General features: G+C 48.3%; 1 protein-coding gene across 1 annotated transcript; it reads left to right on the top strand.

Annotated features, from left to right (window-relative positions):
• Window positions 1-11090: 11090 nt before the first annotated feature.
• On the top strand, window positions 11091-110557 carry SCARA5 (scavenger receptor class A member 5). Its single transcript, XM_054576009.1, has 9 exons — window positions 11091-11455; window positions 15596-15713; window positions 37235-37363; window positions 68817-69491; window positions 78824-78904; window positions 80975-81073; window positions 82778-82834; window positions 101514-101708; window positions 108409-110557. The coding sequence occupies exons 2-9, from the start codon at window positions 15602-15604 to the stop codon at window positions 108543-108545; spliced, it is 1485 nt and encodes a 494-aa protein (XP_054431984.1). The 5' UTR covers window positions 11091-11455; window positions 15596-15601; the 3' UTR covers window positions 108546-110557.
• The last annotated feature ends 16435 nt before the right edge of the window (window positions 110558-126992 follow it).

Below are 126992 nucleotides of genomic sequence, written 5' to 3'. Positions count from 1 at the left end.
CAGAGAAATGACCATTTTAGACTGCATAGCCCCTAAATTGTAAAAATAAAAAGCTGCCTGTGCTAAATGGCAAAAGGACACGTGTTGTTTGTGACGCACCTCCTTACCCGACCATGCCGGATAATGAGGCAGTGTCACCAAAATACAACAGCAGCATTTCCATGCGGAGGAGACAACGCAGAGGAGCCAACGCAGAGGAGACCCCTCGCTTTCTCTGACAGCAGTTCTCCACGTGCAGGCGATGCTAGCGACCGGCCTTTGGCTCTCCTGTCTCTCTCACATTTCTCCCCATCCCAGATGAGTTGCCCAGAACAGGACGAATTTGTGCCAGTTTATTTTCTTCGATCTAAGTAACGTTGTGGTTCACTTATCCCCTTTTCCCAGCCGCACCGTTTGATCTGATTAGGGACCAAGAGAAAACTGATGATGATCCATGAAATCTGGATAAGACTGTGTTCTAGATACCCTGTGTGATAAAAACCACTCTAAATCTCTGTTTTTCAAATTTGGCTGCATAGTCTATAGAAAAGGTCTTTCATTTATTTCCCCCCTGGAAGAAACATGTGGGCTATCGCCGCTGAAAAGGGGACAAGCTACATGACCATGCGCTTTGTGTTTTGATCTTACAAAAAGGAAAAGGCAGCTTTTGCCTTGAGCTGGAAGACAAAAAAGGCTGATGAACACTGCCTGGGAGACCAAGTTCCAGGCAATCGATTCTCACCTTCTCTTTCCTCCCCTCTCCTTCCTTCACCTTCCCCAAATCAAAACCTGTAGGAGAAAAAGTTTTGGAAAACCTGGTAGAATTTTTGAAACTATGGCTCTCCCCGTATCATAGAAAGAGCTGAGGGTAAGTTAAACATTGCTACCCAAGCCCAGACTGGGCAGAGCCAGCATTAGGTAGCAGTGATTGATGACAATGAAGGGTTGTATTTAGGCATGTATTTCTTTACATCAGAGGCTCTTTTATTGGGACTACTCAGGGCTTATTGTTTTGGTAATGGATGTCTCCTCGGAGACTGGCCACCTGGAAGGGTAAGTGTCTTCGGATGACTAGATTCTGGAAATCCTGTGCACATCTTAGTACTCCCCGCTCCTGCCCGTCTATCACCAACCCTTTTCCTTTCAGAGTGGGGGAAATTTGGGTTATTCTGAAAACAAGGGCACATTTGGTGGTCTCCATGGTTTCTTCTTGGATGTGGTGAAGGTCAATGCTCAGAACTTTTCGTGTGCTTGTGCAAATACCAGAAAGTCTTGTTTAAAGGTAGGTTCTTTGGTGTGCAGGCCAGCGCTTAATCCACTGAGCCACACGAGCCAAGGCTAAAGGCAGGTTTTAATTCTGCAGGTCTGGACGTGGGCCTGGTCGCGCTGCCTTTGCATAAGGCTCCCAGTGATCATTCTCTGGGGGCCAAAGGTGGAGATAAAATCAAGAGTTCTGGCTGCAGGTCCTGGCCCTCCTGCCCGGGGTGCCCTGCACAAGTTACCTTACCTCTTCAGGCCACAGCCTTCTCATCTTTAAAATGGGGTAATAATATGTCACTAAACACAAAGGTCCCTTCCAGCTCTCATATTCTAAGAGACTAACTTGAAGTGTGTCAGAGGGGTAGGGCATTGTGTCCCAATCACAAAGAGACTGGATGACAAAATAGAAAGGCAAAGCAAGTATCAGTGCAGGACAGCTCCCAGGGTGCAGCTGCGAGCAAATACGATGGGAGTGGTACCCCTGGATTTGTGCCATGGAGCAGGTGCACTTTTCTATCTATGGGTATGTGCATTCATTTAGCTGTTGAGTTCCTGCAGAAGTTCCTTTCCATGTAGAATACATTGGCAATTTTAAGAGAATTGCTATATGCTTGAGCGATCAATATCCCTCCAACAGCCCACTGATGGCAGGTCCCCAAACTCCCGGAGAGGTACTCTCCCTCTTCCTTTGCAAAAGACGAGGCACAAGAGGGCCTGGTACCTGGAAGGGAAAGCTTGGGAGTGACTGCACAGTGTTTGAATACGGGCCCTCAAACTGTGCTAGTAATATGAGATTGCATGCTCGAGTGTGCTAAACCAAATGCTGGAATGTCAACACCAGAGGGGCCTGGGAAGCTTCCAGGGCTCAGAGAGGCCAAGGGTGTGGGCCTGGCATGTCGGCATCTGGATGCGTGGGCTTTCACCCCTCAGCAAAGTGCCTGTGGTGTCCGGAGATACAGCCACCCAGCTCGAAAGTCAGTCGTGTGGTAGAACGGGTTGCTGTGCGCTCAGACTCCGGGGATGAGGCCGGAGGGAGGGCCCCTTAAAGAAGAAAAACAAGAAAAAAGACCTTGCTCCCTGCGAGGATGGCTTCTAAAGGAGGGATCCTTTAATCGGACCCACAGTGGGAGAGCAACAGAGTTAGAAGGGACTGTACAATCCACCTTGAAGAATTTCTGGCCCAAGATGCACCTGCTGGGAATTCAGGCCCTGAGGAGGGGTGTGGAGGGAGGTGAGGCTGGAGGGGCTTTCTCTTTCCATCCGCTGCGGCAGTGGACAGCAAAGGTGACCAAAGGGAGAGTCACCGATGCCTACATAGGTATGGTGCCTGCTGGCACGCTGGCTTCACCATGTGGCACAGCACATGGGCGCATGGAGACTCTGAGGCAGAAGGATTGTTGTTGCTAATGAGCAGTTTTCCAAGCTCGGTCTCTGCCTCCGGCTGAGATCTGGCCATGTGCCTTTAGCCCGGGCCCTTGGCAGCTTGCCTCTACTCATTCAAGGAACTGGGAGGGCTTCCAGAGAAAGACAATGAGATTTCTGTGCCAAATTCCTGGTGGACACGGTCTGCCCTGTGAGGGGCACGGTGGCTTGTGTATGGCAGAGAGCTGGTGTGTGCTGGGGAAGTGGATGCATGTAGCTAGCCCAGAGACGGACAGAGATGACCTAGGACGCTTGCTGGTGCTCCTTCGCCCTTCAGTCCCCAGAACACTGGCAGCCTGACTTAGGCTCTCCAAACAAAAGGTTAAAGATGATAACATGAGGAAAAAAAAAATCTTAAACACCAGGTTTCCCTAGTTAAATAGCCCCTCCAGATCTCCCAACACAGCAAAACTGAATTGACCCACCCATGTCCACAGAGCTTTGAAATAGCTTTTTTAAATCCTTCACTCTTAAATACAAAGACATAATCAAGACTATGGAGTAAATTCTCTACCATAAAAGATAAAGACAAAAACAAACAGATTAGAAGAAACTTAGTGGAAACAGAGACAATTGCAAAGAGAAGAAAATATTTTTTAATATTATTCATATATTTAGGAAGATATGTGAAGATACTATATCCATGAGATAAGAAAGTGCTCTCATTAAAAATTATCACAGAATAAGAAAGTCCTGGAAATTAAAAAATATAGTAGAATTTTTTTAAAATTAAAAAGAACATTTGAAAGACAAATTCAAGAAAATATTCCCAAAAATAGAACCAAAAAAAAAAAAATTAGAAGATGGAAGCTGGAAGAGAAAAGCTAGAAAAATTAGAAAATTTGTCTGGGAAGTCCAATATCTGAATAATAAGAGTTTGGGAAAAAGAAAGGAGAGCAGGAGGGAAAAAAAAAGAAGGAAATTATAAAGAGAATAATTTAAGAAAATTTCCCAGATATATAGAACCTGAGATTTTAAATTGGAAGGTCTACTGAGTGCCTAGGACAATGGGTAAAAGCTGACCTACACTAATGCTCATTTTTGCAAAATTTTGAAACAGTGGGCACATAGAAAATTTCAAACACTCCTAGAGCGGAAAAGAAGAAGGTCTTACATAACAGTCAGAAATGAGAATGGTTTGGGATTTCATCACATTGAAACTAGGGAACAATGGTAGAATGTCTTCAAAATTTGGAGGGGAAATATTTCAAACTTAGAATTTTACTCAGACAAACTATCCATCAAGGGTGAGGGGAAAAGTAAAGATAGTTTCAGATGTGCAAGGTCATGATAAATGCGTTCGCCATTAATGTGCTTCATCCAAGCAGCGAAGTAAGTTAAGAAGGAGGAAGGCAGAATAGTAAGAAAGCAGAGGCTCCAACCCAAGGCAGGATTCAGGTGAAGAAATGTCTCTATGTAATAGGTATGAACTAGCTGTAGAGAGCAATCCATCCAGTATAAAGCAAATCAGAGAATCAGAGAATTTTGGGGAGGTCTCTACAGAAATATAAATTGAGGGGGTACCCGATGTATTTGACAATATCAAGAGGAGATGGATGCAAATGGTGCAGGGGTGGGGGGGATGAGAAAAGAATTAATAATAAGCAGAAAACTGCATAAGAAGAAAAATAAGACCATTAATAACTCTAGGGAAACCAAAATGTTGTAGAAGAATATATGCTGCATGCTTGGCTGTGAATAGTATTTCTGTAGTCACAATAAACCAAACTGAAAAATGATCAAAACGAAAGCATGATATAGCTGTACTAGGAGAATAGGGGGAGGAATGTGTATGACGTGGGAGATAAAGTTCATTCTTTTCTCCACAGTGGAAAATGGCTAATGCATAAAACACCAAAAATCAAGAAGTAGCAACATAACAGTGTTAATGACATAAATATAAAAAGTAACCATTTAAGGACGGAAAATGGGTGCCTCTGGAAACTAGGGTATGGGTATGAGAGGTTCGGGAGTTGTTGCTTTCATAACAAGCCTTGTAGAACTATTTGATTATTTTTAATGATTATTAAAATGTATGCATATCTTTGATAAATATAACATCTAAATTAAAAAATAAAATCCACATTTTGCTCTAGCCATGGTATATGGTCAGTGTTTCAGGAAGCAAAATGAAAGAAAAATATTATATCGCTTTATATTCTGACCCCTTCATTTTTTCCCTTCCTCTCCTTCCTCTCTCCCTCTTTTTCCATTTATTTGTCTTCTATTTTATCTCCATCATTCTTTCTCAATTTATCTTTTTTTCCTTTTTTCTTCTTTTCTCTCTTTCTGGCATAGTATGCAGCCAGAATTGCTTTACTATTAGTTATTTATTGAATATAATGTTTCCTGTTCTTAGTTCTTAATATTAAAAGCATACATGGAATGTTCTTTCTTTCCCCCAACCAAAGCAATGTAAGTAGTGAAATCAGTTGTAAGCTACTTTTTATCAACGTGGAGAAATTTTTCATGTAAAGGTTCTCCTGGGCTTGGAAGAGATACCAGAGATCATTGGGTCCAGCCAGTCAGCTGATGCAGGAGACTCCTCCGTAGTACTCTGTCCAGCACACATTTTCCAGGCTCTGACTAAACAATGAGCGTGGGAATGTTGAGCTATCAGCCAGGATACCCAGATCCAGAGAGCTCAACTGTGAGTAAGAGCTTCTACAAGGTCTGTCTGGATAAAGTCCAGCCATTGTTAATATAACGAGATGGTTTGGCCGACATCAATGTAACCTGGAAGCCAAGGAGAGTGGACTGGAATGAGCATGTGTGAACAATGAAGACTTCACTCTACTAGTCAGTGAGAGTGATAAATGCCATTGAGTGAGCATGTGTATTTTGTGGCCCTCACATTCAAAATGACTGAGTGAGTAGAGCAACAAATCTGCATCAAATTTTGCATTAAGCTTGGACATTCTTCCACAGAAACTATTCAGATGATTCAGAAGGCCGCAGCTATGGGCAACTGATGACTGGCAGCTTCATCACAACAATGTGCCCACACATGCATCTTGTCTTACGCAGGGGTTTTTGCAAAACATCAAATTGGCCAGGTAACTCAGCCCCCCTACAGCCCAGATTTAGTGCTCTAGGACCTCTGGCTTTTCCCAACACTAAAATCACCTTTGAAAGGAAGAGATTTCAGACCATTGATGAGATTCAGGAAAATATTGACAGGACAGCTGATGGCAACTGGGACAACTGTGTGAGGTCCCAAGGTGCCTACTTAAAGGGGACTGAGGTGTTGTTGTCCTATGTAGAATGTTTTTTGTATCTTCTTCATTGAATGTTTCTATTTTTCACATTACATGGCTGGATGCCTTCTGGACAGACCCTGTATGTATTGAATGGAAGCCTGCCTCTCTTGCTCAAATAGTTAAAAAATATCGAAACGCTGCGCCCCATGACAGCCCTTGCTGTACCTACAAACAGAAATCATGTTTCCTTGAGTGTTTTCTGCTCTGGGCTAATCACTGCTCTTTCCTGCTGGTTTCTGGACCATTCACCACCCCAGCCACCCCTGTGGGCACCCTCTAAGCTGTGAATTTATCTTTCCATCAGTGGCACCTAGAACGGAACGCCACTGTTCCGTTACCAGGTATGAGCTCATGGATGCAGACGGCAGGAGCGCCAGCACCCCCATGTGCTGCTCACCATGCTTCTATTAAAGCAGCCCTAGTTTTGAAGTGGCTGTTTCTCTCAACTCCTGCTGACTCAGATCAGCCTCAAACTCATCTAAAATCTTAGTGGTGTTTTTTTTTTTTCCTGTTACGTGTACCTAAAAAGCCTGGTATCCTGTATCTTGCGTATGGGTAGATAAGTTTTTCCAACATTGCCTGTCTTATAGTTATCCCACAAAATTTATTCTTCTAAGTTTTGACCCAAATTCTTACCCTGTTTTGTGAACATTCTTATGATTCATTTGAATGAACATGCTTGGCTACCAGTTATAAATTCCTCACAATAAAATGACTTTATCATCCAACTCCCAAACAAAATTTATATCATTTCAGCTCCAAGACAGGTCCCCTTAGAGCCCTCACTATGTGACCCATTTTGGGCACCCTGGGCCATTGAGTCTGACAACAGAAGAAGGTCCAGGCAAGCCCTGCTCTTGGGTCTCTGGCCTGTACACGTGACAGGGAGAAGGCGCCTCGCCTTTCCTGCCTATAACCCTGGACAGGGGTCAGAAAACCTGGGCTGTCTCACATTGTCCACCATCCCCGCACCTTCCAGGAAATGAATGAAAATGAGCTGAGCACAAGGAGGTGAAGCAGATGGTTGGATAGATTCCATGATGGACGAACAGCAGGGAACTCCACAAGGCGGAGGCTCCTGATTCCATTGTGCTGGACTCTGTGTAGCTGTCAACAGCTGGACACTAGAGAAAGAACCACCACATGTGATTAATATGCCATCTGTCAGGGACTGTCAACTCTGAAAAGTAATAGCTATGGCTAACACTTGTGAAGTGCTTTGAGTTTTCAACATTCCTCTTCCTAGTAATAACCCTGAAGATGGGAAGGCCAGGAGCTAGTAACTGAGTTTTATAGATAAGGAAGTGAACATTCAAAGAGGTTCGGTGACTTGCCCACTCCCACAGCAACTTGGGAGGACGGAGTTGAAAGTCAGGACTGGGTGTCTTGGCTTGGAATCCAGTCTTCTCTTCACAAAGCATCTCTGAAGCATGCTGCCCAGGTTACCGATCAGTAAATGTTGATCTGCCACCTGCTGGGGCCTGTCACTGGGCTAGCTGCTGGAGGGGGGACACAGAAGAGTGTCACACATGATCCTTAACCTCGGCGAGCTCAGAGAACCTAAAGCACTTTGTTCAGGCGCCTGAGCAGGTGAAACAGCCCCTGAGCACTATAGCCATCAAAAGAAGAGGAAGCCCAGTCAGTGGAGAAAACTTCAGGGCAGGGTCAGGGCTGGGTTGGCCCTGGAGGGTGAGCTGTGCTGGAAAGCCTCGGAAGGTGGTGGGGGAGGGTGCGCAGTGGGCAAAGCCTCAGTAGGCGGGTGTGGGTGTGGAGAGGTGAGAAGGGACTGGCCTAAGTTCCCAGGATGGAGATGGCGAGCCGATGGCAATGGGCAGCCTTTGACCTTGAGCAAGGCGGTGAAACCCATAGTTTAGGTATCCACCTGACATGTATGGGGCGATGCTGCAGGATGAGGAGACAATGACAAGTAGGACATGGTCCCTCCCTCAGGAAGGTGACAGTGGGAATTGCCTCATTGTCCCCTCGGAATGAATGGCTCCTCATCAGCTTCCAATAGGATGAGACATCTATCACTATTTGGCACTCAGGGAAAAAAGCCTTCCAGTTTTCTAAAGTTTCTTTTTCTTTAACTGGAAATAAGTCTGCTGACTACCTTAGCTCAGAACTTCCGTCAGCATGTCCGGTGGAACACTAGCCCTGTTCTCTGTTCAACTGAGGATGGAGAAGCCTTAATACTCTACCCCGCCTTGGAGAACCAGAGTGCTCTGTAGCATCTTAAAGGCTCTGGTAAGCCCTGCAGTTAGGGAACACATTTTGTTTTGACGGGAGAACGCTTTTCCAAGGAACTCCAGGAACATCTCATGAAACTAGTGGGCTCATGGTTACTGCCTTATCTCATTTGACCCTCACAACTGCCCTGTGGTACGGGGTTATTTTCTTTATGTCCAATGAGAATATGGAGACCAAGAAGTGAAGTGATTTGCCCAAGGACGCACAACCAGGAACGGTCAGATGAAAGCCCAGGACTCGACACTCTAAATCTGCAGCTTTGTCCCTAATTCAGCTGCACTGTGTCTTTTGAAGGTGTTATTGTACCTTTCCTAATTAACAAAGTACACCTGATTATTTTGGGGGGAAAAGATAGAAAGTTATGGAGGAGGAAATAGAAGTCACTAGGAGTGACTCAAAGCTGATCAGGCACAGAGCCTCCCAGAGGCCTAGCTGACTCCTGGTTCGGAGACGCTCCTTTCCCGGATGCGTCTGCCTTCCCTCAGACGCGGCTGCTCCTGGCAGGGCTGGTAAGGCCGCAGGCAGGAGGTGGCTAATGGGTTTCAGCTAAGAGCAGGTGGGTGCTTTGAGACAAACAGTAAAATAAATCAGAAAGCATGTAACTGCTGATCAAGCAAAACCACAAAAACTAAATTTCTATATCACTTTATGTGTACAATAATTATTATTACCAAAACTATCTCCTGAATGAGACCCAAATGGAGGAAATTCATGGTATAATTAAATAATACTTACTTATGAAAAACAGTAAACCCAAATTCAGGATTTTGAGATTACACACTTTTTACCTGGATATGCCCACAAGGCTGAACAACAACAGAAAAGATAAACACTGGTCTGTGAACAATGCATAAAAAATGTTTTTGAAATATTTGTATTTGACATGAAATAGGTTAAAAAATAATAAAGGTAAAAAATACAAAGAATATATGTATATTTTTTGAAAGCAGTCCACAAATAAAGACAGAGCAAATTACCTAGATATTTTCTGTCTCCAATTTATAGAGACAGAAAATAGAACTGGGATTTCCAGGGACCGGAGGTAGAGTAGAACGGGGAGATGTTCAATGTGTAGAGTTTCAGTTTCACAAGATGAAAGAAATTTTGGAGATGGGTGGAGATGCTGGTTGCACAACAATGTGAAACTATTAGATGGGCCAAAAAATTAATTCATGGTTTGTTTTTGTTTTTTTGTACAATAACTCTAGTAGTATTTGTATTTGAAGTCATTTGAAACAATTTTGTTAGATTGTATTGTGGCAGATATCATCAGTGTGCATTAAAAAAAACTTATCAAAATTGGGTAATTTTTGTGTAGCTCTTTTAATATTGAACATGGAAGAAAATATGCAACATTTTCAGCATATTATGTTTCATTATTTCAAAAAAGATAAAAACGCAACTGAAACACAAAGAAAGGTTTGTGTAGTGTATGGAGAAGGTGCTGTACCTAATCTAGTGTCAAAAGTGTTTTGTGACTTTTCGTGCTGGAGATTTCTTGCTGGACAATGCTGTTCCATGGTTGGGTAGACCAGTTGAAATTGATAATGATCAAATTGAGACATTGAGAACAATCAATTTCAAAATACCCAAATCAATAAAAGTAGTGGTGAAAAGGAAAAAATGTCTTTTACTCTATAGAAAAAGCCATACGGACTTTTTGGCCAACTCGTCCCTTAATGTCACCGAGGCCTACACTTACAGGCTGCTTGATCTTGGACAAGTTACAAAGTTCCTTCATCTCTGTAAAGTGGGAATAATAACAGTAGCTACCTCACGGGGTTGTTGTCAAGGTTAAATGAGTTAATATAAGAAAAGCTCTTCAAATTGCCTAGCACATGGTGTATACCATGGAAGTGTTTTCCTGTCTCTTCGTCTTTTCCCTTCTCTGTTCATTATTATTACCATTACTATTATAATTATTATCATACCATTACTATTTTTCCCTCTGGAATACCGAGCCTTATCTGGGAGCTGCCTCCCAGGGACAGTCAGGAGGCGCTGTCACTGCAAACGACGAAGACACTCCTGACTCAGCTGCGGGTTGGCAGCTGTGCCGGGAAGAGGGCTGAGCCCTGGCGAGCTGCTCTCCTGCCCGAGGTCTGACCCTCGAGCACTGAGGCTGAATTTTCAACCAACAAATGGGAGCTTATTTATAAACGTTGCCTTCAGAGCTCAGTCCTCGGGGGGGGGGGGGGACTGTCCACATAAATTGACAGTATTGCCATGGCTCAAACCATTTCCTGTGGTTTCACCCATCTCCACCCCAGTCGGAATGTGACTGCTATCCTAACGTTTTGGTTAGATCTCCTTTATTAAACGCGATCAATCATGCTTAGGGTTATAGTTGTTTCTGCCTGAGCCCACCTCTCCTCCCGGATGGCCACCCCCTTGAAGGCAGCGAGCTTGTCTTACTCCTGCACCCCCGCCCTGGCGCGATGGCAGTACTTCGCGCGTGCTGGCTTTATTGCTGCGCTATGCTGCGATTGAGTTTGGGAATCAAGGGGCACTCTTCTGAAGATCCCCAGGGTGGCCAGCCTGTGTTCTTTAGGAAGGGATGGGACTTTAGGAAGATACAAAGTAATTTTAAGCCAAGTTTGGCGAATATATTAAACAATGCCAATTCTGTCCTATAAATAAGTTTACAAGGCTGGTTTGTTTGCATGGCTTGCCAGCCAGGTCTACCTGCCATTCTCCTAGAAGGTTTCCAAAAAGTACTTTGAGCTGGGCCATTAGAATAGGCTTATAAAGACGGAGGCTGACCTCGCAGCTCTGGACCGAGCAGCCATTCCTGTGAGTGGCTGTAATGCCACAATTGGCCACCAGAGGGGGAACGTGTTCCAGACGCCAAGGAGGGGGGCCTCCACAATTGCTCCAAAAACTTTGTATTTAAAGACTGGCCGCCAGAGCAGCGGCAGTTCACATCTCAGTCAGTACCTAGCAGAGCTGCTGGTGCCTCTACAGAACATCTCCTGAGCACTGCCCCTGGCTGAGCAAGGCGAGGCACCAAGCTGGGGACGCCCCAGCCACGGGCCCCACCTCGGGCCCAAAGCTGAGTCTTGCCTCCTGACTTGATCCTCCTGGAGAAGTGACTCCCCAAGACGAGTCACTGCGTGACCTTACAGCCTCTTTCTATGACTCGGTCTGCATTTGGCTGGCTGTGGGGACAAGCTTGGAGGGGCTGCCTGGGTCTCAGTGCGGCGGCGGCGGCCAGCTCTCCAGCCACCGTGGTGGATGCCGGGAACTGAGGGGACAGCCTCTGCAGCCTCAGGGGAGGCACTAGGGTGAGTCTTTATCCCTTTGACACTTCAGCGCCAACTCTGTCCCAGCACCTGGGCATGGTGTCCCGGGTACAGTTGGAGGACTCAGATGTGGCAGATGGAGCAGGGCGCGGTGCTTAGGGACCCTCCGGCTCCGGAGCAGTGCGGAGGTGCCGGCACCAGGTGGGAAGGCCACGGGGGCAACCTTTGGAGATCCATGGGGCCCTCTGCCAGCTGCCTGGACTGGCGAGTGTGCATCTGCAGGTGCCACAGTAAGCTACTGCCTTAGTGACAACTATCCCTGGCCTGTGTCGCTGCTCAAGAGCCTACTCAGGGAGCAGATGGTACAGGTGACAGTCCCTCTACATGTGCAGAGTGTGCTCATGTGTCTGTGCATTAGCATGTGTTTGTGCACACCTGCCTAGTGGTGGGGTATGGAAAGGGAGAGCTCATTTATAAAACATCCACAGCCTTCCAGCCTTGGGTTACGATTTAGGTAAACTAAGTACAGTTAGAGAAGGAAAGGTCCCCAGAACCTGCTTAGTAATTCTCTCTCCAGGGAGGGCTACACTCATGCTGATGGTTTTGATGAGTTTAAAGCTAGGCGATCTGTAGAAAAGCCATGAGCCCTGCAGAGTTAGGTGCTGGAACCCAGGGTCACTGTCTTTGCAGCAACAAGCAAGGCTCATTCCACCCTCTCAGCAGGAAGAATGGATTGAGTCCTCCTGCTGCCCAGAGAGGGGCTTTGAGAGTCAGGGTCTGGATCTCAGCTCTGGTCTGCATTCACAGCTGCCTTTTGCAAAGGGAACCCCGAAGAGCATAGCTGTTGGCACTGTCAAGGTAGGACGGAAGCCTCAGGAACCTGCAGACCCCCCAACCTGGCTGCTTGGCAGAATCGGAAGATGCTGGGGGGCTGCTGGTTCTCACAGACACTGCCACCAACTTCCTGTGTGCCCTTGGCCCTGAAGCCCTCCCAGGTTCACACTCCCCCAGGAAGCTCTTGATAGCCGAGTGGCTGGCAGACGTGCTTCTCCCCATCACAGAAAGGATGACCCCAGGCTGCACGGGATCAGCTGATTGGGCCCAGTTCCCAAGGAATGAGAAGTGCAGCCAGGACAGGACCCCGGGTCTGCGGCCTGCACAGGGCCGCCTGGGTGGGGCTGTGGATGGCCGAGAACTTCAGTTCTAAAATGTATCACCAGGACCCTCTACAAGGTCAGCGAAGTGTCCCCTCTGTGGGGGGGAAGCCCACTTTGCCCTGAAACACAGAAGTCCAGGCTCCTTGGGCTTCATCTACAGGCACTTTGGTGCCCACGCCTTGCCCATGTGTCCATGGCCCTTGTCCCCTCCCTTCCAGCTCTCACAGCCTCTCCTTGGCCCCAGTGCCCCTGCCTGGCCCTCTTTACTGACTCATCTTGGATCCTAAAGGTGGTCAATGAGAGGGGTACAACCTTCCTGGACAAAACAGCCATGTAGCTGAGCTGGTGCCTTGGTTTGGAAGTGTTTGCATGGCACTTCACCCCTCTCTGACATCCATTGGTTCTTGCCTCTTTGTGCCTCAGTCAGCTTATCTTTAAAATGGGAATGACAGATTGACACCACCCTTCCCCCTCACAGTGCTCCTGGGAGGACAGAGAGCTGCTGGATGGCAAGCGGTCTGTCATTTGTGGGGTGTATGCACACGTGAGGGGTTTTGCTCCATTATCGGCACACTCAGCAGTTAGTGGTACCTTGCCTGACAGTGCAGACTTGGCCCAAAGCCCTTAAGACCAATGGTCGAAGGGTCCAAAATAAAACCTGGGGCAGACAGAATGTTCTTAGGTTTCATTCCCAAGTAACAAACATGAGCCGAGCTGGCTGAGCATTTGCAGTCTCATCTCACTCACATCTGGCCTCCTGCTGGGCCAGCCCCTCTCCCCAGCAAGCTCCCCAGGGCTCTGCTCCACTGGCTGAGGGGCGGGGAGAGAGCAGAGAGGGCCGCCCTACGGACACATTCCAGATAACAGCAGCGCGTGCTAGCTCTGGCCCAGGAGCTGATGAGCAGAGGGGGAAGAGAGAAATGAAGTCTTGACACCTCCACTCCCCGCATGGCAGCCTGGCTCTGTGCGACCTCCGGGCAGCAGTGCCTGTTGCCTTTGGCGAAGAGAGGATTACCGCATGCGGAAGACACTGACTGGCCTCCTGCTTTGCAGCTCTCCAGGATCTGGTGGAGGCCAGAGGCTGGGCTGCTGCACCCAGTGCTGTGAAACTAGGGAGGCTCCCTTGCAGCATAGCCGCAGCGGAGCTGCTCAGGGCCCCACCTAGAGGCCCTTACTGGGTGGAAGACTTGGATGGACGATAGGTATTGGGAGACTAGCAAACTGGACACAGCTGCAGCACGGAGAAGCTGGGGCGGGAGCTGTCTTCAGGTGCCTGGAACCGGGAGGGCAGAGCAGAGAGATCATGGCAGAGCTCTGGGCTCCCCTCGGCCCCTCCCTCCCTCCCTCCCACCCGCTGGAAGAAAGGCCTGCAGAGGCCACGAACAAGCTGATTGTGCATACGTGTGTGTGCGTGTGCACATGCAGGTGCATGCATGTGTGTTGCAAGCATGCACAGGCATGCAAGAGATGTGGCATCTTATTACTTGAAAAGACAAGAGCACAATCCGCTCTTCATCCCTTCTGGCTGTCAGAAGGACAGTTGTATGGGAACCGGTCATTTGCGGCCTCTTCTCAGCCCTGAAGCCAGAGGCGTCCGGGGACAAAGAGCAAGTCATGAAAACGTGGCATTCGTGTTTGCTCTGCCAGGCGGAGCTGTTCGACCAGCCTCCTCCTTCATCATCACTATTTGTTGAAAGGGCTCCGATGCCATCCTTCCCACCTGCCCCTGCAGAGGAACTCACTGAATGGCTGTCCTTTCAAGCGTCAGGCTCTGTCCTCCCCCCCCCCCCCCCCCACCACTTCCCAGGCCCCTGTCGCCTCCTTCCAGGTGGTGGGCCCCTCGCTGGCACCCGGGGCCTCAGAGCTGAGTTCGCTCCACGCTGGACCTGGGATCCCGCCCCCACCACGGGCTTTTCTCTTCCAAAAAATTCACTTTCTACAAAAGGGTTTTTTGGATTCAATACCCATATAGTCAAAGATCATCAGAACGCAAGTCAAGCTAAACTCATGGCTAAAGTAGAAAGTAATCTATAAAATCACTGAGCGTATGTGTGAGAAAAGAATGTCAAGTATTTTATGTAAATAAATGCATTGTAATCTGGCTCAAAAAAGTGGATTCTCTCATTATACAAAGAATGCATCATAAGAAAATCCAGCAAACAAAAAGAGGCACAATTCCCACCGCTTTGGAACGATCAGGACACATCCACATAGTCTTCCCGTCACATATGCAGGATGTGTGTATATTACAAAATGGGGTGGTGTTGTACACACTTGTGTAAATGGGGCCGGTTCACTTCAAATAACAGGGCACTTTCCTCAGTCAACGTGTACATTCCTGGGACACCATGGATAGGACCTCAAGCCCCTGTGATCCCGCCTCACAGGCCATTCAAGCACCTGGGCCCGTCCAGGCCTTAGTGTCTGTGGGTCCCACTGGGGCCACCTGCTGCTCAGGCTCCTATGGCAGTGAATCCCTGCTAGTCCCACTGAGCCCAGCCCCGCTGGATTGGGAGCAGCTCTGGTCTTAGCTGTGTTGGCCAGTGGTCTTGGTGCCCACCTTTGGGTCTAGTTTCCGTTGTCTTCAACACAGAGTAGAAACCCCAGTCTCTCTGACATGCTCAGGGCTCCAGAGGCTCAGAAACTGCTCCTTTTGAGTCAGAAAAGTTGGTCCCTCCAGGCCCACCCAGTATGTCTCTTGGTGCCCCCCGCCCCCTCAGTCCAGGGGGCCAGCCCCACCACGGGCTGTTGAAAGAAGGCGGCAGATCCCACAATCAGAAAGGTCCAAAGGGCCTTGGCCTTCCTAAGCACTGAGGAAACTGGGGAGGAGAACTCGGAGTCCTAAGGGTCTAGGAGATGTCACCTGTTGATGAGGACAGGGTCCCGCTCTTCAGGCTCAGGGTCACAGGGTGACAACTTGTTCTAGCCATTCGTTTCTGTTTCCACCCACAGTTTATTCTCTGTCTCCCCCCGCCTCCTCCCTCCCTCTCCTCTTCTCGTGCTGCCTCTCCTGCTGCTGCTGCAGGGCGGGATGGAGAACAAAGCCACGTACCTGAACACAGTGAGCGACCGCGACACCGGCTCCATCTTCGAGGAGCCCTTTGACGGCAGGAGCCTGTCCAAGCTGAACCTGTGTGAGGATGGTGAGTGCCCCTGGCTGGGTGTTGGGGTGAGAGACCGGCCCTGAGCCCCACCCTCAACCTTGGCATTGTCCCAGGGTGCTGCTGACCTCCCGCTTAACACTGCTGATGCTGAACTTCATGCTTTGAGAGCTCTTTTCCACGTGCCTTCTCATTCATACACCCCAACAAACTTTGTGATCATCAGGATGAGTACCCGTTTTACAGATGAGCTAGTGGAGGCTGAGAACAGCATTAGGGATAATTCAGCTCATCAGTCATGGAGGGGCCCCAGCACTGAGTCTCCTGACTCCCTTTGCCTCTCTTCTCTGAATGAGTGAGGGCTGGGGTCAGACAAAGCATCGGAACCAATTAGCCTGGATTCTCTCAGGTGAGGCGCCTCCAATCCACTCCCATAAACTTTTGTGAGAAGACAACATACCTCTTCAGATGCTCACCTTCCCCCTGGGTCCGAGGCCCCAGGCTCCCCATCCCAGTGACCCAGATGGTCCTGCATCTTTGGGGTCTGGTTTTTGCTGAAACTTTGATGATATAACTGGTGTCGTTTTCTCCAAAAACTGCCCAAAGCTTTGCCAACAGCCTGCCTCCTGTGTATCCAGCACAGAGCTCGACACTTAGTAGGTGCTTTTAATAAATTCATGCTGCATGAACGCACACATTTCTCTTTGCATTGAGCATAGGAGTGGGAAGCATTGTCCCTACTTCAAAGATGAACAGAAGGAAGCTCACAAAAGAGTCTTGCAAAGACTTACGGTCAGTGAGATAGAGATAGTCTGTATTAGTTAGGGTTCTCCAGACAAACAGAACCGGTGTGACATATATGGACATATATAAAGAGATATATTGTGTGGAATTGACTCACATGATTATGGAGGCTGAGAAGTCCCATGATCTGCCTGCTGCAGCTGAAGACTCAAGAGAATGGGGGGTGTAATTCAGCCCAAGTCAGAAGGCCTGAGAATCAGAGGAGTCAATGGCATAAAGGGCAATTTGAGGGCCAGAGAAAATGAGATGTCCCAGCAAAAAACAAATGCCTCCACCTTTTGTTCTAGTCACGTCCATCAACTGATTGGACAAGGCCCACCCGCACTGGGGAGAGCAGTCTGCTTTACTGAGTCCACCGATTCAAAAGTTAATCTCGTCCAGAATCACCCTCTGAGACACAGCCGGAAATGACATTTAATCTGGGCACTGTCATGGCACAGCCAAATTAACACATAAAACTAACCGCCGTGCAGGCCTTTTTTCAAGCACCATGCTCTGTCGAGCTCTGCTCTGACAGTCGCCTCTGCTATGAAACAACTAAAAAACACGCATCTCCCTCGTGCTCCAACCCTGTTTCTCCTCCCATAAGGTGCTAAGTGCAGGAAGGGAAGCTGGGTGGCTTAGAAAGGCAGGGAGTGAGGACAGTCTCAGTGGGGAGAAGAGACAAGGTGAAATTGGGCTTGTGACCGATACACCTCCTCGGTTGCCCCAGTAAACTGCCCACCATTTCATCTCTTTCTCTGGATCCCAGTCAACAAACATATTTTGAGAACCCACAATGTGCCAAGCTTTTGGTTAGGTGCCAGAGATGTTCCAAAGAGAAATGAATCCATCCTTGCCCTCAAAGGGCTTACGATCCCTGTGGAAGGGACTAGCTGGGGACAACTGATTACCCATCATATAAGTAGGTGAAAATATGTGTGGTTATTGAACTCAAGCAGGGAGCAGCCTTCCTGGAAAAGGCCTTAAAGACTGAATACAATTTTGTAAGAGAAGAGGTGGGTGGGGAAAGGCATGACCGGCTGAGCTTCCCTAATCCGGGCCAGCGTTTCTGTCAGGTTAATGCTGCCTGGGAAGAGAGGAAGGATCATGGGGCACTGGGTCCCTGGCCAGGGCTCAGCGCGGGGGTCCCCGCCCGCCCATCAGCAGAGGTCCCATTAGTTTTGTATCCTTGTTCCAGCCCTCTTCCTGCCGGCCCATCAGTGGGGAGGCCTGGTTTAGCAAGAGAGAACTGGGGCCCAGCCCAGCGGGGGTGACCGAAGGACCTCTGGGCCCAGCCTGGGTGCCAGTGAGGGAAGGACAGCTTGGGGGGCCCCCCAGGGTGAGGACAGGCCTGGGGTGGGAAGTGTCACTGGGTCATCATACACCCTTCCTCTTACCTTATCTTACTCTCTGGTTTTATGAACCTCAAATTTAAAAAAAAGAAAGAAAGAAAAAGGTTATTGGGACCAGAAGGACTGAAAAATAACAGGAACCCCAGGCTCTGGGCTTTCCAGAACCCCCAGCCGTGGGGTGATCTGATCAGAGTACGCACCCTCGGGGGTCACCTGGGGCCCAGCCCCCCGTGAAAGGTGGACAGTCGAGGTCGGAAGATGTGGGGAGAGGTTGACTCACCCCTCCCAGAGTGTGTGACGTGACATGGCTGCATCCCATCTCTGCGCCTCAGTGTCTGCGCCTGCCAAATGGGGGGACTCCGAGGTCCACCCAGTTCTAAAAGTCTGCACGTAGAGACAGATTTGGCCATTGTGTTCGGGGTGTGGGCCTTTCAGTTGGGACACAATGCTACCCTGAGCAAAGCCAGGCAAAGGCTCCCACCTCAGTGGGAATACAAAACCCAGGCACCTACCTGGCCGAGGAAGCCGGCTTTCATGTGAACCTGCCGGTCTGCTCTAAAATTATATATGTGATTTTCCTATTATGTTCATCATTCACTGTCTGCTCCTCATGGGAAGAACAGACTGGACAAGGGTGCCTCTGTTTTGTTCACTGATGTCTCCCAGCCTGGCACGTAGGACGTGCTCACTAAGTATTTGTTGAATGAATGAACGAGCAAATGAATAAACACAGGTGTCCTTGCAATCTAAAGGGGGCAAAGCAAATACATTGTAAGTATTTGTTTTCCCAAATCATCTGGGTCTCTCCTCTGCTTCCTTCCTGGGTGCCAAAAAGGGGGGAGGAGGGGAAGAAACTCAAAAAAGGCCAGACTCCAGAGATGCAGCCAGCTGCCCAAAAGCTCATGGGTTTCTGGTTGATTTTTCTCTTCCCTCTCATTTCTAAGAGGAAAACAATGAGCTCTGACTTGGGGCAATTCCAGCCAGGTCTATTCTGGGTCCCCAAGATTTAGTTTTTTCTTCATCCTAATCTCTGGAGCGTCTAACAGGAGAGGGAAAGACAGGGTGGGGCTGGTGGGAAGGTGGGTAGAAGCTGACAGGAAAGAAGACAGAGGGTGGAGGTGGGAGCAGAAACAGAGACCCGAGCCACTGGTGGGCTTGAGTGAGTTAAAACAGTGTCGTCTGGTGGGCCTCACAGGGCCTCCAAGTCCCTCTCAGAGTTTTCCCTGTGAAGGCAGGAAGACGGGGAGGAGAGGAGGTGCCTCCTCTTGGTGCTGGGGATAGGGGGATCTGGGGAAACAAAGTTGCAAAAACGCAGCCCAGACATTAGGGTGTGACCTGGACTTCAGGGGTGAATGTGTGGTTTTGCAGGTTGCCAACTTCCCCCACCTTCTCTGCTCTCCTTTCTTTTCTGGTCTTTCTTTCTCCCACCCTGCCTTTATCCCTTCCCTTCTTTTCACTTACCAGGTGAGAAGGGGAGGTGAGGGCTGGCAAGTGCCTTTATTCCTCTGTCCCCTCCAAGAGAAGCCATCTTGCCAGCTCCTGCTTCTTTCAAAGCTCACTCCCACGCCCCACTCTGTGACATCATCGGGACCTCGCGTTCCGGGGCACCCCGTGGCTGGGGTGCCCCTCAGGACCCGCATCCTCACTGGAGCCCCCTGTTGATGGGAAGGCCCTGAGGACAGGGACTTCCTCACCACATCTCCACCTGGCAAAAGCATTGGTTCCCTCTGTTTTGCTGAGCTAACGTGGAAAGAGTAACTGCAGAATTCAACCTCTGAGTTCCTTTAGCCAAGTGTCCTCTGCCCTCGATGCCCGCTGAACACCACCAGCCTTTGAACAGAAACCCAAACAGAGGCTAGCTGGGCCTGCTCACCCCTCTCCCCTTCCTCTCTCCTCTTCTTCCTCTTCCTCCCCTCTCACCTTCCCTGGTCCTTTCTTTTCTCTCCTACACAGCCGTAGGCCTCTCCAGTCTGGGCGCCAGGATGTGGAGGCGGAGTGCTGGGGCGTGGGTGGTGTTTGGCTGGGCCTGGCTCCTCCACGGCCCTTTCCGAGGGTCAGAGAGAAGTGTTAGTGTCAGAAAAATATTGCAGTCAGCTCACCCCGCGGTCTCAGGCCCTCCACCACACTGGTGGCGTCATCCACCGGCCGCAAATGGGAGGCTCGCAGAGGTAATGAGTTACACATGTCCCTGGCTGCGCCTGGACGCCTGCTTGCTGAGTTTAGGGCCCAAGCTCCCCATTCCCGTGTTCCTTCCCCATAAAATTAAATTATTCTCCTAGGGGAACCCCCACATCTACTTTCTCATCAATCAAATCTTCCCAGTTCATCTGGCGTAGTTGAAGGCTGCTGGGCAGCTGCCCAAGGATAGGAGTGGATTTCCTGGGAGGGTCTGCCTGGGGCCTCAGGGAAGGGCACCGCCCTCTACAGGTTGAAATGGAGCAGAAACTTTAACTCCTGCAGCACCAAGGTGCTCTCACGGGTCTGCCCCCGTTAAACCAGAGCAGGGAGCGAAGTACTACCGGACGAGAGTGTGATCCCTGGGGGTGGGGGCCAGGCTGGGTCCTGGATCTTTCTTGCCCTAAGGACCGTCCTACCACAGATGGGGGACAGCCTGGGGAGGGGACAAAAGCCTGGGCATTGAAGCCTTGTAGGCCCGGGCTTGAATCCCTAGACCGCGCTGGCTGCGTGGCCTTGGGCGCCGTACAGGGCGTCTTCTGCTTGCCCCTCCATCCTACTCACCGCTGTGCACCTCGCCCGCTGCCTCGCTGGGCTAGTGACAGGGGAGCACCCCGAAAGGAGATGGGGGGATGGAGGATAGGGAGGTTGGAGTAATTATTTGCCCAGCTCCTGCTCAGCTGTGGAAACACCTTAGGCTGCTGTGCCCCTTCCACCCAAGGTCATAGGTCCTCTCTCCACACTGGCTTTCTCCATACAGATTCCAGTAACCCCTCCCGTCCTTGACCCCGGGGGCCCAGGGTGGTTACAGCCCAAGGACGCCACTCCAGCCCTTGTGGGCTTCTTACACCCCGACCTCTCCCTTTACTAGAGCCTGTGAAATTTCCTAGTTTGAGTGGGCCATCTGTTTCCTTCTGTCTGCAAAATGGGAACAACATTACTCATTTCATGGGAACAGTGGGGAAATCAAGTGACACCCACTAAACCAACTCACACCCAGCCTACCCACAATGCACATGGGTTTCACCTCTTTGACCTTTGGGGAGTGTCTGCAAATCTGGGGAACATGGGGAGGAAGAAGATGGAGACACCACGCCACTTCTCAGGGACCCCCGGCCCGGACAGCATTTTAAGGTTGGCTCTTACCCTCTGCTAAAGAAAGCAGAGTTTCAGTTAGCGGACTTCCTCACGAAGCCTGGATACTCAAAGAAAGTGAGCGAGTTCTTTTCGACCTGTTTCCCAAAAAGTAGAATCTTTAAGGGATGTTCTGGGTCCCAAGGGCTCCTGGTCCTGTGGCTTGTGTGAGACTGCCCATTCCCCCACCCCAGTTAGAGCAGCTGGCTTCCAGAGGCCTTCCTGAGTGAGGTTTGCTGCCAGAAGGCCGAGAGATGTGTTTCATTGTCCCCTGGTAGGCAGGCAGAGGCTGGTGGCTTGCAGGGGTCAGGGGACGGAGGCAGGAGCCCAGACACCCCGAGGGCTCCTTCCCACGCTGGTGGTGTAAAAGGATCCTCTGCCTCCTTCCTTCACCCAGGCCCCTGTTGCCCCCATCGCTAAATGATGCCATGTCCTATGGGGCGTTCCTTGGGGCGTGGGGGCTGTGAGGCTGGCTCTGAGCGGAATCTACCTGCCGCTGCGCTCTGGGGTGGGTGGCCTGGAGGAGGACGTACAGCGACAGCAGGGCCGAAGTGGGAAGGGGGCTTCAGGAAATAGCCTGAGCGGAGGGCTGGTGAGTGTCTTCATTGTATCACGTATTTCTCCCCACCCAAGGACCTCGCTCTTCTGGTTGTTGCCCTTCATTCCCTTACTCATTCATTCCTTCATTTTTTCGCCATCATCTCTCAACAGAAAGGGTACTTTGCAGGCACCCTGCTGGTGCTACTCACGGCTGTGTGCAGTGAGGGCTGCAAGGAGGCAGGAGACAAGGCCCTGCCCTGTCGTGCTACCATCTCTCTAGCCAGTCTGCCCCCCACAGCCCCACACCCCCACACCCCCACACCCCGGCCCTCCCCACTGCCAACCAGCTCAAGGTTGGTCCAAATGCAAAGCTGACCTAAAGGTGGTCCAGCGGGAAGGGGACAGTCAGGGTTTGGACCACAGGGTTGGGCAGACCACAGACGGCCCCACTCGCCCCAGGTACCTGTGTCCAACTTGACGTCTTGAACCGTCTCGCCCTCTCCACGCTGGGAATGGCACTGCATGGTGGTCAAAGCCCCGGCTTCAGAGCCAGACAGGCTGTTCTCGGACTCGGGCTCTGCCGCTTGCTTTCTCACTGCAGAACCCTGAGCAAGTTCTTGGCCTCAGCGTCCCCTGCTCCGCAAGATGGGGTGTCTTAGCTCCTGACAGGGGGTTGCTTGCCGCAGCCCTGCAGTCTGTCTGGTTCTACCCTGGGGCACACCCAAGGCGGTCTAGCTCCTCCACACTATTTTTTGTCTGAAGGACAGTGAGCTCCGCTCTTACCTCATTCCCACGCTCGCCCAGTGTGGATTCCTGGAGTCAGAGGATAAAGAGCTTGACTGATGGCCCTCGAGTCCAGGAGCCCTGGCTTCTCTCTGTCTCTTTCCCAGGCCTTTGGCTCAGCCTCCTTGGCCCTTGCCAGCTGTCTATTCACACTTAGGCTGCAGCTTGTGCACCTGAGTCCCCTCTGGACTCTAAGTCCTCGAGGGCACATACTGTCCACTTTGGGTTCATCTTCGTGTCCCCAGTACCGAGCACTGTCTTACCCATGGAGACACCTTTGCTTGTGGAGTGACTGAACACATTCTTGTTCGCCAGGCTTAGAGATAGAAGCTTAAGACAAATGAAAGGAACTGTGACTTCATTTATCCAAAGACTACAGGGCTTTCCTGTGCTGCTCGCGTATGCAGAATTGAAAGGTCCTGGTTCCTGCCTGCAGGGGGCACAGATATGTAAACAGACATTGCATTGTAATTTGATTAATACTTGGAAGGAAGCACAAGCAAAGTGCAGGTAGAGGGGAGAAGGACCCTCGGTCTGCTGGGGGAGATGGAAGGCCGCCTGCAGCGGTAGACACCAGAGGAAGATATCGGTGCCTATTGGTTCCTAGCGTGCCTGCTAGGAAGGGCAGGGAAAGGTTTTCCAAGCCCAGGGAAGGAGCACTCAGGCTGAGGAAGCATAGTAGTGGGCGTAGGTAATAAGCACTCACCTACTGAGCAGCGCCAGACCAGGCGCTGTTCTAAGCATTTTACAAGTATGAGTTCATTTGATCCTCACATCCACCCAGTGAGGTGAGTCTCATTATTATACCCAAGTGCCACATGAAGAAACCGGGGCACAGAGAGCTGGTAATTTACCCAAGATCACACAGTTAGGAAGGACTGAAGTCTTAGTCCTTTCAGGCTGCTCTAACAGAATAGCACAGACAAGATGGCTAATAAAGAACAGGAATTTATTTCTCATAGTTCTGGAGGTTGGGATGTCCAAAGTCAAGGTGCCAGAAGATTTGGTCTCTGGTGAGAACCCGTTTCCGTGTTCACGGAAAGCTGTCTTCTCACTGTGTGCACATGTGGTGGGAAGGGAGAGGAGCTCTCTGGGGTCTCTTTTATAAAGGGACTAATCCTATTCATGAGGGCGGAGCCCTCATCCCACAAAAACCCCACCCCTAATACCATCACGCTGGGTGTTAGGTTTCAACATGTGAATTTGGTGAGACATAAACATTCAATCTATAGCAACTGAAGTCAAATTCACTGACCCTTCAGCCCACACTCTTAATTATGTGACGCTAAATCCAAATCATGGAAGGTCTCCTGTGCCATCCATAGGAATCTGGGTTTCTGGAGGCAATGGAAAGCCAGCAAATGGTTGCAGAACAGCGAAAGCATAAGGTCCGATTTGCATTTTAGAATGGTTACTCTAGCTGTGTCAGGACATTAGATTTCCCAGCAGGAAGGTCACCAGTGACCTCTGCAGAGCCAAGTCAGTGGAGTGGGCGGGGAAAAGCAGAGTGCAGTGGATTAGGTCTGACTTGGAGGAGAGAGGGAGGACCCTTGTGCTTGAATGCAGACTCCGATTTTAAGGCACCTGGGTGTGAGGTTGGGAAATAATCAGTGGAGTGGTAGAGGGGGTATGGGGTCAAGTCTAGGCAGGATAACCCAGGTGAGAAATGCTGGTGCCTCGGAAGTGCAGGAGGTGAGAGGGGACCCGGTTCCCACTGTACACTTGTAGATTAGAGCTGACAGGTTGGTGGGGTGTGTGAAAATGAGAAGAGGTCTAGGAAAGAGCTCTGGCTCATGCCATGCTGAGAGGTGTAAGAGGTTAGGAGATAAGGAGGGACAGCAAAGGAGACTGAGAAGGAACAACCAGTCAAAGAAAAAGCAAGAGTGTTGAGCCTTGGGAGTGTATGGAGGGGGAAGAGGTGACCAACCGTGCCAACGCTGCTAAAAGGTCAAGTTGGAAGAACAGTGAGCATCAGTCATTGGACTGAGCCATTGGAGGTCAGAGGTGACCTGGGGTATTAGTCAGCTCGGGCGGTGTAACAAAATGCCTCACAGACAGTGTGGCTGCAACGGCAGATATTTATTTTCTCATTGTTCTGAAGCCTGGAAGTCCAACATCAATGTGCAATCAGGGCCGGTTTCTCATTCTGACGTGAAAAGGGTTAAGGCTTCCACGTAGGAGATTTGAGGGAACACAGTTCAGCCCATAACATCTGGCAAAAGCAGTTTCGGTGAAGTTGGGTAGAAGGAGACCCATGGGAATGGGTTCAGGAGAGAACGCGAGGAGAGGAATCGGATGCAACGGGTGCCTGCAATTCCCCTGAGAAATTCTGTGCAAGAAGATAAATGTGGAGGGGGAAGGAAGGTCAAGAGAGGTTTTTGTTTTATTTTTTAAGATGGAAGAAACAGCAGCATGGTTTACGCTGATGGAGTGACACCATGCAGCGGGAAACGTCGGCTAAGCAGAACTGCTGGAGTTACGTCCCTGAATAAGGAGGAGGAGAAGGAATCTGATGTGCAGTTGAGGGGGCTGGCTCAGCCAAGAGCACAAACAGTTCAAGCACAGTGATCAAAGGGAAGGCAAACTGTGAGACCCCAGACGCAGGTCAATGATGACATTGTGGTGGGAACTTAAGGAAGCTGTTTCCTCACTGCTTACACTGAGAGTGGAGCAGGAGGAGGAGGAGGTATGGAACAAGCACCTCAGGGATGAGTGTGTGATGGACTAGGAACAGGCAGAAAGCCCGCCGGACAGCCTACCAGGCTCGCTTGGGTTTAGTGATCATGAGCTTAAAGTCGGACCAGTCGGCGTGTGCTCAGCTATGTGATGGAGATGCAGCGCGGCGGAGCCAGATCTAACCAGGGTTAGAGTGTAGCCCAGGCGTATGAGGAAGCCAGAGAGGGACAGGGAGGGAAGGGTGGGCGCAGAGAATGGATAAGGTAGGTTACAGAGTGGACGTCAGAGAAGAGGGGAAGGAAGGACGTGAGGGCAGAAGGGCGGGGGGCCCGTGGTTTGCAGGTGCTGGTGAGGCCGGGCCGCGCCAGAGTGGAGGGAGGGCCACTGGACCATGGGACTTTGGCATTGGGATTACAAAAGGGTCCTCATTATCGGTAAAGCCAACAGAAACGTAATGTGAGCCCGTATGTTATGCTTAGTGCTCTAGTAGCCATGTAAAAGGGTGAGCAGACACAGATGAAACTAATTTAAAGACAGTAATACATTTTATTTAACCTGATATATCCAAAATATTATCTTTTTGATATGTAATCACTACGGTATTTATGTATTTTTTTCTCATGCTGAGCCTTCAAAATCCAGTGTGTATTTTTGCATTTGGAGCCCAAGATAACCCACAGCGTTCATAGCAGGCAGAGGAAGGCCTGTCTTGAGAAAGTCCGATTAAAATGGTTACTAGGCTCACTGTGGTGATCACATTGTAAGGCACAGAAATGTAAAGTCACTGTGTTGTACACTTGTCATTAATATAATATTGTATATCAACTATACTTTAATAAAATAAAAAATAAGTTAAATACATTTTTTAAGTGTCCTGTTGAGAGAGGAGGCTGCAGGGAGGGGCTGACTGCCCTCCTCCTCCCTTTGGGACTAGGAGATAGGACCCCAAGGGGACAGATGGCAGCAATCAGATAAGGAGGGTCAGGATGAGGACAAGGGGAAGCTGAGGACAAGCTTCCCCAAGGGAAGCCACACCTCCCAGTTTGCAAAACCACCTTGGTTTATGCCTGCTCTCCTGCATGTTGCGTAATAAAGCACGATCCACTCTTGAAAGTGTCTGTTTGAAAGTGATCTCATGGTTTGTCTTGAGCAAAAATGAGCTTGACAATGTCCTCTCCCTGGAGAGGTTTATCTCAGTGTCTTTGTTCTCCAGGGCGGTTAGGACCTCAGTCTTCTGGGTTGTGGGAATTCCTTCCTGTCTTTCCAGAGTGATGATGGTGTCCTACCCCTGACTTCTACTACAATGAAAATGCAGTGTCATAAGTATTCTAAGCATTTCCAGGGCGTCCAGGAGAGTTGCCTTAAATATGTAGGTTAATACCGGGGACCCCTGAAGGGTGTTTACAGACTAAAGGTGAGAAGGGGCCGTCTTGCCAGGGGGTGGAGCTGGAAGAGCCTGCCTGCTTCGTGGATGCCTGGGGGGCAGCCTCAGGGACCCCTGGCTTGCTGGTGTGCCCTTCCCCCACCTTCAGTGAATGGCCTCCTTGTAAGGCAGGTCTGCTTTGTGGTCAGAAATATGAAAATGGTTGTTCTCGCTACTCTATTCCTGGATGTTTTCAACATTCCAAAGTCTTAGTTAGGGGCCTAGGTTCCAGGAGATGATGAACTTTTTTGGGCAAAATTCCATCACCCAAGGAAACCCAGAAATGGAACAGCACCGGGACCCAGTGGTAAACTGTGGTTAAGAGGAGGGTGCTCCTACCCCATGCTACCTGGCTGCAGTTCCTGCCTTGGGATAAAGGAGAGATAAAGCAAAAAGCCTTGGGTTCTCCCTGTGTGTGCCTGAAGCAGCTGGTCTTGGGGCTGGGTGCCCAAACGAGAGGAGCCGCCCTTTTCTTCACCACTCTGTAGGGCGGGAGTGATGGAGCCTGGAGGTCGGCACCTGTGACCACGACATTGTGCTCAGGAAATGGTTGCTGGATGAATGAAAGAACAGTCCCGTAACATTTCTTCCCACGGCTTTCCCGTTATCACACCAATATCCCTCCTCCTGTCCTCACATCTCCTCCCTCCTGCGAGGCTGAACCTCCCAGCCCGGCCACTTGTTTTGGGCAGAGCACCTCACCTCTCTGAGGCTCAGCTTCACCGTCTGAAAACAAGGGGAGCAGTGATGTATACAGACGTGGTGGTTGCTGTCCTTAGAATAAATGTAGCTGAGTGCTCAGCCGGAATGGTGCTCAGAAGTGGCAGCTCTCACTCTATTGTGTCGCACCTTTGCTGATTCCAAAGTTGTTTTAAAGAGTAGGTTTTATGAGTTTTTAGATCTCATGAGGGTGACAGATCAAGAGTAGCTGCCGTTGAAAAGATGGTTGGTGACTCAGGGAGGCAGAGGGATCGAGGGGAAACCATAGGCGGGAGTTTTCATTGTGGTTTCCTTGGGAAGAAACAGGTAGAGGATGGGTAAACAGGCTTGGGATTGGTTCATTTGGCTCATTTCAGTGCTGTCCCGAGTTGTCTGGTACCTGGTGGCCCTCGGGCAGGTAGATACAGACCCAAAGTGTGAGAGCTGATGAAGGAGGTGATGGGTGAGGGTTCTGGATTGGTTGTTCTGCACGTGAAAGGCTTGCTTATAGGAAGAGTCCTTCATTCTTCGGCTAGCCTGGGCTAGCCTGGGAGAGGTAGTCTCCCCAGCTTCAGCAAGGGCCCAAGATGTTGAAGCATCAGATAGAAGCCAGGAAAAGGTTATTACAAAATCCGAAACAATGCCATGGAGTGTCCAGTAAATCTGTGTTTAGTTATTAGTCTCATTTACCTACAGCAGCCAGCAGATGTTAAATGAGCACCTGCTAAATGCCTGCACCTGTGAAGTGTGGGGTCCAGAGACGAGTCACAGACCCTGCCCTCTGGGAGCTGACCCTCAACAAACCTGTGTTCTTGTTGACTTATGCGTTCAGTTCTATTCACATTATTAGCCATAACATCATTGCCATGTTTTTTCCAACAAAGATCATACATGAGAATGGTTAGTTCCACACGTTATCAAGTGACAGAGGTCCCCGTCTTCTCCCAGAGCCACTAAAATCCCTTCTGTGTCTCAGCCTGCACTGCTTTCTGTGCCGAGGCCGCAGAGCTGGGGGCGTCTGAGCCTGAGACTTCAGGGACATTTCCAGTGTGTTCCCATACAGGCGTCAGGAGTTGGCATCTTAGACTTCTGGTCTTCAAAACCAGACACCCAAATGGCCCTTCCAACTCAGTGGGTGGTAGAAGTTGGAGGAGTGAGGCAGAGGGTATTACAGGTACCCGTTCCTGCCCTGAGGCTAGACGAGGTCATCAAAGCAAGGGGGTGGAGGCGGTGGCTCTAGCGGCTTGGAAAGAGCAGTGATTAAAAATGGAAGTAGCTGAGCCCCAGCTGCCACGTTGCAAACACATCATTACGTGATTTATTTCCTCTGACAAGGGGCCAGAAGAGAAATGGGGAATCTTTTCCAGGAGGACCCAGGGCCACTCTGTAGGAGGAGGGTCTTTTGGCCTGAATTTAGGCAGAACCCTTAGCCTGCTGTTATTTGAGTCTCTCTGTACTGAGACAGCATTTCTTCCAATTCAGGCACTGCCCCTGTTGGGCAAGGGAGCGCATCTTCTGACAGTCCCCAGATCTGTTTCTTCTTCCTGGGGCCTCCCTGGCTCCCCACTTCCTCTCAAGGGGTAAGAGACGGGCCAGCTCACCATGACTGCCGCCTTTTCCCCTCCCACCCGGCCTTCCCTCCGTCCCCAGCCCCAGCTGCAGCAGCATCTGCACACCACCCAGAGTCCTGTTCTCCCCCTGCAGAAAGTAAGCACACAAGCCCTTGATTGTTGTCAAGGATTTTTAGCAGAGTAACTTGGAAAATCCATAGAGGTTGATAAAAATAAATATTGCAGGGAAGTCACAAAAGTACAAAATATCTCTAGGAGTACTAGGAGAAACTGTTCTAGGACATCATAGCATCTAAAATGAATGAGCTTCGGCCATCCCATCTTCTCTCCCACCCCCCAACACCCCGCCCCCCCGCCCCGTCCCTCTCTTAGGTCTGGATGTAAAAGGCTCAGACTCATCCGATCTTGCATAAGACTATTATCTCCTTTGTCTGGCACCCTCCCTGGGCATTTGGCTGGAAGACTCACGTCTGCAGTCCAAAAAGGCAGAGGTGGCTGGTGTCCACTCTACCCTCCCACGCTCAGGTCAGATGAAACAGCAGTTGGGTGGCTGTCCTCTGCAGTGTCCCTGCCACACACCCTCCTCTTCCATTTATTGAGGGAAAGCCAAGAGTGGCCCCCATTAAAACCAGAAAGGGATGGCCGCTTACAAGACAGAGGCTGTTTGGGGTTGCCTACTACAATGGACAATGGGAGTGGTGAATAACCAGAGCGGGGATAATGGAGTCAGCCTTCAGGGTTTAAGAAAATCCTTGGATGAGATGAGCTCTGTGGCTCCTTCCAGAAATCAAACCTTATCCCACCTGCTGTTTACCAGCTGTGGGATCAAAGAGAACAAAAAGAAAAGGACTGTTTGTCTTTGGTAAAACTCAATTAGGTGACAACTGAATCATTGCATCCTGTTTTTTATGTTGTTCATAGACCCAGGTTCTTCAGAAATAAGTATTTAAATACCCACTGTTATCAAATATAGTTTGTGAGTAATTTTTTAATGAGAGGAAAATAAATTCAAAAAGATAATTCCCCAAATGCTCTAAAATGATGATTAAGAAATTGAAAAACTGGTTTGTCGGGGAAGGGCTAAATGGACGAAGGGGCTTGCTCACAAGGCTTTCTCGTGGTCTCGCAGTGCACATGTGACAGAGGCAGGCTTTGAATCTGCTTTCACAGAACCCCAGCCCCATGCTTGTCCCCCTGTGGGAGTGTTAGGGAAACTGGGACCCAGAGTTTCTGAGGCTCCCACCTTAATGTGGCATTGACATTGGGGGAGGGGAGAGGGGAACTCCTGATTCATCCTCAGCTCTGCTCTCTGGAGCTGCATGGTTTTCAGATGAACTTTCCTTTTCTGATCTTTAATCCTTGCTCCCAAGCACCTCTCCACCCTGTGCCTGCAATATTTTAACCAAAGCTCTTTAGGGCGGTCCTCTGATTCCCTGATTAAAAGGAGCCCTTTGCAATGTTATCCTCCTGGAAAAAGAAAACAGTTTGAGACAATCCCAATTTGAATGTGTCCTATTATAAAGAAATCAAAATTTAAAAAAATAAACGAAGCTCTGATAATAGCAAGCCTTTTCATTGATTTTCCAAGAATGTGTCTTCACATTCTCTTTTGATACAACAAATGCCTCATTCAGAACTGTGTACCTCTGTGCCATAGATGTGGGGTTTCATCACTGAATCCAACTCAGAGCGTCCAGGGGTGGGGCCCAAGCCTCCAGATGGCCAAGAAGTTCGGCGTGTGATTATGTTCCTCGGCCAGCATGAAAGTGTCGGTTTGCTTCCAAGGAATTGCTCCCGTGGTTTACCCGTTGGGCACTGAGTGGCAATCCGAAGTCATGGGGGAGCAAGCAAAGCCAAGATTTTGTCTATTTTTTTTCCAGACCAAAATTTTGCTCAAAAATATGTTTTTACAGCTGACAAAACTGTGTCAACTATTTGCGTAAAGACAAAGGTAGGGGATGATCTTTGCAGCAAAAATAAATGCCTTTCACTTGTCTTGGTTCTTGTCTGGAACGTTACTGCTGCCATTCCTCCGTGTGCTGGTTGAGGGGGTGAGAGGTCGGTGAGTACTCTCTGCCCCAGAGCACCTTTTAGACGGTGGGGCAGATGGAGGTGTGAATAGACAGCTGTGAATGGTGAAGTTGCTGCTGGAGGTGTGCACAGGGTTCTGACAGTCTTTCAGTGGCAATTAATCCTCCGTGTTCCACCTTCCAGCATAGTCTAAATCTTGAACATTTAGAAAGTTTGGTTTAGCTTCTCTGTAAATAAAATCTCCTTGGAGCACACCAACTTTCTTCTTGCAATTTGTCATTGAGCTGAGATTTAATTACTCTTACTACAGTCAGTGTTTCTCCAATGTGACTGTATACAATACAGTGGTACTCAAGAGGATGTGAAGTGATGTATGGGTGTAAATTTGTTATTATAATGGTTAGGTATTTATTTTAATGCATAATAGGGAGATGCTAGGTTTCTGCTTGAATAGTGCTACCAAATTTTCCTTCTCAAATAAATTCAAGTTTAAAAATGTGGCGTGACAAAGAAAATAACAGCCTAGGGATACACAGCTATGGTAAAATTGCACAGGCCAGATGCAGACAGGATGCCCAGAGGTGGGAACACCATGTATCTGACAGCTTCCACCCAGCAGGAAGCATGCACTCCGCGCTGAGATAAACAACATCTTCCCAGCCTGGCACTGGGGACTTGTTCTAGATGTCACTTTGCCTTTTTTTTTTTCCCTTTCCATTTCCTTTCTTGAAGCCACTGGCTTTGCCCTTTCCAGGCCTCTTGAGCCCCTTTCTCTTGGCTTTCTGATCCCCTGAGATGCCACCCTCATTTCTGGAGGCCAGTGTAGGATGGGAAAACCTTTTCCCTTGATTCTCCCACATCTTGGAAGAGCTTTGTTTTTTGTTTTTGTTTTGTCTTTTTGTGCTGTTTTTCCCTCTTGGTCTCATCTTGTGTGTGACCATGTCTACAAACAAATATATTTAATAACTAACAGCTTTGTTCTGGTATTTTCTCTGGAACTGTTCTCACAGGAAGGAAGTTTTCTCCTTAAAGTCATGGTTTTCCGTATATAGCTGTCAATCAGATGATAAAGCTGAAGAGGAAAGACAGTGGACTCCAGCTTATCTAGAAAGGCCTAGCCTTCAAAGCCCTGCAGAGCTGCTGCCTCCCCGATGCAGGCTCTGGGACCACCCCCCAAAACGCAATGCACCACCGCCTCTGCATTGCCACCTTCTGCTTGTGCCACATCTCTCTTAAACATATACATCATTCACACCTGAGTAATAGTTACCTGTTCGCATGTCTTCTCCCCCTCAGATGTGAGCATCTGAAGGGCACTGGCCACATTTTAATTTTTTGTTCAACAAATAGTTTCTGAGTGCCTACTATGGGCCAGGCGCTGGGATAGGCACTGGGAAGTTGCACGTGAACAGCGCTGACAAAGCCTTTCCTGCATTTGGTGTGTTATCTTTGAATTTCCTATTGTTCAACATAAGTGTATTAGTCATCAATTGCCGTGTAACAAATTACCCCAAAACTAAGCAGCTTACAACAACAAAAATTTAGTCTCACCTGGTTTCTGAGGAAGCCACAGATGTGCAAGGAAAGCCAAGATTTTGTTTATTTTTTCACATCAAAATTTTGCTCAGAAATGTATTTATATATAATACAGTCTGACAGGAGTCTAGGCAGCTTCGCTAGGTGATTGTGGCTCAGCATCTCTCATGAGACTGCTGTCAAGATCTCAGCCAGGGTGTATTCGTCTGAAAGCTTCATTTGGCTGGAGCATCTGCTTCCAGGCTCACTCTCGTGGCTGTCGGCTGAAGGCCTCAGCTCCTTATCATGTAGCCTCCCCACAGGGCGTTCATCAACACAGCAGCTGGCTTCCCTCCAAGGAATTGTTCCAAGAAAGAGAAAGAGTGAGCAAAAAGGAAGACGCAGTGTCTTTTGTCTAATCTCAGAAGCGACACGCCGTCGCTTCTGCCATAGTCCCTTAGTCACACAAACCACTCCGGGTGCAGCGCAGAAGGAGACCGCGCAGAGGGCAGAGGGCAGCTGGGGCCATCCTGAAGGCTGTCTTCCGCAGGAGGGTGCTCTATGGTGGGTGCTCAGGAAATGCTTGTTGAAGTATTACCCAAACAATTCGTAGGTCAAAACCTCTTACTTTTTAAAAAAAATATACTTTATTTTTAAAGCAATTTTAGGTTTACATCAAAATTAGTGGAATGTGCAGAAAGTCCCCGTATACTCTATGCACCCTGCCATGCACAGCCTCTCCCACTATCAGCATCTTGCATCACAGTGGTATATTGTTACAATTTATGAACCTACATGGATACATCATTATCATCCAAAGCCCATAATTTACATAAGGATTCACTCATGGTGTTGTACATTCTGTGGATTTGGACAAATCCACAGAATTTATTATGTATAATGGCATGTGTGCATTAATAGTGTCATACAGAACAGTTTCACTGTGCAAAAACTCCTCTGTGCTCCACCTATTCATCCCTCTCCCCTCCCACCCCCTGGCAACCACTATCCTATTATTGTCTTCATAGTCTTGTCTTTTCCAGAATGTCATATAGTTGGACTCATACAGTATATAGCCTTTTCAGATTGCCTTCTTTTACTTAGTACCATGCATTTAAGGTTCTTCCATGTTTTGTTTTATTTTTTTCATGGCTTGATAGCTCATTTCTTTTACTTTTTTAAAAAACAAGTTAAGTGAGCCTACTTACGCCCTGGTGTTACTGATCATATCATTTTAGAGTGTTTTCAATCTTCCACTCAGTTTAAATAATTTGAATGGTTTACCCAGCTAACCTGCTACTTCTATGTTAAATTAAAAAGTCAATAAATGTTTCGAGCAGACTTAATAACTTGTCTTTCCCCTAAATTGTCTTCTTTCCCTTACAGTCATATTCTCTAGCCATCTTGCCAGAACCATTCACGTTCTGCTTGTCTAACAATTTGTGGAAAATCTCTATTCGAAACCCTTATTATGTTCTATTTAAAATAGATTTTGTCGCATGTACAAAGTAATCAAGCCTTGCCAAAAAATCAAGCTCTCTCAGAGGAAGGTCTATGTCGTGTGTGTTACTTGATGAAGGGACCTCTCACCAGAGGGTTCTTTCTATTAAATTGAAGCCTCAGGTAAAAGGGAAGGGAGGTGCTCCTTTTTGATGGAGGAAAAATAGAGCTTTATTGTTGCAATGCCTCTTACAGTGACTAGCAACATACATGCAAAGGGCAAAGGCAAGATTCAAGTTAGCAGTGTTGTCTGCTGTGTGGTTTTCCTCTTCCTCTTCTGCCAAGATTGAAAGTCAGCATAGACTTCATTTTTTATCCTCTGCCGAGGACATGCCTATTAATTTTAGAGAGAGAGGAAGGGGGAGAGAGAGAGGGAGAGAAACATCGATGTGAGAGAGAGACATCAATTGGTTGTCTCTTGGAAGCACCCTGACCGGGCCCTAACATGCAGCCTAGGCATGTGTCCTGACTGGGAATCGAGCCCACGATCTTTCAGTTTATGGGATGATGACACTTCAACCAACTGAGCCACACCAGCCAAGGTCAAAGTCAGTACAGACTTTAAATAAAAGGATGGTGTTCTAATGAGTGGGATTAAAGAAAAAAAAAAAGCCCTTACCCTTGTGACTGATTGGTTTAGGAAAATGTTTTCATTCCTAAAGAGGAATGAAGAAGGACTTACTTTTTCATTTTCCCCCACAAGTGAAAAATTTCAAGCTAAATGACAATTAGCAGTAATCTGCTGCTTTATAAATTGTGATGTCATCAGGCTGTGCATATATATTGTTTGCACTTAACCCTTAACTGTATTAATGTTCAGCTTACTCAACCGATTTCCTTAAATTCAGGCAAATTATGTGCCTTGTGCCTCAATAAAAATGTTGCATGCAAAAAAAAAATCAACTTTTTTTGAGAGTGAGAGAGAATAATTTCTTGTTATAATGAACAGTAAAACAAGATTTCACTGGAACTGAAACAGTTAACAAACATAGTTTAACTTAATTAAACCTTCAAAGGAAGTAAGAAGGTCAAAGAAAGCCCATGAGTGGAGAGCAGAGACTGGCTGGGATAACTCTATGAATAAGAGCATTCCGCATGGGTATCTCCTGACCCATCCCAGCAGCTGGTCTGCCATCATTCTCACCATTCTCACCTCTGGTCTAGAGAGGAAGCTGGGCTCAGCAGGACGGCCGGAGCAAGCACCAGGAGCACGACCGTGGTACCTCCTATTTGTACCTACTCAATGCTATGCCTATCACTCTGACTCTCAAAGGAAACAGACTCTAATACGTTGCAACCAGACAACCAGTAGCTCTCACAAGAATTAAAAAAAGATGAAATGATACAAGAAGCCTACATATTTAGGAGCGAAACAGGGTATAGATCTTAGTGTGTGGCAAAGAATGAAAAACTCTGGCAAAGATTTAGGGTGAGTTAGAAAGATGTACTTTGGGTGAGTCTTAGTGGAAAATCAGGTAAACTCTTCAAAAATTGCCAATGTTTCAGGGTCAATGAGGATTTGTATTTCTTGACAACTTGCTCCAAATTGTACCCAACGTTTTATGAAAATATTATGTAATAGTTTCCTAGTTAGCTGTTTTAACAGCAGTATTTTCAATAAAATGGGGTCAGTGAGTGAGAAAATGTTCCTCACGTAACTATATCTCTGGGGAGCCAGGGCTCCAGCATAGTCACCGTCATTTCCCTCACGGACACCACACCTCCTGAGGGCCACAGAGGTGCGAGTGATACCTGAGAGGTAATAAGTAGCCCCCCAAGTACCGCCCTCGCACACCCAGAGTTACCAAGGAATTGTAAACACTGCACCGTCTTTAAAAGCATTTTCACAATATCAGTTATTTCAACATCTTGTTGTCGACCTTTCTCTGCTCCCACACTGTTCAGGTGCAACACACTCCCATTGCCACCTGCGAACATAAACTTAAAGGGGGCGTGCCTACTTGAAAAATGCCCTCCAATGCTTCTTACGGGCCCTGCTGGGGATCAAGGTGCGTGAGCGTCCCTTCCTTTTCGCTGTCATTTGACGTAGCAGGCGAAGGTCAGTGAGCTCCCTGGTGCCCGCATGGCCGTCAGGGAAGGGTGACTCAAAGGAGGAGGCAGGCTGAAGGTGACCAGCAGCCAAGCACCTGGCTCTCCACCGTTTTGCCACTAACATTTGACACCTGTATTTAAGGGGTCGGACTGAACTATTTATTCATAAGATCCAGTAGAGCTCTGATATTTTGCTGTTCCATTTGGGCCAGGAGCTGGTGAGCCTTGTGTAGTTTCACAGAATGAAGTAACTCTGTTTTCCCGAAAATGTAAACCCAAGGTTGCAAACCAGTGGTCAGATCCAGCACGCAAACGTGTTTGGCTTATACTCCCTAGCGGTTTTTGCTTTTTGTCTTGTTTGTTGTTGTTTTAAATTAGTTGTTAACACTTAAAAACAGGGAGATTTCTCAAAATCCCTTCTGGCTTGTCTTAAAACTTTTGGGTCTGGCAACACCCGGCCCTCCCTCCCACACCGCGGGCTCTCCCAGACAGGGCATGAGTGGCTGGGCCCCCGGGGCCCCCCGGCCCCCTGGCTCATTTCCATCCCGTCCTGGGGTTTGTAGCCCCTGTTTAAATTCTCCCCATATTCTCCAGATCACATGGGACAAGGGTGTTTTTATAAAGAACACATATTCCAGGCTATCTGTGTTTACTCTGCTGCTTGGACTAACTCCAGGGGGGTGGATTTTTGTGGGCACGTGAGCGGTAAATATGCCTGTCTGGCTCATTCAAGAGCGCGAAGGGTGGCCATATGATCTCACTTATATGTGGAATCTGAAGAACAAAATAAGGGAACAGACCAAATTGAAACAGACTCATAGATTCAGAGAGCAGACTGATGGATGCCAGAGAGGGCTTGAGGGACCGGGTGAAAAGGTAAAGGGATTAAGAAGTACAAATTAGTAGTTACAAAATAGTCACGGGGATATAAAGTATAGCCTAGGGAATATAGTCCATAATATTGTAATAACTATGTATGGGGCCAAGCGGTCCTAGAAATATCAGGAGGAACAACCCTGTGAAGTGTACGATCGTCTAACCCCTATGCTGCACAACCCCAAGACTAATACAAAATAATATTGAATGTAAACTGTGATAAAAAGTCATTTAAAAAAATGTTTCAAAGAGGGCAGAGGATGGGAGGAAAAGCTTGTTGCGGTTCTAAAAAGCTCCGCATCATTACAGCTGCTTTACAGATGTGCGAGAGGCTTGCTCCACGTGAACATCTGTGTGCATTGGGGAGAGAAGAGACCAAAGACAGAAAAAGCTTGTGAGGTTTTCAAGTGTCTTTCTCCTTTTCCTCCTCTTCTTGCCCTTATTATTTAGGTCCGTGCCAGAGACGACGGGCAGGCGGCTGCTGCGCCCAGCTGGGCTCGCTGTCAGCCCTGAAGCATGCTGTCCTTGGGCTCTACCTGCTGGTCTCCCTGATTATCGTGGGCATCTTCATCTTAGCAGGTAAGAGCACCGTCTTCTGTCCTGGCCCTTGAGGATGCGGAAGGAGCTACACAGGAAGTGAGAGCAGGGAGGGACTGGAGAGCTGAGGCCTCTGCCCTGTTGCACGGTCGTGAGCCTCAACACTGCCCTTCCCACCATGGGAGCTGTGAAGGAGGGAGCTTTCTGACCGGCACCCCTGTTAGCAGCATCGCCCGCTTCATCTGCGATGAGTCATTGGCAGGGGCTATGGGGTGCTTGGGACATCCCTCAGCCCAGGCGCAGAGACCTAATTTCTCCGAGTGGCTTCTGACTTTGCCCGAATCGTTGTGTGACACTGCATCGTCCTGGGCCTCCCTGGAACTCCGTACTGTGGTTTGCACAGAGCAAGGGGGGGGGGGGCGTGTCAAGGGGTGTGATGAAAATAGTCCTGAGAGACTTTGCTGCCAAGTTTAATCGGGGTCATGGTCAGCCTGCTGCCCTTTTGTTATTACTGGGGGTGGGATGGGTTTACCCCAATTCAGTTGGGCTCTTCTCCCCAGTTTCTGTTTGCAGGGCAGGCTGGTGGTGATGGGCTGGAGCGCGGAGCACATACCCTAGGCTGGGAGGCACGGAGCTTGGACGAGGAAGGGGTCAGATGGAAGGCTCCCTGCTCTGAGCAGCCCAGTTGACTGCCTGTAGGTCATCCCCCCATGACAGAGAAAGCGAAGGCATAGAGGCTGTGCTGGCCTCTCCTGACTCCCACCCACAGGGAGGAATGCTCAATGCCCACCTTTCTCAACGGAGGGATGTACGTAAGGCTTGACAAAGTCAGTCAACAGATCAGTTTATTTCAACCTCGCTTGTCTTACGTGAGCGCCTACTTTGTGCCAGGTTCCGTGCTAAGATGGAAGACACAGCTACACAAGACCCAGGGGCTTCCCATAAGGAACTCCCAGTCTAAGGGAAGAGGCAGGGACACCCAGAGGGAGCCCTGCAATAGCGACTGTGGCAGGGACTGCATGTTGACCCAGCAAGTGCAGTGCTAATCCAGAACACACGCACACAGTGGAAGTGTGGGTGCGGCGGGCGGGGGGCGGGTCGGAGCAAGGCTGCGGGCCAGGCAGAGCTGACTGGGCATGCTGAGGGCGGAGTCCTCGGGTTCACGCTAGGGAGGGGATCCGGAGGTTCAGCCCCTGCAGATGACCCTCTGCTAGAAATCCTGAGGCAGATGATTGAGGCCTCCCTGGTCTGGTCTCACTTTCTGTGAAGTGAAAATAGTCACTTGTGCCTAGCGACGGGATCCAATGCTGCCTTCGCTCTCAGGTTTCCACACTCAGGGAAAAGGGCATCCTCAGGGGTGGCGTCTGTCCCACCAACCATAGACCTGAAGGGTGGCCAACAGCAACAAGGAGGGAAACTCATGATTCATCCCAGGAATGATGTCCAGCTGGAGGATGAATTGAACATGTTCTTGGGCTGTTCAGTGAGAGATTGGGATCTGGGTTTTGTGGGCTTAACAGCCACAACCATAACAAATTTTCAGAATTTTTGGAAAGTGTTTCAGCCCAGCAGGAATCTGGGCTATGGTATTACAGCTCCTCTGCTGAATGAGAACTTGTAGGTGACAGAAGAGGGTCCGGAGGAGACAGGCTGGAGGGGACTTGGGGACTGGTCTCTGGGGACCGAGAGGACCTGGAAGGGCATCATCTCTTGGGAAGAAGAGACTTATAGGAGATGAAAGTTCTCCTTCAAGGGCTGCCACGTTGGAAAGAGCAGAAATAGCTTTTGTGGCCTCAGAGGGTAGAAATGTGCAACTGGGTAGAGTTTATGAAGAGACAGGTTTCCATTCAAAAGAGAGGAAAGTTCTAACAAGTAGCGCTGTCCGGAACGATGAGAGAAGGCTTTTCCCTTGGCTTGGAGTCTGAATGGGATTTACAACAACATCCTGAAAATTTCAGAAAGGAGCATGGAACACGGTTTCTCAATCTAATGGAAACGTTGCCCCACTTCTTTAGTTGTTCCATGTGGAAACTCGGGGAGAATTTCGATTGTTACCACCTTTAAGCCTGAAGTTTCTGGGTACCAGATTGCCTGTGTGGAATAAAAATTTTGGTTGGATTGGAACTGATGAAACACAGCATCATACTTTACCTCTTGGCTCTGGGGCATGACCGCTGTCACCTCCCCAAGTGCTTGCCTGAAAAACCAGGTTGGCTTCAGGGAAAGGTTTGGCAAGGGTGGCCAATGAAAGGATAGAGTCGCCAATCGTCTCTCCCCCAGGGAGGGGACTTAGGAATCGAGTGCACAAGTCTGGGGATGTCGAAGGAGGCCCTGCCTAACCTTAGGTAGAAAGGAAGTTTTTTCAGATCACCCTGACCGAAGACCTCCAGTGATGCTTCCTTTCAGAAAATGCCATGCTGACGGGATGGTTCAGAGCCAGAGCTTGCCTGGCCCTCTGTCAGGTGTCCTGCTGTGGCCATTTCCCTGTCTTGGTCAGGACATGCTCTCCAGTGCCCTGCTGAGGTCACCTTGCTCAGGATGTGCTATGGGCTGAATTGTGTCTCCCCCCCAAAAGGTATATATTGAAGCCCTAACTTTCAGTGTGATGGCATTTGGAGGTGGGGCCTTTGGGAGAGAACTAGGTCATGAAGGTGGGGCCCTAATGACTGGTGCCCTTATAAGAAGAGATGAGAGATGAGAGATGAGAGAGGGAGAGAGAGAGAGAGAGAAAGAGAGAGAGAGAACTCCACCATGTGAGGAGACAGTGAGAAGGGGCCATCTGCCAGCCAGGAGGAGAGCCCTCCCCAATAATCAAATCCCCCTGTACCTTTATCTTTGACTTGCTGGCCTCCACTGTGACAAATGGATGCCTGCTGTTTAAGACACCTAGTCAGTGCTACCCTAACTAAGACAGGAGGAGTTCTGTTTGATCCCCTCTTAGACTTCAAAACCCGATTGTCAATAAAAAGTTCATAACTGGGTGACAAAATTGTCCCCTGCATCCCAGTGCCATGTCTGAATACCTGATTGGTAACATGTGATTGGAGTACAAATGCTTGCACTTACCATTTTTTCAATATTACACAATTATAATCTAATTATACAAAATATTACTCAATAAAGCCTTACGTGGAACTTCTCTCAATTCATCTCTTCATCCAAGTCCTGTTCCCGGGTCATTTTTGAACCGTACAGAAGTCCTAACTTCATGAACAAGAGAACTGAGATCGAGTGGTCCTGTGGTCAGGAGATCCTCAGTCGAGCACTTCAGGCAAGATGTTCTCCGATGGAGTTCGAGGATTAGAGGAGGTTCAGTCTTACCCTTGACTATTCTGGGACGTCATTGTAGTCATCAGAAATCACCTCTTCCTCCTGTTTCTTGAAGTCGAGGAACTTGAATTCCCACAATGAAAATGCAACAGCAGAAAGGGGAAGTGCAAACATCTGGGGGTCTAACTGGTAGGAAGCCAAAGTGTTACAGCGATGCAGACTACAGACGGGAACCAGGGAGAGGTCCTTGGTGAGATGCAGTCTCCTCTCACATCTTAATTTAGTTCTTTGTTGACAGCAGTAGTCAGATGTCACAGTCGTTATCCTTAATAAGTGCTTCACTTGTTTATGAGTCCTTAGTGGGTACAGGGCAATGGAATAAAACCCTGGTTTTTTAGTCCATTCGGGCTGCTCTAACAAATTGCCATGGACTGGGGCCTTAAACAACAAACATTTATTTCTCACAGTTCTGGAGGTTGGAAAGTCCGAGATCAAGGTGCTTGCAGATTCGGTGTCTGGCGAGCGCTGTCTTCTTGGTTCATGAATGGCCATCTTCTCGCTGTGCCCTTGCATGGAGGAAGGGCCAGGGATCTTTCTGGAGTCTCTTTTATAAGGGTGCTAATTCCATCATGAAGCCTCCGCCCTCCTGACATAATCACATCACAAAGGCTCCATGTCTTCATTCCATCACCTTGTGGGTCAGGATTTCAACACATGAATTTGGGTGGGGTGTGAACATTCAGCCTATAGCTTGGGAATAAAAAGAATGTTGAGATAGATGTGGATCCTGCTCTGGGAGCATTTAAAATTATAAACACACATACACATTAGGAGTATGATATCGTTAATGCTACGTGCCAAATTATGCAGAGGAAAACCTGATTCCTGACAGCTGAGTACTTGGTGTGAGCGCAGGCTGGGGAGAGCTGGACACCAAGTGATCCGTATGCCATTTGCATTGAGCACCCTTTTTTTTTTTTTTGGATCACCATATTTCAAGCAGCTCTGTCCATGACTCTGCACTCAGAGAACAGTGCTCAGAGCCCATATCCCTTTATACAGCAGATCACTGATATCATCATGCATCTTGGAATCAAGAACATGATGCCCTCAGCCATCACTGGGACGCTGTCAGAAACAGTGCTGTGAAATTCCACCCTGTGCTTGTGAGCCTGCCGTTGAGGACGTGGTTCAGTCCATCACACGCCCTGGCTAAGAGGGCCCGTGGAGAAGTTATTTTCTGTCTTAGAAGGAGGTATGCCTTCCCTGAGGAATTAGTTTGTTTTCACCTTTGGGAGACGGTGAATCTGCGAGTAGTTAAAATTGCTTTCAAGGAGTAATGAATGCAAACTGGGAGTTAGTTGTCATCCCATGGTCCGATGTGTGAATCTGAAGGTAATTGAAATGAAAACCTGGAGACAGATCTGTGGTCCACCCATAGCAACTTGGAGACTTTATGGAAAGTGCTTTTCTGTCTGTCTCATTCCTACCTCCATGTAGACGATCTCACGCGTTCTCCCTTTATCTCATTCTCATCTACTGTTACCTCAGTATCTACTGTTACCTCAGTGTATTTTATGTCTCCTTATAAACTGCCTTAATCCTTTCTGGGACAAGAAAAGGTGTTACACATGGTTTGGTCTTTAAAAAAATTCTGCCTACTCTATTTAATTCTGCAAGTGCGTGATTTTTTACATATATAAATGGATAAGTGAATTAAAGAGACAAAGAACCTTGGAAGGGATCTTATCTGTGGTAAAAAGATGATTATTTTGGTCTTAGCCAAATATCTAAATATAGGGGAATACGGAATCACTGCTCAAAGGCATGCGCTGGTAGAAGTAGGTGTATAATTAGTTACATCAGTACACACATCATCATATGTACTGTATTGGCATTAGCGCACGTACGGAGACTATTAAGACAGGCAGGATCGTGTATTACCTTGCGCTGCTTAACGCCGTGGACTTTTAGATCAGCCTGTCTGGGTCTGAATCCTCAGCCTGACCCCTATGTTTTCAGCTGTATGATGTTGGCCAAATTACTTGACCTTTCTGTACCTGAGTTTCCTCATCTGCAAATGTTAAGAAATAAGTATGCCTGCCTCACTGGGCTGTTTTCACAGTAAGCACGATAAAAATAGTAGCTGTTATTATTGTTATTATTATAGTGTTAGTACTACCATTACTAGTAGTATTATCACTTGCTTTCTCTTGGCTTTCTTTGGCCAATTAAGCTTGATGATGATGTGAACTGGGAGTTAGAAAAACTTGGGTTTGGTCCCGGCTCATCTATTAACACTGTAATCTTGGGGTAAATCACTTTGCTGTCTGAACCTTAGTATGCTCATTTTGTAAAATGAGCAGGTTGGACTGCATCAGTGTTTCTCAAACTCTTTGACCATGACTTACAGTAAGAAATATATTTTAGACCTGGCTGGTGTAGCTCAGTAGGGTGGGCATCATTCCACACAGCAAAAGGTTACAGGTTCAATTCCTAGTCAGGGTACATGCCTGGGTTGCAGGTTCAGTCCGCAGTTGGGGTGCATAAGAGAGGCAACTGATTGATGCTTCTATCTCACATTGATATTTCTATTCCTCTCTTTCTCTCTCCCTTTCCTTCTATCTAAAAATAAATAAATGTAATCTTTTTTTAAAAAAGAAGTATATCTTACATCACAACTAGTTCACACACGTTCATGCACATACACAAGAAATAGTCTTAAATGCATGGTGCATGCTGATGATTTTCTATTCATTTTTTTTTTTTTACAAAAATGGTCACAACCCAGACATTTATTTCATGATTCATGAATGGGATACAAGCCATAATCTGAAAAACAATGAGCTAAAGGGCAGTTCTATTATTTTACATGTCTTTACATTCTAAGACAATAGCTATATTATCTTTAGGATATGGGTTTTGAGGGTAAACTTCTGGATTCAAATCTGGGCTATACCACTGAATAGTTCTATAATCTTGGGGCAAATTATTTAACTTCTCAAATTCTCAATTTCCTCTCCTATCAAATGGAATTATAATGGTACCTATCCAATAGGGTTGTTGTGAGAACTAGGTTAATTAGTACATGAAAACTTAGTGCCTGGAACATAAAAATAATCGATGTTAGATGCTATTATTATCATCATCATTACTGGAATAATCAAAGGGATTTTGCTCTCAGAATAGTAAAAAATTAGAAACCAATTCAGTTCGCCTCCGCGCCTAGTGGTTTTGCGTATGAACAGGGGGCACTTGGTGTGCTCCATGTCGGGGGAGGATATGGTCCCATAGCCCACACATTTCTCATAGACACGGGGAAGCCCAGAGACTCTGTCTGAGGGCCCCTGGGCTTACTGTGACAGTGCAGGACTCAGTATGTCGAGAAACAGGACGGTGTTTTCAGCACTGTGGCTCCTCAGTGGAGAGAGACAAGTGCGCAAGCAAGCCGGCTCCACAGCGGCCGCCCCACTCCTGACACCCCAGAGCTCAGCCGTGGAAGGAGCCTCCGAGGACGCCGTGGAGGACCGCCCTCCAAGGGCACGAACCTCTCTCCCGCCTTCCCAGACAGACGAGCTATTGTACTTCTACTGAAGAATAGCCACAAATGACAGAAGCTTTTGCCTAATTTTCCTCGACCATCCCAGATACACGGTGTCTAGTTCCTCTTGTGGGAAAAGCTCATAATAAGGCTTTCTCCTCCTCCTCATCTTCTTCAGTGAGCTGAAAATACCATTTCCTTCAACAGTAGCTATTAAGGCCTGGTTTGGAGATCTCTGTGTGTATATGCCCTTGTCTGCATACTTGCTACATTATTTTGAAGTTATCAGTGTACATGCCTACTCTTCTTCTAGTCTAAAAGAAAGCTCTTTCATGATAAGGTGCTGTGTCTTGTTCACCTGTGTACTCCCAATGCCCAGCATAATGCCCTGCACATTGTAGGTGCTCAGTTAATCGCTGGCCTAAACTGAACACCTCAACATAGTGGCCACCCATGCCCCCATCCTCAGCCAACAAGCTCCAGGTTTGAGTGGTAGGTACATGGAATGAGAGACTGTAAAGCTGGTGCGGTCTGTCCAGGGCGGAGTTTGCAGGTCTGTGGCCCGCTTTGATCTTGATACCCACATGTGCTGACGTAACCTAAATTTGCACAAGCCTTTCTAGCACTAACTCATGGCAATACATGAGACCACATTCAACGGATGCAATGTTATGCAGCCATCTAATAATCATGCCCATTCTCCACCCCATCCGAACACCAGATCTGTTTCTAAGGAAACACTGGTCACCGAGAACACTTTCTTTCTGTGTCAGTATAAATGGCTTTTGTTGGTTGTGTTGTTGCTTTTACTTCAGTGTGGATCTTATTAATAATCTTCATTATATGTCATCACTCCAGTTTCTGCCAAGTATTGCAGCCTGTTGGATCAGGTTGGATCTGGATTTGGACATCTGTCATTTAGCTTTTCCTTTTAGCCTGTGTCAACATGTCTGAACACGTCCGAGTCAGTCTCCCAACCCGGTCCCGATTCCACAGTGTGCAGGCTTGTATGTGGTTCCCAGGAGGACGTGACCAAAGGCACGTCAGCCCAAGCACACACTTCACTGTCCCGTGAGGTGAGGCGGGGTCACCTCAAAGGCCCTCTGCTTGCATTCTTCCTTAAACCTTGGCCTCGCTCACCGGAGAAACCACCTTTCCCCCGGGCCCCCCCCTTGGCGGGGTGGACCTCTCTGAGCTATCGGAGCTTCCCCAGCAGAAGGTGACCCAGTCACACCTTAGCTCCAGGGAAGTGGGAGACAAAAGGAAGAGAGTTTTGACACTTTGAGCTCTCCACAAAAGGGTCCACTGCCCAGGATGAGGGACATTTCATATCCTCTGACTTGGAGGGAGGCCTCCAACCACCCTCCAAAAGGCAAAAAAGATGCGCATGGGGGGAGGTCACCTGCAAACTTGACAGTAAGCTCTCTGAGTCTTCAGTCCAATGGTTACAATAATTAGATAGGGCAGGGCAGAGGACCAACCTCAGCTACATCCTGCTGGAATCCTTCCTCTAGACAGAGGGCCAAATCTGGCCACTGCCTTTTTTTGTGTCAATAAAGCTTTATTGGCACACAGCCATGCTCCCTCATTTATGCGTTTTCTGTGGCTGCTTTTATGCTACAGTGGCAGAGTGGAGCAGTTATAACAGAAACCGTATGATCTGCAGAGCTTAAAATAGCTATTCCCTGGCCCTTTCCAGCAAAGGTTGCCGAACCCCACCCCTCCACTCGGCTTATACTGACCCATTAATTAACCCTTTAGCTTTTACCTCTGGCTCGAGCTTCAGAGTTTTCAAAGAATTTTCATATATGTTACATCAGCTAATTCTCCTAACGATCAAAGGAATCCAGGAAAGCGTTTACAGTGTAAGGACGAGGAAACAGACTCAGAGGAGCTGCCGGTGCCAGTCCCACAGCTGAGAGGCTCCTGTGGGAAACAGCGCTCATCACCCAGTGGCGAAGGGAATGGACACTGTCAGACAGCTTTGTCACTTATTGAGTGACCTTGAGTGAATCATTCAAGTTGCCTGAGCCTTAGTGTCCCATCTACACAGCAGAAGTGGAAACATTGCCTGCTTCGAAGCATTGTGGTGAAGATTAAATTAACTCCTCCATGTAAACTACCAACAATACCCGTGGCAGGCGGTTAAGGATCATCCGTGTTTGTTAGGTGGTTATCGCTGAGTATAACTTCCACTGACCTTGCCATGATCCAGCCCTCTTATGACCATGCTACATGGGCAACAAGAGAGGCTTGTCAACAGCCTCAGTTTCTATCCCAGGAGCCAGGATTGGAGGAAACTTTAGAGGCACCATGCATGCAACACCCAGATCTTGCTAAGGAAAGGAGCTTTCTTATTTAAGCGAAGAAAAAAAAAGAAAAGAAAAGAAAAAAAGGATGGGAATGAGCTAAAGTTAGCCTTTTTTTCTGCAGCTTGTATTTCCCTCTTCACGGCTCAGCCTTTGTACCTTCCAAACAAACCTACCTACCTTCCCTTCTGCTTTCTGGCTCTACCTTCTGTTGCGTGTACCAGAGCTATCAAGCAGATTTAGTCACTCCCTGATGGTTTTGAGTTTGGACTGAGGTTGAAGCTGAGCAATGAACAAACCATTGTTCTCCACCCTTCAGAATAAAAGAAGTTGTAAACTCTTGGAATTTCTGCAACCATCCCACAGGCATCAGGCCTGCTCTGCCACCACCCAAGGGCCCAGGCGAGATAGGAGGAGGGATCAAGAGGTCTCCCGTAAGGCCTGCGCCAACTAGAGAGCAAATATGCAAGCACTAAGCTAGAAGACATAGTGCAGAGGAAACCACAGACATTTTCGGACCAGGCAAAACTGAGTTCAAATGTCAGCTTGATCATTTACTAGTTGTGATCTGAGGAAATTATGTAAGTCTCATTAAAAAACAAAACAAAACACAAAAACCAACATTTAAATGGGGGATAATAATGATCACTTATCAGTATTGTAATGATTCAGTGAAGTAAGAGATATAGTGCCTTGCACAATCCTGTCTTATAACAGGGTCTCAGTAAATGTTTCCCTGTGACTCTCAGAATAGAGGCCCCGCAGCTTCTGAGACGTGCTGATGTAATTCAGGGAAGCATTTGATTGGTCTTCTTTGCTGCCTCACCCCGACCTGCTTTACCTCTAAAGCTCTAAGTAACTAGCAGCTCCCTCCTTGGTCTTTTCCTCTTCTTGTTCAATTAGTTCCTCTAATTGAACTCTGTTCCTGGTGACCTTCATCAAATTCCATCATATTTCACCTCTGACTTTTGCCCTGAATTCCAGGCTAATATGTTCTCCTACCCATTTATGTCACCCCAACTTGGTCATGTAATAAGCATCTCAGAATCAACATGTGACCAGAACACTTGCCCCCCACCCCCATTTTCTCCATCTCTATAAATGACACCACAATCTAACCAGTCATATTAACCAAGAACCAAGGAATCCTCCTAAATTTATCTCACCTTTCTCCCATGTTCACTTCATTAACAGGCCCTAACTGGCGCCATCATCTGTCACCTGGGCCCCTCCACTTAGCGCCCCTCCCCCCATCAGGGTTGCCACAGTTAGCAAATAAAAATACAGGCTGCCCTGAGCAAGTTGAATTTCAGATAAACGGTGAATAATTTTCCAGTGGAAGCATGTCTGCAATATGTGGTGGGAGGGCCTGGGAAGAACACCAGGCTGAGAGCTTCTCACATGACCAGTCAGCCCCAGGTGGTGGTTGGGAGGGTGGGGGTTTGCTGACGATGGTGGGCAGTTCCGTTGCTGTGGCCTCCAGGCACATGGTCTTGTTAGGATAATGTCCCCATGCCTTCCTTCTCTGAGGAGTCCCTCAGAGATGGGAAACCCAAGTCTTATGGGCCCCAGCTGCCCTTCCGGCTGGTAGCCCGGTGTGGCCTGACAGCCGGCAGCTTCCCCTGCGCTTCTGCCTTCTCTGAGCGCCTTCGTGAGACCCCCACATTTCCTGAGGTCCGCTGTGGAGCAACCCTAGGGATCCAGGAATTGGGCCAGGGGACCAGGGGTGGCACTTCCTATATTCCCGTCTCACCCTGCTGGTGTGGTTCCCAATCCATAGCCTCCCCTCCTCAGGAAATCCCAGAAGAGATGTGGGCCTGGGCTCTGCTCCAGCCCCGAGGACATGCGTGGCCTCTCCCAAAGGCGCCACGCCAGGCTTCCCTCTGAGGAGAGCATCGGTGTGAGCTCAGCTGTGAGCTAGCTGGGGGCAGGAAGGGGCCACCTGGCGCCAGCACCCCCACCCTCCCCTGTGTGGCAGGGACTCTCTCTCTGGGGGCCCTCCTTGGAGCCCCCTCCCTGATTTAGCACCTGCACAGACACGGGGGAGGCAGCGAAGGTGTCCCAAAGCGACTTGCTGGAGGCGATGGCGCCAGTTCCCAGGGCGGGAAATAGGGGAATCACAGAGCCCTGGCCGAGCTGACTCGCTGTGGGAGGGCTTCCTCCTGCTAAGGGTTTTGTTTCTTCTTCTTGCTGTTGTTAACAACAGTGGGATCTGGGCAGTTGTCCTCTGTGCAACATTGTCCTCTTTGAAACATCACCTCCCAGAGTTTTGGAAAAACTGCGTCTTTCCGGGAGGAGTCAGGGAGAGGAGTCTCCTGCCCATGAGTACTGGTCCCCTGACCATTAGCTGCGGCCATGGAGCAGGAATAAACAAGCAGATTAGCCTTGAGAAGTCCCTGTCCTTTCAGCGTCCACAAAAGCCCTTTATATCCTTGAGCTCAAAAATCCTCCTCCATTGGCCTCAAGGAAATGATTACAAAGGAGGAAGACAGGCATGTGTACAAAACTCTTACCATTTTTCACAATAACTCAAAGTTGGAAAAACCATAAATGTCCAACCTTAGGGGGTTGTTTGGCTAAATCATGGTAAATCAACACAGAGGAATATTACATAGCCTTTCCAAATGATAGCTGCAAAATGACACAGGGAAATATTTATGAAATAATATTAAGGGAAGGAAGACTGCCCAGCTGTGTGTGCGCACTGAGTGCAAACATGCAAGCAGATGCATGCAGACCAAAGGAGGAAGGGCGGGAGGGACCTTGGAGAAAGGAAAACAGCTGCGCTCAATTTCCCCTAATGTTGGTGTTTTAATAAATCCGCCCTTTTATTTTTATTTATTTACTTTTAGAGAGAGGGGAAAGTAGGGAAAAAGAGGGAGAGAAACATCAATGTGTGAGAGATACATCAAACAGTCGCCCCCCACGCCCCCCCACGCCCCCCCGCCCCTCCCCCGCCCCCCCACCACCCCCCGGCCTGCAACCCAAGCAGGTACCCTGGCCAGGAATGGAATTGGTGACCTTTTGGTTCATAGGCCTAAGCGCTCAATCCTCTGAGCCACACCAGCCAGGGCCCAATCTGCCGTTTTAAAAAGCCACAGGCATCCTTCTGTACCGCCAAGAACACAGCAATGGGTGCGACTATCCTGGAGCCGTCAGCACACTCCCAGGTGGGCAGGCAGGTCTTGCCTTACTCCTTTTCCAAACGTGTACAGGTGCTGCCCCCACCTGGCTCCAGATGCTGCCAACAGAGGCTCCCCGGAGCCAGGGACTGGAGGACATTCTTGCGGCAGACAGAAGCTGGGCAAGAACCCCCAGGGTGCCCAGCGAAGGAAAGGCTCAATGACAAAATCAGAGCTGGGAAGGATTAGTCCTGCCCTCCACTGTTGTAAATGAAACGGAGACCCAGGGCGGGGATGTGCCTGCTCAGTGTTTCCCGCGCTTCTCCGGCAAAATGGGAGCTTGTATTCAAGGCTCCAGGTCCCCCTAAACCCCTGATCCCCCAGAAGGACCTGTCTCCCAGGGCACACCCCTCAGGGGGCCCAGGTGTCACCCAGACTCAGACACGTGCTTTCCAGTGCCTCCTTTGGTTCTTGAAACTCACTGCTTTGCTAATTAAAAAAAAAAAAAAATAACATCTACCTTCTTTGGGAGTAAAGTCATTATTTAGGAGTAAAGAGTGTAAGTCGAAGGATCCAAGTTTCCCTTTAAACTGTTTTTCTTTTAGCTTTCTCTCTCCAGCTTTACTGAGGTATGACTGACAAATAAAAACTGTGCATATTTATGGTGTACAATGTGGTATTTTAATATATATATACATTGTGAAATGATCACCACAATAAGGTAATTAACAGACCACAACATCACATGTTACTCTGTGTGTGTGCGTGGGGGGTGTGAGAACATGGAAGGTCTACTCTCTTAGCAGATTTCAGGTGTACAGTACACTGCAGTCATGCACCGCTTACTGACAGGGATACATTCTGAGAAATGAGCCGTTAGGCAATTTCATTGTGCGACCACCATCGAGTGCACTGACACAAACCTAGATGGCATAGCTCACTGCACGCCTTGGTAAGATGTGCTAGCCTATCAGTCCTAGGTTACAGCATGTTACCATACAGCACATGAGGTTAAATCAAACCCAAAACAAAATGATGCACTGAAGAGGTGCAGTAGACATGGCCTGTATGAGGCTGCTGCTGGCGTAGCGTAGCCTAGGGTTTTTTATAACTAGAAAGAGATCACTAAGATAATGATAAAAGTATAGTCTAGTAATTACATAAACCAGTAATATAGTCCTTCATTATCATTACCAGGTTTATGTGGTGTACATAATTATATGTGCTATACTTTTGTTTTGTTTTGAAATTTTTCTACTTATTTAATTTTTTTCAATTACAGTTGACATCCAATATTATTTTATATTAGTTCCAGGTGTACAGCGTAGTGGCTAGACATTTATAGAATTTAAGAAGTGATCCCCCTGATAAGTCTAGCCCCCACCTGGCACCATACATACGTGGGTGCTACACTTTGATACGACTGGGCAGTGCGGTAGGTTTGTGTGCACAAGCATCACCACAAACACATGAGAAATGTGTTATACTATTACAGTACGATGTCACTAGGCGATAGGAATTTTACAGCTCACTTGTAGTCTTACGGAATCACCATCGTACTTGCGGTCTGCTGTTGACTGTGTTATTGACTATAGTCACCATGCTGTAGGTCTCCAGAACTTAATTCATCTTGAATGACTACAACTTTGTATCCTTGACCAACATCTCCCCACTTTTCCCTCCCTGTAGCCCTTGGAAACCATCATTCTACTTTCTGATTTTATGAGTTTGACTTTTTAGAATTCACATATAAGTGAGCTCCTATGATATCTGTCTTCCTGTGTCTGGCTTATTGCACTGAGCATAATGTCCTCAAGGACCATCCATGTTGTCACAAATGGCCCACCCTAATCCAGGATGACCTTAATTTAATTTGATTACATCTGCAAAGACCCTCTTTCTGAATAAGGCCGCATTCACTGGTTCTTGGTAGACATGAGTTTAGTGGGGAACGCTATTCAATCTAGTACACCATGGAATGAAAGTACACTCGAAGTCCTTCCTGGGCAAAGCATTGAAAGGAGGGAAACATCATGGGCTGCTTCTTCTGCTGCATCTTAGGAAAGCTCCCTGTTTTGTATTCTTTCAAGATAGGCTTAGCCAGGTGCTGCCTCAAGAGGAAAGAGGGGAGAGGCTCAGGTAAACAAAATGCATTGTTCCAGCAGGCCCTAGAGATGGGAGGCATGGCTCACCATGCAGGGCCACAGGAGAAAGCACCAGGGTGGCCAAGAGGCAGAAGAGAGGAATGAGGGAAGCACGTAGGCCACCCCTTTATTGGGGTTTCTCGGGGGAAGGAAAAACAGCACAGAGTGACCAGTTTAGGACTGGCTAGTTTAAAGAATTTTGGTGGGCTTTGAGCTATTGGGGTGGTCTCTGGTACCTGGAACCTGGCCCTGGGATGATTGGGACAGAGAAACGTTGCCTCCTGGGGTGCACAGGCTCTGCATTGGCTGGTTTGTATCATCAAAGGCAAGCGAGGGCCGGGCTCTTTGCTGTCTCTAAGAATTGGCTGGCCCAGGGAGGGGCAGTTTCTCCCCAGCCAGGAAGATATTTTTAGTTGTCAAAGCATCATAACATACATAACATTTTAATATAAATAAAATACCCCCACCACCACCCCACCCCTGTGGAAAGAGGAAGACTCTGGCTTCCTTTGTTCCTGGCTCCAACATCAGCGCAGCCCTCTGGCTGTCTGGTGGGATGCGCTCACATTCCCGACTGCCTCCTTCTCCTGCCTTACCCTGCGGCCGTGTGCAAGTCATCACCTGCACCAGAGGGAACAGGTTGCCACACAGGTGGTCTGGCCTTTGGTTCAAGGTCCCCGTACTGTCACTGGCTGTGTAAGCCTTGGGACCTGATCATCTGGCACAGCAATGGTTATCAGTTGCTCTACTTGGAAAATCCATTTCCACTTTGGGGCTCTTTAGAGCTTATATCAGGGAATCCAGGTTGATAATTATTGGACTAGGCCTTCCAAGTACCGTCAGCTCTGAAAACTTTCAGCTCAGGACCCTGTTGGTCCCCAGGCCTGCCCAGGGCCAGCCTGCGTGGTCATGCACGGCAGTCCCAGCGGCCCAGCCAGCTCACTCCAGCTCCTGTGCTTCCTGCAGGACACTCTTCCCCTGGTGCAGGGGCAGAGTCCCACCCACCACAGCCCCCAACTCCTCTCTGGAGCCACACCCATGTCCACCACCCCACCCCTGCCCAGGCCACCTGCAGGGGAGGGTGCAGAGGAGCAGAAGGCGGTTGTCCCATCCGGCCCCAGGCTCCATGACCATCACAGTTTCCACGAGGAAAAGTTCTTTTACGGGATGTGGTTCAGGCACGAGGAGGTCAGTTAGGGGCACGTTATGCGTTACTGCGCACCCGCACTCTGCTTGCCTCATTCACACTCTGATTTGCCACGGGCAGCCCTGGCCTGGTTTCTGAGCTGCCCCGTTTGCAGTGCTCAAGGCCCCCACCTTTCCACCCTCGCCACAAATGCCACCGTCACATCAGAGTAGCATTGTATTTCACATCACCGTTCCACTCGATCCCACACCGTGCTATGAGGTAGATAGCATCATCCCCATGTGTAGACAAGGAGATCAAGGCCCAGTGAGGCTGATAGTTCTCACAGGTGAGTAGACATCTGTTAAATTTAAATGTCCCCTGGCAGAAAGGGGCTGAGCTGCATTCAGACTCTGTTTTCCTAGTTAAACTCATTCCACTGATACCCACCGCTCACACATGTCTCCTCCCTGGCAGCACTGGGGGAACGCAGGTCAGCTGGGAACTAGAGCTCTGGGCCAGGCAGCCGGGGCTCCGCTCACACGTGATCAGAACAGGCCTGGGACTGGGTCTGCCCAGGTTTACTTTTCTGTCCCTCAAACCTCATGGCCTCTGGGCAAGGAGTCAGTAGGAAACTGAGGTATCTGGTGGTGAGGGAGAAGAAGGGTAATTTTCCACAGAGAAGACTCGTTTTGAGCCAATTCTCTGTTCCACCCATTTGATTCGGTTCACACAGCCTGGCCATGTGGGTTTTTATGATATCTGCTGTTACAGTACATCTTATACAAACAGATCTACAAAAAGAGCTGTAACACCACATTTATAAAGGGCTGTAACACCACAGTTACAACGTAAAACACGTGAACTCTCCAGGATAGGTTTTTAAATTTTCTAGATAGAACTAGAGGTTATGGAGAAGTTGCCATTCCTTTCGGCAGCCGTTGCTTTGACTTAACTAGGCGTTTGGGGCTGGAATAATTTTTTTCCCCTCTCGGTCTTGGAAAGTGTCCCACAGCTGGAGCCGCCTGCTCTCAGCTGTTTGTTTTTCCTCCTTAGAAAGGGACTTGGGAACGCTGTCCACCAAACCCCAGAGGAACGGCAGCTCTAAGGGCTCTCCTGTCCCCAGGACACAAACGCCAAGCACGCGGGCCCCAGACTGCACTCCTCCTCGCAGTGGGCCGGAAGGCTGGCCGCCTGCCCTGACCGCCCCACCGAGCTGGGCCAGCCCCAGGCCTCCACCTTTACAGTTGAGGGCAGAGCAGACGGGGGAAGGGAAGAAGATCCCAGCCCATGGGCCCTGGGCCAGGCCCTGAAACTTCAGTTGTGAAAGCTGAGCTGGGCCTGCATCAAGTGCCTCCCAGGTGGCCCATTTATCATCTGGCCTTGGGTGGGACTGGGCAGAGCCTGAGTAATGCTTGCCTGCAGCCTTGGACCCAGCCAGGCTCTCCCCTAAGTCCCACCCTCACTCCAGGGGGTCAGTCCCCAGACCCAGCTGAGGCTTAGTCCGTCTTCCTGTCCCACCCCATCCCGGCTCTTCTCTTTAGTTCCCCTTTAGAAGTGTTTTAAATTGCAGTAAAATAGACATAACATAAAACTTACAGCATCTTAACCATCTTTAGGTGTACACCTCAGTGATGTTCGGTGCATTCACATCATTGTGCAACCTTTCCCACCATCCAGCGCCAGAACTCTTTTCATCTTCCCCAGCTGAAGCTCTGCACCCTTTAAACACCAACCCCCCATTCCCCACTCCCCCGGCCCCTGGAAACCACCATGCTGCTTCCTGTCTTTATGAATTTGATTACACTAGGAACCTCATATAAGTAGAATCATACACTATTGGTCCTTTTCTGGCTGTTTATTCCACCCAGCATTATGTCCTCAAGGTTCATCCATGTTGTAGCATGTAGTAGGATTTCTTTCCTTTTTAAAGCTGAATAATAGTTGTTGGTATGTATATTCCACTTTCTGTTTCTCCATTCATGCATTAATGGGCACTGGAGCTGCATCCACCTTTTGGCTGTTGTGAACAATGCTGCTGTGAACATGGGTGGAAGAATATCTGTCTGAGTCCCTGCTTTTGATTGTTTTGAGTGTAGGCTCAGAAGTGGATTGCTTGTCCTTCGGATGTTTAAGCCAGATTGGATTTGAAGGTCCAACAGGACATTCTGACCACCTGGGACCTCTGTTTGCTGAGAGAGACAGAAGAAGTTAAAGGAGAATAAAGAAGAAAACCAAAAGCTAAAGGGATAATAACATTTAGTCATCCAACAGTTCTCAGCACAACTATGTCATCAAAACAAAACTGGACAAGGTTGTTGTTAGAAATGCAGCTTCCAGGGCCTGCCCCATTTCTGAATCAGAATATCCAGGCTCTAATCTCAGAGTTACTTCAGTGCTCCTGATTTGCAGGAAGTTTTAGAGCCATTCCCTGACATTCCACTCACTGGGCTGAAGATGACAAAAGGAACCTCCTTAGATTCTCTTTGGTCCTGGGGACACTTGGGAGTGTCGATAATGATCAGTCCCATGCAATGATCAGTCTTCTGGTTATCAGATCCTTGGATATGGCCATTAGCCCTGCCTGACTGGCTTGTCTCTTACAGTCTGCATTGGTTTTCTAGGGCTGCCATAATAAAAATACCACAGACTGGGTAGCTGAAGTAGTAGAAATCTATTTTCTTGTAATTCTGGAGGGTGGAAGTCCACGATCAAGGTGCTGGTGGGGTTGGATTCTACTGAGGCCTCTCTCCTTGGTGTGTAGATGTCCACCCTCTTGCTGCCCTTGGTGAGGTTCTCTCTCTGCTAGTGCAGGTGCTTGGTCTTTTTCTCTCTTATAAGTGCACCAGTCATATTGTATTAGGGTCTACCCAGACAGCCTCATCTTAACTTAATCATCTCTTTAAAGACCTTAGTTCCATATACAATTAACATTGTAAAGTACTGGGGGTTGGGATTTCAACATAGGCATTTGAGGGTAAGGGACACAGTCCAGGGTGTCCAACCTGTGACCCGTGGGCCACCTGTGGCTCAGGATGGCTACGCATGAGGCCCGGCACAAAATTGTAAATTGACTTAAAACACTATGAGATTTTCTTTGTGATTATGTGTTGCAATGTACTTATGTGTGGCTCAAGACAACTCTTCTTCCAGTGTGGCCCAGAGATGCCAAAAGTTTGGACACCCCTGGTTAGCCCACAACACTCTCCTTTTCTCCTTTTTCAATAGATGATAATTTTAAGTTCTTTATGTTGCTCAAACATAATAATACCATCAGGAAGTAGAATAACATTACTCATAATTCCACTAGTCTAAAAAAATGAATTGTTTTCAATAATCTCAGTTTTTTTTAATCCTCATATTTGTGTGTGTTTACTTAATATTTTAGCTATTGCCTTTCCCACATTGTTATATAATAGACCTCATAGCTGTCATTTTTAGGGCTTCATCCAAGATTATGTACCATGATTTAATTATTCGTGGATCAGTCATTCATGACGCTCCAGTTTTTTTACTGCCACAAATAAGAGGGCAATGAGTTATCTCTGCGCTATAGTGTTTTCCCTTCTTTTGGATTATTTCCTTAGGGTTAATTCCCAGGGGTGAGATTCTTGAACAGAAGACGCGAACATTTTTATGACTCTTGATACATTTTGCCAAATTGCTTTTCAAAAGTATTTTACACTGTCATCAGCAATGTATAAACACACTAGTTTCCGCCATAATCCTGCCAGCGTGATGTAGCGCTTACCTCATTATTTTTAGAGATATTTCATTTTGTTTTATTTTGCATTCCTTTGATAGCTCACAATCTCATAAAGTTTTTCATATATTTGATTATTACTTATATCCTCTCTTAAGGAAACTGGCCCTTTAAGCCTTTTACCTGCTTACCTAAGTGAGGCCAAATCAGATATTTACTAAGCACTTGCCACATGCTCGCTACCATGGGGCGCTGCGAGATGACCAAAGAAGTACGGGGCCTAGTTCTTATTTTCCAGAAGCCTACAATAAACAGTCACATTGTCTTCGGTTATTGCTGACTTCTTTGCACTCGATCTACTGCTTTGCACACTGTGTATGCTTAATAAATTTTGTTAAATATAGTTCAATCTCAGATAGCATGTTTATGTTTCTTGCAGCTCACAGAGATATACATTCAATTCAAAGGAAAGCAGAACCAGAATCCAAAAGCAGCCTGAAATCCAGAGAAATAGACCTGCCCATTAGAATCTAACATGAACGAGCCTGAGGGCCTCTGCCTGAGCATGAGGGAAGATACACTTGACAGCAATTTTAAGCAAAGTCTGGGGTTTGAGGTTGGCAGCATGAGTAACTGCATGATGCGGCTGCCCCCCACAACCTACTGCAATCAAAGATATACTAATAGAGGTGTCGTGTGTAGAATAATGGAGACGACAGTCCCTTTGGACTCCGTGCAGATTAGACAGCTCCACAGCTCTTCAGTGTTGGCCTTTTATTTTCCAATTTTTTTTATTTTGAAAATATTTAAACCTACAGAAAAGTTGAAAACATTTTAAAGTAAGCACCCATATACCCTTCACCTTGGCTTATCAATTTTTAACATTTTGCTACAGTCTTTTTCTCTCTCCCTCTTGCCCACACCCCGACCATGGTAATTGCCATTTTTATTGTTGAGAAACCATTTGAGAGTCAATTGCAAACTTCACACCTCAATACTTTAGTATGTATTTCCAAGAACAATAATATTTTCTTATATCACCACGTAGAGCTATTAAGTTCAGGAAATTTAATGTTGGTACAATACAATTATAAACATATAGTCCATAATTTACTCTCTTCAGTGGCTCCAGTAATGCCCTTTATAGCAAATTTTTTTTTTTTTTGCCCTGATGCAGGATGTAATCCAGGATCACATATTCAGTTGCATGTCTCCTTAGCCTTCTTTTATCTAGGATGGCACCTAGCATTCATTATTTTTCATGACATCAATATTTTTGAAGAGCACAGGTCAGGTGCTTGGCAGAATATCCCTTAATTTGAGTTTGTTTCATTGTTTCCACATGATATAGGTTAAACATTTTTGGCAGAGAGTATCACATCAGGGCATACTGTATCTTTGTTCCTTTATTGGTAATGTTAAATTTGATGGCTTGGTTTGGGTATATACTGTAAAGGTACCTCCTGTTCCCCTTCTAATGAAGACGTGACCTGCGAGAGGCACCTTGGTCCCATGTAGAAATACACCATTTTCCAGCAACCTTTCGCTCAGTGACATTAGCACCCATTGATGCTTCTTGGTCTGAGCCGGTTATTCCAGAGCTGGTCTTAAAGTGGTGCTTTCTTCTGACCCTCCTCAGTGTTCTTTTCCTCCCTGAGCACGGCACTTGTGGATGGATGCAAACAGCGGAGTGCTGGACTCGCCCCAGCTACGTGCATCTTGTCCCAACTCCATATTTAGTGACGTCATGTGGGCAGCTCGACCTGGGCCACAGGGACAGCTTCACACCTCAGGGACTGGCCAGCGCTGCAAAGGACGACTGCGGTTTTTGCCCCAGAGAACCGGTTGCTAAACCTTTACCCCTGGAGGCAGACAAGCTGAAACACATTTAAAAAAGAATGATTTGGATAGTGAAGAGACTTGAAACCTTAAGGAAAGGGGATCTGTCTTCCAGTGTTTAAATAACTGTCATTGTTGGGCGTCCTTACTATATAGAAGATGATCCCTTAATGCCCCACGCTCCTTCGCACTTGGTGCTGCTGCCACGCAGGAGGCATCGAGGGGTCACATACCCTGCCCTTCTCCCACACGGGCCTTCCCGGGGGAGCTGGCAGGGCTGGCAGGGGACCCAGAGGCTGCAGGTCACCTCAAGAAGGGAAAGGCATGCTTCTCACTGTGACCCTACGGAAAACAGTGTGGATGGGGACAGATGTGAGGTACAGACGACATGGAGTTCCTGCTAAATGGCATTCATATCCTTGGTAAAGCGGGTACAGAGTTACGTTTAAGAAAGAGAGGGATAAAGCAGGCTTGGGCAGTAAGGGGCACGAAGACATTTTTGAAGAGCAGCTAAGGGATCTTTTTTTCTCAGCCCACCAACTCCCACAAGGCAGTTCAGTCCCATGTATATTCAAACAGCACAACAGGGAGCCGCGATGGCACAGTCCTTGAGCAGTGTGGCGCGGTCCAAGCGGTAAAGCGAGGGACAGAGGCGGCTGCAGCTGCCCCGGGTTGGTACTGATGACTATACAAGTAGGAGGTCTGCCCAGAGGCTTGGGGTATTTCAAAGCATCCCCGAATGCAGGCACAAGGGCCATTCAGGCCCAGCCAGAGGAGAGCTAATGGGGGAGGTTAAGTTACAGGATCAATCTGCCCAGTGAAGACCAGTCTGCGCCTTATGGTGACGGAGCTGATGAGCTTGTGGCAGTGGTTGAAAAGAGAGGAGTTCTGGATCTCTTTGGAAAGTGCCACATAATTTTCAGGTCCTAGGGAAAGTAGGGCTGGGGGTCCCCAGGGGCCAAGAGGCAGGAGAGCTGTGTGTTCAGGCTGCCAGAAAGTCATAAACACGAGGCAGATTAGGAAGAAAGGTGGGTGGGACACTCTCTTCTTAGAGCTGCGAGGCTGAGCCTTGAGGCCTGGCTGTCACTAGCTAGTAGTGAAAAAATCATTTCTCCTCACCACCCTCAGTTCTGTATCCCACAAAACTGCGGATTAAATGCTGGTCCAGAATTTAAAATTAGGCAACGTACACAAGAGTGCTATGCAAAATGTGAAACTCGATACAACTGTTAGATTTATGAGTATTAATGCAAGCAAATCTGATAATGAAGAGAGGGAAGGCAGCTTGAGTAGAGGATATCCATGAATACAAATAGATTGACTTTGAATAGAGCTGTGCAATGTATATGGGGTTTTCTTCCCACATGTTTGATTTCCTCAAATGAGATAACACCTCCCTAAAACACGTAACAGTGCCCGGTCCATAGTAAGTGCTCAATTATTCTTTGCATCAGTCCTTGCAACAACCCAAGGTAGATGTTCTTAATTCTATTTTTAGATGAAAAGGGAGAGACTCAAAATGATGAATTTCCTTGTCCAAGAGGAGCAATTTAAGTGGTGGGTGGGCCTTGAACCTAAGCCTTAGGAATCTAACTTCATTATCCCTTCCTTTCTAATCAATGTCTAAGAACCCATTTAATTCTCAGAGTCTATGAAATTCTAAAATCTACTTTCTTCTGCACTCCACACGATGCTTTCAGCTTTTGAAAAATTTGAGATGTGAGATGTGCACAGTTTTTATTACAGCATGTTAAAAGTTGTTATTAAAATTCTTCCTTTTGTAGAAATGGTTCTGAACCCACAGAACATCACACTGTGATTGATGACTGCCACTGGCATGGTTTCATAGTCCTCTTTTGCAATACTAAATATTTGTGCAATACTAAAGATATTCAACCTAATATTGCAGGATACTCTGGGGACCCCTTAACATTTCAAAGTTACTCTCACTCCTAGTGTTAATGTTTTCAGTGCGAAAAATTCTGCTTGTTGGGGTGGGGATGCTTTTGCATTATTGTCGATGATGATTAGTATGGAAGGGGAGGTGGGTATATTGATAGATGGATGGGTGGGTGGATGGATGGGTGGATGGATGGATGGGTGGATGGATAGATGGACACCTAATCCTGGTTTCCTTGACAGCAGTGTGGGGCAGTAGAAAGAGAAATGAACTGGGTTTCAGGAAATTTGAGTACTAGCCCTGGTTCTGCCGCCAAACTGTCTAGATGGCCTGGGACTTGCTTCACTCTTCCCTTTGCCTCCTCATCTGGACATGAGATGTAAATGATCATTAAGGCCAATTTCCCCTCCGAGGCTTTACGCTCTGAGGGCACCACGCGTGCACTTTCTGAAGAACAGTGGTGTGAGCGGTTTGACACAAGGGCTGCAAACCTCATGTCCTGAAAGGGGAAACCCATTAAGTGCCTAGACTCCTAGCAAGTCTAGCCCAGATATGTTATATGTTTATTAGGGAAAATAATTTCCAACCTCCTTAAAATGCTTTATGACAGGCTCAACAAGTGAAGAAAGATGGATCTGAGAAAATTGGCCGGCGGGAGAGCTCATACCACCCCGACTCAAGGCCACTTGGAAACTCTGGGGAGCTGACACTGAGTTGTTTGAAAACAAGTGCTTGTGGAACAAAGTGTCCAGACAGATAGAAACAGAGAGACGTGCTCACCTCCCTCACTGATTTTAGATTGTGGCCTCACGTGACTGTGGCAGGAGGCATACTGGCGAGATGGGGGAGGGCACCTCTAACCCAACCTCCTGCTGTGGGCTCCTGCTGGAGCAAGAGGGATAGACTGTACCCTGGGAGAGAGCGCGCAGTCCGGGGTTTAAGTCTGGACTTGCCATTCTTTGTCTTCTTTCATGAAATGGTCAGTCAAGTGTGGCCCCAGAGGAGACGGAGGAGGGGCCCAGGAATACAAAGTTTATTGTGTCCCTCGCAGGCACTAGAGACAGGCGGCACGACTCACCACACAGGGCCACAGGGGAAGCACCAGGATGGTCAAGAGGCAGAAGACAGGAATGAGGGAACCGCTTAGGCCACTTCCTTTAATGGAGTTTGTGGGAGAAAGGCAAGGAGGGGGGAGGGGTGGTGAACAACTTAGGGTTGGCCAGTTTGAATTATTTTGGAGGGCTTTAGACTACAGAGGTGGTCTCTAGTTGCCTGGTACCTGGCCCTGGGATGATTAAGGCACAGGAATATTGCCTCATGGGGCCCGATAAAGGAGCTATGGCCTTGAATTGAATACCAAAGCCATGCTCACGGCTGGATCGTTTGCTGCTCAGAAGGTCTAAGAATTGGCTAGCTCAACATGACCCACGGAAGCTTGACAGGGTGATTTCAGGGGCAGTGTTAGAATAAACGCACGCAGACATCTTATTTACTATGCCCGATTATAGCGTCATAACACTTCGCTTTCATGGTGTATGTCTGTTTGCTTTCCCATCACGACGTGAAGCCGAGAGGAGAGCCTGGTGGAGAGATGCTGGAGCTGGCATCAGAGCACCTACACCCACTTCCGGTGTTGTCCCTTCTGAACTATAAGACCTTTGAAAGTTTACTTAATTTCTCTGAGCTTTAGCTTTCTGCTCTTTAACACGGGGACACTAATGCTTACTTCAGAGGTCATTTTGAGGGTTCAGTGGCATGAAGCACGTGGAGAAATATAGGTAGGAATTTGATATACATGAGCTAACTAATGTTGAATCCAGGGATCTCTTTGAGAGTCTGATTGTAAATGCAAAATACCACACTTGTCCCTTGTATATGCAATCCTCTTACTCTCAGCTGAGATTTCACATCGTTGGATATTGTTTTGAATTGTGTCATCTGCAATATTTCACTTGTCGGCTTTCCATCTGCTATTGGTCATCAATAGCATGTCGATTAAACCAGGCTGAGGATTTCATGCCACCAGATGCCATGTCCTTCCAAAGTACAGAAGCCTTCCCCTTCTTCAGCCTCCAATTCCAGGAGGCCGCCGAGCCCGGTAGTGTTACTTCTTACCAGTAACTTCTTACAGTGTTACTCCGTGTGTGTGTTTCCCTCCTCACCGCCCGAACAGGCACAGCCCTGTTCAAGGCCCTCCTCTGTCACCGGGACCGCCAGGGACTCTTCCAGTTCCTGTCCTTTCCGTTTCACTCTCCGCAGGGCCCGCAGAGGCATCAGACACAAACACAGACAGGAGCCATCCCCCCAAACTACTGAAGAGTGGTCACCGATTACACTACCTGTATCTACCTTCTTCAGATAATCTTAAAGTTGGACTTAGCGGGTTTTTTGTTTTTTCCCCAATGAGCATTTTGAAACATATTGGAACAGAGGAGGCCTAAAACAGGCTCTGTGTGTGTGTGTGTGTGTGTGTGTGTGTGTGTGTGTGTGTGTGTGTGTGTAGTTTTCTCCCTAAGTGAACAGGGAGGCAAGGGACTTGTGTAGATGTCTCTGTAAATCGACCATCATTATCCCCAGGTGATTGACTCCAGGGTCCCTCAGGTGCTCAAGTCCCTTATATAAAATGGCATAGCATTTCCATATCACCTATATTTATAGGTAAGCTACAGCCAGGTATGCCTACATATGAACCCAGTATAGTGCTCCATGAATGGCAAATTCCAGTTAGCTTTTTGGAACTTTCTGGGACTTTTCCCCCCAAATATCTTCGATCCACGGTTGGTTGAATCCGTGAGTGTGAAACCCCCGGGATACAGAAGGCCAACTGTGTTTGCCACCACCCGGACCCACACCACCCGCTGTTACCTCACACGGGTACTGAATCACTTACTGCAGGAATAAACAAACGCGCATCCTAAATTCTAACTTATCTGTTGTCTCCTAAGACAATGGGAAATCAAGGTGTGAAGAAGCAAAGCTCCAGAGGGGGATGGGAAGACAGCTGGCTTCTCTGTGCTGTGGGAAGGAGGGACGCTTCTTGTCTTACCCTGGGGCTTCTGTGAAAGTCAGAGCTCAAGACATAGGCTTGGTAGTTTATTGTAAGAAGTGATCCTGGGAAGCAGGAGTGGGGGCTGGGGAGATCAGAAAGAAGGAAAAGCAACTTCAAGGATGTGTCCTTGAGCTGGTTTCCACTGTGGCCACTGGGGCTCAGCCCTGCCAGTACCTTCCAAGGGCCTTTGTATTAAGAGCTGCAGAACTGGCTTCTGTGGAGAGTATTTAGCCATCAGTTCCTGCCCACAGAGGCGAGGGTTTCCCGAGGGTCGAGGGCATGGATGAGCAAGGTCACAGAAGCCCTGGGGCAGACAGCAAGAGATGAGAGGTATAGAGGAAGTGAGGGGTTGCCAGGCTACACCCACCCACAGGTGGTCATGGCAACCCTGGCTGGAGTGAAAGCTGGGCTGAGAGGGTGTGGGGCGCGACCAAAGGCTGGCCTGTCCATCTCTGCTAGTCCAGTTCTTCTCTTTCCAAGAAGAGGAACAGGCACTCCTGTGCCTCATAACACTCTCCATTTTCAGTCACTCAGTTACTCACCTGACATGTATTGACCACCTACCAGGGTTCAAGGTTCTATGTTGGGCACTATGTTAGTCTAAATAGCAAGTTCCTAATTCCACTTACACATTCACAAAGAATTAATTTCTTTCCTTTAGATTTATGCGCTCTATCGAACTGCCGGGTTTCCTGACATTGTTGGAAATGACTCCAGATACTCTGGCCTCTGAAATGGGAACCCTGGGGACAGTCCCCTCAATAGGAGCCTTTTGTCTTATAATTCACCTTAGATCCCATTTCCCCAATAATGGCTGTGAATTATCAGTGACTCTGTCTGCTTAGCCCACCAAAGGGGACACTTGTGCCAGGAGCACGGAGGATCAAGTCACACCTCTGGGGAAAGTAATAAACACAGTGGCGGGGCTTTCTTGCCCTGAGGCCCCGGCTGCCGGCTGGTCTCCAGGCAGCACGCGCCCTGCGCATTCTCCAGTTCACAGCCCTGCTCACCCCTGTGCCCGCATCAGGGTCTGTTTGTGAGGGATTGGCATGTGGCTGCAGCCAACCCACCGTGTCTGGGGGCAGGCGGCCCTCGCCCTTTGCCTGTTTGTCAGATCCTGCCTATAAGACCTAGAATTGACCACCTTCGCTTGCGCACTTGGAGAGCCCTGCCAGGCTCTGAACTGACAAAGGCCACTGCAGGTGGGAGTTCGGGATGTCATACCGACGCAGGCAAAGGTTGTGCCCCTGGGGGCCACTGGGGGGGTGAGTCTCCAGACTGACAGGGCAACAGAAAGCACAGGCCACCTGTGCAAAGACAAAGCGTCTGCCTGGTGTCTCTCTCAAAGGGGCTCCTTCTGACCCACAGAGCTGGCTCCCTGCTGTATGTGCGCGCGCGCGCGGGGGCGGGTGGAGCCCCAGGCTGAGGAGCCAGTCTCCAATTTGTAGAGGTTTATCCTGGACATCCTGCCGAGCTAGACCTGGGGCACGTAAGCATAAAAGCTCCCTCTAAATTCACCCATCTGCTGCCCTCCTCTTGGGGTCCTTATGACTGTCCCCTAATATCTCCCCTCCCCCATCTGCTTCATCTCCCTGCCTCAGCCCTTCACTTACAAAACATAAATTTAAAGGTAAAAGTTTCAAAAATTTCAGGGGCAAGACAACAGAAAGTCAAGCCTCCAGCCAGGGACCGTCTGAGTGCGGAGCCCTGCAACGGTGCTGGTCGCCCCACGAGGCCCCTCTGTTTTCCCCCTACGTCTGCGGTCAGCGGGACGCTAATGAAAACGGCATCCCTTTATGTGCCAGAGATGGACTGATAACCTCTTCATTGTGCAATCCTGAATAAATATTATGATCCATTTTTAATTAGTTTTCTATTATAGTCACATATGTCCAGATCTCAGGGAAGTCAACCCTGTTTTGCAGACCACGTGAACGAAGGCCCCTGACTTTTCCTTGATGTTTATCTTGACGTGCTGGCCTTGCAGGTTCATTTCAGCCGCATCCGTTCCCACGCTCTGCCCTTAACGTGATGCTCTATGAATTCTGATACCCGCCTTCCTTCTGGCAGCGTCACTGGCCTATGTGAGGCAATGAAATAAGCAGGGACTCAGAGCCAGATGGGTCCGCCTCCTTCCAGCAGGATGGCCTTGAGCTAGTTAATTGCCTGGTTTCATTTTTTCCTTCTATAAACTGGTGATACTATCTGCCCACAGGCTTGGGGGCACCGCGTGAGAACTGAGGCACTTGGCAGGGTTCTAGCCGCCGCTTTCCCATGGGCACCTCCCTCAGGCTCCTCAGATGCCACCTCTTCGTGCTCTCCCAAACCTTTAAAAAGCTCCTCCCCCCCCCCCCCCGGGACTGGTGCGGGGGACTCCACTTGGCGGTGGCTGGTGCACCCCGCCCTGCTCGCCTGGGAAGGAAGGGGGGAGAGTTTGCGCTATTTTGGGCAAGGGAAGAAAAGCGGCAGGGCCGGCAGGACCTTCCGACACTCTGCGGCCTGAGCGTGCTTTCATGCTCTGCCACCTGCCTGAGCTTTTTCACCTGAAAATGGGCCTAACAATTCCTCTTCGCAGGGGGGTTGGGAAGAAGCAACTTCTAGTAAGAGACTGGGACTGAGAATGGCGTACAGTAGGTGCTTTAAAAATGTCATCTGTTCTGCTTCCCCATATAGATTTTGGAATTCAGCCTATGACTGACTTCCCAGCAGCAGGTGGATAGGACGGAGCATGGATTAAGGAGACAATGACCCAATTCATCCTCATTTTAGGTTTACGGCCATCTCTTGACTTCTCCGAGCCTCTATTTTCATCCTTAAATGAGATTATGAATAGGTACTAGCCCTGCCCACCTCCCAAGGTTAGTTATGTTGAAAAGTGAGGCGATAGATATGAACTTCTATACAAACATGAAGGTTGTTGATATCAATGCCCCAGGTTTATGTCACTGAACATCAAGCAGGACTCCTTGCTTTCTTCCTCCCAACCCGCACACGCATCTGCTGTCCGCTGGCATTGTCCGTGTGCTCCGCGTTTCGGGAGGATGGCCTCTCTGGCCGTTCACATCTGGGGCGCCTTGACATCACCAGCACGTGGTTGTTTTCCTCCTGAACATAAAGGACAATTACGGAACAGGAAGCTGACTGGGAACTGGGGGGCGGGTGGGAAGGGGATGCCACGCAGATAAGAAGGCTGCCAGAGATACGTTTGTACCAGCCACTTAGCCCAGGGCATGGCCTGAGGCCAACGTGAACATATCACTCATATATTATTACAAATTCTATATTAACCTATTAATTAGTGGTCAGCAATTAACACTGAATCGGAATACAAATTTGAATCTCTGCATGATTCCCGCCAAAGGGCCTGGCTCCAGCTTAAGTTTATGATGGGGAACTTACTACCTTAATAGCTCAGTAGGTTTCTCTGTGTCTCTTAAAAAGTTTGTTCTGTGCCTTCCTCCCTTTCAGCAGTATCCCAAAGTGGTCAAGAGCTGGGAGCTCTGGAACAAAACAGCCGGGCGCGGTCTGTCTCTTTTACCTGGCTGCATGACCTTATGAGTTACTTAATCTCTGTGTGCCTCAGTTTCCCCATTTGGAATATGAGGATAATAATAATAGCTATCTCATAGTGTGATTATGGGATTAAGTGTATGAATGGTGCCTGGCACAGAGTAAGGACTCTGGAAATGCCAGTAAGTATTGTTAGTCTCTGATTTATTTTCGCCTTTGTGGAAGCATAAAAGTTGAAGAATTAAAACCCATTAAAAGTAAATACACCAGGCAGAGAGATAAATGAACTGTTTGCATAAACATGAATTGAGAGAGTCACACTCAAAAAGAATTGTTCCCTATTGACAACAGCAAACATCTGGAAGAAATTAAATGGGGGAAGACGGTGGGTGGTGTGGTCGTGTGGGCTGAGAACACACTGTGACTGTTAGGAGGAGAGACTTCATTTCTGGGGTGGGTAAGTGATCCCCCAAAAGGGAGGCTGCTCTGGGCTTACACAGCACAATTTGATGCCCTAGGAGTATATACCCCTCCATATAATTTCTGTTCTGATTAGCATGGGTACCTAAAGTGTCTGTATCCTTTCTTTGAGCTAATGCATTGCCTTGAAAAGGCCACTTCCAAAATGCAAATATACTTACAAAAATAACAGGGTAACATTTTATATCTGTGAAATTACAATAGGAAAATTATAATACACAGTGTACTGAGGTTTCACCAAAACTGGCACATTTCAAAATCTATAATGTACATATAACTTCTCTCATGTACACATAACTTCTTGGGAAATGATTTGGCTGAAGTCTTTGAGTCATAAAAGTGTCTATACCTTTTGATAATTGATCAGTAGATCCAACTTCTGGGAATTTATTGTTAAGAAACACTTCAAAAGAACGGACACCTTGGTGCATTTTTTTTTCCATGATGGAGACAAAAAATTTAATAGTAAGAGAATGGGTAAATTGCAACATGTCCCCTAGATGCCAGCCCCAGTGCACCTGAGTCGGAGCAGCCCACGAGCTTCCAGGAGACACCAGATGCTAGACTCTAATGTTTAAGATGCGTACCCCTCCCCTTACCCCTGTGAAGTAGCGGCTTATAACTAGGAAAAGGAACCTCTCCACGAGAAGAGTGGGAAGTCACTGAGAAGAGGTGCTTGCCTGAAGAGGGAAATCTGGGATCTGGAAGAAGGGTCGGAGGAGGCAGAGAAGGGAGGATGTCCATCTAAAACGTGTACACATCCAGAGGGGCCCTTGATACAGTGGGTGAGCAAGAGGGAAAGGGACCCTGCACTCAGGAGGCTGGAAAGTAAACAGTGTTGCCCAGAGCCTGGCTGAGCTGCTGCAGGCGTGGTCCCCGCTGGCAGCTGTGGGGCAGGCTTATGGGGAAGCTCTGGGTCCTGGAGCAAGCCAGCCATCTGGCTCCACGACTGACTTGCTGGGCTACCATGGAATATGGGTAACAGCTTTATTTCACAGTGTTAACAGCTCTAACCGTGAAAGAGGACAAGAATGGTAGCTGCCTCCTTGACTTGAGAGGATAACAACACAGAGTATCATAGTGTGAGCCCCACAAAACTGCTGTTATTCAACCATTTGCAACATACAGAAATGGCCATTTCATAGGGATCAACCTCGTACATATGGTTAAATGAGTACAGTGGTTCTCAAACTAGTCAGTATTTTGGAATTATCACAGGCTTTTAAAAATTTCAAAGCCCAGGTCACACCGAGGCTGATTCAATCACAATTTCTGCAGGTGGGACACCTGGCCAGGTGATTCTAACCGGCTGATGAGTTTGGGGGCAACTGGCTTAGTACAGTGCTTGGCTATTATTAAGGCACTCAACCACAGCCACCTCTGCTTTCCCTCCATCCATCATTTATTGAGCACCTACTGCACACCAGGTTCTGGCAGGGCCTGCCTCTTGAGACCCAAGGACCTCCCTAGTGGCACTCATTTCTTGCCTTCCTCATCTGCAGTGTCCAGGCCCCGGAGCTCCCCAGACGACCTGAAGGTGTTGACTCGCAATGTGAACCGGCTGAACGAGAGCTTCAGGGACTTGCAGCTACGGCTGCTGCAGACTCCGCTGCAGGTGGACCTGACCGAGCAGGTGTGGAAGGTGCAGGATGCGCTCCAGAACCAGTCAGACTTGCTGCTAGCACTGGCGGGTGCAGTGCAGCGGCTGGAGGGCACGCTGTGGGGGCTGCAGGCACAGGCGGTTCAGACGGAGCAGGCGGTGGCCCTGCTGCGGGACCGCACGGGCCAGCAGAGCGACTCTGCGCAGCTGGAGCTCTACCAGCTGCAAGTGGAGAGCAACCAAAGCCAGCTGCTGTTGCGGCGCCACGCTGGCCTGCTGGATGGGCTGGCGCGCAGGGTGGGCGTCCTGGGCGAGGAGCTGGCCGACGTGGGTGGCGCGCTGCGTGGCCTCAACTACAGCCTGTCCTACGATGTGGCCCTCCACAACACGCGACTGCAGGACCTGCAGGTGTTGGTGAGCAATGCCAGCGAGGACACGCGCCGCATGCGTCTGGCGCACATGGGCATGGAGCTGCAGCTCAAGCAGGAGCTGGCCATGCTCAACACCATCACCGAGGACCTGCGCCTCAAGGACTGGGAGCACTCCATTGCTCTGAGGAACATCTCCCTCGCCAAAGGTAGGGAGCCCACAGTGTCTGCCTGGGCCCCTCCTGTTCAGGACTTTTCCCTGTGCACCCTCCCCAAATGCCCCAAAGTCCCCCCACCTCCCCAAGCTGACTTGACATTGGAAGCCCATACCTCCTTTATTAAGTCTTGCCCTACAGGACACTCGCAGTCTCTGCCCAAATGGCCTAAGACCATTTTCAGCCCTGTGTACCTGCCTGTGCGCCCCCACCCTCAGAGAGAGCACTCAATGTCCACTTCCCTAGGCATGACAATGGCCAAGGGTGGCTGCCGGGGGGACTGGGTAGTCAGAACTTGGATGTGCCAGTGGGAGCCTCCAAGAGTTCGGAGTGGGCGGATCAGGCTGCAGGCTCAGGCTGGGAAGAGGGAAATGCCCCTCCAGTGACATGGGTTTCCAATAGTAGAGCTACAAGGAGTTGGAATTCCAAGTTTGAACCTGGCCTTCCAGACGGTTATAGAGCAATACAGGCTGGGGCAAAAGTAGGTTTACTGTTGTGAGAACACAAAACACAGAGTTTATGCCTGTATTATTTATCAATTACTGTATTATTTTCCATATGAACAACTGGAAACCTACTTTTGCCCCATCCTGTATTTAGCCAGGTAAAAGAACACATTTATTTAGCAGCTTGTCAGCTTCACCTATACCTCCTAGGTACAATGCCAAAAAATGTGCAGGCCTCCGTTTGTATCCACAAACGTTAGCGCCTTTTGAACCCACTCCCCTGTCTTCCACTCCCTGTCACTGGTCCCCTACACCCCTCTCTCCCATTATTTTCTTTCTCTGTCCACCCTGCACATCACTGCCAGAGGCAGCTTTTATGAAATGCGCTTTCCCTGCATCACCCCCCTGCTCAGAACCATGGGTCCCCAAGTTCTGCTGAATTCATTACGAACTCCTTAGCCTGACAGTAGACAATAACACCACCATTTTGAACACTACCTGTGTCAGGTATGGTGCCAGGGGTATCCTTTTATGATGTCCTTTAAAAACAACACATACACTGAGATTCAGAAAGCCGCTCCCAGTTGCAGGCAAGGAGGAGATAGTGCCAGGATTTGGACTTTCTGATGCCAGAGCTGGTGAGCTTTCCATCGCATATGTGTCCCCAGCCTATCTTCCCCGCCTTCTCCTCTAGCTGTTCCCCTACCTCAGGGGTCGCAAACAGAACAGTCTGCTGGGGCCAGTGGAGCAGTGTCAGTAAGTAAGGTGACCTTAGAGTCGGGGGAGTAGTAGGCAGGTCCAGCCCATTTTGGCCAGGCTGGCATTGACAAGATCTTCCTATTTTTCAAGAGAAACCAGAAACATGGAATGTTCTAGAAATTTTTAATTGTTTAACACTGAGCCAAAAGCAACACATCAGGGGGCCACATACAGTTCATAGATGGCCAGCTTGCATCCCCTGTCCTGTGTGAAGCATCCAGTCCAGTGGAACATGTCTTGTCACTGGCCCAGCGACATGGCCGCCTTACCGGCTGCCATCGTTTTACTCCAGCTGTGCCTCCTGCTGCAATACCTCCTTCTTCTTCCTCCTCGTTGTCCAGATCCTTTTGATCTCTCTCCAACCCATCTCCTCTGAGAACCCCGCCGGCCTCTCGAGGTCACCCAAGTCTCTCTCTTCTGAGCTTCTGCATTTATCAGAGGAGAAAATAGCAATGATAGAGACTCCCATTTACACAGTACTTCCCAGTTCACAGAGTGCTTGGGGCATGTTATTTTATTTTAAAGTCGGTCCCCATTACTAGCTGCGAGGCTGATGGAAGGCAGGTTTCATTATTGAGGGCGGGGCAGGATTCCTGCAGAAAAACAACTGAGGCTCCAGGAGGAAATAGCTGATTTACTCAGGGCTGCACAGCTGGTAATGATCTGACCCAGGACTTTGGTTTTCAGCAGCTTAAATAAGGCATAATTTACATGCTGTAAGATTCACCCAGTTAAGTGTACAATTCATTAACCAAGCCAGGACTTTTAGCCCAATGCCCAGTACTCATTCGGTCGGCTCCACCACAGTCTACCCTCATCTTTCCATCCCTGCATCCCCCAGTGCGTAACAGGGCAATACATGTAACTGGGACTCAGTAAATGTTTGTGGAACAACCACTACATCTTAAGCCTGGGCAATCAGAGGACTGGTTTTCTTGTCCTGGGTCGTTTTGGGTTTCACCTCTCAGAAATCAAAGGAGGGCTAGAGGTAGAATTTCTCCTTTCAGATCCACACCACTGGGAGCTTAGCTTTTCCCATCATCTCTTTTCCTTGACCTCCTCTGCCCATAGCAGGTGCTTAGTAATAATAGCAGCTGCACCAAATCACGACCTACTATGAACCAGACATTTTGCCACCATTAATTCTCCGGGACATCAAGACTCCTTATCCTCCCATTCTGCAAAAAGGTATTATTGTCCCCATTTTATAGATGAAATAACTTTCCTATTCTTTCTTATGCAATTGTCAAGTGGCAAAGCCAAGATCGGAAAGTGGGTCATTCTGGCTTAGAAACTATGTTCTTGTCATGGATCATCCTACTCTCCAGGTAGAGAGAAGGGAGCTTCCCTTGGATTTCATTCCTGTACTTGAGGTGTTGTCCCAACCCAGGCTACTCCCTTTCTTCCTCTTCTAGTCAACAGACATCACCATGCTTCCTTCTGGTGCATCCTCCTGGGCCTCTCTGGATATTTCACACGCTGGTTCTTTAATTTCCAAGCCCAGGTCACTTGTTTGCCAAGGTTCTTCCCGTGGAATCCTCCAAGTAGCCTTCCTTTGGTTCTTAAACTAAGTCTCACACTCAGTTCTCTTGAACTAAAAGTTTCATCTCAGCCCTGCCCAGGCCTGCCTTCCAGTCTCCATACTTTGCATTCTTGGTGGGCTGATGGCTCTTCAGAGGGGACCCCCACTCGTCCCCTCTGGCTCCCAGGATGACCACTGCATCTAGGATCATCCTTTCCCGTTCTCCTCTGTCATGGTTTTCAGGGACACAGTTGGTATGAGTAAAGAGAATTCTGCTGGGCATATCAGTGTAATTACCACTCAGCTTTGACGAGACAAAACTCTACCCTGGCTTTTGGATAAGGGATGCTTTATCAGATAAGCTACCATGCATTTCTAGACTGCTGTCTTGAGTGGCCTTTCTGCCTTAGTTTTGTCCAGTTCCTCTCTTAGTCTTTACACACACACATACACATATTTTGCTCCTTCCTGGCTCAGAATCCACAAATATTCAGCTATGTATATTTTTCAAATATGAGCTTATTTATGTTATTCTTGAGCTTGACCCCAAAAGGTTTTCATTCTCTTGCTTTGTTATAGTTTTCCCCGAATCTTTTTGCCAGTTTGTCTTTTGTGTATGTTCACAGCCGTGCTGTTTTTTGCTTTGGGTTTTCAACACTAATCAGGTCTGTTGAAGTTGGCCTGTGGCTTTGAAAACAGCAGTGAACTTAAATGATCAGAGAGAGGAGGCATATGGGTGTGGCCGGGGCAGGGGGATAACCAGAGAGGGGGGCACACCTTGGGAAGAAGGCAAGAGCGAAGGCCTGGAGCGCTCAGCCGCACTCAGATGGCTCTGTTTGCTCGGTGGTCATTTTAATGCATCACAGAACCTTAGCGTGATAATAGGTCGCTAAAATCATCCAGTCCAGTTCCTCTCTTTGACGACCCTGGGGCTCAGGGAGGGCAAATAACTCATCCAAGTCAAATCCCGAGGCAGTGGCCCAGCGGGGACTAGAAAATACATCTCTTGAGTCATGAAAACAAGTTGGCAAAAGCAAATTTACCTGAGGGCCTCATTTTCAAGAAAAGAAAACACCATCTGGTAGAGAGTCCAGTTCAACAAATGTTTATAAAAGGATGGCGTAATGTTGTGGAGCCTCAATCCCAGGCTTGAACACTGGGGCTTGGGCCGCCAGTGAACAGAGATGAGTTGGAGGTGGTGTGCATTTCTGATCAGAGCAACATAGAAATAGTGTTTCTCCTCCGCTAAGGACTGGAAGGAAGCGTGGGCTGGTGACTCCCTGGGGAGGGTTGTAAGGCGCTCTGTCACTTCCCCTTCCATGCCTGACTCTCTCTTCTGGGAAGGGAACGGAGAGCATGCTGTGCAAATTAGCTGTTGCACCCAGCCCCGCCCACCATCCCGTTTTCCCTTGAGGCTCAGGGGATGGCTGGCCTTGCAGGCCAGGACCTCCCGCCCTTCTGAGTCCAGGTTTCCTCAGTGGTGAAATAGGGCTGACCGTCCCCGCCCCGCCTGCCTGTTCAGGGTGGCGGAGAACTGCAGGAATAAGGGAAGTGAGAGAGCTCCCAGGAGCCTCCCGGTGAGGGCGCTCAGAATCCAGTGCCCCAGTGACATTGAGGAAGTGGAAGTAGAGTAATTAACTGAGGCGCTCCGCCTCTGTCAGCTGCCCAGATTTAGCATGGTTCTGGAGGTGGTGTTTACGTCATGATTTGGGTCACTGTTGCGCTGGCGTCAAGCCCACTTTATCAGCTGTCATCAGAACTTGTTCTTGGCGGGTTGATGTCCAGATTCCGGCACACACAGGCCCCCCTCCCCATCGCTAGTTCCAGGATCCGGGAAGGGAGAACGGATTGCTTTTCCCTCCCAGTGGGCTGGTTCCCAGAAGAATCCTGGTGTTTCTCCCACATGCTGGGTCACATATTCTTTGTTTTGTTCTGGAGGTGCTCCAGCTGGAGTGGCTCACAGGCAGCTGGGCCAGGGCAGAACGGCTAGGGGCAGCGCGGGGGAGGGGGCCAGGCTGGCGAGCAGGCTCTGAGAGGGGGCCCCGGGCACCGGGGTCCTCCTCCCTGTGCCCCTCTAGGAGGTGGGCAGGAAGAAGCGGGCACACCAGGCCAGAAGCACATGAAGGGGGCTCTGGGGCTGCTTTCACGACGGAGGAAAAATAGACCCCGCTCCTCCTTAGCCGGGCCTGCCTTCACGCTCTGGCCTGCTCCGGTGGTAGAAAAGATGACAAAGTGACAGTCTACAAAGCTGAGAAGTTAAAAAGCTCATCTGGGTACTACTGGGACCACGGATACCATAATGGCTTCTCGGACTCAGAAGTCATTCTTTGAGTCTCTACTATGTGCCAGGGGCTGTGTGAGGCACAGGGCCACAGAGAGGGGAGCTCTAGCCCTGCAAAGAGGCCTGTCCTCTTTGGTGACCATAGTTTGCGGTGAGTGGCCATGCCCAGTAAGTAGGTACGGAGTGACCTGACCAGGCTCAGGGGTGGCCCGGTGGGGAGTTTGTGCACAGTAATATGTGAGCCTCTTTCCAGCTCTGAAATGTGGGGGCTATGCTCTGAGAGAAAGGGTCCCTAAGAGATCAGAAAGGTGAGCATAAAGGTGAGCCCAAGGGCTAAGGGGGACAGGACTCTTGGAAAGGAAAGGATCTGGGGACACCAAGAGGAGAATGTTTTTGCTGAGGTGGAAGACAGTTTGCGTCTGGAAGCATTAAACTGTAAGTGTGCAGGAGGGCGGATCAGTTGGGAATGACCTGCAGCGTACCCCACAGAGGGGGCGTGGCACGTCGTCCGGGGAAGGGCCCCCAAGGACACTGAGTTTCCTCGCTTCTGGTGAGATTAATTAAGAGAATGAGCATGATGGGTTGGTGAGAAAAACTGGAGACACAGAGCAAAGCCGTGAGGACCCCAGTGAGCTTGGTGCCCGTGAGGAGGGAGGTAGGGACATGACACGGGCATGTCCTCAATGACCAGCCTTGAAGAGTGAGAGCCTGGGGAGGCAGAGCAAAGGGAGGAGAGGCAAACCCGCTCAAGATGTTTAGCCTGGATTCCTGATAAAATGATAAAATGTCAGATCCCAGGACTGCACTACACGTGGGCGGCAATGACTGAAGAAAGGCTTGATCCTCGGAGCACAAAGCAGCCTGGCCCCATGAGACCTGGACTGGCAACATTTTAGTCTCCTTTGAGGCTACTGGGCCAGTACCACCTAAGGAAGTGACTAACGTTTGAAAATCTTTACTGTCCACCCTAACTTCTTCCCAATTAACCTCCAGTACAGGCCCTCGGGAACCACTTATTGGTGTCTTAAACACTATGGCCATGTGAAGGATGTTTTCCCGACTTCTCTCTGGATGACCCAGCCAAGCTGGGCAGGACCATTTCAGGTGAGGTTAGCATCCTCACACGCTGTCATCTTAGAAGCATTCTGATGAAGCACTGTGGAAAGTGGGGTACAGATCGGCAAGCATGGCCTTGCCGCTGAAGGTCACCAAGCCCCTTTACCTCCTTTATGTCATTTAATCCACTTACTCCTCACTGCACATGACTGAAACAAGAATTTTTACTTAGATTTTCTAGAACCAAGACCTGGACCCCAAGATGCCCTGTATCCGTGATCAACCCCTATCTTCTAAATGACCTCTGCCCCCTGGTCCCCCACCATCAGGGTCGTTCCGCTCGGCAGTGTCCTCCCTTTGTGAGAATTACTCTAGGGAAGAGCCATACACTGAGTCACACATATCAGAGCAGAGAGAACAAATTGGAGCATTTGGCCCTTCGCATCCTTGACGTGCTCAGTTCCTGGAGGCCTGGGTTCCACATTGGGAGGAGTGGAGGGGGCAGAGGAGAGTGAACGGCGGTGAGTGTACCTTGGGCAGGGGAAGGGAGGTCCACCCCGTGGCAGCCCACGGAGTGCAGAGACCCAGGGACCTCTCCCGGTGCCCTCCTGCAGCCTTTCCTTGGACAGACATTGCTGGAAGGGGAGTTGGGAAGCCGACTAGACTCTTCATTATGTCTTTCCTTTGCTATGTAATCTTAGCTGTGTTCTAAACAGGTTCTGTGTCTCAACCCTGTCACCTGAAAACTACGATCAATATGGCCTGTCTGACTTTGCTTTTCTTCATAGAAAAGAGGGAGATGTCTCCAAACGCAGTCCACCTTAAATGACTTGTGTAACTCGTGTATTTTAAAATTGTTGATTACTTTTTCTCTGTGCATGTGCCATTGAATTATTAAACAGCTGTCTACTTTGGTTAGGGTCTAAAAATAGTGCCAACTTCTGGAATTTATCAGTACATCTTGATCTTGGCCTTCTGGTTGTTTGGTGTGTATTAACACCCTCTGACCTCATATACTCATTCACGCATCAAATATTTATTGTGCAAGACATTGCTGCTATGCTGTGAGCGTGCATGTTTTGGTTTCCTAGGGCTGCCATAACAAAGTACTGGAAACTCGGTAGCTTGAAACAACAGAAATCAATTCTCTCACAGTTCTAGAGGCTGGAGGTCTGAAATCGAGGGCTCCACAGAGCCATACTACCTCTGAAACCTTGAGGATCCTTCCTGGCCCCTTCCTAACTTCCGATGTTGCCAGAAACCTTGGCATTCCTTGGCTTGTAGACACAGCATTGCGATATCTGCCTCCCTCGTCACACGGCACGCTCACCATGTGTCTGTGCTTTCTCTTCTGAGAAGGAGACCAGTCTTTGGTTTGTGGCCCACTCTACTTCAATATGACCTTAGACCAACTGATTACACCTGCCAAGACCGTATTTCCAAATAAGGTCATATTCTGAGGTTCTGGGCGGACATGAATTTTGAGGGGATACTCTTCAACCCAGTGCAATATGGTTTGCATTCTCATTGGTTCTCTATTTTCCTCACAAAGCAGCAGGTTTGGGGAGCTTAGAGTCTGGGTCTTTGCAGCTGGAATAGGGACGTCAGGAAGGTAGTCCTGTCTCAGGGAGCCGTCCATTTTTTTGGAAAAAGAGAACACACACACGCCCATGACTAAAGGACAAGGCAGTGTGAGGTAAATGTTGAATGGCTCCAAGTACATGTGTTCAAACAGGCTGCACCCCCTTTCAGCAAGAATGATAGATCAGAGAGGATTGGGTAAAGAAGGTGGCAATGAGCACCCTCTGGGGTGTGAGGAGGCAGGTAGTGGTAGCAGATCGACAGGGAGAGCTCCCGGGCTTGACAGCCTGGCAACAGCAGGCTGCGGTGTGGGAAGGCTCAGATGTGGTCTGGGAATGGCAAGATGTCTAGCACGGTGAGTGAGGCAGGGTGGGTGGGGGCCAGACAGCTCTGAGTTGAAATCATGGCTCCTTCATTCACCAGCTGGCTGTGTGGCCTCAGACAAGTAACTTCAACACCCAGCTTTCTTGTGGAAACTGAATCCATTCACAGACTCTAGAATTCCTGCCACACTGGAGTGTTGCCTTGGAAGGAAGCCCTCCTCAGGAACAATTAGAAGCCCCTTCTTCCATCCAGGTGCTTCAGCCAGAAATCTGAACATGATCCTGGCCGCCTCCCCTGCCTTCACCTACGTTTAGTCAAAGTCTATCTCCTCTACTTCCTACCAGCCCCTCACATCCGTCCAACAGCCACTCCCCCGACTCAGGACCACACCACCCTCACCTGGGACATGGCCTCCCCATTGTCCTTCCCACTGCTGCCTTCCCTCCTGTTCCGATCCAGTTTCCAACACTGCAGCTGGAGTGGTCCTCCCTGTGTGCGGATATGATCGTACTCTTCTCTCAGGCTCCCCCTACTGGGTCTGGTGCCCCCAGGGCCAGGCCTCCAAGACCCTCCACTTGCTCACCCTGCTTATCCCATCATCCGCCCCCCCCCCACACCCAGCTTCTATTCCCATCATGGCTCACAGATCTTTAAGCTCTTACAGGAACTCTTCCCTCTTCCTCGAACTACTGCCTTACACTCTGACTTAGTCTGTTCAGGCTGCTTTAACAATGCACCATAGGGACCTGGGCGGCTTAAACAGCAGATATTTAATTTCTTATAGCTCAGGAGGCTAGAAGTCTGAGATCAGAGTGTTGGCAGCTATGGTTCTGATGAAAACCCTCTTCCTGGCTTGCAGAAGGACACCTTCTTGCTGTACGGCAGAGAAAGCACGCTCTCCAGTGAGAGGGAAGGAGGGAGCCAGAGGACTATCTGGTGTCTCTTCTTACAAGGGCACTAATCCCATCATAAGGGCTCCACCCTCATGACTTCCTCTAACCTTAATCCCTTCCCAAAGGCACCATCTCCTAATACCATCACACCGAGGGTTGGGGCTTCAACAGTTGCATGCTGCGGGCACAGGCATTCAGTTCATCATATACTGCCTCTCTCCCTTTACTTAGTCACTTTCTGTTCCACCTTGAATTTCACTTTGGATATTACTTCTTCCAGGAAGCTTTCCCTGATTTCCTCCCCGCCCCCCCACCTCCACAAGACTGGGCAAGGTGGGGCCCTGGGTGCTTCTAAAGCATCACGCTGACCCTTCCTCTCTTTAGGAGGGAGTTTTGTTTCCTCTGCAGGTGGCCTGTTCCAGAAAGCTACCCTCTAATTTTGGTCATGTTTGTAACCCTTTCAGGACCACCGGGCCCCAAAGGGGATCAGGGCGATGAAGGGAAGGAAGGCGAGCCTGGATTCCCGGGATTACCTGGACTGCGAGGTAATGGGGAAACCCCTGGCAGGGACCTGGGCAGACCGGGAAGGGGAGGGGCTCCCAATCCATTCTTGACCCTGTGCTTTCGCATTGGTATTGGTCTTGGGGCTCCCTGGGACTGTGCCCAATCAACTTAACCTCAAACGCTCTGTTCTGGGAAGAGACTGATAGGTTATTGGTGTAACGATAAGATCAAGCAAATACTTTTTCATACCAAGTACCAGGATTTGAAGGACAAGGATACATGAGAGGCTTGCAGCTCCCTGAAGCCACTTTGTGCCCCAGGAGTCAGGGTCCATGTGGCAAGGGCCTTCAGAAGGAATTGAGGGTGTTCTGCGATCCAGACAACGGTCTTCTTATGCTGTATCCCCCTCAGTGAGTCACCAGGCACCTGACACCCCCACCTTCTGCCGAACCTGCGCAGGTCAATAAACACCTGCCCCTCTCTGTCCTCTCTGTCCTACTACACACACTGGTGACAGCCCTCAAGATCCGATGGCCGGTAGGGAGGGTACTTTATGGCCTTCTGGAAAGAGTACAGTATGTCCTCGCTTAATGTCTTCAACGGGTTCTGTGATTTAAGTGAAACAACATACAACGAAATCAACTTACCATAGGCTAATTGATATAAACGAGTTAGTTCCTACATCACCTCATCAATGTTATAATGGAACACATTGAATGAAACAATGCTATTCAAGGACATGCTGTATGTTCTTAGTCTCGTCTCAGAAGTTTCTGTTCCATTACTGTATCAAACTTTGTGTCCCAGTCTGTCCATTCCTGAGCCTCTACTGGGAGCACCATTTTTCTAGGAGAATGTAAAGTCTTCTGAATAATATAAGAAAAGGAGAAGCTTATCAGGGGAAACGTGTCTTCTTATTTATATCAGGAATCATATCACCAAACCTTCTTCTTTCTAAATCTCTAAGGAGATTGCCAGGAGCGAAGGCAGAGGCTGGTGGAGGGAGATCCCATGGCCTGGTCTCCACTCCCCGCCTCCTCTTCTCAGGGAAGCTCCCTAAACGCAAAACTGGGGATGCACGGGGGCTCCCAGTGTGGAAGCCCTTTTCCTGCTTTAGTAAATTGCAGGGTGTGCCCAGGGCATTATAAGTGGGAGACAGGTTTCTCCCTGTCAGAGAAAAAGCCCAAAGAAAACCAACTAACATTCAAAGCAGCAAAGAACAATTCATCAGTTAATTAAGGCTGCTCTGCTGAGCAGAAATAACTGTGGGCTTAAGTCAGGCCCCTGGGGGCCTAGGGCTGTCACTGGGTGAAAGTGTTAGTTGATTCTGGCTCTTCCTGGTGACCTGCAGGGGGCGCTGTGGGGCCTCCTGGTCAGGAGCCTTGGGGCCTGATCTAGTAGCAGGTGCCTCCTCTCAGCCTATGACCCCCGACCCCCACCTCTATATACATCTCTGTGTTTGGCGCAAGGCAGGGACATTTTGCTTTTTTTTTCCTTAAATATAATGGGGAGCTATTTCATCTTCCTCCCACTCTAAGTACCAGTAAACCCTTTTCATAAGTGTGAAATGAAGCCAGCCAACCCTGAGCTTTCAGTTCAGAAAGACCAGGGCGCAGATCCTGCCGCCACCACTCTGCTGTGTGACTGCGGGCAGGTTACTTAATCTCTGGGCCTCCGTTTCCTCATTTGTAACACAGGTGAAATAAGACTTACCTTAGTTTATTGTGCAGATTAAATAAGATACTTTATACAAAGCATCCAGAACAGTGCCTGGCACATTTAAAAAAAAAAAAAAAAAAAAAAAAGCTTTCCAAATCTAAATCTTCGCACAGCTAGAGGGAAAGGGATGTCTCCCAAAGGGGGCTGGCACTACCACCTTAAATCACAGCAGAATTGGATTTTTGGGGGGGGCGGGGGAGTGTACAGCCCAACTGGATAAAAGGTGTTGATGGGACAAATTTATGCTGAGCTTTGGACACTGCCTTTGCAGTGTCTATAAATGACCTGAGAGGAATCAGGAAACAGAGGCAACAGGAGGATTAATGGTTGAAGTCAACTGCTGAGCCAGACAATGACCTCTTAGGGCCCCAATTTGTCTCTTGTCTTCCCAGGTCTACCTGGCGAGAGAGGAACCCCAGGACTGCCTGGCCCCAAGGGCGATGATGGGCGGCCAGGAGCCACAGGAGCCATGGGCTTGCACGGGTTCAAAGGTAACAATGGATCTCAGAGCACCCTCACTACCGGCTAGCCCCTGGGCACGGGCACGGGCGTCAGAACGGGTGCACTGGCTCCGAATTCTAGCTCTGCCACAGACGTTGAGCAAGTCCCTTAATCTTGTCATCAAACATCAGTTTCTTCATCCCCAAACTACAAATTCTCATGAAGCTGTATCTCACAGAGCTGTCGTGAGGGTTAAATGGGCTGTATTGAATACGCGTGTGAAAACACTTTGTAAACTTCCGAGGTGCTGTTGAAATGCACGGGAGAACCAGCATTACTACTGGTTGCAGCTCAGAAGGAGCCAAGGCAGGAAAGCGGGCACGCGGGAGAAACAGCGGCTGCAGGCCCTGGACTACCGCCTCCCGTCCGGCACTGCCACAGTCCTCGGAGTCTGCCGTGGCCTTCATATTCCCCAAATACGCCAAACTGTAACCAGTTCTCAGCTTTACATCACCAACAGTGTTTCTTCAGTTTTTTTCCCTTTCTATCAATAGTCACCTTGTTTGCTTTTAGCTCAGGAGCTCACTTTCCACATTTATTCCAAGAGTGTCCACGCCTCCTATCATCCTTGTAGAAGAAAACGAGGAAATATGATGCTTTTTCCCCAGGCCCAGCCTCCTCACTTGCTTAGATCTAAGATGAGATCTAAGAAAAACATGCTGTTAATCATTCCCATCCCATGTCTAGAGTTGTCTCTTAATCTTGCATCACTGGGAACTTTTATTCTATTTTCTGGTGGTTAAACATGCTGAGGCTTTCCTTCCTTTCATGATCCACATTTTTAAGAATTGACTTTGAAACGGAGTACAAAAGCAAACATGCTTGTTGAAAACATTTAGCAATACAGAAGTGTAGAGAGTATAAAGTCAAAAGTCAGTGCCCTCCCCCTTGATCCCTTAAGCTCTTACTCTTTAGAGTAACTGCTATAAACAGTTTGGAGCCTATCCTGCCAGACCTTTTTCTAACCACATTCCTATTTACATATATGGTTGCCTTTGTTTTTTCAAAACTTGGATCACACTTAGTATCCTCCCTTAGAACTTGCTGGTTTGCTTTTTTTCACCAGACACCATGCCGTGGACTTTTGATTTGTATATGGCTTTCTGAAGGTACTTGGAATAGAATGTCTGGTCATTTTAAGGCTTGCTTGGGCTGTGCCAGGACCTCCTACTTCTTTATAGAGTGACATGCTAGCTGGGAAAAGAACTCTGTTCTTTTGACCATATTTTGGGAAGGAAGTTCTACAGTTCCCTGGGGACACTCCCTCCTATAGCCTCCCCCACGGGTAAACCGCCTGACGCAGAACCTGGGGTCTCGCTCTATGGAACTGAAGGCTCTCCCGCCTTTCCTCTTCCTATGCTCATTAGAGCGAACTTGGATGTGGACTTCCAAAACCTTGACGATTTAATAGGAATATCTTTGCTATGTCTTCCTTCTGCTGAATACCACACGCTCCTTCAGGATTTAATAAGTAGGAGATGAAACTTCTCAGCCGGGGGCCTCCTCCTTCCCGGGGGGGAGGGGGGAGCGACCAGGACGGGCAGCTCTCTCCTGCGGGTCGTGCCCTCCAGCGCTGCCACCTCCCACCTGAGGTCCTCCCCGGTCGTGGGTTAATAAGCCTCTGGCAGATAATAGTTCATTTACCATTAAAATTCATTTCCATTTCAAATGCCAGTTTTTCTCCTCTGTTTCAGGTGACCGAGGCCCAAAAGGAGAAAAAGGAGAGAAAGGAGACAGAGCACGGGACGCCAGTAAGGAAATTTTGTTGGGGTCACTGGACTCTGTGTGAGCACAAGAATAGCTGCCACCTAGAAAGCCTCACGAGTTTGGGGGTCCGGAGGCTGGATCCATGGGGTGAGGGCTTCAGTGTCGAGGGAGCCCTCTATCTGCTTCAGTGCTGCAGTGAGAGACAGCTATGCTCCAGGGCAGAGGCCAGACGTCCAGATGTGGTACGAGCCCAGGGGCTACGTGGACGGATCTGGAGGCCGACTGCCCGGGCTCCCTCCTGGCTGCCTCACTAGCTAGCTGTGTAATCTCTGCGCCTTGGTTTTTCTCATCTATAGAATGAGGATAAAAAAGCCCTTAACTCACAGGATCGCCGTGAGCATTAGGTGAGTTAATCCACATGAAGTTCTTATTACAGTGCCTGGGCATGTGGTAAAGACACAGGAAGGGTTCATTATTATATTAGTGTTCTATGTAACACACCAGTTCAGACATACTTCCTAAAATCATTGAAGATGTTTGCTAAAATTCAGTTACTGACCTCCTTAGAAACGTGCGACTTCCCCAAGTATTTACATGGGGACAGGCATGGAGGCCAAGCAGAATCCCTTTCGTTTTCCTCCTTTGCTACTAACTGAGCAGAGATGCGAGGGAGCTCAGTGTCGGGCAGACCACCAAGTCTAGGAAAGGGCGTCTTTCTGACAAGGGTCCTTCCTAAAATGTTTACAAGGCCGGCCAGCCTATCTAGTTGACACTCTTTTCTAGGGTTTATTCCCACCCCTCCCGCCAAAGGCTACATGTAGAATCTTGGAGAGTCTGCCAGAGGAGAACGAGTCTCCTAGCCAAGTCCCCAGTGAATAGTGTCCCCCAGCCAAGTTGCAAAAAAATTACCAACACCCAGTGGTTGACGGGTTCTGAAATGCTGCCACCCTGCGTGAGGCAGAAGCGGATGGTCCCCCTCCAGGGTGTCTGTAATCCCGCCTTGGCTCTAGGGAGACGGGGCTGGGAAAGAGCACCTACCTCCAGGTTGGACACTCAGGGACAGACACCTCTGCAGACTCACACTTTGGACCCAGATTGAGGATTCCCCTGAGGGCTGGGATGACACTTTCATCCCTGTCATGCATGACCAGAAGGAAACCTCGCTCCTTAATAGTGTCCTTTCCCAAGGTGTCCTGAAACCTCAACCTGTCTCCTGCTTCCTCAGCCTCTCCCTTTCCTGGGGCAGAGGTTAAGGATCAAATGGGAACAATGTTTGTGACAGCAGTTTGTCACTGAAGTGATTATAGAGTGACATGCTAGCTGGGAAAAGAGCTCTGTCAAGGTGTGCCTACAAGTACTCTGCACTCCATGCACCCCCCTCACCTTAGATGCAAAATTCACAAAGCAATATATGTGCTTTGCAGTCTTTCTAGCACTATCTAGAGTCCCTTTCAAGGGCAGCCAAAGGCTGAATTAGGAGTGTCCGGGCTAGATGAGATCTGTTGGACCCTGCAGGAGCCAAAAGGAAAGTTTTGATGGCAAAGGATGTCTGGATATGATCTAGGACATCTGTGACATATCTGAGTCACATTTATGAACTGGGCTGGGCACTGTACTTTGGCTTTGGGTGGCTGCCTTCTCCAGCTCCCTTTGTTGACCATGCCGAGAAGGACCGTGCCATTTCGCTGTGTGAAATAAACAACTCTTGATGGGGTGCAGGAAGGGAGGAGCTGAGGAAAGATGACCTTTACAGGGAGATCGGAAACGCTGCCCGCACACAAGAGGGATGCTTGTCAGGAACTGTGTGGTGGCTGTTCTTCAGTGGACCTGAGGGGGCAGAGGAGGTCTGCCCTAGCCGACACTGGGGAGAGGTGGCGGTCATCTGTCCCCACTGACCCCAAGGATGTTGTCGTCACTGTTTAACTCACCTCTGCTGGCCCAGCTGGCTGGGCTCTGCCCTTGGGTCAGGGCCCTGAGGCTGGGGGCCCAGTATGGGAGGTGGGGCTGAGCCACAGTGGTGTGGGGCTCTCCCCTCCCCCGAGCATGGGTGGGGAGTTTGGGGGAAGGGCGTCTAATCCACTTGGCCCTGGAGCCTGTTGACCACACCGAGAGAGGCTGATGTAAGCTCTGGACAGCCCCTCCTCAGGGACTGCTGACATTCTTTCCTGCCCTGAGGAGCCCAGAGGTCAGACCACAGCCCTTGTACAAAGCTCCAAGCCTCTCCTTCCTGCCCCCTGACGAGGCCCCAAAATGTGATGGACCAGGAAGTGAGATGGCTCAGCAGACACAGCCCCATCAATGGGAGGCTTTCCACAGCGTGCAGAGGAAGGCAGGAGGCACACAGGAATTGTGGAACAACAAAACCAAAGGCCATTCATCCACCTCCCGGTTCTCAGAGGCCCCTGAGCGGAAAGCAGACGCCCCCAGGGCCCGGCCAGAGGCAGAACCTGAAGCCCAGGCCTCTGACTTCTCTGGTTCTCGAACAAGAGCTTAGGCCCCTGGCCTTGACGAGTAGAACTGGGCTCCTCAAACCCCCAGCGATTCCCTCACCTGGACATGTGGATTTAAGGGCCTTAGGCTGAAGGGGGCCAATGCAGCAATTCAGAGCTGAGATCTGTGCCTTCCCACGGCCTCCTCCCCCCCCCCCCCCCCCCCCCCCCCCCCGCCTGACTCTGACCACATAAAACCCATGATGGGATGAGACTCCTTGTAAGGTTTCCAAGCACTCCGATCCCAGAGGCATTAACTCGATCCCTGGGACTGAGGCTCTGAGGAGGAAGCCAAGGATCATCTTTCGGAAAAGTGCAGAAATTCTGACCCACACAGAGTACCCACTTCTGGGGATTGTTAGTCATTCCCTGGGCCCAGGGCAGCCCCGCCATAAGATCTCAGGGGCGGGAAGAAGGAGCTCAGCCTCAGAGCTCTACCCTCCTGCAAAAAGGAGCACCGTGGAGGAGGACCCTCCTGGGGACCCAGCTTGTGCTGAGGCCCGGGAAGCTTTGCCGAACACCTCTCACTGCAGCAGCACATGCCTCAAGTTCCAGCAGGTGGGGATGTTACTACACAAAAGGGACGGATGAGAACAATGAGATTGACAGCTTCAAACTGGAAATGGAGGGTTTCCTTTGAAGAGGGCCTTATTGAGCAGACTTCTGGGTACCCATGTTTTAAGTCAATATCACAATGTATGTATACAAGAGCTCACAATTGTTTACTCATGTTTTGATCTAGAGCCATAGGATTTTAGAGTTGGGTGGGGTTTCAGATCAACTCTCCCCCGCCCAAGCCCACCCGAAACAGTTCAATAAACAGGAAGCAAGAGCACAGAGCTGGGGAGATGTGCCGCAATCCCCTGTTAGGGCAGGGCCCAGCTGGGTCTGGAATCCGCGTCTCCTGTTTTCTGCTTGATGAGAGGTAGAGGGTTTGGGGGATTTTTTTGTTTTGGGGTTTTTTTTTTGTTGTTTTTTTGGTTTTTTTCCAGGCAAGGGTGATATTAGTCATTCTGTTAGATGTTTGGCTTTGGGTGGGGGAGTTTGGGCAGGAAAAAAAAAGTTACATATATACATCTCAAGACAGAAAGACATTTGTTTTACCCTTGTATATGGTCCATTTGCAAGAAAAATAAATAGTATTTTTGCACTTAGGGGATGGGTAAAGGATCCAGTTTTGTTTAAGCCCACAGCATGAATTTAAAGCAGGATGTAAGTTCAGATTGTTTAAAATTTTTTTCCTCCATTTGGTTTCACATGGAAAATATATGCAGAACAACCCAAGGGTTAATTCTAAGCCAGCATGTGTTGATAGTTATCAGTGGCATCTCAGAAAACTTGAAGACTGTCCAACATCTTGTGTGTGTTCTTAGTATTTAGGGATGTAAGTCCCGGGGGGGAGGGGGCGGCAGTGGGCACTCCAGTGTGCAGCATAGGCTCAAAATAAACGATAGGATGGCGGCTTCTAGACAGTTTTTTCCCCTGGCTGCTGATACGTTTCTATCTCTGTTTTATTTTTTAAATTTATTTTTTGTTGTATTTTTTTCCATTGCTATTTATCCGCCTTGCACCCCTCCCACACACTGCAATCAGCACACTGTTGTCCATGTCCATGGGTCCTTTTTCCTTCTTGCTCAACCCCTCCACCCCGTAACCCCACCCCCGCGCCCAGAGCTGTCAGCCTGCTCACCATCTATGGGTCTTGTCTCTATTTTGCTGTTAGTTCAGCTTGTTCACTAGATTCCACATATGAGTGAAATCGTATGGTATTTGTCTTTCTCTGACTGGCTTATTTCAAGTAGCATAATGTTCTCCAGGTCCATTCACGCTGTCACAAAGGGTAAAATGATCTTCTTTTTTACAGCCAAGTAGTATTCCATTGTATAAATGTCCCATAGTTGTTTTATCTACTCATCTACTGATGAGGAAGAGTCCATCTCTGTTTTAGAATAAGAGATGCAAAGAGAGTCCTTTGGAGTCCGTGAATTCTCTTCCTCCCCTCCTGCCCCTACAGCTGCTGTAAGCAGTGCCTCTAGGAATCGGTTTAAGATAGCGTAGCACTGGAAATTAGCAATTTTTTTCCAGGCAGGGAGGGACAGAGCTACTGGACCTTTTATATACAATTATATTTCTTCTTTCACTAAGTGCATTGACATCCTCTTTTCTTCACACACCTTGAATACCCCCAAAATAATTCAATTTAAAAGTAAACTCCTAAAAAAGTGAATCATTCCCGTAATACTACCAACACACTCATGCCTGTCACTGTGGGGAGCGTAGCATCTGTGCACATTATTTCACTTAATTCTCACAGTGGTGCTCAGGAAGCATGACCAGGCGCATGTGCGAGAGAGGAGGAGGCTGAGGAAAGGGTAAGGGCCCTGCCCGAAGTCACCAGAGCTCACACGGTGTGGAGCCAGGACACAGACCAGGTCTGTCTGGCCCGGGGTCCTTCTGCTACCGTTTTGAGTTATCTTTCAGTTTTCTGGCCTTTGGCAGCACGGGGTCCTTCCTCATGGGCCACTCTGCCTGTTCTTAGTGGTTTAGGATGAAGGTGCTAATTCCCTCCTCAGCCGTGCTCAGTTACACATAAGGTACTTTTCCCTGTCTTCCTGTGTGCTCTTCATTTCCCCAAGCCTTGGCTGCCTCGCCTGCCTCTGAGGCTCTGAGAGGGGCCGGGCAGGCTTTTCACAGTGGGTGCGGGTGGGGTGGGGGGCATGGTCTGTTTTTGCCAGGGAAGCCCTCCCCGTGTCGCCGGTGCCCTGCTTCTCAAAGAGTGTGTGACCTGAGCACAGTAGCCTCACTGAGATAACTTGTGCAGATGCACCGGCCCGTACCTGGCAGGGTCGATTCCCTCACGCACTTGTTTTGTTTGTACATTGGTTCATTCCTTCTCTCTGCCCGAATAGAGTGAGCGCTCAGCAGATGCCGACACCAAAGGATGTGTAGCGATAGAAAAGTGTTTTTCAAATGTCTCCTCCTCAAATATCTCCTCCCCTAAGTTTATGTCTAGTCGCACTGAAAATATACAGGGACACAAAATTCACTCAAAAATTGTCCCGCAGCCAACATTGCTTCCAGCCCTGGCTGACCCAGAGAGGGAGACATCAGAGAGCGAGAAACGAGGACACGGACGTGGTGTATGAGATGATGGTGGGAACCAGGTGAAAACTGGGCGGGGACAGCAAAGGCCTGAGGCCCAGGGATCGGAAAGCCAGGGGACATGCAGCGGCTGTGAAAGGAGCAGAGGAGAGGTAGGTGAGGCAGGGCCCTCGGGGAGGGAGGTGCTGGCTCCCTCACTTGCAGCGTAAAGAAAAGATAGATGTGCAGAAGGAAAGAGAACACTTAGGAAACAGAGCAGGGGCCTTTTCACTTCTTCAGCAAACATTTATTGAGCATTTGCGATATACCAGGCATTAGCTGAGGCCTGGGGAACGAAAGATGGCTAAGGCCTGGCCACACCTTGAGCAGCGCACCGTCTAGCAGGTGAGGAGGACACAAAACCACAGTAGAGTGTGGCGAGCGCCACGGTTGATGTTTGCACAAAGGCTAACATGCCTCCTGTGGTGAGAGTCCGTTAAGAAGGTGTCTTTGACCCAAGTCTTGAAGGGCAAGTTGGTGTCCAACAGGTGGCTGTGGAAGGTGAAGTGTTCCAGGTAAAAAGGGCCATGCATGAACTGGCGGAGCGTTGTCTGATAAACCCAAATAGTTTGCCATGGTGAGGGTTTGGGGTGTAAGAAAAGTAAAATAAGGCCAAAAAGGTATGCAGGGACCCATGGTCAGGAGTCCGGGCTTGACCCCTGGCACTGGGCAGCCAGTCTGGACTGTAGGCAGGGAGTGACATGCCAGTGACTGACCAGGGAGAGAACCAGCCTGGGGCCGGGACCAAGGGGTAATGACGCCTCAGCCATGCCTGACGGCCCTCAGCGCCCTGACCAGTGCCGGGCACAGGGCGGGCAGGCCCTTCCTCCCCGTGGAAAGGTCCACGTTCCAAGTTCATGTTTTCGTGGTGCTCCTGCTGCTTCTCTTGTCTGAACTTCTTCCCCTTTAGAAGGTCCTGCTTGTCAGAAACAGCTCCTGAGGAGACATGTGAGCTCTGGGAGTATCTCAGGCCTGGGAGTAGCAATCTGGGGACCCGAGGCCCCTCCTGACCAGCCCTGAGGCCAGTCCCTCAGCCTCCCCCCTTCCACCTCCCCACTCCCTCAACCCCCACTAACCCCTCTCCCCCTGCTGCAATTTCCCCTTCCCGGGTTCTATGTGGAGAATGCGAGTACGATCTGGCCTTCCAGATGTCCTGGTTTGCCAAAAGCTTATCTTACGCCTTCCAAAAACAAATCCAGAGACTCTTCCTGAAAACTTCCTAGTGACCCCTTCCAGGAGAGCTTTTACACTCCGCATGCAGAAAACAGTTCCGTTCAGATTAATCCATGCTGCCCTTGGTTTAATGGCTTCAAGTAGATTCCGGAGGGGCTGGAAAAACAAAAGGCCTGGCTCCTTTAAGAAGCCATGTGGTAAAATGTGGGGGTATGGTGGGGGTGCCTGAGAAATAGTGTTGAACCCAGTATAAGAAAGAATGTTTCATTTCTGGGAACAGCTGAGCTAGCCAGCCCTGTTACTTAGGTCTTACAAAAGGCAAGAGAGGGGAGCTGCCTCGGGGACCAGGGGGAGGAAAACCAGCTCAGGCAGGAGGAACGAAGCCCCCTTGGGGAATCATTGCTCCAGCCCTGGTGCTAAGAGGGGCTCAGGGGCCATTAACAGGGCTGCTAATGCTTTTCTAAATATATGCTAAGTGAAAGCAGGGACCCACTGAAAGCCAAAACTGCGGGCTAACTGGAGGAAAACAAGCATGCCAGTGTTTGGAGTTTATGTCAAGAATTAGCAACCAAGTGTGTAAGTGCAACTTGAGAAGGTTTGCTCTTTTAACTGTTAGTGTAGTGGGGTATTTCACGCTGGTGAGCGGAGGCAACCAGTTTGACTGTTCCCTAAACGCCTCTCCTTTCTTCGGTGAGCGAGCAAGGGGGCCTGTGGCAGCCTATGTCTCCATGTCCCTCCTTACCCGTGTTTAGCTGACACGGCTGTGGCCATCCTTCCAGAAGGGCCTGGCGCGCCTTTCGCTAACACAGTCGCCGCGGACTCCCTGGCGGACAGGCGGTGGTCTCTGGGCCTTGCCTGCCGGAAAAGTCCTTTAGTAACACAAACTTTCAGGCCAAAGGTGATGGAGGAATTTTCTTCAAAAACAATGCCTTGGCACCACTGGTGAATTAAAGTTTTGGTCTTTGATGTGGGTTTACAAAGAAAAGCTTTAAGTTGAGATGTACTATAAAACCAGGGATGGTTTCAACAGTTTATATAGAAAACAATTCAAACAAACTGGGAAATTGTTCTTAATTCCCATGACCCTGCACCCTCTCCTCTTTAGGATGGGAGGAAGGCGTGCTGAAGGCAGGCAGAGTAAACCCTGGAGGCCCCCCACAGTGACTTTTTGATGTAACTGAATCTGTTTTAGCTCCATTAACTTCACAGCCCCACTTTGACAATGGGAAACACTCTGGGGTGTATGTGGAACCATTTATTAGATGGAATTACCTCTCTGGGCACTGGATTTCAGCCTCTCTTCTAAAGAGCCTGTTGTAGAATCCTGATGGGACAAAGATGAAAGAGGCAGGCGAAGCCTGTGGACATCCGGGAAGTCTTGCTGGTGCTGTGACAGGAGTGGGTCATGGCTGGTCTCCTCACTGACTCAAAAGCTGGGTGAGTCCCTCGCCACGGTGCCTCAGCATGACCCTTGGGCCTTATATTGAGTTCAACACTATTTCTTGAAAACCGACCACTCCAGTCACTGAGCTCATGTATAATTCAGAGTAATTCTCTCAGGTATGTGTCGTCATCCCAGATGAGAAAACTATTCTGAGAGGTTGAATTATTTGCCCAATGTCATAGAGCTAGAAAGTGGTCAACATGGTGCTAAAGGCAGGTTCCGTTTTCATGGGTTGAAACTCTGGGGATAGGGAAGTGCACCAGCCACGGGGTCTCAGGAGTTAAACCTGAAGAACAGCAGGACTGAGAGAAGAATCAGGGTAGCGCAGGGACAGCATGTGAGTGAAGACAGAGGGCGTGGAAGAGCCTTCCTAGGAAGGCAACTAATCCTAGACATGGGACTCCGAGGTCAAGGCAGTGGGTCCATGGAGCCTTTAGAGCGCTGCCATATACGCCTCCCACCTCCTCACAGCTATACATGTGACGCATGCTCAGCACTGTTGACTTTCTCCTGGCTCTACAGCATTTCTCCCTCGTCCCAAAGGCCTCGCTACTCTCATTGCACTTTGACAGGCCCTGGGAACAAAAGCAAGACAAAGGACTCTCCTCTGCACCGGGCTACCCAGGAACTTCCTTCAAATCCGATCTGACCAGAGTTTCTGGGCCTTGGAGACAGGCTCCAACCGTCAGGGGCAGAGCTCCTAGTTCGGGGCTGGGCAGGCAAAGCGCTCCATTTACTAGTTCATCAGACACATTTTCCTTGCACACCCACCAGGAGCCAGGCAACCATGAGCAGGGCATTAGAGAAACACAATCAGCCAAGGCGGACTCCTAGTAGTTTCCAAAGAACATGCATGAGAATTGGGAAGACCAACAGGTGAGTCAACAGTTAAAACCAACCCAGCTTGTCCACTGCAGCGTTAACTTGGGACATACTGCTGCTACTCCTTTCTCCAGCCACGCCCGAGCACCCAGTGTAACCTCCAAAGACACAGTACAGTGGCCTCGCTGGGCTGTGGGTATGGAGACTCAGGTGTGGTCACTTTATCATGTGACCTTAAGAAAGTCACTTTCCATGCTGGCGCATGTGGTTCAGTTGGTTAGGCATCATCCTTTAAACCCAAAGAGCCCAAATGTGTTTCCCAGTCAAGACGCATGCCCAAGTTGTGGGTTCGGGCCCCAGTCAGGGCACCTATGAAAGGAAACCAAGAGATGTTTCTCTCTCACATCGGTGTTTCTCTCCCTCTCTTTCTCTCTCCCTTCCCCATCTCTAAAATCAATAAGCATGTCCCTGGGTGAGGATAAAAAAACAGCAACAAAAAGAAAGTCACTTTCCTTCTCTGAGTCTCAGCTTCCTCACCTGTGGAACGGGCGCGATAACACCCACCTCAGAGGAGGGCTGTCTGCAGAGACCCAATGAGGCTACCTAACAGAAGTGCTCTGAAGAGGCACAAAGCACCATGTTAAGTTAAGAGCATATTAAGTTTCCTAATTACCATTAGGAAATAGCATTTTATAAAGCACACCCACAGGCCAGGCCACATTTTAAAAGCAATGCCCTCCAGCAGAGCCTGACCAGAAATTCCTTAGCTTGTTTGTGGGATGGTTTCTGCCCTTCCATGTGAACCACATTTCCCAGGGATGTCAGGGAAAAAGAAATGTCATGTCTTCAGAAGGACGCAGCCCAACTTTCTCCACCTCAGGGAGGCGGGGTTCAGAGGCCCTTTGCGGCAGCGGGCATGGGGAGTTCTTTCTTCACAAGAGAATGAAAGTTCAGCCTCCTTCATAGGCAGCTGGTCCAGATTATGCCCTGGGCTCTACTCTGCAGCTGCAGAAAATCAGAGCCTATTTTCCCAGCCCCATGTGTTTATTTCTATTCTCCACAACCTTGGGCCTGAAAGTCAGGATAAACAAACCTAAAGGAGCTGCGGTGTTGCAGGCTCAGGCTGGGTTTCCCTCCTCTCCTTTTCTTCAGAGGCAAAGTTCTCCAGGCGTTGGGACTCTCCTGATGCACAGCCAGGCAAACTCTTGGACATTTAGGGATCAGTTCTGTTCCTAGAGCCCCTCAGAAGGGCTGGGAATCCCATTCACTCACTTACTCACTCACTCACTCATCCATTCAGTGCAATTTGTCGAGCTCTGCCGTGTGCCAGGCTCTCCGCCTGCAAGCGGGGCTGCAGTGGGGAACCGCAGGGGTGCTATGGCCCTGGCTTTCGCGGAGCTCACACTGGTCAGGGCAGAGAGACTTGGAAAAGGAAGTGGCAGTGTAATATTTCTCGTGTGTGGAGAGCGCATCCTGGGGCCACAAGTCAGGGAACCCCTCCCAGAGGAAGTGACAACTATGTGCCTTACGCACAAGGCCCGACAGCTGTGTAGCTGGGACTTGATCCCAGATCCATCCCTTCAAACGGTGCTCTCAGCCCTGGCAGAGCATTTATATCACCTGCGAACGATTGGAAACTATCCCCCTCCGCTGGTAGATGTTAAAGCGCCCCAGGAGATTCTTCCATGCAGCTCGGGGCTGAGAACCATGACTTTAATCCTGGGCTTTTTCCCTTACTTTTAAAGACACTAATTACTGCAGCCCCCATAAGGGCTGTTTGGAGATAGATGAAAGGTATTTTATGTACAGAGAAGGATGTTATTAAATATTTGTCTTGTTCAGTCTGACTGTCATCTCTATGGTTTGAAAATGAAAGGACTTTACGCCCTGGCTGGGTGGCTCAGCTGGTTGGAGCATTGTCCTGTACACCAAAAAGTTATGGGTTTGATTCCCCGTCAGGGCACATACATAGGTTTCAGGTTTGATCGCAGGTTGGGGTGCGTATGGAAGGCAACTGATCAATGTTTCTCTCTCACATAGATGTTTCTCTCTTTCTCCCTCTTCCTCTCTCTCTAAAATCAATAATAAAAAAAATCCTCGGGTGAGGAAAAGAGAGGAAGGAAGGAAGGAAGGGAGGGAGAGAGAGAGGGAAGAAGGAAGGAAGGAAGAAAGGAAGGAAGGAGGGAAGGAAGGAAGGGAGGAAGGACTAACAGACTTTGTTCTCCTCCCAGGCTCCACCTTGTAGCAGCTGTGTGACCATCGGCAAATTACTTGCCATTTCTGGGCTCATTTCCTTTTCCGTTAAATGAGAACCATATAACTAACTCATGGAGCTGTCGCAAAGAATAAACAAGCAAATAAATGCACATATGAAGCGCTCTGCACAGCACCTGACATGTAGTGGGCACTGAGTATACTTGAATTCCTTTCACTGTCCATCCTTGACTTGGAACCTCTCCCAGGTAACACCCAGGACTTGGTTTGTTGTGGTTGGGTTTGAGGGCATCTCTGAGCCAGGTGTGGACAGCCCTGTAGGTAGCAAGTCGTTCTAAGGCTGCCTCGGCCCTGGAAACTGGTTCGGAGATGGTCGCCACCGGCCATTAAGCTGCCCTCCCAGACCCACTGAGGGGCCGAGTAATGAAGCCACCCCCTCAGCTGTGCTCCCACTAGATGCTGGAGAAAGGAAGCTATTTCACATCTCTTTCCCCACTTATAGGCACAAAAACTGAGAGCATATAGAGTAAGACAAAGGTAGGGAATAATTAGATGAAGAAACATTGGAGCCATTTGGAGGTGCCAGTTCCTGTGAATAAAACCACATGCTGGTTTAAAAATCCTGGAGTGGATTCCCAAGCGATAAATTCCCTTCCATTCCCAGAGGCAGGATGAGCAGCTGTCAGGCATGGTACAGAGTGGAGAGGATTCCTGTGTTTGAAGTGGGAGAGGGTTGCACAAGCCCCTTCCAGCTCTGGGGCTCCAGAGTCAAAGCCAGGGGAGTCTGGCGTAGACCCAGCCTGCTTTGTCTGGAACCTTGCTTTTCTGGTATATGTATTGAGAAGGCAAAGAGAACAACCACCACCAAAAAGAGAAAACATTCATTTTGAGAAGAGAATCCCCACATATGAGATTTGTAAGGTCTGTGCTAGGCCTCCCTGCCCCGCCCCCCGCCCTGCTCCCCACGCCATCCGTAGCCTCAGCCCTAGCGCCGCATTCCTGGACCATTCCAGAGCTGCCTTGTTTAAGAAATCACATCCAGCTCACATCAGAGAGTAGAAAGTTGCTGACAGCAGGAGCTGCCGAAGCCCCCGGCCCCCCACCCCCGCCTGGTCCTCACCCCCTAGTATGCTAAGGAGCCAGACACTGAGCCCTGGGGAGAGCAGAGGAAGTTAGGAGACTAATCCAATTGGAGGCCGCCCCCTGCACCTCCGCCCCTCAGGCAGGAGGGTTGCTTTGCAAAGAGGGCTTCAAGGATACAATCCTGCTCTGACCAATGTACCCAAGCCACCCTCAGCAAAGCATGAAGACCCCTCAGAGCTGACCCACGTGTTGCTGGGAAAAGTGCTGGCTGGCCAGGGGTGGGAGCCCACAATGAGCGATGTCCATAGCTTGCCATGTGCTATTGCTCCCAACCACCACCATTACTAACACCCATTTTAAGAAGAGGGTAGGTGTCGAGAGGTCACATCTGGCCAGGAATGGAGCCAGAATTCAAACCATGTGCCGAGGTCCAGATTCAGCCTCTTTCCACTCCCTCCTGCTGCCTCCCCGCAGGGATCACCACCACCACGTTTTCCTCCACCCGAATCACCAAACACACCCAGGGCCCAGGAAGCAAGGAGCTAAGCAGCCCTTGGACTGGTGTGCTGGATCCACAGACGCTCTCTTTGGGTAATTTTGGTGGCAAGGACCAGGGTCTCGTTGGGTCGCTGCAAGTAATAGGGGCTTATAGTAAAGACTCCATCTTTAGAAGATCAGGACTCATGACCAAGGTGGGCCTCGCAGAGCCTGGAATGGGGAGGCCATTCAGATGCGAGGCAGTTCTGGGGCCAGAGCACTGGGGATTCATGTCGTCACACTAGCATCTCATCTTCAACATGGCTGATGAATGTCTGTCTCTGTCTCTTTTGGCTTCTGCGCCTGCTCAGATCTCTCCATGTCCCCCAGCTCAGATTACTAAGAGAATCTGGGCGGTCCTGCCAGTTACCATCATAGTGGTTCGGATGGGACTTTTGAGCCAGACCGATCGTGCATGGCCTTACCCATATATAGGGAAGCGCCCATGGGCTTACGCCTTGACCAGCTTGTCTGATGCCAGTCTTATCACACCTGATGTTAAAGATAAACAAAGCCAGTTGATAGTTACAGTGGGCAGGACAGATTCTATTCAGCCATGTACAATTGCAATAGGGAAAAGAGACCAGTGCAAACTGAACTGTTTTGATTTGTACAGAGATGACTTGGCATTTTAAAGAGACCATAAGGAGAAAGGGAAGGGGTGGGTGGGTGCTCAGTAGATCAGGGATGTTAAAAATTACAGAAAAGAGGAAGGGGGTTGGTCCCTATGAAACCCATCTGGCACTTATCCAAGTTAGATTCCGCGCCTCCCAAGGAGGAGGCAATTGTCAGGAATTGAGGGGACAAACAGTACGTTCTTTTGATAACCTTGAACTTTCTCAGGCAGGCACTTTAAGGGAGGCCGAGGCCGTCCAAGGGATGTGGCTTTGAGCTGTTAAAAAGTATGTTAGTGTTTTCTTCAAGTCTTTATAAGCCAAGGTGGAGGCTGGAGTTTGGTCAAGGACAGAATCTTTGTCAGCGATCCCCTCACCAGCCCTGGGAAGTGAGGGCGGCCAGTGGGGAAATGAGGAGGAGAGAGTCATAGTGCCTCCAGGACCGAAGGAGAACAGGGGCGGCGTGCCTTGACCAGCCCCAGCTGGTCCCCCCGCTGCCCCAGCTCCCCTCGCCGCCCCCCACCGCCCACCTCAGGTCCTCTCCTGCGGCACTTAGGGGGGCATCTCGGAACCGTCAGCATTTTTACATGCAGGGAAGGGGCAAGGTTAGTATACCTCTGTGTCGCCATGGCTGGTCAATACATGTTAAAGATCAAACAATGCATAGGGAGCCTACGATGATCTACAGAAAGGCAGCGCAAACAGATACAACTAAGAGTTGGGGCCCCCAGGGACTGTGTGGACCATGAGTGCATAGTCTCCTTCCTGGAGCACCACCATGCCTGCCCGAGCGGTGGGACCTGTGAGTGGGCACAGCACCCATTCTCAACGGCCAGGCACCAGGGTCTGAGACTGGCATGAGAGATACAGAGATCGTGAGGCATTTGGCTGGGGATTCCAATTGTACCCACTAATGAAGTCACGCGTCCAACCCTCCACCTGATCTTCATCTGCTCATCAAACGTTTACTTAGCATTGTCAGCCTGCTAAGCATCACATAAAGTATTGAGGGGTCATGGACAAAGAAAACATCCTCTCTCTTTGCAAGGAGCACTTCCTGAGGGAAATTACGATATGTACATGGATCCCTCAGAGGCACAGCTTCGCTTGAGCGCTCTCCAGCCGTGCCCTGCAGTCCGGAGAGTGCCGGTGTGCCTCCGCCTTGGCCCTTCAGGTTGAAGCTTGAACCAGCTTAGCTCTGTGGTATGGCTCAGGCAGGACTAAAAGCGGCCGGTGTTGGAAAGAGCAGTGGTCTAGAAAGAGAGGGACCTGGCATCCCAGCAACAGCTGGTTACGTCCTCTCTCTAAGCCCTCAATTTCCTCATTGCTAGGTGAAGGGTTTGGACTGGGCAGTCCCCGAGGTCTCCACCAGCTCTGCCATTCTGTGCTCTTACCTCGAATGCCTCAAGGACAAATACATGTGTCCTCAGCACCTGGTACAGTCTGGGAATGTGGTACCCGGATGAGTAAGTAAATGAGTAATAGAAAAGAAATACCTACATTGATAAAGATACCTATAAAGAATTAATACACATAAAGCATCTTCAATGCCCCAATCTGTGCACAGGAAGCAGAACACCCCTGGACTTCAATGAATATCATCACGTTCCTCAATAGCTAAGGCTGGTTTTTCTTTCCGTGACGTGTTCGTTTTCAGTACAACCTCAGTAGTTCACAGGGGCATCCTGCCATTTTAGTCCTCCTGTAAGACATAGGAGAAGCCAAACTGTTTCTGTGAATTTGGGGTAGAAGCATTACAGTTCAAGGATTAGCGTAAATGGGATCAAAGTCATCAAGCAGAATTAGTGGACCCTGCCCGGAGATCTCATGAAAAATAAAGACACTGGGAGAAAAGAGACAGTGTGGACAGAATTGGCTCAAGAGTTAAGGCTTAAGTTCAGGCCCCAGCTCTTCTACTATCAACTGTGGGATGGCCTTGGGCAAGACACATCGCCCCTCTGCCGCTGTTCTCTCGGGTATCACATGAAGGGTTTAGACCATGTGATCTCCAAGTATCTGCCAGCAGGAAGATTCAAGGCTTCTCCATCATCTGTGATGATTAGAAAAGCCCAAAGACTATGGGACTATTACCTAAAAGTAGCCCCATGCGCTAACGGATGATGAAGCCCACAACTAAGATTAAGAAGGTTGTTGCTGGAGATAACCCCAGAAAATGCAAGGCTTCCTAGTCCAGGCACCACGTCGGTCCTTCTCCACGATCTGACCCCATTTGTGCCTCAGCTAAACCCTCTTTACTGAGGGGCCAGGGCAGGACTGAGCCAGATCTGCGATCCTGTTTCAGGAGGGTGGATGGAGTCTGTGTGGTTGGTCCCAGGAGTGGCTTGCGTACTGGGCAGGGTGGACAGAGCAGGTCAGGGAGTGAGGAGGTGGGTTCTGTGGTCTGGGGCTGCAGCCGGGCAGATAGCTCCAAGCAGTCATTAGAACCACTGATGCTCCAGAAAACTCGCTAGTGAGGTGATCAAACCCTTTAATACAGGAGATGTATTAAAGGAGGCAGCCCAGCTATAAAGAGCCAATTCCCTGCGTTCTTTTTTTTTTTTTTTTTTTTAAGATTTTATTTATTTATTTTTAGAGGGGAAGGGAGGGAGAAAGAGAGGGAGAGAAACATAGATCAGTTTCTGGGCAACCGTGGCATGTGCCCTGACCACAGTTCCCTGGGTTCTTTATATCAGCTTTGGGTCTGAGCTTTTAATCTGAAGGAGTCCTTCTCTAGCTGCTTCTCTGTGTAGAATAGGGGAACCTCTGACCCCAAATCTGAAGCAAGAGGAAAAAAAAACAGAGGCTGTGCCCTGTGAACATCTGGGTGTCCCTGCTCTGAGAGGTTCAAGGAAAAGCTGGGCCCAGGCCTCCCCCTCCAAGACGGCGCCTCCACTCACCCTCCATTCCCTTTCTGTGGTTCTGTTCCCATCGATGCACTCCGCAACACTTGGCCAGAGTTATATTTGCATTTGTTTTTTTGCTTTATTGTTCATCTTTCCCACTAAAATATCAGTCTAAGAAGGCAGAGACTTTGTTCCTGGATGTACCCACAGCTCCTAGAACAGGATCAGGCCCCTGAAAGATGGTCAGTCACTTATTTGGCTAAACAAAGAAGTGAATGGAGTGAGTTCAGGCTGGCCAGTGCAGAGAGGATAAGGGGACACTCCAGACGTCAGTCTTGGCGGCCCAGCACCCCCCATCCCAACCAGGCCTCTTCCCGTTATTTTGATCTGACACCCTGAACTCTGTTTGGGCTGCTCAGACCCACAGAGTCCTCCTGCCACTTTCCTCTACTTATGACCAGAGTTTCCCCTGGAGGCCTCCTAGCTTGCGGTGGCCCACTGCCCTAGGGACAGAGCACTGACAGAGGCAAGGCAGGTCTGTGAGAAATCAAGGCTGATGTCTCAGCCCGGGCCAGCCTACCCAGGGCCGAGCCCCCAGCCAGGGGCCAGGCCTCATTGGCTGCTGCTGGCTCTAGGTTAGCGTGTCCCTTCGGGTGGGGGTGGGGGAGGGGGTGGGAAAGAGGGGGTGGCATCTCTACCTCAGGCCCGGCCTCTGCATTCCAGCTCCTCTCGGGTCTTCCTTCTCCAGGTTTTCTGTGTTCTCTTGTTCATCCTCTGCCTTTTTTGACAACCTAGTGGGAGCCTGTGTTTTCAGCAAATCTATGGGGAGGAAGGTGAGAGATGCAGGGCACAGAGAAAACGTCCTTAAACACTTCGAGGAGCCTCTGCAAGCCATTGCCCTGCACTTGTTCAGCCTCTCGGGAGTGGCGTGGTTTCCTGGTGACCTCCCTGGTTCCCCTGTGCAGAATGTTCTGCGGTTGCCCCAGCCTGCGCAGCATGTCACAGACACATCGGTCCTGGGGACTCTCCTTTCTCATGTGGGACAGAATTGGGGTCTATCAGTTCTGCCATCCCCTCCAGGGGCCTACGAGGGTCTTTGCGAAATCACAGTCGACAGAATCAGGAATCCCCCTGCCCCCCTGGCCAAAAAAAAGGAAGAGAAAAGCAGTCCAAGGCTGCAGTGCTTATCGGGAGCAGAACTCCATCAGCTTTGCTGTTTTCTCTAGCAGTTCACGTAGGGGCTTCCCTCCCTCACGTCACCCACGTGTCCCTGTGTCACAGCACAGTGTCCCCACCTCCACCCTACATGTCCCAGCTGATTTCTGGCTGCAAAAGAAGACAACTCTGACATCCTCCTTGGCCTTGGAATCACTGAACACCAGAGCTGAAAGGAACATTACGGAACATCTAAGCCTGTCCCTCCTGTTGCCAGTCAACAAAATCTTTGGGATACTTGTGAAAAATATGGATCCCTGATTGCTGCCACCAAGACTCTGACCCAGTAGGTCTCAGTGGGCCCAGGCATCTGCATTTTCACAGGCAGAGCGCCGTGGATTTTAGGGCAGTGAAACTAATCACTCTGATACCATCCAGGTGACTACATTTGCCCAAATGCATAAAAAGTACAACCCATGAACTTTTGGTGATAATAATGTGTCACTGTAGGTTCATTGATTGCAACTAATATACCACTTCGGTGGGGGATGTTGATAGCGAGGGAGGCTGTGCGTGTGTGGGGCATATGGGAAACCTCTGTACCCTCCCGTTGATTTTGCTGTGAGCCTAGAACTGCTCTGAAAAAGTAAAGTCTGTTCTCGTAGACACAGAGAACAGACTGATGGTCACCAGAGGGGAGAGGGGGCGAAGGACTGGATGAAGAAGGTGGAGGCATAAGAAGTACGAACTGGTAGTTACAAAGTAGTCATATATAGTCACTATATATGGAGATATATATATATATACACACATATATATATATATATCTAGTCAATAATATTGTAATATCTCTGTATGGTACCAGGTGGGTACTGCAAATATCAGGGGAAGCAGTTTGTGAAGTGGGTGATTGTCTGACTACTATGCTGTACACATGAAACGAATACAAAGTCATATTGAACATAAGCTGTAATTTTAAAAAGAAAGAAAATAAAGTCTAATGAAAGAAAATAAGAGGTGGAGAAGAGAAGGCTGACGAAGAGCCGTGGTAACACCATGATCTGCACTGGCCGCAGCTTTGGTTGAGGCTGTAGCCGCAGGCCCCTCTTCCCCAGGCAGGCGGGGCAGATAGAGGGGAGCCGGGGGAGCTCCCTGGGGGGCCCCGGTGTACCCGGAGCAGAGCAGTGACTGTGGGCTGCTCCCAACAGGTGGCTTGGAGGTGTTGATGGTGCGGCTGGTGAACGGCTCGGGCCCACACGAGGGCCGAGTGGAGGTGTACCACGACCGGCTCTGGGGCACCGTGTGCGACGACGGCTGGGACAAGAAGGACGGGGACGTGGTGTGCCGCATGCTGGGCTTCCCTGGCGTAGAAGAGGTGTCCCGGACAGCTCGCTTCGGGCAAGGTAAGGTGGTTTAGAGGAGAAGGACCCAGGGAAAAGGCCCAGGAATCCCAGGACGGGTCTCCCCTCCAAAGCTCCAGTCCCCCCTGCAGCCATCATGCCCTGTGTCACCTGGCCTCTGCCCAGATGCTTCCTGCAACAGGAAGCTCACTGTCCCCCAGGCGAGGCAGCCTGCCTTTGGACAGTTCTGGTTATTAGAACGTTGTTTCTTTGCCCAACGCACCCTGCTGATTGGCTAAAGGGACTTGGGGTGTGGCATGAGAGGAGGGGCTGTGCGTCCTGTCCAGGCAGGGAAGTGGAGCCAGGTCACATCCAGACTGGCCGTGGCACCCCCTACTCCTCGCAGCTGCCTCTCTCCCCGTCCCCACTACGGGCTGCTGCAATTCTTGCTCAGTATCTTGTCCCTTAGACGTCAGTCACTGTTACGGACTGACTATTTGTATCTGCCCCAAATTCATATGTTGAAATCCTGATCCCCAACATAGTATTAGGAGACAGGGCCTTTGGGAGGTGATTGGGTTATCAGTGGAGCCTTTATGGTAGGATTGGCACCCTTATAAAAGGAACCTCTAAGCCCTGGCCAGATGGCTCAGTTTGTTGGAGCATCATCCTCTACACCAAAAGGTTGTGGGTTCAGTTCCTGGTCAGAGCACAAACCTAGGCTGTGGGTTTGATCCCAGGTCAGGATGTGTACAGAAGACGACTGATCGATGTTCCTCTTTCACATCAATATTTCTCTCCCCCTCTCCCTCTCACTTCCTCTCTCTCTAAAATCAGTAACTCAGATGGGGACTAAAAAACAAACAAACAAACAAAAACCAAGGGAAATCCCTAAATGCTCCCCTATCCTCCTTCTGTGAAGATACATAGAGAAGTCTAAAGCTGAAAGAGGACTGTCATCAGAACCCAATGGTGCTGGCACCCTGGTCTCGGACTTCCAGCCTAGGATTGTGAGAAATGCTCTGGGCCACCCAGTCTACGCTACTTTGCTACAGCGGCCGGAGCAGGCTGAGAATCGCACTGACCGAAAGTGACTCTTGGTGAAGTCTGTTGTGACAGCTGGTGGAGAGCAGCCACTTGACCCCACACATACTGGCTTCTCCACTTGAAAGGCCAGAGTGCACAGGGAGTTCAGAGGGTCCCACGCCACAGGGGCAGCCCACCGGGGCAGAGCGCTTGCCCCCCACTTAAGGTTTGGGGCTGGATTTCAGCTGATTTTCTTCAAGAAAAAAACTGCCATTTTTGTTTGCATAAAGAGCAGAAACAGTAGAAACAAGCTCTTGTTTTTCAGTGTTTGAGTCTAATGACTCAATGTTTTGAGTCTTCCTAATAAGTGGAAGTAAAACCTTTCTGGGGGGAAAACCCCACAAAAACTTTTAGAGAAGCCAAAAGAGGCCACTTGAATGCCATGGGCAGTGTTAGCCTAAAACTGAGCCTTCATGGCCTTTTTCCTTCCCCCTTGATTTTTATATCATAGGACATGTGGAGAAGTCCTCAAATTGCAACTTGATTCTTTCAGCCAGTCATTGGGAAGCTGGACTTGCTTCCATGTACACATGAAATTTGTACCATTCCCCCCAACCCCCATCACAGTCTAATAACTTATGTCATGTAATATTCAAGACCTTGACAGCTGGGCAGGCCAGGGGTTATGAATGGGCGTGCAGAGAGACATGGCGCCTGGGGAGGGGAAGGCACCCACCCAGCCTCGCCTCGCCCAGCGCCTTCCTGCCAGCTCAGCCTGCAATCCCTTCTTTCCACAGCAGATTCTAGGCACCTTCCACGGTTCAGACGCTGGGCTCCATGTGGCAGCACTGAGATGAGCAAACCTAGACTCTGGTCTCAACAGGCTCAGTGTAGAAGTGAAGGCAGACCTATGCATAGACACTGAACAGCATCGAAAGGGCTGTCACGTCAGAGCAGCTCTGAGGGCAGAGGGGAGGGGATGCTCGCCCATTCTGGCAGCAGGAGGGCTGTGCATCGGTCCAGACACCCCTCTGACCTCAGCCTCCTCCCCCGCTGGCACCCTGGCTCTCAGTCCCAGCGTGCCCACTGCTCAGCCTCACAGGGTCTCCCAAGCCCACAGTGCCTCCCTCCTTCTACCCTTACCTGCTCCTCTTCCCCTTGTCAGGTCCCCTTATCTCCCTGGGTCCCACAGATTCCCCCAGTGTCTGCCTCTCTGGTGTCCCTGGAAACTGTCCCCTGCTCTTTGTCCTCACTATTCCTGCCTTAGGAGCTCGGGCAGAGTATAACAGTGGTTAGGAGCCCAGGTTCGGGGGTCATGCCCAACTTAGAATCCCATGTCTGCCACTTGCTCACTGGCGACCTGGAGCAGGTTTCTTAACCTCTCCAAGCTTCGGTCCTTCCATTTTTGAAAGACGATTACAAGGGTCAGGTTTGGCTTCCTTATCTTGATCCTTCAAGCCCTTCCCTCATCTGCCGCCTGCCTCCCTCTCTCTCTTCAGCCACGTGAACCCTCTGGTGTTCTCTGAGCTCTCAGAGCTGTGTTTCCTGACTCTTCGGTCTGGAATGCCTTCCCTTTCTCTCCTTCTAGCCAACTCCTGCTCATCCCCTACGGCCAGCTCAGTTACCACCTCCTAAAGGCCCCTTCCATCCCCCTCTCCCCCTCCACCCCCCTCGAGGCTGTGCTCCCAGAGCACTTTTTGTGCGTACCTCTACCTCAACACCTCTCCACACTCTCTGATCTCTGATATATGCGTGAGCATCTCGTAGGCTTGACCTTCACAGCTCCAAACCCCGGCACTGTGCCTGGGACACAGTAAGTACTGGATAGACATGAGAGGGAAGAAGGGGAGGAGGGGAGGGAGAAACAGAGGGAGGGATTTCTTCCTTTCTGCTCCGAGTCCTCCCCAGGGTTATGCCAGAAACTGCCAATCCCTGGCAGTTCTCTCAGTGGTCCGGCACTAGAACAGCTTTCCTAGAAAGAGCTCAATAATCCAATTATCAGCTCCCTGGGAAGACCCAAATGAGAGAGCCTTAAAGATGTTTAGTTTGCGTTGGTCCAAGAGCTGTTGGAGGGGAGGTGAATGTGGGCCGAGGAGGTGCAGGGCGATGGCTGGAACGAGGTCTAGGGGGCGATGGACAGGACTAGGGTCTCGCGCAGCTGGGAATTACGCTTGGACCTGCAGAGGAAGCCTTTCTGTGCGACAGACAGAGAGGAGTGAGGACGGGTACAAATGCAGGCAGACTTGCAGGAAGGAGTAAGTGCATTAGAAGTGTTCATGTCTAATCATAACATTATTACCATTTCTCGTCCTTTGTTTTTCTAAAAAAATTCAAACACTGGGAGATGGCTTAGTGCAAGACCCAGCAAACGACGAAAGGCCAGGCAGTAAATATCATAGGCTTTGTGGGCCAGATGGTCTCTCTTACAACTCAGCACTGCAGTTGTAGCACAAAAGCAACCATAGACAAAATGTAATCAAGTGATGAGGCTATGTTCCAATAAAACTTTATTTACAAAAGCAGGCTGTGGGCTGCATTGGCCCAGGTTTCTCCACCCTCTGGCTTAGTGTTTGTATTGTGTACTGTGTACTGTGGTTCTATAAGGAACAAGGGCTGGATCAGCTGGATGTCAGAGGCCTGGGTCTTGGCCTCTTACCCTTAATAGTTATGAGACAAATTACGTGATCTTTCTGGGGCCTCAGTTTTCCTGACTCTTAAACACCTTTTCAGTAGCTATCCTGTTGCCCTCTGTAGGAAGCTCCCATGGAAGCCTACAGGATTCAGTGTAACTTATTCTTTTAATGTTACTCTAAATAAATATACAGAAGCTCAAATGTTAGCTCTACAAAGCAGAGATTTCTGTCATTGTTATTCTATCTTTTCTGTTCAATGACATAGTCCAAACATCCAAAATAGTGCTGAGCATGGAGTAGGCCCTTAAATATTTGTCGAATGAATGAATGACAAGGATCAAATAAAATTGCCACTGACTCATCCCAACCATAACCCCTTCCCACAGCCCCCAGTTCTCTACGTGTCAGAAGACCTGGCCTCTAGTCCTGATGTTGCCTACTCAAGATAAAACGTCAGTGCTGCTCTGTTACCCCGATCTACGCAGTGGGGAGCAGAGGACCCCAGCCTGCTTACCTGATAGGGCCTCGTTAGGGAGCTCCAAGAGAGAGCGTGCGTGCGTGCACACCTGGCGCAGGGCAGGGCTTCCCAGGCTTGCATGTACGCATGAATCACGGAGACCTTGCTAAAATGCAGGCTCTGGCTCAGATCTAAGTGGGCCCACGGCTCTGTACTTCTAACAAGTTCCCAGGTGATGCTGCTGCTCCTGGCCCTCGGGCCACACTCTGAGTAATCAGAGGTCAGTTCTGAGGATGAAATGATGCTTGGTGCCTGGAGTCACAGGAGTTCTCACCTCTCTGACTGGCTAGGAGCAGAGGCGTTTTGCGAGCTCATTGTCCCTTCGCCCCTGGGTCGCGTAATAACTGCAGATATTCAGTGCTGCCGATTTAACGACCTGACTTTCTTTTTATTAGCTCTTGCTTGATGAACATTAGCCAGGACTCCCTGGCTAAACACCAGCTAGAGTTTGGAGCTTCACAATCATCTATTCGCATTTGGGCCGCTAACCCTGGCTCTCTTCAGTATTCATCAGTCCACTTTATTCACTTCTTTATGTCTTTTGGTTGTAACTAATCCCACATTGCTCTTGCGCCTGCAGCCTTTTCCTGGGTAATTTGTAAACTGATGTGTTTTCCAGGAGACATCTAATCTGCAAATTACTTCTCAGCCTCAAAGGGTTTATTGTGTAACAGGCGTAGGGTATCTGGCCAGGGAAGAGGTTCAGGTGGAGAAATAGCATCCAGGGAGACAGTGGAAGGAGGCCTCCCCTCCCACCTCTGCCCCGAACTCACTGTGCTCCAGTCCCGTGACAACAGATGCTGCAAACCTCCGCATAAGGGAAGTATTAGTTCATGTGATTGAGTTAGGGTTTCTCCCATGCAGTCCGAGAGTGAGCAACAGTTTTAGGGTTTCACCAGTCAGTGCTGACAAGCCCTCTAAAAGGAGAGGTTGTCTGGCTGCTGAGAGATGGAATGGTGGCAGAGGGAGGCGGAGCTAGCGTCAGAATGTAGGGTTGACACAGCCAGTAATGTTGAAACCTATTTTATGACCTTTAACCCCAGGCTTTTTGGTGCCAGCTCATAGACCTAATAAGTCAGGGCACTGAAATGACCAACCATCCCAGTTTACCAAGAACTTACCCAGTTTTAGCACCAAAAGTCTCACACCCCAGGAATCCCCTCTAGTTTAAAATGGAAATGGGACCGAGACTTGAATCAAGGTCTGTCCTGCTTTGCAAAGCCCCACTTCTGCCGTGCTCATGCCTCCCACCCTCGGATGCGTAACCACTTGGTGAAAAGGGGGATCCTAGTTCAGTAGGTCCAGGGTGGGACCGAGGAGTTGCACTTCTAACAAGCTGTGGGCGGTGCTGATGCTGCGGCCAGGGCCACACTTCGAGTCGCGAAGCTCTAAGCGTTGCTTCCACGGGAGCCCTGCAGCTCAGCCCTCCTTGCAGACCACCCCCAGATGGGCTTCCACCACATAGGGCCTGGCACGGCCATCAGCCCAGAGAGCCCACCAGAACCGTGGGTGATGGTCCTGCCACTTCATCCGTGGGGGCTCCAGGTGACTTCTGGTGCAGCCCACACGCCTCTCTACTGACCCCCCTGATAGCCACACCCTCTCCATTCCCTGTTTGAGCCTTATCCAGGTGCCCTATCCCTCTGATATTTGTTGAGGGACCATACTGTCCAGTTCATGTCTCTCAAGGCTCAGGTATGATCCCAGGAAGGCCATCTAACCCGCCCCCCTGCCCCGCCGCCCCTCGCCGCCGCATGGGCTTTTTCCGGCCAGTAGGCAGATCCCACGAGATGTGAATAAACAGAGCTGACTTCAGGCAAAACTCAAATAGATTGTCTTAGGGACCTTCTATTATGGGAACAGACCTAATTGCTATGGTTGTCTCTGCCATCAAATATACATCTGGTTGTAATGTTCACTTCTGGGGTCCTCTGCTCTTCTAGCACTAATATTTGGAGCTCACAGTAGAGGAACCATCTAGGATAAACTTCACAATATTGGAGGTTATATTGGCACCGAAATACTTGGTGATGGGGCGCTGGGTCTGCCCAATCCAGTTTCTGCCTGACGTTGTCCCTCTGATTTGGCCCTGCCCGAGTATTCATCAGCAAGGACTACAATGTGTCTTATCTCAATGGTTATGCAGGGTCTCATAGGAAGTGTGGGCCTGGAACGTGGTAAGACTGGGGCTTGAGTTCAGACTGTGCCACGTACAAGCTGAACAACCCTGCATCTGTGGCTTTGTGAGCCTGTTTTCCCTTCTGTGAAATGGGTTTCTTGATACCTATCACACAGCCCCATCGTGAGAATGGAAGAAGATCCCGTGTGTAAGATGCCTGACACAGGGCACACTCAGTAAATACTGCCATCACCACTATCAATTATTGTTGTTCTGCCCTCAAAAAAACTGAGCCCAGAAAATAGGTGTTTGATCTTGGTGGGGCGGAGAGGCCAGACGGGAGCCACCAGATTTGCCAGGACAGCCTAGGCCAGCCTGGTCACAGACAGAGCGAGCCCTGCTGCCACGTCTCTTACGTCCTGCTCTCCTGCATATCTGCTAAGAAGCCGTGTCGACTTGTCTCCACAGGCACAGGGAAGATTTGGATGGATGATGTTGCCTGCAAGGGCTCAGAGACTACCATCTTCCGCTGCACCTTCTCCAAATGGGGGGTGACAAACTGCGGGCATGCTGAGGATGCTGGGGTGACATGCATCAGAGAGTGAAAGTGGACACAGCCAAGGTCCGGACCCTACTGACCAGCCTCCTTCCTGCTTTTCTGGGGCGGGGGCATCGCTTTGGGCTCCCCTGATCATGCCTCTGCCCTGCCCAGCACAGAGTCCCCCTAGCCTTTGTTCCTATCCGGGGGCTGCAGTGGCCTATTGCCATTCTCCTCTTGGACATTTGCTCCAAGCTGGAACTCTGGGATCTACTGCCTGCTTCTCCCTTCCACCAGAGTTCCTGAATGGGGAGCCCTGGTCAGCTGGGTTGCCATTTCCCCCAGCCTTCTAAACGCCATGCATCACGCCTCAATATGCACGTTCCCTGTGGTCTGTGAGTTGCAGATGAATGCTGAGACGGTGTTGGAGACAAAGGCCGCAGTGGAGATGGCAGGGAGGCATGGCAGCATTCACTCCTCACATAACTCCCAAACCTCAGTTCAGCCAAGAGTGTTGACGTCCTCCTTCCCGGCAAGAGACAATACTGAATGCCTCCTTTTCCCCTCCTTATGCCACCTCTTCATCCTTTTGTTAGTTTGGGGAAGTGACAGCCGTAGGAGAGGGAAATGCCAGTCACATGCAGGAATTAAGTTGGCTTTGGAGAAAGGGAGTAAAACTAACATTTACTGAGTGACCCCCACGTGCACTCCACAGTCTCTTGGGTGCTGAATTTATTTGTCCACTTTGCAGCATTTCTACAAGGCATGTCAGCTTAGACAGGACCTTCCCTCCATCCCGCCGGCCTAGACATCATAACATTGAGAACGACTGAGACCATTGTTTGTGTCTGAACCTTACTATGTCTTTGTTAGGCTTGAGCAAGAAGCTCTTGGGGCAAAACCTGTGTGTCTAGAGGGTTACAAACTCCAAAACCTATGGAGTATGAGCGCAAGAGCAGACACGACCGGCTTCCAGGCCAACCACCCACGCAAAAGCAAAGGTGGTTTGGTGGGTGACACGGGGGCTACCAGGGTTGAACCGAGACCAACACCCAGCCATCTGGCAGTCAGGGCTAGAGCCACATCTCCTGGGTCTCAGAGCGGTTTGGAGGTGATGATACGGAACCTACCAGACCTCTTTGGGTGCAATTCTGTGGTCAGGAGAACATGTGCCCTGACGGGTCCCAGAGGAGTAGGAGGAAATGAGGATTTCTTACAATCTCCGGGGGAGGCAGGGGCCCTGGTCTTCTGCACATCCTCAAATCGGCACCCCTCTCCTAGGGACAGGGGGACTGTACTCTGCTTTTGACATAAGGGGGAGGTCAAACTGGGCCATCTATGTGTTCTAAGACTAGGGGAGCTACATGGTACTGAGGGAGCACAGACCCGCCTTGCTTGGGGGAGTCACAGATTCACAGTCAGGTCTCGGACACACAGCCACCTGTCGTATCAGGTGAGCATCAGCCTGCCTGGGGAAAGCGGCGCCTGGGACCCTCCTGGTGTGGGACCAAGAAAGTTCCTGTCTGACTCAATATGTACTATTGGTTGTTCTTTGCTTACAGTATGCTTGTTACTCATTAGTGTCCTGATGATCTCGGACTCTCCTTCTGACCAGTTGCTGTGTTCACTCAACTCACATATACTCATGCATTTTTTTTTCCAGAGCCAATATATGTATGCGTATATAAACATGGCACTGTTTACTGCATAGCTCAGCACATTGCAAAGTTTGTATTAAAAAAAATACTAAAGGTGGAAAGATGTCACATTGAATAAAAAATTCCCAAGTTGGTTCTAGCAAAGAACCCAGTTACCCCACCGTTGAAGAACCTCATGAGATTCTTACTTGGTCTTTAATTTGGGAAACCACAAGTATTGTTTTATATCAAATAAAAATGATGCTGATAAGTGTTTGAACCTTAAAATAAAAGTCTACTAGTTTACATACCTACTTAAGAGGACATGGAAATCCCCATGGACCTGCACTTCAGGGACTAATGGAAATTAGGCTTGGCCTAAAGTACATCAGATCTTTTGTAAGAAAGAATTTCAATAAAGCTTAAAATATGTCACTGAAAAGCTTTTGCGTCACATTTTTTCTCATGAAAACCTGAGTGGGGAGGACTGGCGAGAGCTGGATGGTAGGAGCATTTCTCACTGGGGACTGGTAGGTTGGACATCTTATGAGAAGGCACCTTAATGCTCCTGGAAGGCAATAAACAACGTAGGCCAAGAACATGGTAGAGCACAATGTTTCAGGCCTTGTTCGGTCACCTAAGGAAAGAGCCCCAAGCAACAGAACAGTAATCGAGGCCCAGCTTATAAAAGAATTGCTTTTGTAGTCGATAAAAGAAACAACACTTGTCTATTTCCTCACATCTCCAGTTTTTACTTAGAGATATGCTTCCATATGGAGTTCTTATTCACATGTAAGAAGATCGTCCAGGCTTGGGCGCACGGTCTGTGAAGTTGCTGAGCCTCATCATCTAGTGAGAGGCAGAACCTCCCAGGCTCATGCAGTGCATGGGGATGGCTCAGGCCATTGCTTTGTCCTGGCCACATGCTCATAGCTGCCACCTGTGGGACTATCTAAGGCCCCGAGCTTGCTGTCGACCATGATAATTTGGTATGATTCTGGTGTTCTCTGAGCTCGCAGAGCTGTGTTTCCTGACTCTTCCATTTGAAATGCCTTCCCTTTCTCTCCTAGCCAACTCCTGCTCATCCCCAACGGCCAGCTCAGTTACCACCTCCTAAAGGCCCCTTCCATCCCCCTCTCCCCCTCCACCCCCCTCGAGGCTGTGCTCCCAGAGCGCTTTTTGTGCGTACCTCTACCTCAATACCTCTCACACTCTCCGATCTCTGATATATGTGTGAGCATCTCGTGGGCTTGACCTTCACAGCTCCAAACCCCGGCACTGTGCCTGGGACACAGTAAGTACTGGATAGACATGAGAGGGAAGAAGGGGAGGAGGGGAGGGAGAAACAGAGGGAGGGATTTCTTCCTTTCTGCTCCGAGTCCTCCCCAGGGTTATGCCAGAAACTGCCAATCCCTGGCAGTTCTCTCAGTGGTCCGGCACTAGAACAGCTTTCCTAGAAAGAGCTCAATAAAGCAATTATCAGTCTCCCTGGGAAGACCCAAATGAGAGAGCCTTAAAGATGTTTAGTTTGCGTTGGTCCAAGAGCTGTTGGAGGGGAGGTGAATGTGGGCCGAGGAGGTGCAGGGCGATGGCTGGAACGAGGTCTAGGGGGCGAGGGACAGGACTAGGGTCTCGCGCAGCTGGGAATTATGCTTGGACCTGCAGAGGAAGCCTTTCTGTGCGACAGACAGAAAGGAGTGAGGATGGGTACAAGAGTTTGCCAAGGATGAGGAGGTTGCAAAAATCAACAAGGCCGTGGAGAGGTGGCAACCAACTTCAACCTGGGTGTGGATGATGATGACCCTGAGGAGCTCCTAGAGGTGGTTCCTCAGGAACTGACTAATGAGGAGCTGTTGGAACTGGAACAGCAATGCACAGCAAGAGAAAGGAAACTTCAGGAGAATAATAAAAAGAAGAACCCTCAAAAAAATTTGTGGTGAAGAGTTTAGCAGAAGCTTTTACAAGCTTGTTCAAATATTTGAGAACACAGACCCCAACACTGAAAGGTTTTCATTAATAGAGAGGAATATTCATAATGCGTTATCTGCTTACAAGCATATCAATGATGAAACAAAAAAAGAAAAAGAAAAGACACAAACAAACCAAGCAAACCACATGGACATACTTCTGAAAAGAGTGACACCTCCTCAAGAGGAGCCTCAAGTAGGTCCTTCAGGAGGTGGTCCCGCAGAAGAGGTGGTGCCAGGGAAGGCAGTGTTACGAGAAAAGATGGCAGCTCCATGCATGTTATTGCCTTGAATCCTTCCGGTGGACAAGACGTGCTGATGAAGGTAAAAGACAGTGATACCGATCATCCGGACTCTGTGTAGGCATGGCTAATGTGTTTGTATCTTAGTTTTTACCAAAAAAAAAAAAAAAAAAAGAAATTGTAAAAAAAGTTAATAGAGAAAAGCTTATAGAATAAGGATGTGAAGAAAATATTATTGTACAGCTGTACAATGTGTTTGGATTTTAAACTAGTGTTATTCCAAAAGAGTCGAAAAGTTTAAAAAGTCAAAAAGTTTATAAGCAAAACGGTTACAATAAGCTAAGATTAATTTATTATGGAAGGAAGAAAAACATCTTCTATAACTTCAGTGCAGCCGGAGTGTGCAGCGTTGACAAGGTCCACAGCAGTGCCCAGCAGTGCCCGGGGCCTTCGTGTGCGCTCACCGCTTACTGGCTCACCCGCTCACCCAGGGCACCTTCCTGTCCTGCAAACCCACTCCTGGTAAGTGCCCTATACAGGTGTACTATTTTTTATCTTGTATACCATATTTTTAATGTTTAGCTATGTTCAGAGACACAAATGCTTACCATGTGTTGCAATTGCCCCCAGTATTCAGCACAGTAACATGCTGTGCAGGCTTGTAGCATAGCAGCAACAGGCTGGGCCTTGCAGCCTAGGAGTGGAGTGGGCTGTACCATCTAGGTTTGTGTCAGGGCACTCTACATACTTTGAACGTCGACAAAATCACCTAATGACGCACTTCTCAGAACATATCCCCATTGTTAAGTGACACATGACCGTATTGCTGCAAAACATGCCTTCACTCTTCTTGTCAGGCTATCTGTTGGACTGAGTCCAACCTAGATAAGCATCCAGAAGCCCCCTCTTTTCAGGTCTGCTTCTTTCCCCCTTCCTTACCCCTTTGCCCAATTCTCAGGGTTCCAGCTCCGCAGACCAAGGCTCTATCCTGAGTGGCAATTGTCCGTCCCTATGTTCCGCAGGGAATGTGCTTCCAATACCAACAAACCTCTGTTATTTCTCCTGATTGCCTCTCAGCATAATGTTGGTGTGAAGCTGAACGATCTCTCCTCCCCTCCAGAATGGAGAATAAGGAGGAAGAAAGGGAATGGAGGTACTGAAAACCCCATCCTGCCATGAAAACATTTCCGAATGATGAGCTGCTTTTAACTTTCTTAATTTGTACAATGACAGGAAGTAACACATTTAAATGTTTATTGAGCCCTTTCCTTATACCAGGCACACTGCCAGGTGCTGGAGACGCAGGTTATAATATACAGTCTGTTCAAGCCTCAAATGATTGCAAAGAAGAGCCACTCAAACTGCCTCACCTGCAAGATTTTGTGCAAGCCACTCACTACCTGGTCTAATCAGCTGTAGCCCAATTAGAGGAGCCGATGAGAGAACACAGTCACATTGTAGAGACCCTCCTGCTTTTGTGTGAGGGAGTGTGAGGGGGAATATTCATCTTAGTAACAATGGAAAGTAATCAATATTAGCATCTCTGCACAGCCCCTGCCCCCAAGGTGCTCTCATTTTAATAGAAAGAAGGACAATGAAACTGGCATAACAAAGTTTCCTAAGTCAAATGTCCAAGTTAAGCATTGAAATTACAAAAGCAAAGAGAATGCACATCTAACTCAGAGGAGGGATGAAAGAAAGCTTTCTCAGAGTGCTAGCCCTGAGATGAATCGTAAGGGTGAGCTCAAATAGCTACATCGGAAGAGCAACAACTAAAACTGTGGAGGATACCAAGTGTAAATGAAGCTATGGAGGACAGGAACTTCTGTGCCCTGCTGGCGTGAATGCTGTACAGCTATTCTGATTAACACTCAGAGAGTATTCAGTAAAATTAAATATGGTTAAGTGTGTGACCAAGCAATCTCACTCTTAGGAAAGCATATTAGTGAAATTTGTCAAATAATCAGATAAGTAAAATGTGGTGGGTGCATATTTTTGAATATTTTGTAAAGAAAACAGTGAAGTGTGTGTGTGTGTGTGTGTACACATTCATACATACAGCAACATGGAAAGAGCTCAAAATAGTATTGAATGATAAAAGATACAAAATTAAAATTGTAATACTCTGCTTCCATCCAAGATAGTCAGACATGGGTAAATATAACCAACAGTTTCCTTGGCATTTAAATCTCTTGGACAGATAATAAATTGTTCAAAACAAAAATAATAATGATGCCTTGTATTGGAAAGAATGTGAAGCAAAGGAACCCTCATATATTGCTGGTGGGAATATAAAATGATAAAATCACTTTGGAACACAATCTGGCAGTTTCTTAAAAAGTTAAATGTCAATCCTAGGTATTTAGCTAAGAGAAATAAAAGCATGGGTTTACACAAAGACTTGTTTACAAATGCTCATAGTGGCTTTATTGGTAATACACAAATTTTGGAGCAACCCAAATGCCCACCCTCAGGTGAATGGATAGACAAAGTGTGCTACATCCATACAATGAGCATAAAACTGTGCATGAACACAGCCAAAAGTTGAAAATTTTAAAAAGACAAATTATATTGCCAGATACAAAGCAAATTGATCAAGAAGAAAAAGAGAAGGCAAAAAGTCTTGGAAATGTAAATGAGGACAAAGTAGAGATGTAGCAGAGAATAAAAAGAAAATAAGAGACTATTATAAACAACTCTATGCCAATGTATTTTTTAACAACATAGATAAAATTAAGATAAACATTGAAATGAGTCGAGAGGCTCCCTAGGGTCCTGTTCTCCTCTGAAAGGAGGGACACTGAGCCATCTGTAGTGTAGACAGCTTCAAAATACGCTTCATAGTCCATGCTTCTGCAGCTTTACTGGGTAACCGGCCAAAGAGCTTAAGGAAACTTGAAGGGCAGGAGAGGAGAGTAAATGTTAAGTAAATGGAGGGAAAAAAAGTTTACATAGTATTGTAGTTTCCTCCTCTTTACTAAGACCACTGTTGGCTCTCTGGTGACACCTACAGGCTAAGGAGAGAATGAATGGTAGCTGAAAGCCCTGTAGAAGGAACAAAATGTCTAGGGCCAATATCAACTAGACTTCTGAAGCCGGCTATAATGTGCATATGAAACCTGGAGATTTTATTCAAATGCAGATTCCCACTCAGTTGGTCTGGGGTAGGACCCAAGATTCTGCACCATCCAAGTGACTCTGCACAGCTTGATCACAACCACTTGCTGAGTAGCAAGGCTGTTGGGGATTTTCAGAGCAGGAAATGCCACAGGTGGAAAGGATATTAGAAGTCATTATGTTCAGTCTCCTTATTCTACAGGTGAGGGAGCTGAGAACAGAGAGAGAAATCAGGAACCACCACAAATGTAAATAATGTAAAGATGTTTCATTTCTCTAAACCTGGCTTTCTTATCTTTAATAGCAAACTATGGGAGTTCAGAAAGGCTTTCCACCTCTAATATTTAATGATGATACCACATGCCCCGACCCCACAGCTTAGACAGAATGGCACGGCTCTAGCTTAGTCTCCTCTGATGAACTCTTGACCTGATCAAGAGATCAGGTTGGAGGGCAGAGGCCGCCAAAGATTAATCAGATCACCAAACGCCTTGGGCATGAAAATGGCTGTTTTGTGTAATGGATGATCCCCCCCCCCGCCCCCCCCCCCCCCGCCCCGTCCCGTTTCTCCTTAACACGCTGCTGGCTGGGGAAGTAACCAGTTCTAGATGAGGCAGAAGATGCTCCTGGTTTCCAAACGAAATTGCTATTTCCCAGCAAATAAGAGCCCAATCCAGATTGCCAAACGGGAGTCACGGTCAGAAATCACCACGGGTTTTTCCTCCTGTCGTCTCTGGTTGCAAAAAAAAAAAAAAACAAAAACCCAACTCCCCAAACTGTGGCTCTAGCACATCACCCGCCAGGTACAGCAGGGTTGCTTCAGGCCTGACCCTTACCTGTCCCAGAGCACCCTCCTCCCTGGGTTCTGCAGAAACCCACCTTCCCCCTGCCACAATTGCTCCCTGTAGCGGGGCCAAGGGGGAAGCAAACAGAGCTACTGATTTTTGATTCAAGGACATTTAGAGACAAATTCAGCTAACTCTCAACTACATTAGGTGTAATTGGCTCAAGATTTGGAATGAATTACCTTGAAAAAACAGCTGACACTGTACTTTATAATCCAGGGCCTTGATATGAATTACCTTTCCAAACCACAATTAATTGGCAGAATATGGAAATAAGTACTGATTCATGGAATTCATTAACATTACCATTTAAAGCAATGGTTACACTGTATGAATTTAGAAACGCAGAAATTGACGCTTGAAAGTATGATCTGGCATGGGTGGTGGAAAATTCCCTGAACTGGGAAGCAGAAGATAAGGGCTTTATCCCTGAGCCGGCCACTTACTAAACGTGTGTCCTTGGGCAAGCCAGTCTCTCTGGGACTCAAATTTCTATATTTGTTAAATGAAGGGGCTGCATTAGATGATTTCTCAGTTCCCTTCCAGCTCCAAATTTAAGACTTTTTTTTTACATGATAAATATTTTTGTTTTAAAAAACTGATTGTACATTTTTCATATAATAGAAGAGATTCTAGCCTGTATTTGTTTGCTTGTTTTTTTAGTAAATACACATGCCAATACTAGTCTAGGAGAAAATGCACAATTCCTACAGAAGAAAAATGTTGCTAGTAAGATTTCTCTTGTACCTTAATGTCACACACAGAAGAGTCTGCTTGGGAACTGCACACACAGCGAGGTGCTTGTCACCTGGGGCCTCGATCATACCCTGCCTTGTTTTCTCGGCAAGTACCACCATGTTTGGAACATAGAAGGACCTTGTAAATGTTGAGTAAGTGAACAAAAAAGAGTCAAGTCATAATTTAGAAATTCTAAAATTCTGGCAAAGTCTAAGAACAATTCCATTGATCCTACTTCCAGTTACTGCCCTATCTGTCTCCTCTTTAAAGCCAAATCTCAAGAGATGACCTACTGACTCCATTTCCTCACTTCCCACTCCCTCCTCAGCATGGTACAATCTGACACCTACCCTTTTAGGAGCACCGACATAGTTGCAAGCTTAGCAAAGGCATCAACATTGGTGTGATGATAGGAAATATATATCTATAGCCAGCTGAGCTGTACTAACTCAGGCTTTTGCTCTTTTCAAAAGGTCTGATCTTTTTTCTGTCTCTATAAATTTGCCTGTTCTAGACATTTCATAAATGGAATCATGCAACATGTGGTCTCTTGTGACTGGCTTCTTTCACTTAGCCTAATGTTTTCAAGATTTATCCACATTGTAGCATGTATGAGAATGCACTTCATTTTTTTAAAATTGGTGAATAATATTCCACTGTATGGGTATACCATACTTGGCTATCATTCGACAGATCTTTGGGTTGTTTCTCCTTTCCAGCTATTAGGAATAATGCTGTTACGAGTATTTGTGCACAAGTTTTCATATGGACACTATGTTTTCATTTCTCTTGGGTATATATACATGAGTGGAATAGCTGGGTCAGGTGGTAAATCTATGACTAAACGTTTGAGGCACTGCCAAACTGTTTCCCCAGGCAGCTGTACCATTTTACATTTCTACCAGCAGTGTACAAGGGTTCAGACTGCTCCACATCTTTGTCAACATGTAGATGAGGCCGATGAAAAATTATGGTTGCCTGCCCCTCCCAGGAAGATACCGTATCCCTTAAGTGAGAGCTGGGAGAAGAGGAAGGCCTGTGTCCCTGGCTTCACCTGCCTGGAATGGAATTTCTGTCACTTCGAGCAGGAAGTGGGGAGGGAAGGAATGAGTCATAGTTCAAATGCTACAGACCCTCACTGTTCTTACCAAGTTTTACTAGATTTTCTTGAGTAAATATTTCTTTATTTGCCATATGCCCTAAGGACAGCTTCCAGAGACTTTAAAAATAACCTTCACTAGGAATGCTCATTTTGCTGGAGGCTCTGGAGCTCCTGATGCTGTCGTCCCAAAGAGGAGATCTGAATGTTTGGTGTTCTGGGCTGCTGAGATGGTGGTTATTTGTTATACAACATAGACAACTCTTACACAGACAACTAGCGTTCTATGAAATTTACTTTGAGAAACATGAATGTAAACTAATCAAGCCCTGGAACACATTGAGAATTAGATTAAGTAAAAAGTGATAATACTTAATGATTAGTGAAAATATATTGACTGCACCTGTTTCAACAGTGAGATATTTTCATGTATGATTTTAAAAGGAAGAGCATATTTTTTCTCATTTGATAAATGATGCACGACCAAAGCCCCACTACCATCTCATGCCAATATATATTAATTATAGGCAAATACATGTTAGAAGGTTAAGTAAGCCAGTGAGTTCCATATTTTTCAGTTTCACTGACCAGATAATTTATACACACACACAAAAAAAATATTTGGAGACTGTTGTAAATGTGCCCACTTTTAATATTTTTCATTTAAGGACATTGTTAAAAACCCCAACTGCACAAGCCATCACCGTTTCAGATCTGAGAGGGTGCTTAAGCATCAGTAAAAAAAGAAGGTCATAATCTCAGGGTTTTGAAGAGTAATTTTTTTAATTGAATGCAGTTAGCCTGTTAATCATTTATTCTCCTTATTTTACTCCTTTTATAATAGACCTCCGTTACAGACTGATCAGAAAGTTGGCATTTTGGAACCATTGAAATTTGCAAGCAAAACAAATAAAATGGCAAACTTAATGGGCTCCCTTATTTTGGCAAGGTGCCTCTCTCCCATTTGTACATTCTGGATGAAGCCAAGATTTAATTTCTGTGAATATATAAAAATCAAAATATTGAGTGATATTTACCTTGCCAAAATATTTAATAAACACTTCTCTGAATACATAGCTATCATCGTATACTATATTTACATTTTTTATACTCAAGCATTTGTTAAAGAAATTTGGAGAAGAAGAGGAATTGATAAGGTAACAGTATATGTACATTTGCATTCAGCCATAAATGGAGATGAAGCATTTTTGAAATTTAAATGTATTGAATGGAGAAGTAGGATGCAGTATGAAATGTCAGATTTACACAATATTTTTCAGGAACACAACTATTTTGTAAAATAAGGAACACTTAGGTTCATTATTAACATAATTTTGAGGTAAGTCCCACGGTACTTTTCTATTATCATAATATCTGTCTGAGAAATTCTCCTGTACTTGGACGGCAGTGCAGCTGCTCTGGGCTTCATCCAACATTGGCTAATTTCTCTATAATTCTTTATATAGCCAATAAAGTCTCTGGAGCCCTCTTACTGTGATTAAACACTAGCGAAGGCCTTGCCAAAGCCACTTAGCAAAGAATTGGCATTGTAGGTTTCCAGCAAAGATCAGAATCAAATTCTGTGGAAAATATGTTACTTTGAAAAAAGGGGTCAGCATACATTTCTGGCATTGTGGAGTCTGTGGTCAAGGCGTCCCCTTCACCTTTGCTGGAGGTCAACGGAATGCATCGCCGGAGCCTCCTTTTCCATTTTTTAATTCCATGTTGCTCCTCCAGAGAGTTGTAAGAGTTATTTTTTCTTCCATTTTTCCTCTTCACAAGAAAAATCAGGTAATGTACTCATCCCAGAAATTATCTGGAAGATGAGGAGTAACTGGGGCAAAGCTAAATATATTCCAAACAAATAATGTGTCTTTTTCCCCCCTTCCTCTGCAATATAACATATTTTGAAATAAAGAGTAATTCTGGGAAGAAGACTTCCCTCTGAACTGATGGTGGAAAGAAAAGCTCAGATTGCACCAAGCCAAAGGGAGATCTGGGTCGATGACATCCCCCCAGGCAGATCGGAATGGTCCTTTCCTAAAACTGGGCTTGCTCAGCCAGAAGGGTTTTTGTGCAGCTTACAGCTGACACGAAGTCACCTGGGAATCAGAGCTCTGGGTCAAGCTTTGGTGGGTCAGTCGGTGGCAAGGTTAATAACCAAGACGGAACCCTGACCCTGACAGAATGGGGACGGCGAGGTCAGTCAGATGGGTTGAAACAGGGGGTCCTCAGAGTGGCACGATTTTAAGATTTGAAACCGAAATGATGAGGCAACTGAGAGGCCAAGTCAGGGACTGGGGTGAAAGAAAAAGCGACGTCCCAGTGTGTCCGGGTCTGACCCATCTTGTCACAAGCGAGACCTAGAGAGGGTAGTTCTCTTCCATAAATATTTACTAAGAAATAGCAAAGTCTTCACTTGGAAAAGAAACACAAAGATAAAGGAAAGACTTTCGGAGCTACAAAGGTAGATTGGACATATACACCTTCTCTCACGCCCTCCCAAAACCCCGGTGAAACAAGAATAAAGTCATTTTGTCTTTTAAAGGTATCAACGTCTAAGCGGGCTAACAGGAGGAAAGAAAAAAAGCCATGTTTCTGAAACTGGAAAGCTGGTGGCTGAGTGGTGAATGACTTAGAACGAAAAGGCTGATTGGCAAGCATGAAGTGAAGAAGGTTACAGAAGTCCCAAAAAGCTCAGGACTCAGAGGCAGGAGCTGCTTTTGGAAAAGGGGGTGAAGCTATAGTTAAAACTAGATGATTAGTTGAAAGTCTGTTTAAACAACAACAACCAAACCAGAAACAATGATCATCCCTAGCACCCAGATTGTGGCCTTTAAGTAAAATGCGAGAGCTTTTTGAAGAAATAGCTGATACCAAGTCTGGAGCAAGAAATATAAAAGATGAGCCTGAAATATTTTGTCACATCAATTAAAAATGAAGCTATCAAAAACTATTAAGATCATGTAAACAAGATTCAGGAGCCAATAAGGATAATTGCAATGAATTAAAATCCATAAAATCTGTTGACATGTTATAAAAATGTTTTTATAATGATATTTTTTAAAAATTTTAAGTAGTCACCTGTGGAAGATGATTGGCAACCAATTTATTATTTTGAAAGTTGGTAAGTGGAAAGAGTGCAGCCTTTATTTATTCCATTATTTTTTCTAAATATTTTTATTGATTGGTTGATCAATAAATATGTTAATCAATATTTATTGATTAATATGAGAGAGAGAGAGAGAGAGAAACATCAATTTCTTGTTCCACTTGTTTGTGCAGTTACTGGTTGATTCTTCTATGTGCCCTGATCGGGACCTACAACATTGGTGTAGCAGGACAGCACTAACTACTTAAGCTACCCGGCCAGCGCTATTCCACCTTTTAACATGTAAATGGTATAACTGGATAACAAAATAATATTTGAGAGGAAACTAATAAATGAATAATGACTGATAGAGTTAAAATACCACCATTTTTATTTACACAATGGAATACTAATGGCTGTGAAAAAGAAGGAAATCTTAATGAATGAAATAAACAAACAAAATAGAAACAGACTCATCGATACAGAAAACACCTTGACAGCTGTCACAGGTTCTACCCCATAAACACTGCCCCCGTTAACTTTGTCCTTTCCAGCCCACTGCCGCTGGCCAGCTTGATCCTGCTTGAGTTCCCAGCTGGGCTTTCATGACACTCCCATTGCCTGCCTCTTCTGTTACAGACCATGGAGACGTCTTCATCTAACACGTGGTTCTGGTCCTGTCACTCTCTTGCTTTAAATCCTTCTATGGAATCTAAATTCCTACTACTGGGAAAACCCACAGTCTGGCCTCTACTTATTCTCCCAATCACTTTTCTCCACTGTTTGTTGCTCTAGAACTACGCACTCTTCCTGGTGCCTCTGTGCATTTTATCCTTGGGAGAGCCCGCCTCTCCCCTCTGCCCTGAAGTCGGGATGGTCATGGGAACTTACCCACTAGGACCTGCATCAGTGAAGTCTTTCTCACACCTCAAGCACAGCCAAGCTTTTATTATCTACTTACCACATTGTATTGTATCAATTTGTTAACTACTCTGCATACTCTCTGAAGTCAGGCTGGGTTTATGTAGACATATCTTTTCATTTTTTTAACCTTCAGCCTCTGGACCAGGATCATTTGTTCAACGAATAAATGAATGAATAAGAGAGGAAGGGAAGGAGTGAATGAGTTCACCCACTTTTGGTGTTTTCAAGAGCAATTCTTAAAGTGCAATCCCTCTTTCTACACTCTGGGAAGAATCTCATCAAAGTCCACTTAGTTCAGGTTTACATTTCTATCTATCTATCTACCTATCTATCTATCATTTGTCTCCTGTTCATTATAATAAGCTACATACCTAGGTCAGAACTGTTCTTTGATTCAAGATTGCCAAATATGTGCTGATAATACTAATAGGTACAGGAAAGGGCAGAGGTACTGGGCCCTTCATGGGGGGCCTTGCAGTTCTGATATCCACCTATCTCTTCAGGGTGCCTGGGAGCAATTATTTAAAAAACTAGGTGTACCATGTTGCTGAAAAAGTGATCTCTGGTTAAGGAGGGGGCGTCTGGTGGTAACAAACTCTGGGCTTGTGCTTCATGCACATATGTGTACAGCTTAACCAGCTTCTCCATGTAACTACCTCCTTGGACAAAAGGGCCTGAACCTATGATTTTCATAAGCTTCGAGAATATCCGGTTTACTTCCCTTCACACGTATGTTCAGCAGGTGCTGTTTCTAACTGGCAGGATTACTTCCAGCAGCACGCAGTACATAGCGCTTCCATTCCCTCTAAGCTCTCTGGCCTCCCCATACATTCCAAGTGGGTATTAAATAGTTAAAAGGTAAACCATCGAAAACTCTTTCCTATTACTCACTGAATTGATTCACCCTAAGAAGTGTAGGCAGGATCCATGGACACGGACAGTAGTGTGCTGATGGCCTGAGGGGGTGGAGAGAGGGCGCTGGGTAGAGTAAGCAAAGGGGGAGAACGTAATGGCGTAAACAATAAAAAGTTAAAGAAAAAGAGAATTTTTTTTAAAAAAGGAAAACATTTTCTGGCTGGATTAGAAAGCAAAGAACATGGGGGAACAAAAACAACACCAGGGTCCTGAAGTTGTGGCCAGATGTCAGAGCCAGCCCAGAAGTCTTACGCAATCGCAGAGGATGGAATATCTGTCTCTGTGAGGCAGTGAATAGGCCTCTTCCCCGAGGGAGGGTTAGAATTCCCTGTCTCATCTTAGCTTGCTGGGCCACAGTGGAGGAAGGAACTCATCAATTACAGGCCGCTCAGATCCCAGCACACTTTCCAAAGCACTTTTGTTTTTCAAGCCCCATATGCCCAGAACCAGCAAAACTTCTCTTCTTACTGGGAGGTAGGAAACATCAGAGAGCTGTGAGTGGAAACCTTTAGCCATTGAGGATGATGAGTAAAGACTGGTAGAGTCCAGCCTTCCTAACAGGCAGCTGTGTGGAGAGCTTCCCAGCTCCTGCTTTGCTCCGCGGCTGCATGGCCCCAGACTTAGAAATCTGCTTCGGGCAAGCAGAGTACCTGTTAGAGTTCACCCATGTTCCCATTCCTGTTTTCTCGTTTCCATTTCATGATCACCATCCATCTAAACCATCCCTAGGGAGGAACGAGCAGTATAAAGCCCAAAGTAATTAAACTATAGTAAGGTGTTAGGTTTGCCCAGTGTTAGACTATTTCCCTACCTCACTTAGCTGCACCCATGAGGAGGATGACAAAAATAAGGCCAAAGGTGGTTTCTTTGTGACATTAAGTGGAAAAGGCAAACATGACAGTCATATTGCCTGAGAGGCAGCAGACAGCTTTTGCAGGCATTTGGAACCCTGTGGAACACAGAGCCTGAGTGAGGAGACTCGGGGTGGTGTGTATTCTTTGCCCCTTCCGGTTTCTGGTGACTGCCCGCACACCTTGGGTTGTGGCCACAGACGTATCTTCCAGGCGAGTATCTCCAAATCACTGTCAGCTCATCTTCACAGTGCCTGTGTCAAATCTCCTCTGCTTCCTCTAGTAGGACGCCTTGATGTGATCGTGAGCGCAAAGAAGGCTCACTGGATAATCCGAGATAATCTCCCTGTCTCAGCATCCTTTAACTTAATCCCATCTGCAAATACTCTGTTTCCAAATGAGCTAACATTCGCAGATTCCAAAGATTAGAACCTGATGTCTCTTTGGGGCCAGTATTCAACCCATTTTCTTTTGCCTGCTTTCTGTCTGGATTTTTTCCTCTACTGTTGAATTTTGAGAGTTTATTATATAATAGTCGAAATACAAATCCTTTGTAGATATGTGTTTGCAAATATTTTCTCCTAGTCAGCAGCTTGCCTTTTCACCCTCTTCACGGGGTCTTTTGCAGAACAGAAGTTTTTCATTGTGATGAGGTTCAGTTTATCAATTTTTCTTTTTTATAAACTATGCTTTTAGCATCGAGTCTATGAACTCTTCACCTAGCCCTTGGTTCTGAAGGTTTCCCCCCTAGTAACACCGGTCTGTATCAGAAAGTTTTATAGTTTTATGTCTGACATTTTTCCTAAAAGTTTAATGGTTTATGTTTTACATTTTTTCTAAAAGTTTTAGTTTTGTGTTTTATATTTGAATCCATGTTTTTCCTGTTGTTTGCCATGATGAGCTTTATTACATAGTTATGAAAATTTCTAGGACACTGTGGAAGACTGTATTTCTGTTTGCATTATTCACTCTCTTTCTTTCCTCTATGAAGATCATATATCTGAGACCAGTGTCAGGCAGGAGACTGAGACTGAAAATGTCAGCTCCAAGGATGTACACCATAGCTGTGACTCGGGAGTCAAGAGACCACTGCTACCACTTTCGAAGTCTTTCAACGCCCACGAAGTGAATGACTAGGCACTAGAACACAGCTGTAGAAATCCCCAAACTCCGTATACAACTCTGCTCGCCAGGGGATGTAGGGGAAGGGGCAGAAGGTGGTTCCATCTCACTTCTGCTTTCTAAATTACACCAAGTACCTCTCATTGGCAGCATCAAATTCTCAACCAGAGCCAATTCACTATGCCCACTGTATAGGTCACTTTCATCACATACTTTGTTCTCTTTCCTTCCCTTTTTAAAAATAAAGCTTACTCATTGAAAATAGAACAAAAATACAGAAATCACTCAAAACAAAATGTTCAGCTCAATGATTTATCAAAGCAAACCCTCACGTAGCATCGGCCAGGTTGAGAGCCAGACGGCTGGTGCTGCGGGGGCCCTTCCCACTTGCCTAGGGTGTGCAGTACGATATTTTTGTGTGTAGCTTCCTTGCCCAACATTGTACGGTCAGCCCCCCTTGATGTAAGCAGTAACGGTGCTGCGTGACATTCCACTGTATAAAGATACCACTGTTTATTTAGCCTTTCTGCTGTGGATGGGCACGGGGGTGGTTTACCAGTTGGGCTGTTATAGATAATGTTGCTATAAACAATTATGTGCATGTCTTTTGGTGCATGTATGTGTAGTTCACTTAGGTGTATATCTAGATGAAGATGATGTTGTGTTTTGAGTTAATTTTTGTATGCGGTGAGGTGTAAGTAAAGATACTTTTCTCCCCCTTGCCCTCCCTTCCCTGCTCTTTCTTCTTCTCCTTCTTCTGCTGGAGCCTATGGATGTCCAATTGCTCCAGCATTGTTTATTGAAAAGGCAGTCTTGTTGTTTTTTCCAGCCAGAGTGATCCCCTAAATTAAAAACCAGACCATGTCATTTTCTGGTTTAAATTCTTCAATGGCTTTTTATTGCACTAAAAGGACACTTATCTCCAACCTCATCCTGGGCCACTTTCACCCAGTTCCCTCTATGTCCAGCCATCCTACCTTCTTCTCTCCCAAGTACTTCAATGCCTTTGCACTTGGCTTTCCCTCTACTTAGAAGGTTCTGCCCCACCCCTACCCCCCAGCCGCACGTGACAGTGGTTCTCCTGATTCCTGAAGTTTCAGTTTAAAACCACCTCCTCAGATAAAGCTTCTCTGAGGACCCTCTACACCACCACCCATCATTCCCTGTCATAGCAGCCTGCATATGCCCTCCACAGCCTTGATCACCACTTGCAAGTGCTCTCATTACTTATTATTGTCTACTTTCCCGAGCAGATGGTAAGCCCTATAAAAAGCAGGGCAAATTTTTTATCTTGCCCACCGTTGGTTCCCCAGTGTGTAGGCCCTGTGTCTGGCATACAGTAGTTCCATCGAAAATATTAGTTAAACCTAGGCTGGTGCGGCTCAGGGGATTGAGTGCCGGCCTGTGAACTGAAAGGTCACTGGTTCGATCCCCAGTCAGGGCACATGCCTGGGTTGTGGGCCAGGTATTCAAATGGGAGCATGAGAGAGGCAACCAATCGATGTATCTCTCACACACTGATGTTTCTCTCCCTCTCTTTCTCCTTCCTTTCCCCTCTCTCTAAAAATAAATAAATAAAATTTTTAAAAAATATATTAGTTAAAATATTATTGTTAGTTTAGAACTTGTGACATGTCCAATTTTGTCTCAGCATTAGGGAGAATGTCCTGTAAACTAGAGCTGTATGAAAAGAAATGAGCTGTTTGGCATGTCCAAAGTCCTCTCGCTGGAATAAGATGACAGGCATTTCGATGTCTTGAGAAGGCTGACAAAGCATCTGTGGTTCCTCTCAACTCAGACTGTGGTGCTGGAAGTGGAGGGGGAGGAGAAGTGGGTAGTTCCATTACAGATGAGTTCATATTTTAGACAAATTCACTGAATAATGGAGGGAATGGAGTCTGGTTTGGAGAATCCTGCGTTTTTAGTAATCAAATGAGAAGCTATGAGGAGGTGTAAGGGAACCAAA

The sequence above is a fragment of the Pteronotus mesoamericanus genome, unplaced genomic scaffold (genome assembly GCF_021234165.1).
Source record: "Pteronotus mesoamericanus isolate MK-2021 breed Mesoamerican mustached bat unplaced genomic scaffold, CSHL_Meso_final contig_32, whole genome shotgun sequence".
NCBI classification, from domain to species: domain Eukaryota; kingdom Metazoa; phylum Chordata; class Mammalia; order Chiroptera; family Mormoopidae; genus Pteronotus; species Pteronotus mesoamericanus.
This window is presented reverse-complemented; position numbering and strand designations above follow the sequence as displayed.

What these genes read in the sequence shown, in the direction of transcription:
- SCARA5 (XM_054576009.1), top strand. Translation starts at nt 15,602, where the DNA reads ATGGAGAACAAAGCCACGTACCTGAACACAGTGAGCGACCGCGACACC. An exon ending in GGGCATCTTCATCTTAGCAG is followed by an intron (nt 37,364 to 68,816) that starts GTAAGAGCACCG and finishes CCTCATCTGCAG; the next exon opens with TGTCCAGGCCCCGGAGCTCC. An exon ending in AGACAGAGCACGGGACGCCA is followed by an intron (nt 82,835 to 101,513) that starts GTAAGGAAATTT and finishes TGCTCCCAACAG; the next exon opens with GTGGCTTGGAGGTGTTGATG.